The sequence below is a fragment of the Myotis nattereri genome, assembly GCF_964212035.1.
Source record: "Myotis nattereri genome assembly, chromosome: X".
NCBI lineage: Eukaryota > Metazoa > Chordata > Mammalia > Chiroptera > Vespertilionidae > Myotis > Myotis nattereri.
The window spans coordinates 107,047,127-107,191,305 of NC_138078.1; the positions used below are offsets into that span (position 1 = coordinate 107,047,127).

Sequence of the window (144,179 nt, forward strand, 5' to 3'; positions counted from 1 at the left end):
GATGAAACTCCTTAACTAAGTGCCAGGTGGGTAGTTAATCACTTTAACTACAAACAATCATGTTTAAGCTACATAATCTTTACTCCCTGGAATGGAGATAAGAAACGCCCTAACCTTTGTAATAGAAATTGACAGGATTAAAATCAACTGGTATAAATATGGATGTAACAAAACAATAAACAGCAGAACCTCTCTGGAGATCGAGACCAGAACTTGGCTGGAGATCCTGGCTAGGCTGCTGATCAACTGAACGCTGTCTCCGTGTCCTTCCTTCTTCGCCGACTCTGTCTACGCCTTTGGGAACCCCTGGACCTGCTGGGGTTGGACCCCGGCATCCTTCCTTCTGCTCACTCTGGGCTTTTCTTGTTGCTCTCCTTCTAATTCTTTGAGTTGTAGAGTTAGATGATTTACTACCATTTTTTTCTTGTTTTTTGAGATAGGCTTGTAGAGCTATAAACTTCCCTCTCGGGACTGCTTTCATTGTGTGCCATAGGTTTTGGATTGTTTTGTTTTCATTGTCATTAGTTTCCAGGATGTTTTTGATATCTTCTTTGATCTCATTGTTAATCCAATCAATATTTAATAACATGCTATTCAGCTTCCAAGTGTTTGAGTATTTGGGGTTGTTTTTATTGTAGTTTATTTCCAATATTATGCCATTGTGGTCTGAGAAGATGCTTTTTATGATTTCAATCTTCTTGAATTTGGGGATACTTTGCTTGTGACCCAAGATGTGGTCTATTTTTGAATATGTCCCATGAGCAACAGAGTGGAATGTATATTCCGTGGCTTTGGGGTGAAGTGTTCTGAAGATGTCTATTAAGTCCATCTGATCTAGTGAGTCATTTAGGATTGCTGTTTCTTCGCTGATTGTTTGTTTAGAGGACTTATCCAGTGATGTCAGTGGTGTATTAAAGTCCCCTACTATGGAGTGGCAAGAAATATTCAAAGTGATGAATACCAAGAACCTACGACCAAGATTACTTTATCCAGCAAAGCTATCATTCAGAATTGAAGGTCAGATAAAGAGCTTCACAGATAAGGAAAAGCTAAAGGAGTTCATCACTACCAAACCAGGATTATATGAAATGCTGAAAGGTATCCTTTAAGAAGAGGAAGAGGAATAAAAAGGTAAAGATACAAATTATGAACAACAAATATGCATCTATCAACAAGTGAATCTAAGAATCAAGTGAATAAATAATCTGATGAACAGTATGAACTGATGATTATAATAGAATCAGGGACATAGAAAGGGAATGGACTGACTATTCTTGGGGGGGAAAGGGGTGTGGGAGATGCGGGAAGAGACTGGACAAAAATCGTGTACCTATGGATGAGGACAGTGGGTGGGGAGTGAGGGCGGAGGGTGGGGCTGGGAGGAGGGGAGTTATGGGGGGGGGAAAAGAGGAACACATGTAATAATCTGAACAATAAATATTTAATTAAAAAAAAAGAAGCAACATAAATGATACAGAAGGATTATTACCAAATCTATCATAGTAGCAGTCTAAGAAAGTATAAAGGAAAAATTCAGAGCAACTTTTCAAACTTCATAAGTAAAATATGTATACACTATCATAGATGAGGAAATAAAGCAATAGATTTACATAAAAAAAAAAAGATAAAGTCCCCTACTATGATTGTATTGTTGTTGATCTCTCCTTTCATATCTTCCAGGAGTTTTTTTGTTAATTTGGGTGCTCCTGCATTGGGTGCATATATGTTTACCAAGGTTATATCTTCTTATTGTATTGATCCCTTTAGTATTATGAAGTGGCCTTCCTTATCTCTTGTTATGGCCTTCACTTTGAGGTCTATTTTGTCCGATATAAGTATTGCTACCCCAGCTTTCTTTTCCTTTCCATTTGCCTGAAAGATATTTTTCCATCCCTTCACTTTCAGTCAGTGTGAGTCCCTTCTAATGAGGTGGGTTTCTTGTAGACAGCAGATGTATGGGTCATGTTTTTTAATCCATTCAGCCGCTCGATGTCTTTTAGTTGGAGCATTTAGTCGGTTTACATTTAAAGTTATTATTGAAAGGTACTTGTTTGTAGCCATTTCTGTTTTTGTGTGGCCTTTTTCTTTCTAAGCTTTTTATTTCTTCTTTATACACCAGTCCCTTTAGCATTTCTTGCATTGCTGGCTTGGTGGTGATAAACTCCCTTAGCCTTTTTTTTTGTCTGTGAAGCTTCTTATTTCCCCTTTAAGTTTGAATGATAGCCTTGCTGGCTAGAGTATTCTTGGATTCAGTCCTTTGCTTTGCATCACTTTGTAAATTTCCGTCCATTCTTTTCTTGCCTGATGTGTTTCTGTTGAGAAATCATTTGATAATCTAATGGGAGACCCCTTGTATGTAACTTTCCGTCTCTCTCTTGCAGCCTGTAAGATTCTCTCTTTGTCCTGAACATTTTCCATGGTAATTATGATGTGTCTCAGTGTGAGTCTTTTCGGGTTCACCTTGTTTGGGACTCTCTGGGCTTGTGTGACTTTTTTCTTCCCCACCTCAGGGAAGTTTTCTGATATTATTTCTTCGAGTAGGTTTTCTAATCCTTGTTCATCTTTTTGTTGTTCTGGCACCCCTATTATTCGTATGTTGTTTCGTTTCATGTTGTCCCAAAGCTCCCTTAGGCTCTCCTCCCGTCTTTTAATTTTTTTCTCCAATTGCAGTACAGTTTGGGTGTGTTTTGCTTCCTTGTCTTCTAATTCACTAATTCGGTCCTCCGCTTCTCCTAGTCTACTGTTGATATTTTCAATGGTGTTTTTTATTGCAGCTATATCGCTCTTCATTTCTTCTTGGGTCTTAAGTTGTTGATTTTTTCATCTGTTTCTTCTAGCTTCTTGCATATGTTATTGATTTTTTCCTCCGTCCGGTTCATGCACTCTAGGACCCTTAGTCTGAATTCTTTTTCTGTCATGTTGCATGCCTCTGTATCACTTAGCTGCTTTTCTGGCGAGTCCTCTTTTTCTTTAGGGGTTTCTTTGTCTACCCATGTTTGATCTCACTGACATATCTAGACGTTGAGTCGTTCAGTGGCTGGTCCCTGGGTGGCAGTGACTCCTTGAGCTGTGGTTGCTCTTCAGGCAGTTGCGGTAGCAACTGCTCCTCAGTTGGCAGCACCTCCTCTGGTGGGTGCTGTTCACAGCTGTGGTGGCTCTTTTGGCTGGTGGGGGGAGGTTTCACATACAGCTACTGTTCCTCAGACAGAGGGTGTGGTGCTCAGGAGGCTGCCGTTGCTTGGATATGCTGCGTTGATTTAAAGGCACAAAATACAACACAACAAGGCACCACGTACCAGGCACTAAACACAAATATATTCACGATATTAATAACCCCAAATAAAGGTGACCACCCTAATTAAGAGATTTAGGGGATAAGGAAGAAAGAAGAGAAAAAGATAAAAGAGAAAAAAGAAAAGAAAAGAAAAGTAGGGACCAAAAAAAGGAGTACAAAAATGAAATTGGGAGAAAGGAGGGGGGAAAATAAAGAGAGAAAAGAAAAGGAAAAAAAAGAGCGAAAAGAGGGAATGAAGTGGAAGAGGGGAAGAGACTATTTATATGAGGAGAAAACTCCTATAGAACTGCCACTAATCCCAACAAATTCCAGCAACAGCTCCCTGGAGATGAATGCAAGCTAGAAACAAACAATAATATCATGAGAGGCAAGGGAAAACAGAAGCACAAAAATAACTGGGGGGGTGGGGGTGGGGGATGGGTGGAGGAAGGGGAAAACCAGCAGAAAAAAATAAAAAGCAAAAGCAAAACAGCCTCACAACCAGTCCTAAAACACACACACAGACACACAGACACACACAAAAAAACGAGCAACAACAAAAAAACAATATACTCAACAATCAAGCAAACAGCAACAAAACAATAGAAAGATAAAAGAAGAAAAAAATAAAAAAAATAAAAAATAAAAAAAAATTTGGATAGTGAAAAAAGATAAGGGGTATGTGTATAAAGATTTAGAGCAGTGGTTTGGAAATAGGATATATAAGTAGGGTGAAATTTTGACAGGAGGTAAACAGAAAGAATAGGGAAAATCTAAAGCAGGAATAGGGTAAGAGAAACAGGACAACAAAAGGGGAAAAGTGAGAGAGAGGGTTTTAGCATAGAGGTAAAATTGAGGTAGGGAAAATTGTTGCTAAAGGAATGATGAAAATAGAATGGATAACACTAATCCCAAAATAAAATAAAGAGAAAATGAAATGGCACTTTAAAAAATGGTAAAATGGTAGCAGTAATAATACTGGTTAAAAATAAGAATGTAGTAATTACAAGGGTAAAATCAGGTAATGGAAAAAGATGAAAAAAAAATTGGTTTCTTAGTTAAAAGGTGAAAAAAGAAAAAAAAATTGCAGTAGTGAAGGTCCTTCGGTTCTTCTACTCGTCAGTCTGGCTCGCCTTAGTCCTGCCAGGTATTCAGGAGAGTGTTGAATTTCCCTGCGATTCACTGTTCCTCTGTGTTGTAAACCACAGTCCTTATTTTAAAGCAGGCTGTATTTGTTTCCCAGACTGCCTTATTTTGTGTTTAGCAAAGAGTCAGTTTGTGGCTCAGCCTCTGGGTGGGAGTGTTCTGGGGTTGGCCTCTGAGGCTATACAGCTTCTCTATGCACTTAAAACTGGTTTGGGGAGGTCAACTATCCAAAGCTGTTTCTTTAATCGTTACCCTGCTCTGTGTTGTTGCTGGGATTGAAAATCCCTCTATAGGCCAGACCCTGTTAACTCCCAGGGATTGATCAGATTATTTTAATCCTTGATCTTGTTCAGGGTGGAATCTGGGTGTGGCTGTGCTCCTTGCCTGGGGGCTAGGTAGGGGAGTCCCACCCTCTGGAGAGAATGGCTGCCCCGATCCTGGGCCTAGGGGTGTCTCAGCACTCAATTAGCTGCCACCTCTCCCGGTCACCCTTCTCTCCTCAGTCTCTCCCCAGATTCCACTAGTCCGCACCTTCTCCCTCTCTTCATCACAGGTGAGTGTCTGTATCCGAAATGTCTTATGAACAGGATTCAGTGAAAATAAACAAGCAAACGCCGGCCGCGGAAACGGGGAAGGCTGACTTTCTTACAAGCTCTTCTATTACCGGCACTGCATGGTCTGGTCAGCTCTTCAGGCTGCCCCCTTTAGGCTCAGTCCTCCGTGATCACAGAATCCAGACCTCAAATCCCCCGGCGGTGCCAGGAATCCCGCGGATCTCCTTTCCCCAGTCAGGGGCTATGCTTGTCACAAGGGACGTGGCTGTCTGCCACGCGATCTCCCTCTAACCCTCTGGGCTCAGAGGTCTGGGAAACTTTCCTGCCCAGATCCCTGGTTTTTTACCTTTCCAGGGGAGCTCTGCCCTTCCCGGCTGCAAACCGTCTCACCAACATAGTAGTTTTGCCAATTTGGGGTTGGTGTTATTAGTTTCTATTGCTGAAACATTTTGCTCAGGCAATGGGAACAAAACAATTCTAATTGACACTTGTAGGCATTGGCTCTCAGCCTTGGCTGCACATCTCACCACGGAACTACCAAAAATCCCAGTGCCCAGGCCCTACTCACAGGAGTTTTGATTCAATTGGTAGGGGATTAGGTCCAGACACCTGTTGTGCTTTTTAAAAGCTCCTCAGCTGGTTTGCATGAGCAGCCAGGGCTGAGGCCACTGCTCTAAGTAGCATGGATAAACAAAGAAAGGGACTTGGGTTAACCTGAGACAGAGTTAAGTGTATCTCCTAAAAAGGCAACTGTGGTTGTGAAAGTCCTTTGTACCCTGCTTTTGTAAAGTTAGAATCCCTCCTTGGGAGAGGTATGACACACAAATCACAGTTCTTTATTGAGAGCAAACTACTGAGTCACTTGGATGAAAATGTGAGAGTTTAAAACTCCCTAGCATGGCTTCACTAAGAATAGATCATGTCATAGAAATTGAAACAAGTTCTTGAAAGGAATGGCTAAAGATATTGACAAAGGCTGAGCAGAGGATACACTTTTTGTGAGGTCCCTCATGGAGCATGAGGTTGGGACAGGTAAAAACATATTTGCTGATTGTCATGAAATAAAAAAAAAAGGCCTTGGTGAGAAGGTGGTGGGGGTTAATGGTGGATCCAAAAATTTCATGGTAGAGGTTACGTCTCATCTAAATCAGCTTAATCATAAACTACAGGGGAAAGGAAACACAATTTTTTCAATGTTAGAAGTTATTTCATTCGAAAACAAGTTATCTCCTTTTGCTCAAGATTTTGAGAGAGAAACTTTGATTCACTTTCCTAGCCTGTTTAAACATCGCCAAGAAAATAATTCTGATATTGACATTTGCTATTTCAAAACAACACTTTTAAATATGAGGGAAGCTTTTCTCAACAGGTTTCAGGAATTCAGAAACAGCAAAGCGGCATTAGCCTTTGTTAAAAAACCTCTCAATGCTACTGTAACAGAATTAAAATTTTCCCCCTTTAATATTGACATTGGCAACTTTGAAATGCAATTGCTGGATTTAAAAAAACAAGGAACTGTGGAGTCTTTGTGCTGATATAGAAATATTAGAGAAAAACAAATGTGAACTTAGTTCACAGCACAGGTGGTGTGCTTTGAAAGACCTGGAGAAGGAAGATATGTTTATTTTTAACACCTGGAATAGTATTCCTGACTCATATAATCAACTGAAAAAAACTAGCGTTTGCTGTCCTTTCCTTATTCGGGTCTACATATTTATGCGAACAATCATTTTCAAGCATGAACCTTATCAAGAGTAAATTGAGAAGTTGTCCTATTGATGAGAACCTGGAATCGTGCCTAGAATTAAAAACAACAACATACAAACCTGACTTATCCAAACTTTCCAAGGAGATGCAAGGCCATTGTTCACATTAGTGTTTGTCAGTCATTGTCATGATTTAATTTTATGAATATTGTAAGGTAAATTGTAAGGAATTTAATTTTATCAATAAATAATATCGTTATTAAGTATGATATCAAGTTTTATTCAATGTACCTATAGTTTAACTAAGACTTAAAACTTCAAGTAAAGTTTATTAAGTTAATTTTAGGGAACGTTGTGGAGTGAAAGAAGATGTAGTGTCGAGGATTGAGAAAGGTATGTTGAGATGGTTTGGACATATAGAGAGGATGAAGGAAAGGAGATAGACGAAACAAGTATACAAGACGAGTGTGGATGGGAGAGTTGGAAGGGGTCGACCTCAGCGAACGTACCTCAATCAGATTGAGGACGTTTTTAGCAAAAGGCAGCTTAGGAGTACCCTAATTAAGTTAATAACAATGTACCTACCTATATAGTTTAAGTTTAAAAAATTTGGCTCTCGCTAGCACCGGTTTGGCTCAGTGGATAGAGAGTCGGCCTGCAGACTGAAAGGTCTCAGGTTAGATTCTGGTCAAGGGCATGTACCTGGGTTGCAGGCACATCCCCAGTAGGACATGTGCAGGAGGCAGCTGATTGATGTTTCTCTCTCATCAATGTTTCTAACGCTCTATCCCTCTCCCTTCCTCTCTGTAAAAAATCAATAAAATATATTAAAAAATATTTGGCTCTCAAAAGAAATTTCAATCGTTGTACTGTTGATATTTGGCTCTGTTGACTAATGAGTTTGCCGACCACTGCCCTAGGAGATGAGATAAATAACTTTGGGTTGCAAAAAAAAGTAATGCTATCTGATCAATAGAGGATGGTGTAAACCCACCAGTGATGCCAAAAGGGAAATCTGGAACAAGAACCAAGTATTAAAAACAGAAAATACAGTTGCAAATGGTAAGGGTTCCTTCTTTTTTATAGCCATGTAGTATTCTAGTATTCCATTGCATAAATGTACCAAAGCTTTTTTTAAAAAAAGATTTTTATACTATATTAAAAAAAATAAATAAAAAGGGATTAATCAACATGCATCTCTGCAGTCCTTCCAAGAGCCTCTGTACCCAACAGCCATGCAGACTGGCTGTTGCCTTTTTCTTCTCTGCTCAGCTTGCAGCTTGTAGCCCATGCTCTCGTTCTTAAAATCAAACTGGTTCCATCAAATCCAACACCCTGAATTTATCCAAATTGTAGAAATATGCTTTTACCACCCATCCACCAAAATACCTCCCATTCAGATCAATGACAGCTTTAATTGCTGATTTAACCCTCTCAAATTCTAAAAATATTCATACTGCTTCATCATCAGGGACACCAGGAATTTCAAATATCACACATTTTCCAACTTTGCCATATTTTTCACGCTCTTCCTTGGTTTCAACTTCCAACTCTTCATCTACCTCTCTTGCACTAACCATGTTCCTTAGTAGGACCGCTTTAGTAGGACATTTAAGTATTTCAGTTAATGGACTTGAATCCGACTTCTTGACTGCATCTTTCTCTGTGACTTCGCCCACAATGATCTTGCCTCCTTGCTTGCTCATTTTCTCCACTGATAATGCCATGCTCAGCCTTTGCTCATTCTTACCAAGACCATGAACACACACTTGGCTTTCCCAAAAGCCATACTTCTGCATGATTTTATGTGCTACTGTGACACCCATGTTGACAAGAAAGGAGCTGCCAGGGCCTTTTGGAGATCTGGGACTGTCCTGTTCCTCATAAATGGAGGTGTGTGTGAAGGAATGGCAGCTTTAGAAAACTGTGAGCAAGGTCTTGGATCCTCTTCATAAGGAAATTCTCAGGGTAACTCTTTGTCTTTCTCTACAGAAGTGGGTGGTGCGATGGCAGCTCCACCCATACTTCTTCTTCTCCTTTCTCACTCATAATCTTTATCTCCATTAGAATCTGGATCTGGTCACCTTGAAAACCCACTGACTTCATGTCTGTCTTTAGGTCTCTTTTCTCTCTCTTCTATTTCTTTTTGTCTTTCCAGCTCCCGCTGTCTCTGTCATTCTTCTCTTTGGCGCTTCACCACTTTCTCATAATCATTAGAAAACATAAGATCATATTTATCAGCTAAGGTAATCAAAACTTCTCCTGCAGAAAATCCATTGGTTACAGGATCCTTTAGGCCAGTTGCTACGTGAGGTGGGGTGTCCACAGTCTGCCGGCTGTCTGAAGAGCCGCCGCTCACTTTAGGTCGATTATCTAGGCAAGGACTGTACTTTGTTTTGTTCTCTGGCTCTTTGCTTGAGTGAGAGCTGCCTTCTTCACCTGAAGTTGAGACTGCAGAAGTTTGAAGTTTTTGGACCAGCCTTCTGTTTTCGAGTCACTGGTCTCCACTCCCAGGTCATCATACAGTGACATCTTTTCAGTTTAATGCCAGCTTTCCAGGCCCACTGTCCCCATGGGCTGCAGCAGCATGCAGCAAGGCCCAGACACCCCTGTGAGGGAAGGCTGGGCACACTGGGCATAAGCCCCTGATGGCCTGGACCACAGGCAAAGTCCACGGGCGCCTGCGGGTGCCTACCACAGCTTTTTTATACACTCATCTGCTGATGGGCACTTGGGCTGTTTCCAAATCTTAGCTTTTGTAAATTGTGCTGCTATGAACATAGGGGTGAACATATGCTTTCTGATTGGTGTTTCTGGTTTCTTAGGATATATTACTGGAAGTGGGATCACTGGGTTAAATGACTGGAGAGTATTATGCTAAGCTAAATAAGCCAGTCAGAGAAAAACAAGTATTACATGATCTTACTCACATGTGGAATCTAATGAACAAAATAAACTAATGAACAAAATAGATCCAGACACATAGAAGCATGGAACAGACTGATGAATTTCAGAGGGAAAGTGAGGATGGGTCAGTGGGTGGGTGGGGAGTGATTGACCTGGGAACTTATATGCATATATGCATAGCCCATGGACATAGACAATAATGTGGTGAAGACCTGAAAGGGGCGGCTACAGGGTGAAGGGGGTCAATGGGAAAAAAGGGGGGGCAAGAGTAATAATTATAAAAAGAAAACACAGTAGTAAACCTAAAATAACCCCAACACAACAGAAAATACTAAGTAAGGATTTACATTAAGTCAATCAAGCATAAGTATTAAGTGAGATGGTGAGCCTGTAATTTGTCTATTCCATAGATAACTTGTATTCTGAGAGTCCCTTTTTCATTAGTAAAATATGCCATCAACAATATTTAAAAACTTTTATTTATTGATGAGAGAGAGAGAGATTTGTTATTTTACTTATTTATGCATTCCTTAGTTACTTCTTATATGTTCCCTGAACAGAGTTCAAACCTGAAACCTTGGCATATCGAGATGACACTCTAACCAACTGAGTTACCCAGCAAAGGCCTCTGCAATAAACATTTATTTAAGTTGGCATGATGTAAGAAACACTGTGCTTGGCACAGTGGAGATTCAACAGAAAAGGTCTTCACTGGGATCTGTATTGTAATACTTGAGAAAATAGCAAAGGCAAAGTTCCAACTCCTAAGGATATTGTCTTTGGAAGACAAATGGCAAAAAACAAGAAAAAGAAACAGTTACCTACTCTCCCGATAGTAGCAGCAGAAAGGTACTTATTATCAATCATACTCTATGTATCAAACATATTCTTTTTTAAAATATTAATTTTTTAATTTTTGAATTTATTGGGGTGACATTGGTTAATAAAATTATATAGGTTTCAGGTGTACAATTCTACAATACATCATCTGTATGGTATATTGTATGGTGTGTTCATCACCCCAAGTCAAGTCTCTTTCCCTCACCATTAATTCCCCCTTTACTTTCTTCTATTCCTCCCCCCTCCCCTTCCCTTCTGGTAATCATCTTACTGTTGTTTGTGTCAATGAAGTTATTTTTTACTAGAGGCCCAGTGCACATGCACTGGAGGGATCCCTTGGCCTGGCCTGTGCCCTCTCCGAATCTGGGACCCCTTGGGGGATGTCAGAGAGTTGGTTTTGGCTCGATCCCAAGCCAGGCCGAGGGACCCCACTGGTGCATGAATCCATGCGCTGAGCCTCTAGTATGCATATAAGATCTTTGGTTAATCTCTTCCCGCCCTCCCCTTTCCCTTCCTTTCCTCTGAGATTCATCAGTCTGTTTCATGTTTCCATGCCTGTGCATTGATTGCCTGCCCCCTGGTGGTCAATGTGTGTCATTGCTACCAGTCGCAAAGTCAAAAGGTTGAATGGTCGGCCAGTCACTTAGGCTTTTTATATATATAGATTTGTCCCTTCACCTTTTATACCCAGCCCTCCAATCCCCTTCCCCTCTGACAGCTGTTAATATGTTCTCTAAGTCTGTTTCTATTTTGTTTTTGTTCATTAGATTCCAAATATAAGTGAAAGCTTATGGTATTTTTCTTTGTCTGACGGCTTACTTTTCTGGGTGACTTACTTTTCTTAGCTTACCATACTCTCCAGGTACTTCCATGTGGTCACAAAGGGTAAGATTTCCTTCTTTATTATGGCCAAGTATTATTTCATTGTGTAAATGTACCACAAATTTGTTTATTCACTCATCTGCTGATGGACACTTGGGATCCTTCCAGATCTTAGCTATTGTAAATTGTGCTGCAATAAATATAGGAGTACATAGAGTGTTTCAGGTTTCTTCAGATATATTGCCAGAAGTGGAATCACTGCATCATAAGGCAGTTCCATTTTTAATTTTTTGAGGTAACTCCATACTGCTTTCCATAGTGGCTGCACCAATCTGCATTATCATCAACAGTGTGTGAGGTTCTCTTTTCTCTACATCCTCACCAACACTTGCTGTTTGTTGGTTTATTGATGATAGCCATTCTGACAGGTGTAAGGTGAAATCTTGTGATTTTAAATTTTAATTTATTTTTATTATTGTTTAAAGTATTACAAATAGTAGTACATATGTCTCCTTTTTCCCCCCATTTACCTCCCCTGGCCTCCCCAGCTTTCACCCCCCAGAACATGCCCTCATCCCCCTAGTGTCTGTGACCATTGGTTATGCTTATATGCATGCATACAAGTCCTTTGGTTAATTTGCATTTCTCTGATGATTAGTGATGTTAAGCATCTTTTCATATGTCTACTGGCCATCTGTATGTCTTCTTTGGAGAAGTGTTTATTCAAGTCCTTTGCACATTTTTAAATTAATTGTTTGCTTTTGATGTTGAAATTTATAAGTTCTTTATAAATTTTGGATATGAACACCTTATCAAATGTATCACCTCCCATTCAGTAAGTTGTGTTTTCATTTTGTTGATGGTTTCCTTTGCTGTGCAAAACCTTTTTAGTTTGATATAGTCCTCTTTGTTTATTTTTTTTTCTCTTGTTTCCCTTGCCTGAGGAGATATATCAGAAAAAAAATTGCTATGAGAAATGTTTGAAAATTTCCTGCCTGTTTTCTTCTAGAAGTTTTATGGTTTTGAGTCTAACATTTAAGTCTTTAATACATTTTGAGTTTACTCTTGTGTTTGGTGTAAGAAGGTGGTCTAGTTTCATTTTTTTGCAGCTATCTGTTCAGTTTTTCCAACACCATTTATTGAATAGACTATCTTTACTTAATTTTATGTTCTTGCCTTTTTGTCAAATATTAATTGGCCTTAAAGGTATGGGTTTATATCTGGGCTTTCTATTTTGTCCCATTGATCTATATGCCTGTTTTTATGCCAGTACTGTGTTCTTTTGATTACTATGGCCTTGTAGTATAGTTTGATTTCTCCTTTCTTAAGATTGCCTTGGTTATAATGTATTTTTGAATTTTATAGATGTAACTGGTTTAATGATCTTGATCAGTCCGATGTTGGTGGGCTATAATTATGGAGCCTTTGTTCTTTCTCATCATTGCTCCCAACTCTGCTACTTCTTATATCCCCTCCATGTTTAGTAACTAATTTCCTAAAACTATCTTGAACGGATACTACATCTTTCTGGTCATTGGTCACTTTCAGTTATTTAAAAAAATGTCATGTAGTTTAAAAACTCCCATATTCAATCTCATTGAATTCAATGCTTTCCTTAGAGTGATATTAGGAGAGATCTTTCCACCATTTACAGGAAACCCAACCTCTTCCTCTACCCTTTTCAAGCAAAACTCTGTATAGGATTGGGAGATGGGAAATTAAGAGAGATGGTAAGGATTACCTTACATAAGTAGTATCCTGTAAGTTGCTGATGACTTTTAAGTTGTCCTCATTGATGGGATAACATATTTTTTAGGTTCTGTTACAGCCAAAATCAAATCCATAATTTTAGTGGTTTATAAAAATAACTTTTAAAATTAATCTTATAAAGTCTTCTGAGTTCTAGGTGACTCTTCAATTCATATGTCTTCATATGTTGGCCCAGCATTACAGGATGTTTCAATCAATATGGCATTTCCATGAATAAATGCTTCTAAAATCACTGCAGTGGGAAAATATAGGCTGTAGTATGAAACACTGACAAATACTTCAACATACAAGTGATACATGCTACTTCTGCCCACATTTCATTAGTCAGTGCAGTTCATATCACATAGCCACATCACATAACTTCAATGGGTAGCCTACCACAGATATTTTGTTTGTTTGAGGTGGTGGTGGTGGGCAGTGTACAGTGCAATATCAGTGAGTCTCTTATTTGGTTGATAATATATCAAAGTCACACTCCAACCTTTCTCTGGGTGAAAGGTTTCCTCAAATGTTGACTCCTGAGTAGCCTCACTATATTAGCTCCTCCTATACCAGATACTCTTTCATGTGGATTCAAGGGAACTGCTGAGGTCCTTATTAAGAACACATACTACAGTCCCTCCTTGCTTTGCTTTCACTAGCTGTACCGGTAAACTCCCAGCCTTCAGATATTTCTAGTAGAGAAGCTGGCAATAGTAGCTATATTTACATTTACCACAAATGCCAGGAGGTACATGTCAAGTTCTCCCAAATTTCCCTTGCTAACCTCCAGTACTTTTATTACAGTACCACAGACCGGTCTTAACAAGTATCATGACAAGGAGTGAGATACGTGTCTATTATTCCTTCAGGGGAAGGAGAGAGAAGAGCTGCTGTGATTTGCCATTAGGGTGCTTACTAAATGATGACTTACCTTCCCTCTCATTAGTCTTTTGCTTTTATAGACTTAAAGAGTGTCCTGCAGAGATATTTGAGGCTAACAGAGTCAGTTCAGCAGCTTCTTTTTAATAACTGAAAGAAATATCTGGCCCCAATTATTGATTGGGCCTTAGAGGCCCTCTTGAAAATTGGAGAGTTTAACCATTCTTAGTTCTCAGCTTTGCCTGCAGATACTAATTCAAAGGCAAAAAGAATATCAATATTCTCTGATATCTGTGGTCTTTGTTTATATTTTGCTTGCATAACCCTTAAAAGAAAATTTGAAAAGTAGGTACTTTCCCACACATTTTATTTTTTAAAAAATGTCTTTTTATTGATTTCAGAGAGGATGGAGAAGGGAGACAGGGATAGAAGCATCAATGATGAGAGAGAACCATTGATTGGCTGCCTCCTCCACACCCCACACTGGGGATTGAGCCCACAACCCAGGCACGTGCCCTAACTTGGAATAAAACTATGACCTCCTGATTCATAGGGCAATGCTCAACCACTGTGCAACACCAGCTGGGCTTTTCCGCACATTTTAAAGTTGCTATATAAAATTTACCCCAAGTTTACAAAGTTACAAAGGATTCCATTTCTTGCACATCATAAATGTTGATTTTAAAATTTTATCAAAAACATTTCAAACTTACACTAATTAGATAATGCACTTCTTATGCCCAGCACATATTCAACAATGTTTAACATAATTCCACACTTGTTTTATCTGTCCTTTTTTGGTTACTATTGTTGCTGAAGTATTTCAAATAAATCTTACAACCTCTGTTGTCAGACATTGCTATCTCTAGTATGAGTTTCTAACATTATGAAGATTTTATAAGGGGACTGTAATATAATTCTCATAGCTTTCAAAACTAATAATGATTACTTGGTATCTATTTCATTTCTTTACTGCTGTGTGTGGTAGTCAGCCTCCAAGATTATCCCACATGACCTCCACCCTCTGGTATTCAAACTCTTATATAATATCCTGCTACCCTGTACCTAAGTTCATCTGTATGACCAATAGCGTACAGCAGAAGTGACAATATGTCAATTCTGAGGTTAGGTTAAGAAAAAGACTGTGGCCTCCATCTTGTGTACTCTTTCCCTCCTGAGTCACTCTCTCTGGGGAAAACAAACTGCTATGCTGTGAGCTGACCTATAGAGAGGCTCACATAATGAGGAACTAAAACCTCTGGCTAACAGTCAGAAAGGAGCAGGGGCCTTCCAACAATCATGTGAGTGAGTTTGGAAGCAGATTTTCCAACCCCAGCCAAGCTCTGAAATGACTGTAGCCCTGGCTAACAGCTTGACTCCAACCTCATGAGAGATCTTTAGCCAAAAACACTCAGCTAAGCTGCGCCAAGATTCCAGCATCTCAGAAACTGTGTAATGTAATAAATGTTTGCTGTTTCAGTTGCTAAGTTTTCAGGTAATCTATATATATAAAAGCCTAAGCAACCAACTGATCAGCCAACCAGCCAGTAGCTATGATGTACACTTACCACCAGGGGGCAGAAGCTCAATGCAGGAGCAGAAACACAGGCATGGAAACATGGAACAGACTGATGAATCTCAGAGGGAAGGAGGGAGGGCAGGCAGAAAGAGATTAACCAAAGACCTTATATGCATATTAGGGTCCCTTGGCCTGGCCTGTGGGGATCGGGCCAAAACCAGCTCTCCGACATCCCCCCAGAGGTCCCAGATTGCGGGAGGGTATAGGCCAGGCCAAGGGACTCCAACAGTGCATGAATCCATGCACTGGGCCTCTTGCTTTTAAATAACAATAGAAAACCAATACACTATATAACGGTATCCCAAAACTTAGTGGCTTAAAACAAGAAGGCTTTGTTTATTTTTCAGTCTTCACCTGAGGATATGTTTTTATTGATTTTAGAGAGAAAGAGTGAGGAAGGGAGCAGGAGAGATGGGGAAAGATCCATGTGAGATAGAAACATCAATTTGTTGCCTTTTATACATACTCTGACCGGGGATCAAACCCACAACTTGGTTATGTGCACTGATCAGGAACCTAACCCGCAAATTTTCAGTGTAGGGGTTGACACTCTAACCAAGTGAGCCACATGGGTCAGGGCTGTTTGCTATTTTTGATTGTGGAGTGACTAGGCTGTTCTACTGATCTTGCCTAGACTTACTCATGTGGCTGCATTCAGCTGACAAGCTGTCAGGGGGCTTTACTTATTTGGAACATCTAGGATGGCTAGACCTTTCTTGTCACATAGACTTTAATCCTGGTCTTATTCAACAGCATGTCAATTTCAGGGAAGCTTTTTTAAGTGATTGAAGGCAGAATTATTAAGGCCTTCTCTTTAGGATCAGGTTCTGGAATACATACAAAATCACTTTTTTTTCTTTCTTAAGAGAGAGTGGAAGGTAGGGGGAGAGACACCAAGAGAGAAACATCAATGTGAGGGAGACACATCGATTGACTACCTTTCATACTTGCCCAGTCCCAGGGCTGGGTATGGATCCTGCAACCAAGGCAAGTGCCCCTGACCGGAATAGAACCCACACTCTTCAGTCAGGCGCTCTAACCACTGAGAAACAGCCAGGGCACAACCTTGCTTTTTATCATGTTTTATTAGTCAAAATAATTAAAAAACAGATCAAATTCAAGCAGTGGAGAAAAATATGCCACTTCTGGATGATAGGAGATGTAATATATTGTGGCCATGTTTTTTAATATACCCCAAGTCTCTTCTAGGTACTTATCCCTTGTTTAAAATTTACCCTTTCTCCAAAATTCAAATCTCATTATGACATTAGACTCAGGCTCAAAGTCCTAATTTCATTATCTAAATCTGATCTAGATGTAGTTTGAACTCATCAGATGTAGTTCATCTAGTACAGTGGTTCTCAACCTGTGGGTCGCGACCCCTTTGGAGGTCAAATGACCCTTTCACAGGGGTCGCCTAAATAAATCCTGCATATCATATATTTACATTACGATTCATAACAGTAGTAAAATTACAGTTATGAAGTAGCAATGAAAATTTTATGGTTGTGGGTCACCACAACATGAGGAACTATATTAAAGGGTCGCGGAATTAGGAAGGTTGAAAACCACTGATCTAGTACATTTCTGGAAGTGTGGATCTTCTTGCTCTTGAGACCTATCAAATAGATATGTTATCTTCCTTCCCCAGATATACTCAGAGACTAGACAAGACAGGATAACTACAATAGATAATTCAATTTTAAGAAGGGAGGTCCAAAGATAAAATAGAAAAATCTTTATCTACTATTACCAATAAAAAACAGAGAGGACACAAATAAATATAATCTATATATATATAAAAGGCTAAGCGACCGTCCAACTGTCTAACCAGCAGACCAGTCGGTAGGTATGACATGCACTGACCACCAGGGGGCAGACACTCAGTGCAGGAGCTGCCAAGCTATGGTGATTTGGCAGTGGTAGTTCTCGAGTGATGCACCCTGGATCCAGAGAGAAGGGAGTCCAATTCCTTGCAGGGCTGCATGATTCCACATTCAGCCATGGGTTATGTTGTTTCTGGGGCACTGTTGGCCTTGAATCTGGTTCACTGCATACTTGCATTTGTGTTCCACACCCTGTAGGACAGCAACTTTGCAGAGTGCCCTCTCCCACTCCGGGACCCATCAGGAGATGTTGGCCTGCCAGTTTCGGCCCAATCCCCACAGGCCAGGCCGAGGGACCCCACCTGCCAGAGGGACCTCTCTCATTCCACTGATGCCCTTCAAGCCCCAGCATCACCCCAGGTGTGGCCGGCTGGGGAGGGATCATGGGAGGTTGGCTCCAGAGCGTGTCAGGCCCATCTCACCCAGTCCCGCCCTGTTGGCCATCTTCTGATTAATTTCCTTTCAATGTGCATGAATCCATTCACTGGGTCACTAGTAATAAATAAAAGAGGAAGCATTACAACTGATACCACACAAATTCAAAGGGCATAAGAGACTACTATAAACCATTATACTCTAACGACTTGGACAACTTAAGAGAAATGTATAAATTTCTAGAAACATATACCCTGTCAAGACTAAATTATGAGAAAATAGAAAATTAGAACAGACCAATTACTAGTAAAGAGATTGATTCAGTAATAATACACCTCCCAGCAAACAAAAGTACAAGACCAGATGGCTTCACTGGTGAATTTTATCGAATATTTATACCAATTCTTCTTAAATTTTTCCCAAAAATAGAAGAGGAGGGAACAATTCTAAACTCATTTTACTTTTTAAAAATTTCTTTATTGATTAAGGTATTACATATGTGTGCTTATCCCTCCATTGCCCCCCATACCCCCCACTCATGCCCTCACACCCCTAGGAACATCCTAGACATTTCATAAAGATACAAACAGGTATGAACATTTGGTATTAATTTTTTCATGTATCAAGTATTTATTGATCTCTTTGTGTTTAGCCATCATTCTTTAGGCACTGAGGATACAGAGGTGGAATATGAAGACAAAATCCCTCCTTACATTAAGCATATGATGATAGACAAGACAATAAACAACTATATAAACAAATCTATCATTTCAGGTGAAATTAAGTGCTTTGAAAAATATCAGATTAAGAGTGTGATGGGTTAGAGTGGTATTTTAATTATTTAATTTTTTTGTTAATTAAATAACAAAATAACCTGAGGATATTTTTCTGTAGGGAGTGGCTCTAGGGCAGCCGTGGGCAAACTACGGCCTGCGGGCGGAATCCAGCCCGTTTGAAATGAATAAAACTAAAAAAAAAAAAAAAAAAAAAAAGACCGTACCCTTTTATGTAATGATGTTTACTTTGAATTTATATTAGTTCACACAAACACTCCATCCATGCTTTTGTTCCGGCCCTCCGGTCTAGTTTAAGAACCCATTGTGGCCCTTTAGTCAAAAAGTTTGCCCACCCCTGCTCTAGGGTCAAGCCTTGGGCTGACCTGTGACAGGGCCACAAACAATTCCCAGACTGGAGGGCAGAGCTCTCTTAGCATAATTAAACCTGACCTTGTAGCCCTCCCTAATCCCTTCCTAAGTAGCTAATGGGCTGTGGGAGATGCATCAAGTGTTGCCAAAACAAGAAAATTTGTATGCATGTTAATCTACCCTTGTTTTAATCAGACTATAAAATAAAGCATCTGCTTGCAGGATGGGTCTTTCTGTGTCCTTAATCCAGGCATGGGAGATCCGTCGAGCCCCAGCTGAATTCTCTTGTCTGTCTTTTCTTCAATCCTTCACTGCCCCTCCTTAGGTTCACCCTTGGCCATGCTGGCATGGCACATTTTTCCATTGATTTTTAGAGAGAGTGGAAGGGAGAGAGAGGGACACAGAGAGAGGAACATCCTGCCATACCCTGACCGGGTCCAGGGATCGACCCAGTCTGCAACCAAGGCATGTGCCCTTGATTGGAATTGAACCCAGGACCCTTCAATCCACAGGTGGATGCTCTATCCACTTAACCCAGTGGTCGGCAAACTCATTAGTCAACAGAGCCAAATATCAACAGTACAACGATTGAAATTTCTTTTGAGAGCCAAATTTTTTAAACTTAAACTATATAGGTAGGTACATTGTTACTAACTTAATTAGGGTACTCCTAAGGCTTAGGAAGAGCCACACTCAAAGAGCTGCATGTGGCTCGCGAGCCACAGCTTGCCTACCATGGACTTAACCAAACAAGCTAGGGCAGTATTTTATTTTAGTTGGAGTGTTCCGGGAAAGGCTTCATGAGTGTGTAACATTTAAGTGGAGATCTGACCTAAGTAAAGGAGTGAGCCAAGTAATAGCAAACATTAAGGTACAAGTAATAGCAAACATTAAGGTCCTTTTGTGGGTATGAACTTGGCTTGTTCAAAGATTAGAGAGAATGCTGGTGTGGCTAGCAAGAGAAAAAGTGGTGAGAGATAAATTTCTGAGACAGGTGAGACAAGCTTGGATGTTTCAATAAACTCAGCAGGTTTATTGGAAAATCATATGACACTAATTCCACAGGAATTACATGTTTATTTTAAATTCCAGAAGAAAATATGCTATATAATAAAAGGATAATATGGAAATCAACTGAATAGCAGAAAAATTGGTCACTATGATGTGTACTGACCACTAAGGGACAGATGCTCAATGCAGGAGCTGCCCCCTGGTGGTCAGTGTGCTCCCACAGGGGGAGTGCTGTTCAGCGAAAAGCCTCAGTTGGACATCTCTGGAGGGCTCCCGGACTGCGAGATGGCGCAGGCTGGGGTCCCCACCCCCGTGCACAAATTTCATCCACGAGGCCTCTAGTAAGTAAATACTAAAATTATTGTGGAATGAGCCTAGAATTTGTATTATATCAGTTACAATTCATAAAGGGAAGACTGATAGATCTGTCTAACTAAAATCTCACAACTTCTATAAATCAAATACTGCATAAACAAATTGAAAAGCAAATGCACTAAAGAACATATTCACAAATGTGGATGACAAAGAATTCACACATTAATATAGAGTAAGTAAGCTCCTACAATTCTATAAGTGATAGAGAAGCACTCTGATTCAAAACAAAAGGGCAAATGACACAATTGATGACAATACAAGTGGACTTCAAAAAAGTGTAACTTTCTTTTTTGATTAGGGACCAGTGTGTACAGAGACACCACACACACTGCTAAAAAATAGTTCAAATCAACACAATCTTTTGGATAAAAGTTTGGCAGTATTTTCCAAAGGGCTTAAATGATTGCATTTCCAGGAGTTTATCCTAAATAATTATGAAAGTTTATAAGGATTTTAGCTCTAAAGATTTTTAACACAGTTGATATTCACATCTACAGAAAAATTGGAATAATAATGTTTAACATTAAGAGACTGAATAAACTATGACATGCATATGCCTATTCTAACCAGGATAAAAATTATTTTGTGAAAGTATATGGAATAATCTGAAAAGATATTTATAGTATATTTATCGAAGCAAGGTATTTATAAATATAGTTTTAAAAACAGAATATATGTACTCTCCTTTTCTTTTAGCAGTGATGCTTAAACTTTTTGTGTAGTCACAAGGTCTTCAAGAATTTATAAAATCTATAAATCATTTCTCAGGAAAATGTATTTACAAATGTTGTTAACTCTTCTCAACCAACCCTTCCACCCTTATATCTTGCAAGTTCTTAACACTTATTCTTGCTTCTACCACCCTTCTCCACAATACATACACTCTCCAGTCACATACAATTTTTTAAAAAACACACCATGGCACCATAGTTGTGCAGTCTTTATTCTATCTAATATGCTCTCTCCATCAATTTTTCTACTTAGTTTTGAAGACCCAGCACATGCTTCTTTGGTGCACCCTTCCTTAACTTAGGTCTCTATGCTTTGAACTTCTATAGCACCTGCATACGGTATGTACATTTTTTCTACTATAAAATATATTAGATTGCATTGTGATAATTATATATGTCTCTCTCTATTCATCTTCTCTTTCAATTTGGAACTTCTAAAGGCAACTATCATATCTATCTGAATTGTTATTTCAAAAGTTACTAGAGTGCATAAATAAGTAAATGCATTAATTAATTGATTGATCAGTGGCTGTAGTAACCAATGATAGTGCTCCATAAATCTATTTACTACTTGTGTCTGACAGGTATTCTTGGATTTTTCAGAGTTACTAAAACATCTAGTATGAGTTTAATCTTTCCCTCTTCCCAGTCTGACTCCCATCCCCGCCCACTGGACTTGTAAATAATCAGCCACCTCTAATATAAAATATGTCATTATATTGTGACAGAAAAAGGATAGTAAGCATTTCCTGCACTTATACTGAAATTCTTTCTTTTTTCATTATATAGATCTATTATGATAAAATGAAAAGGAATACTGTGAGGGTCACAGATATATTACTAAAAAGCTTTTGAAGACACAGATCCACATGATATAGTTTTGGAGCAATGGAGCAGGCATAAGGAACACAGTCCATTCCACCAAGAGTGACTTTACACTAATTCATCTCTTTACTTGTATTTCCTGAATCTTATGAAGAGGACACATAGTCTCCAGAAATGTATCTTAAAATTCTTTATTTCTTTCTCTCCTATACACTTCTCATACATCTCAGCTATTCTCATACCTATTTCCTATCAATTCCCCCACTCTATGAAAATCTCCATCATCTTTCAGTCCTAAATACCAGTTATAGGTCTCCTTTTATTTTCCCTTACTTTCATTCTCCATTGCGAAAGTGTAAAACCCACTTGGCAAGGCTGGACCCTCATTTGAGGGTGTAAAAAAGGAAGAGACTAAGAGGAATATTCCTCTTTTTCAAAGGTAGTAGGAGAGAAAAAGCTGTGAATAATCAAACAGTAAGATTTTTTTTTAACTTGCCATAGTATGGGTTTGTGTGTGACCTTAAGAAAGTCACATAACCTCTCTGCTTTCATTTCCCCATCTGTACCTACTCACACAAGAAAAAAAAAAGCCTTTAAAAAATGCTGTACACATGCAGGTTGTTTTTATTATTATACAGAATGATCCAGGGTCAAAACCAGAAATATTTCAAGTATAAAATAGTTTTGATCTTTAATGACTAGAAATATTAGTCATGGTGAATATGTTTATATAATGGTTGGTCTGGGACCTTCTTTCCTACAAATAGCAAAAGTCAGAATTAAAATCATGAATCCTTTATTACTTATATAATGTTTAGTTCTTATTTGACATTTAAAAATCTGAAAGCTTTAAACAATCTTCTGTGATTACTTTTAAAACACCATTTAAATGCTCTACTGAGAATAACAAAACCTTTTTTTTATTTGTCTTTCATAGACTCTGTAATGATATATAACTCTTTTTCAACTGGTTTAGATGTTCCTGGGATTTGGTGCCATCATGAGAGTTAGGCATTTTATCATTCAAAATCCTGAAAATAACTTTCAAAGAATTAGTCATCTGAGAATGGCACATTAAATTTCTCATAATATAGCTTTAATTACATTTGGGACTAAATAAATAAAGCTAAACAAGATATGAGCCCCTAAATAAGACCTTGAGCAGCAGAAATACCAGAAAGCTGTGAATCAGCAAAATCCTTACCTTTCTCCTTTATACTCTCCAAGAGTCAGCAGCAACAGCCTCATTAAAAAAGCCAACAGACAAAACCTTTGATAGAGTGGGATCTCCATCTGCTTGGAGAGCAGAGGGATCTCTGGAGTTTTCAATATAGTGATATATAGATATTGTGTTCTACATTTTCCCTACAATATTTTTGAAACACACACACACACACACACACACACACACAACCCCCTATACTTCTAAATTACTTAACAGGGTTGTTTGGTTGAAGATTAACTCCTGAATTGCTTTTGAAAAAGTTGTTGCCATCAGCTTTCAAAAGATCTGTGCCTCTGAAAAGAGTTGCATGGCTGAAGGATGAATCATCCAGCTGGATCTCTTTGTGGTGATTTTCCCAGAAAACCATACTAAGAGAGGAGGAAAAGGGGAGGGAGTAAGTGATGAGTAGATATTGGTCAAGCAGGGGGGAAGGATCTTGGAGATTTTATTAGGCCAAAATTAAAAAATAGAAATATGACTTTAGGCCCTTGAAATGAAAGAAAATTTTGTTATGAGGACGGAGAGTTGTTCTGGCATATGCAGATGGGTATGAAGTATGGAGGGAGTTCTCAGAAGTGGCATAGAGTCTCTTGCTAAGAGCCCAAAGGAGCTGGCAAGAAAGCTCCTCTTCTTAGTCACATCTGTGAATTCTGTATTAATCTGCAAATTTGCTTTAAAATATAATTGCTTTTTTAGGCTAGGTAAAGGTGCAATCTGCTCTTGTATTTCTTATTATATGATTAAAGTATTTCTATAACTTCAGTACGATTTATATCTATAATTAAAATGTTTCATAGTTCTAGTTCTGGCTAAACAGGCATAGGCAATGTCACCATTTTGTAATTTATGAGAATGCTGAAAGATTTAATTCCATTAAGTATGATCATAAAAATCTGCCATCTCAAGATATAATGCAGTAAAGTTTCAATGTAATTTGAAGGGAATTAGGCGTGCATCCTTGTTATAGCTAATAAAATGTGTATATCAACAGTTCTTTGAAAGTTATGAAGAATGAACTTGAATATACCTTACTTTTAGAATTTTGAAACCCAGTGGCATTATTCAACTGACAAATTAATTAAATTACCATTAAGGCATTTGGTTTTGTGAAAGTCAAACTCTTTTGCTTATGTCCCTTAGTGGAAAAAATAATCTGTTTATGAAAATGGGGAGGGAGGCATATAAGTTCAAGATATGCAGGAAAAAAATAAGCATACTTCTATCTTTTAATAAATGTACAGCCCCTGATCCAGAAACTTCAGAAACCAAAGTTCTGAGTGATGTTATAGATAAGATTGTTCAACAGTCTGTAGATTATTGAGAATGGGGAAATATACCAAGATATTAGAACAGAGAATTGTCATGCCAACAGTCAATAAGGAAAAGAAAATGGATTCTTTACAGGCCAGAGGATATGTGTTCAAAGATGTACATGAATTGAGAAGGGGTCATGAAAGGGGCAATTTGTAAGCTCTTATAGAAAAAGCAATAATCGGGGGGTAAGAGATAAACCAAAGGACTTGCATGCATGCATATAAGCATAACCAATGGACATAAGACACTGGGGGATAGGGGAGGCTAGGGGACTGTCTAGGGCGGGGGGGGGGGAATGGACACATATGTAATACCCTTTGTAATACTTTAAGCAATAAAAAAAAAACTATGAACAACAACAACAAAAAAAAGTAGTAGCTCGTGCATATCTCTGAAGGTCACAAAATATAAACCTGATGTAAAATCTCTGTCATCAGTGATGCAGCAGCAAAAGTCCCACTGATAATATCAAACGGACTCATAAAGTTTTCTGTCGGACTATCAGTGTACATGTATACATTAAAAAATAAATGTATTTTTCATCATCAAAAAAAAAGAAAAAAAGAAAAAGCAATAATCTTTCAACTCTGCCATGAGGTTACCACGAAAAATCATGTAATATATTTCCTTGATGAAGGAGATCATGGGAATTATATAAGCAAACTACCAGACCATAGTGTTTCACTTCTCTTTTCATACATCCTTTTGTGGCATTTGACACAATTTATTACTCTTTGATTACTTCTTGAAATACTCTTGCTCCATTATTCTACAAAAATGTTCCTATCCCTGACTGCTCCTTGCAACCTTTATAGTCTCATATACCTAAATTTTACCCTGAAATGATAGCATTCCTAAGCATTTGAGCCTCTGGTTGATTTCACTATGTTGGTTGCTTAAATTCCTACCAATTAGATAATGAGTTCCAAAGCTATATCTGAGACCCAGACATCTCCACTTGGATTTGCACAGGGAGTTCAAGCTCAACACATCCAAAATAAACTAAATTACTAAATTCTTTTACCCTAAATCTGCTGTCATTCCTGAATTTTCTGTCTCTATGAACTGAATTGTGTAGTTACCAAAGTCAGAAGCTGGGCATCATTCTTGACTAGTCTCTTGACAGGCTGAATCCAATTAGACACATTTTTTAGAAGAGATAAGCATAATATCCTACACTGAGATTCCTAAACCCCCATCCAGAAAAGAAACTCAGCTATCCTATCTAATAAAAGAGAAACATGGTAATTGGCATATGACCACTACCCTTCCTATTGGCTAATCAGTGAGATATGCAAATTAACTGCCAGCCAAGATGGTGGCCGGCAGCCAGGCAGCTTGAAACTAACATGAGGCTTGCTTGCTTCAATGATGAAGGACTCCAACGTTCCTTGCTGGCCTCTGAGCTTGCAGTTTAAGAAACATTGTAACAAATATAGAAGCTAAACAAAACCCTAGAAACCTGCTTTCAGCGAGCCGGGATCTCAGACCTGGAGTTATACATTGTTTCGATTATAGAACCGAAATAAAACAGATACCTGCTTTCAGCAGCAGAGGCCTAAGAGCTGGAGCCAGAGCTAAAGCTGGCCCAGAATAAAAAAAGAAAAAGAAAAAAAGGAGCAGTTGGGAGCTTCAGTCGGCCTGAAAACAGCCCTCAGCCCCTCACCCAGACTGGCCAGGCACCCCAGTGGGGACCCCCACCCTGAAGGGTGTGTGATCAGCTGCAAACAGCCATCATCCCCTCATCCAGGCTGGCCAGGTACCCCAGTGGGGACCCCCACCCTGATCCAGGACACCCTTCAGGGAAAACCAGCAGGCCCCCACCGGTGCACCAGGTCTCTATCCTATATAGTAAAAGGGTAATATGCCTCCCAGCACCTGGATCAGCGGAGCCGAGAGGCCTTCCGGCACGGGGATCACTGTGACAGGGGGCAGCGCCCAAACCCCCTGATTGCCCTGTGGCTCTTTGTGTGACAGGGGGCAGGGCCACAACCTCCCTATCCGCCCTGCTCTGTTCCTGACAGGGGAAGGCGCCCCAACCCCCTGATCAGCCCTGCTCTGTGCCTGATAGGGTGGAGCTCCCCAACCCCATGATCACCCTGCGGCTCTGTGTGTGACAGGGTGCGGCGCCTCAACCCCCTGATCGGCCCTGCTCTGTGTGTGACAGGGTAGAGCCATAACCTCCCCATCAGCCCTGTCCTGAGTGTGAGAGTGGTGGCGCCCCAACCCCCTGATCGGCCCTGCTCTGTGGGTGATAGAGGGCGGCGCCCCAACTCCCCTATAGGCCCTACTCTGTGAGTGACGGGAGGAGCTCCTAAACCCCCTGATCGGCCCTGCTCTGTGTGTGACAGGGTACGGAGCCCCACCCCCCCTGATGGGCCCTGCTGTGTGCGTGACAGGGGGCAGTGCCCCAACCCCCCTGATGGGCCCTGCTCTGTGCGTGACAGGGGGTGGCGCCACAACCTCCCCATCGACCCTGCCTTGAGTGTGACAGGGGGCTGTGCCCCAACCCCCCAATCAGCCCTACCCTGAGCGTGACTGAGGGTGGCATCGCAACCTCCCAATCTGCCCTGCTCTGTGCATGACAGAGGAAGGTGCCCCAACTCCCCAATCAGCCCTGCTCTGAGCCCCACCAGTGGCTGCACCTAGGGATTGGGCCTGCCCTCTGCCACCCGGGAGCAGGCCTAAGCCAGCAGGTTGTTATCTCCCAAGGGGTCCCAGACTGTGAGAGGGCACAGGCCGGGCTGAGGGATGCCCCCTCCCCCCAAGTGCACAAATTTTTGTGCACCGGGCCTCTAGTATATATATAAAAGGGCACATTGTAGGGAGTGGACTTAGCAGCAGTACCCAAAATTACTTTAATGCTTTTAGCTTATTTTTAAATTCAGTATGCACCAGTAGTTTGATGTGGCTACTGGAGAAGGTAATACTTCCTTAAGCAGCATCAACAGAAGGAAATCTAGAGTGAGGAGCTGATAGGTTCAATCTGTTCTTGATGCTACACTTGAATAATATTGCCAGGAAATTAGGAATTGCTGTGGAAGAGAGAAGCCATGCTCACCATGCAAAAAATGGCAGGAATATTTTACAGGGCATTAAAGATCAAATGACCTTTAATAGCCCTTTTAAGTCTGATTTCTATGAATGCATTACATTCTAGATTTTATATAATTACATTTAATAAAAATTTATTTGCATTTTATATTTAAAAGTAATTATTGTATTTTGATTTTACTTGTAGGTATTTTTGGGATCCAAGTTTCTACTGATAAGAATTTGTTAGTTCATTTGTTTTCTGATTTTGGATCCATGGAAGGACCTCCATATGCACTGTTGGAAGGGAGAAAATTACATTGGAGACAAATGATCTTAGTTCACTTGATTTTTATTACCTTTCTGAGTCTTAGTTCCCTCATCTGTAAGATAAGTCTCCAGTACCTGCCTCAAGGGCCATTAGGCTTCAATGAGATGACATATCTGAAAGGGCATGGTATAGAGTTGGCATTTAAGAAACACTATCTTTTTTTGCTTAATGGCCATAAAGACATTGTGAGGAATGGGAGAAAATTTCCTCATAGCAACAGGAAGTCTGGGACCTGGGTTCAGATGGATCCGTTTGTCTTTGGTGCTTTGCCTTCTTCGGTGTTCCTTGTCCTTACACATTCCTTCCAGTCAACCTCTACTTTAAAAACAACAATTTAAAAAGTAATAGAAATGCCTCATACATGGCCTTATCATACACAACTGTACTATCTCTATATATAAAAGCCCAGCCACTGTTGCAGCAGAATGACTGAATGACCGGAATGACCAGTCACTATAATGTGCACTGACCATCAGGGGGCAGATGCTCAATGCAGGAGCTTCCCCTGATGGTCAGTGTGTTTCCACAGCAGGAGCACTGCTCAGCCAGAAGCCAGGCTCATGGCTGGCGAGCTCAGCGTTGGTGGCGGGAGCCTTTCCTGTCTCCGCAGCAGCACTAAGGAGCAAAGAGCCAAGCAGTAAGGAGTGAGCAGGTGGGTGATAAGGAGTTAGCAGGAAGGCAGTTAGGAGCGAGCAGGCGGGCGGTTAAGATTGAGGGGCTCCCAGATTGCAAGAGGGCGTAGGCTGGGCTGAGGGACCCCTCACCCTCATGCATGAATTTCATGCATCAGGCCTCTAGTTTCTACTTTAAGCAGGACAACTGTTCGACTGTAAGGGACAGGCTGATTGTGAAATTATAAAAGACAAAAATGAAAAGAGTTGTGATGAGGTGGGGTGTGATGGAGGCATAGGAAAATGAAGCAGAGAAAATAATTTCAATTTGATTCAATGGGTGAAAGAATCTCTTGTAGTTTATTTAAGAGGGGATAAATGTAAATAAAATTACATTGGGAAGGTTAAGCATAGGAATAGAAAACAAGATTGGCTGGAGCAGAGGGAGAGACACTAGACAGAGAAACTCAACAGAAGGCAGAGATTATTCTAGACATTATGCCTAGAATAATATAGGCAGGGGATGACAACAACCTGACTGAAGGATGTGGCTGTGGAAATGAAGATTGAGGGACAAGGCAAATAAAAGATAATCTCCCGTAGAGGGAGAAGACAGAAAGATGAAGTGAATTATAACTTCAGATGCTTGCTTCTAACACATCTGACAGACTCTAACATGAATGAGAAAGCTTCCTGAAGATATTGCCTTGTCTCTTCTGTTTCCTCTTGCCACCTTGAATTCATTTGGTTTTTTCCTTTATGCCTCACTTGAAGGCTTCTGGAGATAGCAAAGGAAGAAGAAGTGGCTAATTTTTCCCCCATTGCTGATTTCAATGGGTTACCTCAAGTGTCACTAGTCAGCCTGCCACCATTATTTCTAGCATATGGAGTGGCAAATAGACCAATCAGCCAATATAGGTCAGATTGTTGGGCTTGGGGGCAAAATTGCATTGTCCCGGTTACCCAAGAGCTAAGGTCTGATTAATGTCTTCTATATTCAGTACAGGCACATGGGGATGAAAAGGATCTGAAGGGCAGGAAGTCCAAAGTGAATTTTGGTGTGGAGATATAGTAAACTTTATTAATTTGTTGCTCCATTAAAAAAAATTGTGAGGCCAAAACCGGTTTGGCTCAGTGGATAGAGCGTCGGCCTGCGGACTGAAGGGTCCCAGGTTCGATTCCGGTCAAGGGTATGTAACTGGGTTGCGGGCACATCCCCTGTGGGAGATGTGCAGGAGGCAGCTGATCGATGTTTCTCTCTCATCGATGTTTCTAACTCTCTATCTCTCTCCCTTTCTCTCTGTAAAAAATCAATAAAATATATTTTAAAAAATTGTGAGGTTTTTTTTTCCCTTCACTTTTCTTTCTTTAATTTTATTGTTTTACATGGAGGAGAGATATAACTACAGACACAAAATCAGCATTATGACACAATATATAGTCTCATTGAAAGCCCAGTTATCACAAAGCAGCATTTAAAATGACTGAAAAATTGGAAGGAAATACTTCCACTAGTATTTATATTTAAGAACATTATTATTCTGTTTCTAAAGGGCTAAACAGGTTATATTTCACACATTGGCAGACACCTTAATTTTGGGCAGCACTTATCACATAGCCTCCATAGTCACTGAGTCAGGACTCATTTTTAATGATGAAGGCCATACATGAAATTAAGCACTGACCAAGGCAATATATGTGAGTGAAGTTTATTTTTCTTTTCTTTTAATTTTTTTGCTATTGTGATTTAATGGTTTTTCTTGGTCATTAAGGGAGGAGTTTTTGTTTCCTGTCTCCTCTAAGATATTCTGCAATGGCCATAAAATAGAGTTCCCAGCTTTGTTGGAACAAAAATACCAATAGGTATGTTCAGGCTTTCACTGAACAACTCATTATAGGATAAAGGTTTATATGTAGAAAATAGTCCACAAACTTAATAGTTCACCTCAACAAGCCAAAGGGTGAAATAGCCAAAAACCACTGTTAAACATGCAAAATAAATAGATATATTGTGAAAGGAATACTGAATGGCGAGGATATGACAAATCTGAGATCAACACCTTCAGTTCTACCTTTGAGATATCCTTTGTATGTTAGCCTTCATTTTAAGTCACATTGGTGCTGTTTTAGTGTAGGCCAGGCAGCAAAGTTTTAATTCATTATCTTAGGCAATGAGCTTCAGACTAAAAGTGACAGGAGCCAAATCAAACTAGCATAAGCAAAAAATAAGGAACATTATTACAAGGAACCAAAGTCAAGGATGAATGCTGGCTCCTATGAAGGATAGAGAACCAAGAAGGAACTTGCTATTAGGAATCAAGATAACTTCCCCTGTACTAGCTCTCAGACTGTTTTCTCTCTTTGAGCCATCTTCTCATGTCTCATGGGCTCTTTTGAAATTCTGTCTTTGTGCCTGTTTCGTGTGTCTTTGCAGATTTACTTTTTCTCCATCTTCCTGCAAAGATAGCCAACCTACAGCTTCTAGGTTACCATATCCTCAGTTTAAGTACTCAGTAGGGATGGATATCTCTGAATACCAATTTAAAATACTCAGGAGAGACAAATTTATTTATATCCCCTGGGTCATGCGTCCACCTTTAATTAATTGCTATGGTCTGAGGTGTGGGTGGACAGAGTCATATCTATAATAATAAAGTGTAATATGCTAATTAGACCAGACAGCCGAACGGCCTTCTGAATGTCATTCCAGACATCCTTCCAGATGAAGCTGTGGTGGCGGGGGCTGAGGTAGAAGTGGTTAGAGGAGATCAGGCAGGCAGGCAGGCGAGTGGTTAGGCGCCAGCAGTCCCAGATTGCGAGAGGGATGTCTGACTGCTGGACAACCCCTGAGGGGTCCCAGATTGCGAGAGGGTGCAGGCCGGGCTGAATTTCATGCACCGGGCCTCTAGTAGTGAAAATAAAAAAAGATTCTCCCTCCCCCAAGTGGAAGGACAGTGAGCAGAGTAGAGAGGTTTTTATCTCCAGAGATGCCTGCTACAAAAAAAAAAAAAAGAAAAGAAAAAGAAATTGAGATAGGAGTTTCATTTGAGGCATTCAGCAGGTTGATGGCATAATAAAAATGGTGTTGAAGGAACAGAATGTTGAACTGGCTAAAGGTGACCCTTTTGGTAGTGTTGCTATTGTTTTGAAAGTGTTTTTAATTAAAAATATTAAAAACACAAAATATGTAAAATTGCAAAAAATTTCACTGTTTTTGGAGATGTAATAAAATAAGAAATAAGTCACTTCTATCCCTCTAATACATTTCCTATGCCAATACACAGACAGACACATACACACGTTTGTGTGCATTACACAGAATATTGGGTAGCAGTTTTATGCATAATCTACCATACTGTTTCTAAGTGAGGGTGCTTTCAATAAGGCATATTTACTTGTTTTGCCCCTTTCTTCCTTAATTCAAGAGCATTGAATGAATGTAAAGTATGCTCTGAAAAAGGCAAGTAATCTCTGACCATTGAAAGAGTGGGAGATGATACCTCTCCTATTACTGTGCCCACCTTTGTCAGGACACCAACTCCTGTGGATCTCACAAAAGTACAATTTGCTAACAAATGAACAGAACCTTATATTAAAATGAAATTAATTTGATTTGATTAGATTTTTTCTTATAAATTTTGACTGGCTGTGACCAGACAATAGGCTAAGGGAACATGAATTTATAGTCTCCCGTATGAGAGGTGGAAGACTGAGGAAGTTAAAAGATGCTTTCTGTGGGACATCTCACATTATGGAAATAGCTGCTTTCAGATAGACCTAGTTTCAAATCTCACCTCTACCAAAAAGTAATACTGTGAACTTTTGGCAAAAATTTGTCTAGAGTTTGGTTTTAGCATCTGTAAAATATACATAGTAATGTTTTATGAGCACTGAGTGAGTTAAAATGAAAAAAAAAAGCCAAAACAATAAGACAGTGTGGTACTTGTCACTTAGTAAGTGCTCAAAAACTTACTGCTATAATTTATACATTGTTGGTATTTGGTATTTAATTTATTAGGTTTTCTTTAATAGTATCATTGTGTTGTAGGCATTGTTTCTTGATGGAAAAGCTTTGATTAGATTGATGGCAAGGGTTAAGAACTCTTTCTTGAAGTCTTAACTTGGAAAGAGTGCCCTTCCAAGTTATCATTAGCCAAAATAAGAAGAGGCATTTCGAACCTCCTGTGGGATAGTAGGATATCAGAGATGGGAGGACTTTTAAAGTTCATCTAGTTCAATTTGCTTACTGTCCAGAGGTAATGGTGACATAAAAGAAGGAAAATTGACCTATCCAACTACACAGAAGTGTTGTATTAACTCCTATTGAAGCACTCCTTTTCCTGAATTTCTAGAACATGACACTCACCTGGTTCTTCTCCTAGCTTCTCAGTTTCCTTTGCAGGTGTATTTTCCTCTGTCTATCTGTTAAATGCTGGTGTTTCTCAGGATTCTGACTCAGGCTCTTTTCTCAATCTACACACCAATTTTTGGTAATTGCAATTAGTCTTTTGGATTAAATTATTTTCCCTCTACTGATGACTTCCAAATCTACATTTTAAGTTGAGAACTTTTTTCTTATGTCCAAATATCTATTTTAGTGTTTCATAGATACCTGCATACCAACCTGTCTAATATTGAACTAATTGTTCTACCAAGAGGCTACTCTTCTTTTTATGTACCTTATTTCAGTATGTGGCACCACATACTGAAGCCAGTTGACCAAATCAGAAACCTGAAAATTATTCTTGACCCTTTCCTTTCCCTTACTTCCCCTGTCCAACATCTAATTTGTCTCCAAGATCTGTGAGGACTAGTGTAGGCCATTATCATCTCTTGCCTCTATCACTGCAATCACCCTAATTGGTCTCCTGGCATACATATTAGACCCTTTCCCCATAAATCTTGGACTCTAGCTAGAGTGATACATTCAAATGCACAAAATGATCACTTATCTGCTTAAAATTATCCAGTAACACCCTGTTTCTCTTGATAAACCCTCAACTCCTTAAATGACTTTACAAAGGCCTGCACCATCTACTGGTACTTATCTTGCCAGTTTTTATTCCTTTCCTTGTCCCATTCTATATTTTCTATGCTTTATTCAAAACCTATTGCTTTTTATTTCCTTAGCAAAAGTGTCTAGCACATATTAGGTGTTTAATAAATGTTTCCTGATTAAATTAAGAAATCAATGTATTCTGATACAGTTCAAAAGAAAAATTCTTTTGCTATATTATCCTGGTATTTATACAGGGCAAACCTAATATTTTATATATTTTTCCTTTTCTACTCTGATCTGTGTTCATTTTGCTGCTTCCTAATTAGTTCTCTACCTTTGGGTCTTTAGTTCTAGGCTCATTAGTCTGCATTTATCAGCTCTATGAAAACAATAGTGAAGAGTTATCCTGGAAACAAGTAATGAAACAAGCTTATCTATTTGATAAAATAATTTTCCTTTATATTATTTTCTATGTCTTGTGATTTAGCATTATGAGAAAGCTGTGTTTTGGAGCATAAATAAGGTCATTCTGACTTGAACAAGTCTATGACTCAAATTACTCCAGCCCATTAGTTAGCCTGGGAGAATATTGGTGAGAGCTGTCTTCTGAATTTGAGTTCAGAGATTTCTGCATCTAGTAACCAACTTCTATTACATTTTCTTTTGAGACTTGCCACTGTGAAATTCTATGAGACTTAATGACTTCTTTCCTTCTACTGTAAGACTTTAATGATCTTTCAAATTATTGACCTATTGTAGATTATGAAACTATTTTAACAGATTGAAAATGTAAAATGGAAATAAAATTTAAAAGGTATTTATTTTTTCTTGCCTTCACAGCCCATGGTCATGACTATCAATCATGAATGTGCATGACAATGCAGGCTGCCCACTACAAAGTGCTTGGTTCTGCTCCCCACCCCCAGCCTTCTTCTTCTTCCTTCCTCCATTTTTATGCAGCACCTTTACATCCTCAGCATCACTTCCTGATGCAGTGCCTTTTCTCCTTGTTGCTGCTCCTCAATATGATGAATTATGTGTGTGTACATGTATGTGTATGTGTGCAAATGTGCTTGTGTGTCTGTTGGGGAGAAAGGGAGAGCAGTGAGAAAATCAATGTCTTCAACCAGTACAAATTTGTAAGCAAAGACAGAATATATATTTCTCATTCTTGCACATAAAGAGGACATAAAATCCAGCATTATCAGAGCCCAAGGAAACTTAGAGAACATTTGGATTCTGACATGGGGTAACTGAGGCTCATAAATGTGAAGGGACTTGCATGAGCCAGTCCCTGTGCAAACATGCCACAGTTTTATGTACAGAGGGCACAGCCAATGTATCCTGCTAATGTGGTGAATGCATCTTTTAGGTCAATGGACTTTTCTGCAAATGAAGGTGAGATGAATACATGATTAGAGAGTAAATAGTTCTAAGAGCTGCATTTCAAAGTTTGGGTGGAGGGTGTGACCTGTAGTAAAATCACTCCCCTGTTTGTGCCCCTATTAAAATGCCTGTAATTGCCTTACACTTGCTTTGATATTGTCATGAGCTCTGCCACAAGTGGTGACCATCACACTTTGAATTTCCCAGAGAGGACCTTGAGCTTTAATAGAAGATGCTACATACATACAAGCAGTGAATGAATACTAGTAAGTGTATAAGTAAGGTGACTCTGCATTATGATTTGCTCAGGACAGTCCTAACATATGCATTTTGTCTGAACATCCCATCTGATTTGTGCACTCTCTCACTGTCAATAATGTCCCAATTTGGACAAATTATATGATCACCCTTTTTATAAACCACATGACATGAGAAACAGAATTCTCAACTTAGTTTTAACTGCTCTAATGCTCCAGAACAGGTTACGCTTGTAATTAGTCTGCAAAGTGCTAAGAAACAATTTATTATTAGTTCTTATAAACATAATGCACTCTATGCTTATATAATCTCCTCAGTGCAGTCTTTCAGAGTGCTTTATGAAGCCTCACATTTTTGTAACATTTGTGATATTACTCCCAAATTACTGATGACATCTGCAGCAGAGAGGTTAAATGATCTGTGCAAGGTCACACATCAATTTAGATGGTGGCAAGCCTGGAAACATTATGGCCATTATAATTACTTAACATAGTAATATCCTTTCTCTTCTTACAACTCTATGAGCTGGGTTGACTATATTTTAAAACAAACATGAGAAGTTTAACAAGCATTCACAAATATCCTCTGTAAAAATAATTGCAGTCTCCAGACCGAGATACAGTCTCTTTGATGATCCTAGCTAACACCATTCTTCTGAGGGCTCCACTATACAACGTGCTGCTCCTGCTCTTGTTCTACATATAACCTTACCCCTGCTTTACTTCAATAAACTAGACCATCAAATGGTAGAACATTCAACTTCTTTCTTGCAAGAATACACTTTTATGCATCCTAGTCCATTTTTACCTCCTGGACAACTTCAATTCATTCTTAAAAACTCAGCCATAGAAACCATTCATTTGTTTACCCCAAACTGATTTGGGTGCTCTTACTTCACCTATTTACAACATGCTTTATTATACCTGTATCATAGTTCTTATCTCTACAAGCTCCTTGAGGGCAGGAGGGTGTCTTAGGTATCTTACGCCTCTCTGTATCTCCAAAGCTTTGCAGTTTCTAACATACTAGAGGTCCAATAAATTATTTTTAAATTAATTAAAAAGACATTTTGAATTGTAAGTAAAGTATGTAACTTTGTGGGCTTCAGCCACTTGAGTTGTATTTTTTTTTTACATTTTTAATTTATACTATTGCAATATACTATTTGTAAAAGCTTAGAATGTGCTTACTGACTTAGAAGTTGTACATTTTGTATGCTTATATGAGCATTGAATGATTTAATTGAAAAGGAAATCTAATAAGTTTATCTGACTTTAAACTTTACTGCACCCTTTGAACCAATTTTAAATTTAAGCTACTTGTCTCAAAACTTAGTAATTATTTTTCAAGAGATCCTAAAATGTTTTTAAAAATCAAGGTAATGAAATGGGAAATTTTGTTTCAATTTAAAATACCCTGATTGTGTTCCCAATTGAAAAGTTATTTTAAAACAATTTAGGCTACACACATTTTCCCTCGAGGTAACTAAAACAAAGCTACTTGTTATATGATATTTAATGAGTAAAATATTGGATGTTAAACATTTCAGGTTTTGTCACCAAGTGATTGGATCAGTTCTTCACATCAGTAGCTTTTTAGATATGAAATAATGAACACCTCATTGACTTTAGGTAGTTTTAACATTTACATGTATTTAGTCTACTTTGTGTCATTTTCAAAATTAGATTTAAACTCATAGCTCTGAAAGGAGGTCAGAATCAAAGTTGAGTGGATACCTATTATCTACATGACCATAGCTTTAAAGACACATATTTTGAATCATTTATTACATCTTTATTCTACCATAGGTTATTGACTGTCTTTCTGTGGCTGTTCATCAGTCTTGATATAATGATGATTACAATGCAGCAGTTTCACCAGTCAGCTATTCTGTGATATAAACTGGAGTCTGATAGCATTGTTAAGACCCACTATAGGATGCATATATGCTTCAGAATGCAATAGAATACTTCACATCATAAAGCATGGACTTAAGATATTAAAGTCAATTTGGAAAATAGGTTAACTGACTCTATTGACTAAAAATTTGGAAAAAATACTCAAAGAGCCCAGGTTAATTTGTTTCTTTTGCAGAAGCCAATAAGTTGCCACAAGAAAAAGTTTCATAACTTGATCACAGTGAATTTCTTCTCATTTAAGAATAGAAATTAAATTTAAAGAAGTATTTCATGGATTATTTTGCTACCTGTTTCTAAAAGTCCTTCGAGGACAGGAGAGAGCAGATATCCTGTCCCATATTACAATTTGGTCTTGGTGAACCACTAATTCACAATATTGCTATTAATTATGAATTATCTCTAGTCAGAAATAAATTTGTCTAATTATAATAAATATCTAATCTTATTAGATAAAGACATTTGGAAATTGTGATGTCATAAAGCTCAGCTTAGGCAAAGATTTAACCTATTTATATTGAACAAAAGGTTTACATAAATTAATATGTTTATGAATCCTAGCAATATAGATTTTGAAAAGATTATTCTTAAGAATGGTAGTGGGGAGCCCAGCCAGCTTTGCGTAGTGGTTGAGCATCAGCCTATGAACCAGGATTCCCAGTCAGGGCATATGCCCGTGTTGCAGGCTCAATCCCCAATGTGGGGCTTGCAAGTAGGCAGCCAATCAAGGATTCTCTCTAATCATTGATTTTTCTATCTCCTTATCCCTTTCCCTTCCTCTCTGAAATAAATTGAAAAGTTAAAAAACAAAACAAAACCAGAATGGTGATGGGGAATGGGAAGATTTTACCAGACTTGCAAGCTAACAAATTAGCCTGCTACAATTTCACTGATGCTGATAGGCGACATAAAACTGTTGGGTCAGAGAGAAAAGGCTGTTACTGATGGCACAGCAAGCACCATGAGCATCATGTTCACCTCAGTTCCCCTTACCCTCTCCTCAAGCACCACAAGAGTAACCTAGGGTGGCCCACATAGTGGGTTTATAACACATTGAAGAACCCAAAGCTTAGAATGCCCTACTCTTTTATAATCAACAAGAGGCCCAGTGCTCTGTGCATTGGTGGGGTCCTTCGGCCTGGCCTGCAGGGGGTCAGGCTGAAACTGGCTCTCCCACATCTCCCGAGGGGTCCTGGATTGCAAGAGGGTGGTTCTTGGGTGATGCACCCTGGAATCAAGCTCCTTTCTCTCAGGTTCCGGTGCGTCACCCAAGAATCACAGCTGCCAAGTCACCACAGCTTGGCAGCTCCTACATTGAGTGTCTGCCCCCTGGTGGTCAGTGCGCATCATAGCTACCGGTCGAATGGTTGCTTAGGCTTCTATATATATAGATTAGAGGCCCGATGCACAAAAATTTGTGCACTCGGGGGGGAGGAGGGGGGCCCCTCAGCCCGGCCTGTGCCCTCTCTCAGTCTGGGACCCCTCAGGAGATAACTCCCTGCTGGCTTAGGCCTGCTCCTAGGTGGCAGAGGGCAGGCCCAATCCCTAGGTGCAGCCCCTGGTTGGGCTCAGAGCAGGGATGATTGGGGAGTTGGGGCACCACCCCCTGTCACACTCAAGGCAGGGTCGATGGGGAGGTTGCGGCACCACCCCTTGTCACGCACAGAGCAGGGCCAATCAGGGGGTTGGGGCTACATACCTTGTCACACACAGAGCAGGGACCATCAGGGGGTTGGGGAGCTCCCCCCTGTCACGCACAAAGCAGGGCCGATCAGGTGGTTGAAGAGATCCCCCTGTCACTCACAGAGTAGGGCCAATAGGGGAGTTGGGGCACCCCCCCCCGTCACACACAGAGCAGGGCGGGTCAGGGGGTTGGGATGCCGCCACTATCGCACTCAGGGCAGGGCCAATGGGGAGGTTATGGCTCTACCCCATCACACACAGAGCAGGGCCCGTGGGGTGGGGGTTGGGGTGCCGTCCTCTATCACCCACAGAGCACGGCCGATCAGGGGGTTGGGGCGCTGCCCCCTGTCACACCCAGAGCCACAGGGCGATCAGGGGGTTGGGGAGCTCCCCCCATCAGGCACAGAGCAGGGCTGATCAGGGGGTTGGGGCGGCTTCCCCTATCAGGAACAGAGCAAGGCAGATAGGGAGGTTGTGACCCCACCCCCTGTCACACACAGAGCTGCAGGGCAATTAGGGGGTTTGGACGCTGCCCCCTGTCACACTGATCCCGGTGCTGGGAGGCCTCTCGGCTCCGCTGATTCTGGTGCTGGGAGGCATATTACCCTTTTACTATATAGGATAGAGGCCTGGTGCATGGGTTGGGGCTGGCTGGTTTGCCCTGAAGGGTGTCCTGGATCAGGGTTGGGGTCCCCACTGGGGTACCTGGCCAGCCTGGGTGAGGGGATGATGGCTGTTTGCAGCTGGTCACACACGCTTCAGGGTGGGGGTCCCCACTGGGGTGCCTGGCCAGTCTGGGTGAGGGGCTGAGGGCTGTTTTCAGGCTGGTGGGTGACGGAAGCTCCCAACCACTCCTTTTTTTCTTTCTTTTTTTATTCTGGGCCAGCTTTAGCTTTGAGGCTTGGCTCCATCTCTTAGGCCTCCGCTGCTGAAAGCAGTTTTCTGGCCTTTGTTTACCTTCTGTATTTGAAACAATGTTGTGATCCTGCTGGCTGAAGCCCAGCGGACTAAAGCAGGTTTCTGGGGTTTTGTTTAGCTTCTATATTTGTAACATAGTTGCTTAGAGTTGCAGCTCAGAGGCCTGCAGTGGCAGGCGGGGAACGTTGGAGTCCTCCGTCACTGAAGCAAGCAAGCCTCATGTTAGTTTCAAGCTGCCCGGCTGCCGGCCGCCATCTTGGCTGGCAGTTAATTTGCATATCTCGCTGATTAGCCAATGGGAAGGGTAGCGGTCATACGCTAATTACCATGTTTCTCTTTTATTAGATAGGATTGTATGCAAACGTGCCCCAAGGTGTTAAAGGATGACATTTTTGTCATTCTGGACAGTAAAGAAACCTGCCCTTTGTTATGGAGGGAGACACTATCTTTATCTTCCCAAGATATTAGCTGTACAAACATCTTTGAAAGGATAGTTTAGAACAGCAGTTCTCAACCTGTGGGTCACGACCCCTTTGGGGGTCGAACGACCCTTTCAGAGGGGTCGCCTAAATACATCCTGCATATCAGATATTTACATTATGATTCATAACAGTAGCAAAATTACAGTTATGAAGTAGCAACGAAAGTAATTTTATGGTTGAGGGTCACCACAACATGAGGAACTGTATTAAAGGGTCGTGGCATTAGGAAGGTTGAGAACCACTGGTTTAGAACAAAGGCAATCAGTTCTTCTGTTCATAAGACATACAGCAATGCAATAGACCCATGGAGAATTATCTTCCTGCAGTCATTTATTAATTATATTTATTTCAAATTGCTATTTTAAAACCCTGAAACTGTAGTACAGATAACTTGGTTCTTATCAGATATTACCACAAAACAATTTTTAAAAGTATGTGAGCCCCTATTGCTGTCAGTTACACTTTACATGATGGGTCCCTAGAACATTTAAATACTTGTATTGCCTTTGGAAGGTCATATAAATCTCCTGAAGGCACAATATGGCTAATGGCTTATATTAGTGGCTCTGCATGGGACATTCACTTTCATTCTGATGATGCAGCTGTATCACAGTTTAACTGAGTGATTTTGAAATCCTTAGCCAAATCGCTTCTTTCAAAGGTCATGTTTACACAACAGATGACATTTTGAGATGTGAATTAGAGCTATGGATGAAGATGTTAGTTTGTTGATATAGAAATCCATTTCCTAATGCAGATTTTGACAGCTTTTCTTTAATAAGCTTGGTTCTGTTGGATCAAAGGCAGATTTTGATGCAAAAGTCTTTTGATGGCTTGTCAGGTTTCTGTTTCCTTTTGGCTATGTGGTCAGTACTCCTTGTTTCTATTTATTTATTCTTCCATTTTTTATAACTTTATTGTTGAGAGTATTTTGTATCTTTATTGTTGATGTCCCCCTTCCTCTTTTCGCCCCATTGCCCTCCTCCACCCCTATCCCATCCCACCCCAGGCCTTCACCACCCTATTGTTTGTGTCCATGGGTAATGCATTAATGCATATAAATTCTTTGGTTAATCACTTTCAGCCTCCACCTCTCCTTCCCTCTCACATTCATCAAACTGTTCCATGTTTCTATGCCTCTGGTTCTATTTTTTTAAAATATATTTTATTGATTTTTTACAGAGAGGAAGGGAGAGAGATAGAGAGTTAGAAACATCGATGAGAGAGAAACATCGATCAGCCGCCTCCTGCACATCTCCTACTGGGGATGTGTCCGCAACCCAGGTACATGCCCTTGACCGGAATCGAACCCAGGACCCTTCAGTCCGCAGGCCGACGCTCTACCCACCGAGCCAAACCGGTTTCGGCCCTCTGGTTCTATTTTATTCATCAATTTATTTTGTTCATTAGATTCCTTATTTGTTTATTTTGATTTTTTGATTCAATTGTTGATAGATGTGTATTTATTGCCATTCTATTGTTCATATTTTTATCTTTTTTTCTTCTTCTTCTTAAAGAAGGCCCTTGAACATTTTATATATATACATACTGAGTGTCCAGATGATTATGACCACCTGACGTTTGTAGGCAAATCAGCTATAATTTCGCTTTGAAGTTGCTAGAAGGCCAGACCATTATAAATAGGGAAGCAGGTTGTTTACGACAGTAGAAGTGATTTTTTTCTGAAGATATGGGTAAACAATGTGATTTAACAGCTTTTGAATGTTGGATATATTTGAACGTGAGTGGCCAGATTATTATGACCACCTGAGGTTTGTAGGCAAATTAGCCATACACTGCATTGCATGGGATATGGAAGCCAAAGGCCTGTTCGAACACCTTTGCTGTCTGCAGTTACCAAGATAAAACGTCTCTAATTTGCACAGGAACACAAGGATTGGACAGTCGAGCATTGCAAAAAAGTCATGTGGTCCAATCAATCACATTTCCAGTTGCATCATGCAGATGGCAGAGTGAGAATTTGGCGGAAACAGCATGAAAGCATGCACCCCACATGCATGAGTACAACCCTTCAAGCTGGTGGGGGCAGTGGTATGGTTTGGGGCATGTTTTACTGGCATGATTTGGGCCCTTTAATTCATGTGGAACACCGTCTGAATAGCACAACATACCTAAGTATCGTTGCTCATCAGTTTCATCCTAACATGTTGATGGCATATCCCAATGGAGATGGCTTCTTCCAACAAGACAATGCGCCATGCCACAGTGCTCATATTGTGCAAGAGTGGTTTCAAGAACATGGAGAGCATTATGCTAAGTGAAATAAGCCAGTCAATGAAGGAAAAATACCACATGATCTCACTCATTCGTGGATAATAGAGACCATTATAATCTTGTGAACAATAATAGATACAGAGGCAGAGCTGCCTCAAACAGATTGTCAAACTGCAGCGGGAAGGCCGGGGAGGATTGGGGGGCAGGAGGTAGGGGGGTAAGAGATCAACTAAAGGACTTGTATGCATGCATATAAGCATAACCAATGGACATAAGACACTGGGGGATAGGGGAGGCTAGGGGACTGTCTAGGGCGGGGGGATAAAATGGACACATATGTAATACCCTTTGTAATACTTTAAGCAATAAATTAAAAAAAAAGAACATGAGGGAGACTTTACCTTGCTTAGGTGGCCCCCACAATCACCAGATCTCAATCCAATTGAGCATTTGTGGGACAAAGTTAAAAAAGCCATCAGGCAGCTGGTTCCACAACCATCAAATCTCACAGAACTGGACAGTGCTATTCGTCAGGCATTGTGTCAGATTCCTTGCATTACTTTTCAACATCTCGCGGAGTCAATGCCAAGAAGAATCGCCATAGTATTGAAGTGAAAAGGTGGCCCAACAAAGTACTGATGGGGTGGTCATAATAATCTGGCCACTCATCATAATATATATCCCACGTTCAAAGGCTGTTAAATCACGTTGTTTACCCATATCTTCAGAAAAAAATCACTTCTACTGTCGTGGTAAACAACCTGCTTCCCCATTTATAATGGTCTGGCCCTCTAGCAACTTCAGCACGAAATTATAGCTAATTTGCCTACAAATGTCAAGTGGTCATAATAATCTGGCCACTCAGTATATATTTATTGATTTCAGAGAGGAAGGGAGAGGGAGAGAGAGATACAAACATCAATGATGAGAATCATTGATCAGCTGCCTCCTGCACACTTCACACTGGGGATGTGCACTGACCGGAATCATACTGTGACCTCCTGATGCATAGGTTGATGCTCAACCACAGAGCCAAGCTGGCTGAGCAAACATTTCTGATACTGGTTTGATGGTGATTAACTCCTTTAGTTTTTTCTTATCTATGAAGCTCTTTAAATGACCTTCACTCCTAAATGATAGCATTGATGGGTGATCTTGGTTGTAGATCCTTGATTTTCATCACTTTGAATATTTCTTGCCACTCCCTTCTGACCTGCAAAGTTTCTGTTGAGAAATCAGCTGACAGTCATATGGGGGCTCCCTTGTGGGTAACTGCTTTTTCTTGCTGCTTTTAAGATTCTTTCTTTGCCTTTTGCTCTTGGCATTTTAATTATGATGTGTCTTGGTGTGGGCCTCCTGGGGTTTCTTGTTTGGGACTCCCTGTGCTTCCTGGACTTGTAAGTCTATTTCTTTCAAAAAGTAGGGGAAGTTTCCTGTCATTATTTCTTTAAATAGGATTTCAATATTTTGCTCTCTCTCTCCACCTTTTGGCATCCCCATAATGTGAATGTTGGTATGCTTGAAGTTGTCCCAGAGGCTCCTTACACTATCTTCATATTTTTGGATTATTTTTCTTTTAACTCTTCTACCAAGATGGCAGCATAGGCAAACACCAGTGCTCACATCCTTCCACAACCACATTAAAATTACAACTAAAATACAGAACAGCCATCATTCAGAACCACCTGAAATCTGGCTGAATGGAAGTCCTACAACTGGAGAATTAAAGAAGAAAGCACACTGAGACTGGTAGGAGGGGTGGAGGCTCAGACTGGGCTGATTTGACACCTATGTGTGGTGTTTCTTTAATCGGGAGGGGTGTCTTGGTTGAGGCGGGCTCCTATGAGGAACAAGAGGTCCCAGCTGCAATCCAGACCCCTTAGCCCAGGGTTCCAGTGATGGGAAAAGAAGTCCCTGTAACTTCAGGCTTTAAAAACCAGTGGGGATTGTGGAAGAGTGACACCAAGACTGCTAGAGACCTAGACAGTTCAGCACACAGACTCATTCTGACGCACTCCTTCTGAGCTCCAGTGCTGGGACAGCAGCTTGAAAGGATCCAGGGACATATAAGGAGGAACTATATTGTCTGGCTTCAGGGAAAGGACTCCGGGGGCAGCTTTATCCTAGACAGAATAGTTGGGACCTCCCCACCACAGAGTTGACTGGCAAGTGCCATATCTGAATCTCCATCAACCTGGCCCACACAGTTCACCCCACCCTGGTGATTCCCTGAAATCCTGCCCCACCCAATTTTCAGCCCCACCCAAGCTGTTTGCAGTGGCTTTCCCATATGAATGGCCTGCTCTGGAATAGGCTTCAGACTTTCCTAAAATCTCTCAAACAAGCAGCAGCTGGCATCCGCATGCCCCAAAGTTCACAATAAGTGGCCCCAGGCCTGGTACTAGCAGCAGCTTGCCAAGGTTCACAGCTTGGCCTCTCCTGGGCACCTCCTAGCTCAGTGATGGCGAACCTTTTGAGCTCGGTGTGTCAAAATTTTGAAAAACTCTAACTTAACTCTGGTGCCATGTCAAATATAGAAATATTCATAACTTTTTTTATATATTTGCAACCATAGTAAAAAAAGATTTATATTTTTGATATTTATTTTATATGTTTAAATGCCATTTAACAAAGAAAAATCAACTAAAAATATGTATAAAATGAACAAAAACAGAAAAACAATGTACATTTAGGAAAAAATAATAATAAAAACAATGATAATAAAATGGTACGAAAACTAGAAATTAGTGACGTTTTTGGTGCTGAAGTATGTCTGCTAATTCTTCAATTGCAGGTTCATACTTGGTGCACGTCAAGGCCAAGCAAGCGCCACTAACTTCATCTGTTAGCTGGTTTCTTTTGTTCGTTTTAATATTATTTAATGCTGAGAACAAAGTCTCACAAAAATATGTTGATGAAAAAATTGTTAGCAAAGCCATCGCTAGATTTTTTATGTCGCCAAAAGTGTCAGGTACTCTGTTCCAACCACTCAAAATTTCTTGTTCGTAGTTGCACTCTTCTTCATTATTCAAACAATTTCGTTCCTGATTTTCAAGTTTTGACCTTAAGTCGACAAACACATGAGTCCAAATGCTACCTTGAAAATCTGCAAGTTGCATTTCTAAATTGTCAATTTGCATCCGTTGGAAATCCTTTAATTCCAAGGTACTGTAAACAACTAAATCTGAATACTTAATTATTTTAATGGTCTGTTCTAGGCTTCTAAATTGGTCAAGTCTTTCGCTGAACTGTTCAAATAACGAGTTTACTATATTCTGGTACATAAGTATGGACTCCATTACACTCGTTGTAGTGGCCTTCTCGAAATACTTTTTTATCCGAGGAAATACTTATAACTTTTAGTTTCAATATCTCGCTTGAAAATTTTAAGTTTACTTTAAAAAGATTTGATGTATCCAACTTTTGCCAACACCTTGTAATTTTAAGTTCAGTTCATTCATATGAACAGAGAGATCTGTAAAAAACATCAAATTGCTGACCCACTTATGATCATTGATCTGAAGAAAGTTTGACAGATCCTTATTCTCAATAAATACCGTAATTTCTTCAAAGCACTCCACAAATCGCTCAAGTACTTTACCTCGACTCAGCCATCTCACATTATTGAACATCAGTAGTCCACTGTAGGTTGAATCAACTTCCTGTAAAAGTGCAGAAAATTCTCGCTTGTGAAGGGGTCGAGAAGTTATAAAATTCACAATTTTTGTTACAAATGACATTAAATCATTCAATTCTGAGAATCCCGATTTGGCACACACACACCTCCTGATAGATAATGCAATGAAAAGGTACAAGTGGATGTCTAATAGCTTCCATAAACAATTTCAGGAATCCCACATTTTTTCCCACCGTATTTGGTGCCCCATCTGTCGTGACTGACACAATTTTAAAGATATTAATGTTTAGATCACTGAATGTTTTTATAACAGCCTTACATATTTCATTTCCTGATGTATTTATTGGCACTGATTCTAGCTTTATCAACTCTTTTCTCATTGTGAGATTATCAGAATATCTAGCAATAATGGTCAACCGAGCATTTGATGTGACATCAGTAGTTTCATCAAGAGAAATCAAAAAATATTTACAACTATTTAAATCTTTTTTAAATTGATGTTGTACGTTTTTGTTAAGATCTATTATTCTATCTTTGATAGTATTTCTACTGAGTGGTAACTCAGAAATTCTTTTAATAATATCATCTTTATTTTTCATATCGTGAAATAGAGCTGGTACACATCTTAGAAATGTTTCCTTAATAAATTCTATGTCACTGAGGGCTTTTCCATGCTGAGCTATTGAGTGAGCAATACAGTAACTTGCTGATGTTAAATTTGTAGAGCATCTTACAAATTTAATGATGGAATTTGATTGACTTTTATAGAGGTGTAGCTGCCTAGAAATGTATTCCTTCCTTTCATCGATACTTTTTTTCAAGAGCTGACAATGATTAGTTTCAAAATGTCTCTTTACATTCCATGTTCTGCTTACTACCGTTTCATTACACAGTATGCACAATGATCTGTTGTTTCTGTCGACAATCCCGTACATCTCGGTCCATATGTCTTGAAATGGTCGGCTACTGCTTCTTCCACTTCCTTTATCATTCAATCTTGCTTTTTTATTTTTTTGATTCTCCATCACAAGGCTGCAAATATAAATAAATACTAATCACGGAGTTTTTTTATAAAAGGTTGATAGGTTTCTTACCTATTAACTTTTTGCAGTGTCGTTGCACTGACTCCTGGTGCAAAACAATTCAAAGATAGTATGTATAACCAACAAATATATGGTGCTGTAATCAATTATCCGACACTCAGAATGTCTCGTCGAGCACTGTTGCACTGTATATCTTTTTCTTCTAACCATCCCACTCCTGTCTCTTAACGAACATGGTGATCAAGTGCGTCCGTTTGCCGAATGCACCCGAACCCATGGGAAGCTTACCCGACGCACATGTTGACAATAACGAGGCCGTTTCCAGAACTGGGCATTTTGTCACTTGAGTAAAAGTAAAATGTCATGAGTAAAGATTAATCTCTTTATAGTGCAATTCTTATCCTTTTTATATTAATGTCAATATTGGAACAATGTATCTTGGATGTTTTCACTATGTATCTTTGCTACACAACACCGATGTACATGTTTACATCCAGTTTTAGAATTGCATTATTGATCATGAGTAACATGAATAATAATATTACTTGAGTGATGCCCAACTCTGGCCGTTGCAAGAGACAAATATTTGAATTATGCAATTTTTTGTCTCTGTCGATGCGTGTCACCAAAATGAGTTCGCGTGTCACCTCTGACACACATGTCATGGGTTCACCATCACTGTCCTAGCCCAACACAAGCAGCAGCCGCCTGCATTTGCTCTATAGCTCATGCCAGGTGGTCACAGGCAGGGCATAGGCAGTGGATGACTTTGCATCTACTGGGAGGCCCCAGAATCAGTGAACCCAGTGGACAACTTCAGAGTATACCAGATTATAACTCTACACATTCACAAGTGACACGCTCAAGGGGCAGACTCATTGAGCACCAAAGCCCCACTGAAGCAAGTCTTGCTCCGTAGGAGTATCTCCTGCACAGCAGCTCCTCCATTCTAGATGCCACTGGTCTTCACAGCCAATTGGCCTGGAGATCAATTTCTCCCAGTGACGCCAACAGTAGTCAAACCTCAACTACAATAGTGTACACAGCCCACATAGGGGTTCACCTAGAGTGCCCAGCTCAGGGGAGGCTGAGCCACTGGGTCCTATAGGACACCTACTACACAAGGCCACTCTACCAATTCCAGGAGACAGAAGCTGTACATAATACATAGAAACAAGCACAGGGAAGTAGCCAAAATGTGGAGACAAAGAAACATGTCACAAATGAAATAACAGAAGAACTCTCCAGAAAAAGAACTAAATGAAATGGAAGCAAGCAAACTACTAAATACAGAGTTCAAAACAATGGTTATAAGGTTGCTCAAGGATCTTAATGAGATCTTCAAGGATCTTAGTGAGAATTTGAAGTAAATTATTGACAACACAAAGATATAAAAAAGGATCAGTCAGAAATGAGGGATAAACTAACTGAAATGAAGAATAATTTACAGGGCATTGATAGTAGAGTAGAGGATGCTGAGAATCAAATCAGTGATTTGGAATATAAGTAAGCAAAAAAATCCTTGTATCTATTTAGAGGACACAGAAGCACATCTTATTACTAATAATTCATTTATTGCCATGTGCCATTTTCTCTCTTGCCTTGTCATTGTTACATGCTCTTCCTTCTTCCTGGAACTTTTGAGACCTTCTTCACCCTTTCTTTGACTACCTTCAATTTGTCCTACTGGTTTAAATTTTAGAGGTAACTTCTTCCATGAAGCCTATTCTATTCTTCCAAATCTGGAATAAGTTTTCTTCCTAGATAATGTCATAGACCACCATGCTTACTATGTAAGAGCACCTATCACATTCTCATGTACTGTACGTTTTTACTTGTCTGAATTTCCTGTTGATCTTTGAGCTCCTTGAAAGCAAGTTGTATATATGTTATTTCTATATACAGAGTAACTAGCACAGTTCCAGAAATAGAGTAGATAATGAATAAATTGCTGTTGAATTGATTTGAAAAGAAATTATGAAGATCAATGTAGATAATGCATATACCTTAAGAGCTTGTTCAGTAATTCTAGTAGGTTCACAAAAAAACTTTCTTTGAATTTAATTAAATTGAACTGATTATGATCAATTTAGATAATTTAAGTAAGATATCTAGAACAGTTCCTTGCACATGCACGCAAGATAATTTTAATATGTTTACGGTGCCCAAACACCTAAATCTTAACAGAATTTTGAAGTAATTTTGCTTCAAAATTATTTGTCTGCAAATAATTCATTTATTTATGATTGACTATGATTTCTGTGCAATCACCATGCATATTTGGAAATTATTCCTAAATGAAAAGGTATAATGCATAAAGTACTTTTCAAATGCAATTAAATTTTATGAATACTAAATTAACTGTTAATGACGTTGACTTAATACTATGTTATGTGGAAATTTAATTAAACATTAAATAATTTTGATTTGCAGGTTTTTTATTAATTGGGTGCAAGATCTTTTATTGTTTAACTTAAAAAGTCTTTATTGTTGAAAGCATTACATATACCTCCCTCCCCCCATTGAGGTCTTCACCATCCTATTGTCTGTATCCATGAAGAGTTTTTATTTTCTATGCTGCAAACAAATTTTTGGGGTCCTTGAAAAGATGATAGGCCTGGGCACCTTGCCTATTAATGACTGGTAAATAAAATTATCCTGTATACAAAGCACTCAGTAAATGTTTATAAATTGGAATAAGGGAAGGTGACAGAACAATGCATTTTTGATTTTGACTCTATTTATGGATAGAGAAAAAGCAATCTCTACTTACCATACTAATGGAAACCTTGTAAATTACTTATTACTATAATATACAATCTTGTACATAGTTTATCTGGAGAATTGCCTTATTTTTTCTTAGATATTTGTTTTATTTTTTTTCTAAAGTTCTGAGTGTTATCTTTACCCAGTAAGCCCAGCTACTCTACCTGATGTTGCTTTAATTGTGTCTAGTATAGAGGTGTTCTAATATTAGCAGCTTCCCCAAAGAATACATAAGCACTTTGTAAATGCATTACATGAAACAATGAGGTAATTTTACCATGAGATTTTGCTACTCTTGCAATACCCTGAAAATATAAAGTTGTGCAATTATTTTTAAACCAAAAAAATACATGATGGTACAAAACGATGCAAGTATAAAAGACTCTATAGGTGAATATTAATTAAATCACTGGCATATTATTTTTGGTTTATTTTATAATTCTCTTTTATACAAAATTGAATCACATTCTCACTGAAATTTATTAACAAAATGGCACACGTAGAACACTGTAAATTAATCTCATATTTTTATGTGTTTGAAAACTGAAGAGGCAAGGGAAAATGTTAGGCTTTTAAAAATCAATTTCCCCCAAAACATTTTTATTAGGTCTACAACAAACAAAATTGTTATAGAACTTCTTTTGTAGATGAATTACTAATATTAGTAGAGTGCAGTCTAATATTGAGCTTGCTGGAATATATTTTGTAACTGAAAACATTAAGCTTTTTGTAAACATAAAGATGATTCTGTGAAGGATAACATTCTATTAGTATCTACTATGATTCTTAACTATACATTTATACACTAAAGGATTATCTTTTCTTAAGAATTTGGGAAAAAGGTCAGCCATATTTCTGAGGTGATTTGAGTGAAGTCTTCTTAGAAGATCTCTAAGTGTACTTGTAAACTGTGAGTCAGTTTAGGAAAGCTAACTCAGGGCAAATACATTTTTGCTCCTAAACTCATTTTCTCCATTTCATTTAGTTATACTACCAGTTGGGGATTTACTCAGGTTTCCCACAGCATCGTTTTTGAAAGAGAAATGCTTGTGAAAGGCTTTCATACATTCTAGTCAATAGCATTAATGCAATTACTTCCACTTAGAACTCAATTGTGTTACATGAAAAAATTGACAAGTTTGAGTGTAAAACAGAAGTTGGTCATTTTAGAGGTAGAGAACAGTATGAGATAGGGCCAATAAGAGTGGAATGCTGCAGTGCATATATGAAGGTGGAGAATGGGGGAATGGTAGTGCGGAGGGGGTCAGCAAGTACCTCCTGCCTGAGGAATGACTCACTAGGTGCCAATGAGAAAGGAGTACAAAAAAGGAAGTGAAAATATGACAATGACAACTTTTGTCTGCTTTTTAACATTTACTTAGTTGTAGCTCTTTCTTTTATTAAATAGCCCATCTGTATCAAGGATTGTATCATTATTGATAGTTAAATTATCTTAAGGATTAAATTGGCTTTTGTGGGTTAGTATAGCAGATGAAGTGGTCAGTAGCCCTGATAACCTCTTACTCCATTTCAGGACTGAAGCATTCAGGCATGTGCCCTGACTGGGAATAGAACCTGTGGAGCTTCTGGCAGTGTTGGCCAGCTGTGACTTCCAACTGAGTGAGTGCCTCTTTGGGATATGTCCTTGAACAAAGATCATTTCCCTCAAATCATGTCCTCTCCACAAGATCAGCTTGCATCTAATGGCTGGTCAGTCTGGGCTATAAAGACTCTACCTCTATCTCAATTTGATATAATTTTGAAAAACTATTCCAACTTCAGAGCCCATGGGATCGACTGAGGCCATTGTTGTGACTGCATCACAATTCAACTTTTCCAGCTGTCCTGTCCTGCTTCCTTCACAAATGTTCATCCTATTCCTAAATAAACTTCCAGGAGCACATTTATGTCTCAAAGCCCATTTCCCAATAAACCCAGCCTTCAACACTTGATTTAAGATCTTAACTACTTGAAACAGTATTTGTATTAGGAAATGAATTTCAAGCTTTAAACATCTCATTGTGTATAGATAATCTTTTGACTTGCAAACTGTTTGCTTATATTTTGGAAAGACAGACTTCTGGAACTTAGAAAAATTTCAAGAGTATATAAAGGTTTTGTATTAACACATTTGATGAACTTGGTAAATTGCTTTGAATATAAAGCTCTGAAGAATTATCCTTATCTGTTTTTAGGCTTAAGTTGCATCTTTCTTTTATAACCATAAAAATTTCTTCTTCTGTTAGCCCTATTCCCTTTGCATTTTTCTAATGCACGTCATACTAACTGCCATAATTGCATTTATGGATCAGTATCACACTGATGCAAGACTTAGAATTCAATAGGCAGTTGTCAGCAATTGAATACTCTTCCCTTCCATTTCTCAATTCTTTCTAAGCCTTCCCCTTCTCTTTATGCCCCACTGTTCCTTGCGAGAATTTTTAAAAATAAAATAAAATTCTTAACTAACATCTTCAACCTTGAATTAAAACCTGAGGTCTAAGTATAAATGTCTATTAGTGTTAGGAAAAGAATAAAGGAAAAAAGGGAATGGAGAGGAAGAAAAGACATAAATTTTCCAGAGATACATACAACAATCTAATAATCACACTTACTAATTTAATAAAATGTGAGACCATATATAACAATAATGTGCATGCTAATTTCTTTATCATTTTCATTCACAGTAGGAATTCTGAAGATTGCAAGGAAGAACAACTGCTAAAAGAGCTAAAATAATTTTATTTTCTCTTTTTTATATGGGAAGAAAAGTTAAATAAAAGGAACCTCATCGTTTCTAATATAGAGTTGTGTGCTCCTCCAACTTTTTTAAAGAAATAAAAGGCATGGAATAAACAAAATGAGCAAACTGACTTAGACTCATATGAAGTTTCATGTTATTGTACATGCATGTCATTACCTTGGAGAGTTGCACTGCTTTGAGGAATTCAGCTTGTTGTAAGAGGCAAGCTAATTTCCTTTTGCACATTTGTTTGTTTTGGACTTAAATGCTGTTGGGTAGCCTGAAATGACTGCATGTCACAAGATGATAATTTGCTGAAATCTGACCTAACCTAGCATGCAGAGAATTAATCAGATTTATTTGTGAGTTTAGAATCATGGTAATCAACAGTCAGGCCAGATGTAGTGTTGGGTGAGATTTGCTAAGTGAGAACGCCCACACTCTCTAGATGTAATGGTAAGTGAGGATGCTTCAGTTTCATGTTGATATTTCAAGACAAGTACTAAAAAAAAAAATCCTACTCAAACCTTCCATCCATAATACAGCACAGAGGAATAATTTCGGTCTGAACTCTGGAAGCAATATAGAGAAGTATCGATATGCTGTGGCATTAACTCAAATGAATGGTAGTTTAAGTAGGGCAGAGCAACATAAAGGCAGGAATATATGCATATTCAAATTACCCATCTGCACCATCTACTTACACTTGAGGCATTTCAGCATGCTTATTACCCAGGAACATTTTAATGAGGTGCTCACTCTCGGTACCTGAGCTAATTTGCTTCTCCCAAAAGATTGTTTTTGATATGATTCTAAAAGAAAAATAAGAGAGTTGAATATTTCATAGGTATATTTCAGGGGGAAAGTCCTCTCTTCGTGAACCATCTTACTAGGTGTAATTCTGTTATTGGCTGACATGTAAGATTAATGCATGTGTCAATAAAAAGAGACACTTTAATTAGAAATAAGTAATATAAATAAGATAGAAAAACACATATTCAAAATACTTTTTATTGTTGGCTCATTGATGTGGAAAAATATGAAATTGTGGATTCTAAAGGATAAAAGTATAGGTAAAAATAAACATATATAAATCATGGATTTGCAATTATTTTAATGTGAAACTATACTTACATATTTTCAGAACATCCACTACACTAAACCTTATATTTCTGATTACATGTTTTTAGATACAGTCAAGATGTTGAAAAATTTTCCCTTTAGCCTACCAAACTGATCTCATCATCATTACTAATGACTTCAGTAAGCTGTGAACTTGAATTTTTGTAACAATTATCAATGCCTATACAGTGGGATAAATTGTAGATGATAAATAAATTAGAACAAAAACTGAAAGATTTGGGGACATAAGTATGGTTAATGCCTTTGCATGTTAAATGAAAATGTACAGACTTCTGAAATATTCGTGATCCCCATGAATGACTTATGACTTGTTTCCTTAAATGAAAGTGATACCCATTAAATGCATGATTTTTTTCTTTCAAATTTCCATAGATAAAAAAGTATTTTCCCATACAATCGCAGATATAATACTAAAGTATGCTGTCTCCTCCTTTGTAAAATGGAAGATTTAAAAAGAATTTCCTTAAACTATTTTTGTGAGTTTTTAAAAATATATTTTTATTTACTTTTTATAGAGAGGAGGGGAGAGGGATAGTTAGAAACATTGATGAGAGAGAAACATCAACATGATCAGCTGCCTCCTGCACACCCCCTATTGTGGATGGAGCCTGCAACCCAGGCATGTGTCCTGAGAGGGAATGGAACGCCAGACCTTTCAGTCCACAGCCCAATGCTCTACCCACTGAGCCAAGCCAGTCAGGGAAACTATTTTTATGTTTTAAAAGTATATGATTCTTTAGTCCAGCTGGGTGGCTCAGTGGTTGGGTGTGGGCCCATGAACCAGGAGTCATGGTTTGATTCTAGATCAGAACTGGGTTTCAGGTTCGATCCTCAGTAGGGGGCATGCAGGAGGCAGCTGATCAATGTTTCTCTTTCATCAATGTTTCTATCTCTCTATCCCTCTCCTTTCCACCCTCTAAAATCAACAAGAAATATATCCTAAAATGTATATGATTCTTTAATCTTAGTATTTTTTTTCTTTAAAAGAGAACAAAACTCTGTAACTAATGGGTGTGCCTAGTGTTCTATTAGGATACCATTGTTATCGTGATCCCAGAACTGCTGTGAGAGACCACATTAAACAAAAGGGGTCCAGTACTATTTCCCAACTTATATCAATATTGATTCAGCAAATAGGCTTTTACAGAAGCAACATTGTTTGTAACTCCTTTCATGTTATTGTGGAACTATATTTTAAAAAGTGCTATCTGTTATACTTTATTTATAAGGAAATTTTCAGATTTACTGGTGGATTCACTTATCATAAGGATGCCCACTTATATCCTGCCCAAATGTATAAAGGGTAGGCAGTTGAGAGCCATCAGAACCCTTAACTCTGTTCTATTGCCTTGTTTTGAGAAGGCATGCACAAAGAGCAGAATGTAGTTTTGCTTCTCATTTCTTCACATTAGAGTTGTAAGATGAAAGATCTAATTCAACCATGTTTGGGAGAAGGAAAAAGAGCAGGTTTCTTGGCTTTATTCATTTTTAGACTCCCAGGACCAAGGGAGCCTCACTACCATGAATATAGATAAGCTATGCTCACTGAAATTCAGCAGGCAGACCACAGCCATCAGAAGCCTGAACTCTGGTTTTTAATAATATATTAACACTTAACTAGTGGCATTATAGAATTGTAACATTAATATATATGACAAACAAACACTAACTTTTTAAAAAACAAGCACCCTGAGATTTTTTTCTAACTACAGAGAGAATTCAAAACATTAAATAGTTTAGAACTACTTTTTAAAAATACATATGTACATATATATTTTATTGTTGGTAGTATTACAGATGTCTTCCATTTCCACTCTTTTACCCCCCTCCTCCCACTCCCTTCCTACCCTCAGCTTTTCACCACCCTATTGCTTATGTCTATGAGCTATGTATATCCTATATAATAAAAGCTTAATATGCTAAGTGTCTGGTCATCCAGTTGGCCATTCAACCAATCAAAGCATAATATGCTAATGATATGCTAAGGCTGCTCAACAACTCGCTATGATGTGCACTGACCACCAGGGGGTGTTATGCCCAGATTTCAAGATTCCCAAGAGCCCACCAGGGAGCCAGCCAGTCCGATGCAAAACCAAAGAGTCCTTTAATACAAGCTAGCTTGTGCTCCCCGTCCACCACACTCACCGACACAATGGCAAGCCCAGTGGCCGAGAGAGCAAGGCCTGATGGGACTGTGGGTTTTATAGGGGGGTGGAGTAAGGGTAGGAGAGGGGACTGTGGGCCCCGCCGATTGGCCAGGCACGAGTCGGTGTCTCATTACACAGGATGTGGTCATAGTGATGGCATGCACTTCCCTTGATTATCATTGGTTAGTCCAGAGAAATCCTGGGTGTGGACAGCAGAGGCCTGGGCCTCTGGGAAGAAGCCCCACTGAGCACATGGCTCTGCCCAAAAATGGAGGACCCAGGGCAAGATGGAGGGTGCAGTCCTCGCCCCTCAATAAGCGTCCTTCCCCGAAGTCTGCAGGCCGCTCCCCAGCACCCAGGAGGCTGGGGTTGCCGTTCCCCTGCTGGAGGGGGCTCGGGCCGCCCCTGCTCCCCCAGAGCCCGTTCCTGCCCCCTCTCCGCGGCCCTCGGCCTTCCCAGGCAGGAAACTAGACCAGGGGCGGCCAACCCAGCGCTGGTGCTGGGAGACGGGCGGGGACGGGCCAGCTAGAGCCGGCAGCGGGGAACGCCGGGACCAACCGCAGGGAGCGCTGGGCACCAGGGCCTCTAGGTTGAGGTCTCGCCCTTCCATTCCCCCCTTGTCTTGGAACTTCCGGCTCAATCATGAGACGCACTGCATTTCTATTCCACCGTTGCTAGAGGCCCATACTGGGCACACAGAACTATCAACTGAACTATCCCTATAAGCTTAACAAATGGTCCATTGGAAGGGAAAGAAACCATTTTAGATTTAACAACTTCTATTGAAATAGGATTTTTCTTCTTAAAATTCCTCCATGGCTATCAAAAAGCCAAATCAAGATTAATTTATCTACTGTCCTGATGTTTGCATAAACACAACAAGAATGGTAACTGACTACCTTTGCTGGAATTTCATGGTTGAACCTTAATGTGCCCCGTAGGGCCAGGAAGCCAAGCCATCCAGCTGCCATCAGGCCTGCCTGCAGTATCTGCTGAGTTAGGTGAATCCCTCACCTGTAGCAACTCCACCTGAGCCCACGCTCCAGGCTTTAAGGCCCATCTCAGCAGCCCTCCTACTCGTTGCAGCCCAGAGTGTGTGGGGGTTCTGCAGGGATGCAGAGGCATCTTTACTGCTCCCCTTCTACTCTTACCAACCACCAGTGATGGTAGGGCATGGGCCTGACGCTCCAGCGCCAACCATCTTCAGGGCTCCCAAGCAGGATACCAGGCTTTCTTTGTGGCATTTTTATTGGCTTCAAGTCTTTAGAGCTCAGACAGGGCTCTTTAAAACATGATACTCCAGTCAAAGTTTTCCGTTAATAAAACCACTATTAGGAACCTATCTTATTGAATCTATGCAAAGAAATGTGTTGCCATGTAGCATTGCCAGATTTCGGAGGAATTACATAAGGAGAAAAACATACTGATCTACTCTAAGATTTTTTTACTTTCCTTGCTAATTCCTTTTCATGGATTTAGAACAAAACAGTAACTGTTGGCATAAAACCTTCTTTCTATGCATAACCATGCCTCAGACCTTCTATTCTAAACAGGCTTTTTCCAGCTTTACTACCCCTGACATGGGCATGGTGACTCAGGCCTATAAGACAGTATTACAGGCTGCCAACTGTTAGCTGTCTCTCAACAGAGACCAAAACCTGATGGGCACCCTTTCCTGCCCAGTTGGGCACCTGCCCTCTTGGCAGCTAGACACCCTTTACTTTTGGGGGTCACCCCACACAGCTCCCTTCCAGGACAGCCAACATACATTCAGACCTGCAAAAGAATCAAAGGTTATCAATACAATGAAACATAATATTGGCATCATTGCCGCTTCAGGCAGCAAAACCTTCTGCTACTAAACATGTGATCCTATAAATTGTCCTTGTCTCTTTGGAGCCATGTCCAGGAAGATGCAGGCATTATCTAAATGTATTACACAGTATTGTGGGGGCTCCTGGTGACAGGAGTGATTGCGAGCCATGTTACTGGCATCAGGCAGGTCGAGCACGCCGTAGCTTGAGCTTGAGCGGGTTGCGTTGATCTCGATCAGCACTCCATTTGGTGCACGGATGGGACCGCTGACCGGATGGGACTGCTGACCGGACGTGAGTGTAATGGACCCAGGTCATGACGCCGTCTACCTAGAGAGCGGTGGGGGTTGTCAGCACCACAGTGTAGGGACCCTTCCAACGTGGCTCTAGGGTCTCCCAGTGGTGCCTTCTGATGTAGACCCAATCTCCTGGTCTGTGCTGATGAGGAGTTGGGGTTGGGCTGGTCTCGTAGATGGTGCGGAGGTGCTGCCAAATGTCCTCGTGCACCCTCTGGAGCCCTCTCAAGGAAAGAGATAGTTAAAGAAAAGGGTTTTATAGGGGGTGGCCTGCCAAACATGATAGGAGAGCCACCCAGTCCCCGCCAGTCTCTGAGTCAGATTCCTCCTTTCGTGGAGAACTTCAAAGTCCTGATGGCTTCTAGGTAACCCTGTTTATTAGTTACAGTGCTCTGCTTTCTTGCCTGTGTGGCAGAGCAGCAACCAGGCCTCTTTCAAGGTAGTGCGCTAGAAGTGGGTATCAGCCCCTCCTTTGCTAGCAGCAACAGATACCAAACCCTTTCAGTACATTTCACCAGCTTCATTCCCACCAACCTTTACAGATTCTAAGGCCCATTGTCTTCCTTTAACCAGCAAGCCAAATGACACTGGCCTGTATTATTTAATTCAGCTCAGGCAGGGGGAAGGGCTCATGAAATCTCTGCCCTGAGAAACTGTGAGCCCCACCCTTAAATGTCCCAATCAGACTAGAAAAGCCACAAATACCTTTTAAATCTCCCCCAGAATTCCAAAATCCCAACCTAGCACAGAATATCGCATAGCAAATCAAAGTTCCCAGCAAACAAACAGACAGAGATGTTTACTAATTAGGCTGGCCAATTCCACCTCTGACAGAGCAAGTGCCCTTGGGGAAAGCCGCTTGGGGCGCTTTGCTTTCGGTCAGAGCACTCAGCCTTAAAGAAATCAAGCGTGTGCCTTTTTTCCCCCCACTGACTTCCACACTTACATGGACAAATAATTATACCCAAGTAGACATACAAACATCAAATAAACATTTAAACTTACACCCTTTCAGTGAACAAGTACCTTTACAGTCTTGGGATCTTGAGCAGATAACAGGAACATCACCCAAGTCCCCTGATGGGGGCCTGACAGGAACAGATGTGGGGGCCTCCCATTCCCACATCCCAGGACAGGATTCTTGACCTATGTCTCATTCAGATAGAAATGGTACTCATATTGAACAAGGAAATCAAGACTAAATAGACATGATAACTAGATACATTCCCCATTAAGAACTTTGAGGTGCATGCCACATTTATACCACAAAATACTAACAAATCAGTTTCAGTTGTGTCGAGATACAGAACAAGTCCCTTAGAGATTCTTTTTTTTTTTTTAAATATATTTTTATTGATTTTTTACAGAGAGGAAGGGAGAGAGATAGAGAGTTAGAAACATCGATGAGATAGAAACATCGATCAGCTGCCTCCTGCACATCTCCCACTGGGGATATGCCCGCAGCCCAGGTACATGCCCTTGACCGGAATCGAACCTGGGACCCTTCAGTCCGCAGGCCGACGCTCTATCCACTGAGCCAAACCGGTTTCGGCTCCTTAGAGATTCTTGATAATCTACATCAGTAAACACATTGGAAAATCAAGGCCAGAAGTACCCTCTGACGTTTCAGGGGTACCAAGGAAGGAGAAGTTAGGCCATGTCCAGCCCTTCTCACAATCCACCATTTGTGACCAGTCCCAGCTCACTGATCTACCATCCATTTAACATTTCTTTTTTTCCTCCTATCACACCGAGGCCATGCTTTCCAGGTAGCTAGAACTCTTAGCCTTAATTTTTAGGTGATTAGCAATACATTCAAAAAATTTTTTTAAGAGACACAAAAATTTCACTAGTTAAGCAGAGACAGCATGCAATTTAAATCACAGCTTTGGGTAAACACATTATCTAGAACCTAGGTTAAACTTGGGCATATATTAGCTGTTTATACCTTTTATAATCATTTTAAAGAATATCAATTAAATTTTAACTGGACCTCGCATCAAAAATCTTCAGTTGAGGTCACAAAATCAATCCTATCTTCTCAATCAGATCAATAAGCAAAGGCATTTAGTTATCACAATTACATAATTTTTCCCAATTCAATTCAAACCTTAAACTTTTAGCTGGCAAGTTAAATATTCAGCATTTCTCAATACTTAACCAACAGATTTAATTCTGTCTCCTAGATTTTTCATGAGGCAAATTACTTTTTACTTTCAAGCTGCTCTGGAAAACCACATTTGAGCCTTGCAAGACAGGTTTTTGGCCTACCTGGTCTTTTCAGATGTAAATTGACCACAGTCTTTAAGATTTTGCTGCAGGCAGGAGGCGACTAACTCCTTCCTCCATTAAGAAAAGCTTTCTTAATTAACAAAGTGCCAATCCTGCTGCTAGAATTTAGCTAGCATCATTTTTTCCCCCTGCACATTTGAAAGGAGATTCCAGCTTAAAACTCTATCGCACATTAGTTTTAAGCCAGCTTTTCTCCCTACACGTGCACAGAAATCCCAGACACATTTACTTGGGGAGGGGGTGACCTGTTTTCACAGACCCTCAGAAGGCCACCCGACCGCCACACAAAGGAGGGGGGAGGGCAGTCCCCCTCCCTCCACACTCACACACTTTCACCAGACATTCATTCAGAGTTTAAACAATCCATTTAATTCCTAACAACTTCCCAACCCCTAAGGGAGCTCTAAAGCCTCCCCCAATCTCCTTGAAATGATCGATCACAATACTCAAAGGAGCAGTCTGAGTCCGTCCCATAACGTCCGTCCAGTACAAACAGAAAACTAAACAGGGCCCGAAAGTACAGCCTTCCAACTCCATGGAAGCAGAACCAAAACAGGCTTCCAATTCCATGGAAGCCAAACCCGAAAGCTAGACAGTGGTCTTACGCCAAACCGGCGGGAGCGACCCGCCTCATCTCAAATCCGTGAGGGGCATACTCATCCCTCGTGAGGGGCATACTCATACCTCGTGGGGAGCGGAACATCTTCCAACTCTCCCCCACCTGTGGTCTTTCACAGCGCATCCGCCTAGACCCCTCAGGCACTTACAGATTCCAGAAACGAGCTCACACAGAACAGAACACACAACAACACAGACACCTACCGTGGTCAGTCAGACTTTTCGGATCGGGGGTCCCTCGATGGTCTTGGGAATCCCGGGTGAGCCCCCAAATGTTATGCCCAGATTTCAAGATTTCCAAGAGCCCACCAGGGAGCCAGCCAGTCCGATGCAAAACCAAAGAGTCCTTTAATACAAGCTAGCTTGTGCTCCCTGTCCACCACACTCACCGACACAATGGCAAGCCCAGTGGCCGAGAGAGCAAGGCCTGATGGGACTGTGGGTTTTATAGGGGGGTGGAGTAAGGGTAGGAGAGGGGACTGTGGGCCCCGCCGATTGGCCAGGCACGAGTCGGTGTCTCATTACACAGGATGTGGTCATAGTGATGGCATGCACTTCCCTTGATTATCATTGGTTAGTCCAGAGAAATCCTGGGTGTGGACAGCAGAGGCCTGGGCCTCTGGGAAGAAGCCCCACTGAGCACATGGCTCTGCCCAAAAATGGAGGACCCAGGGCAAGATGGAGGGCGCAGTCCTTGCCCCTCAATAAGCGTCCTTCCCCGAAGTCCGCAGGCCGCTCCCCAGCACCCAGGAGGCTGGGGTTGCCGTTCCCCTGCTGGAGGGGGCTCGGGCTGCCCCTGCTCCCCCAGAGCCCCGGGCTTGCCCCCTCTCCGCCTCCCTCGGCCTTCCCGGGCAGGAAACTAGACCAGGGGCGGCCAACTCAGCGCCGGTGCCGGGAGACAGGTGGGGACGGGCCAGCTGGAGCCCGCCGCGGGGAACGCCGGGATCAACCGCGGGGAGCACTGGGCACCAGGGCCTCTAGGTTGAGGTCTTGCCCTTTCAGGGGCAGATGCTCCAACCAGTAGGTTAGCTTCCTGCTGGGGTCCAGCTGATCAGGACTGAGCAAGATGGGCTGGACACACCTTGGAGCCCGTCCCCAGCTGGCTAACCTTCTGTGTCCCTCCCTGGCCCCAATTGTGCACCAGTGGGGTCCCTCAGCCTGGTCTGCACACTCTTGCAATCCGGTACCCCTTGGGAGATGTTGAAGAGCCGATTTCTGCCTGATGGAGGAACCACCGGCCACCATGACATGAACTGACCCCGAGGGAGCAGATGCTCAATGTAGGCGCTTCCCCCTGAGGGTCAGTGAGTTCCCACAGGGGGAGCACCACTCAGCCAGAAGCTGGGCTTATGGCTGGTGAGTGCAGTGATGGTGGCAGGAGCCTCTCCCGCCTCTGCAGCAGTGCTAAGGATGTCCAACTGCTGCCTTGGGCCAGATCCCCATGGAAAGTGGGACTAAGCCATCAGTCAGATATCCCCTGAGAGATTCTGGACTGCGAGAGGGTACAGGTTGGGCTGAGGGACCCTTCCGCCCAAGTGCACGAATTTCATGCATTGGGCCTCTAGTAAGCATATATGTTCTTTGGTTTATCTCTTCTCATTTCCCTAATCCCCACATCAAGGTATGTCAGTCTGTCTCATGCCTCCATTTTGTTCACTAGATTCCACAAATAAGTGAGATCATGTGATATTTGTCTTTCTCAGATTGGCTTATTTTACTTAACATGATAGTCCCCAAGTCCATCCATGCTGTCCTAAAGGGTAAGAGATCCCTTTTTTTTTACAGCTGCATTTTATTCCATTGCATAAATGTCCCACAGCTTTTTTATCCATTCATCTACGGATGGGCACTTGGGCTGTTTACAAATCTTAGGTATTATAAATAACTAGACACCCAGTGCACAAAATTCATGCATGGGTAGGGTCCCCTTGTGGCCGCCAGCTGCTGGCCAGGGCCTCCATTCCTGCAGTTGGCCAGACAGCCCTGCCCCCTTGTCAAACTCCTGCTTGAACTCCCAGTCCAATTCCTGGTTGAGAGGACAATTTGCATATTAAGCTTTTATTATACAGGATGCTGCTATTGACATGGGTGTGCATATATTCCTTCTGATTGGTGTTTCTGGGTTTTTAGGATATATTCCCAGAAGTGGGTTACTGAGTCAAATGGAAGTTCCATTGTTAATTTTTTGAGGAAACTCCAGACTGTTTTCCACAGTGGCTGCACCAATCTGCATTCTCACCAGCAGTGAACTAGTATTTCCTTTTCTCTGCCAGCATTTGTTGTTTATTGATTTATTGATGACAGCCATTCTGACAGGTGTGAGATGATTTCTCATTGTGGTTTTACTTTTCATTCCTCTGATGATTAATGACTTTGAGCATTTTTTCATGTCTCTTGGCCATTTTTATGTCCTTTTTGGAGAAATATCTATTAAGGTCTTTTTCTCATTTTTTAATTTTTTTGTTTGTCTTTCTTTTGTTGACTTGTATGAGTTCTTTATATATTTTGGAAATTAACCCCTAACCAGATGTATCATTGGCATATATGTTCTCTTATATAGTAGCATCCCTTTTTCATTTTGATGGTGGTTTCTTTTGCTGTGCAGAAGCTTTTAATTTTGATGTAGTCCCATTTGTTTATTTTCTCCTTAGTTTTCCTTGCCCTAGGAGATGTATCCATACACATATTGCAATGTGAGATGTCTGAGATTTTATTGCCTATGTTCTCCTCTAAGATTTTTATAGTTTCATGCTTTACATTTAAGTCTTTTATCCATCTTGAGTTTATTCTCGTGTATGGTGTGAGTTTGTGGTCTAGTTTCATCATTTTGCATGTGTCTGTCCAGTTTTCCCAGAACCATTTGTTGAAGAGACAGTCTTTACTCCATTGTATATTCTTGCCTCCTTTGTCAAATATTAATTGACCACAATGATGTGGATCAATTTCTGGGGTCTCTGTTCTGATCCATTGGTCTATATGCCTGTTCTTATGCCAGTACTAGGCTGTTTTGGTTATAATGGATTTGTATTATAGTTTGATATTCAACTTTGTTCTTCTTTCTCAAGATTGCTGTGGCTATTTGGGGTCTTTTATGGTTCCATATAAATTTTTGGAGTATTTGTTCTAGTTCTGTGAAGTATGCCATTGTTATTTTAATAGGGATTATGTTGAATCTATAGATTGCTTTGGGCAGTATAGATATTTTAATAATGTTAATGGGTAGCATATATATTTTAATAATGTTAATTCTTCCAATCCATGAACATGGTATACATTTCCATTTGTTTGTGTATTTTACTATTTCTTTTTTTTTTCAGTGTCCTAAAGTTTTACAGGTACAGGTCTTTTACCTCCTTGGTTAAGTTTATTTCTAGGAATTTTATTTTTTTATTGTTGCAATGTTAAATGGGATTGGTTTTTTAGTTTCTCTTTCTGAGTATTCATTATTGGTGTATAAAAAAGCCATTGATTTCTGGATGTTGATTTTGTATCCTGCTACCTTGTTGAATTCATTTAATAAGTCTGGTAGTTTTCTGGTGGAGTCTTTTAGGTTTTATGTACAATATCATCTAATTTGTGAATAATGACAGTTTTACTTCCTCCTTTCCAATTTAAATGCCTCTTATCTCTTCTTCTCTTCTGATTGCTGTGGCTAGGACTTTGTTGAATAAGAATGGTGAAAGTGGACATCCCTGTCATGTTCCTGTTCTTAAAGGAAACAATTTTAGTTTTTGTCCATTGAGTATGATGTTGGCTGTAGACTTGTCATATATGGCCTTCATTATGTTGAGGTATGATCTTTCTATTTCCACTTTACTGAGAGTTTTTATTTAAAAAAATGGTGCTAGATTTTGTCAAATGCTATTTCTGTGTCTATTGATATGGTCATGTGATTTTTATCTTTTATTTTGTTTAAGTGATGTATCACATTTATTGATTTGTGAATATTGTAGGAAAATATCACACAAGTTTGGGAGGCATGGAAAGTTCCAATCAAGATGAACCCCAAAAGCCCACACCTAGACACATCGTAATTAAAATGGCAAACGTTAAAGACAAAAATAGTGCTACTTTTTAAAAAACATCTCTTTCAAAACATTTGTCCATACAGGTAAAAATCTAGTGTGACTCCATATTACCATAAAATATATATGCTTTATAGATAGGAACAATGAAGCTCAGAGATATTAAATGAATTGCCACAAAATCAGTTGCTGGCAAAGCTAGGACTAGTTTGTATTTTTGAAGACATGAATGTCAGATCTTCATGTCTTGAATTTAAATGTATTATAAGAAATGTTTTGAATAGTTTGTTTTGCTTAGCTTAAATCAGGATGAACTTATCTCCATTGCTAATGTTCTAATTTCAAGTTATGTTGAGGGTTTACCAGCTTTGGTCAATAAATAGTGCTTCAAATTGAGGCAGCACTTCTCTCCCAGCTCTTAGAAGGAACCAATCTTGCTGACAATTTAAGATAGATATCAGATTTTTGCTCTCCAGAACCGTGACAAAATACAGTTCTATTTCTTTAAGCCACACAATCTGTGGTACTTCAATATGGTACTTCCACTAGCTAACCAATAAAACATCTTTGTTACTTTCTTCCACTTGTTTTCTAGCTTCATAAGGTAAAAGTTTAGATCATTCATTTTAAAACTTTAAACTTATATGAAGATTTAAAATGCCAAATTTCCTCTCATGATTTGCATTAACTACATGCTACAGATATTGATAGGTTTTCATTGCTTTTTACCCTTGGGTTCTTTAGAATTATGTTAATTTCTTTGTAAATATTTACAGATCTTCCAGTTATCTCTCATTTGTTTCTAAATGAGGTCATAGAACTAATTTGTGTGATTTCAATTATTTTAAATGTATTGATACTTGTTTTATGGCCCAGAATATGGTGTGTCTTAGAACATGTTCCGTGTACACTTGAAAATATGTGTTGTTGTTGGGTGAAGTGATTTATAGGTGTCAGACCTGTTGGTTTATTGTGATGTTCAGGCCTTCTCTATTCTTGATTTTCTATCATCTACTTTGTTTTACAAATTATTGAGGGATAGATGCTGAAATTTCTGCCTCTAATTGCAAATTTGTCTACTTATCCTTCAAGTTCTACCAAATTTTGTTTAGTGTACTTTAGGCACAGTATTAGTTTTACAACTGTTAGAAAGATATTAATAACATCTTAATTTGAAATATTTTCTCCAAAATACAACATCTAGTCATTTTAATGTTTTATTTTAAAGAACAAACCACTACTTATTTATTTGTTTGTTTGCTTATGTATTTTCCAGCTTTATTGAGATATAATTAACTAACATTGTATACAATGTAATGATTTGACATATATATTGCACAATAATCACCTCAAGATTAATACTTCTATCACCTCACATAATGACATTTTTTATTATCTATTGTCTTTTTTATAATAGTCGCTTTAACTATCTTTGTCTAGTTTTGGTACCAGGGTCATACTAGCTTCATAAAATTAAATGGGAAGTGTTCTCAATTTTTATTTTTGCAAAGAGATTATCTAGACTTGGCATTAATTCTGTAAACATTTTGTCAAATTCTCAGTGAAGCCCTTAAGGTCTAAAGATTATTTTGGGTGTGAGTTTGTAATTATAAATTCAATTTTCTTAGTAGTTATGGAGCTGTTTGAATTATATTTTCTATATTGGATGAGTTGTAAAATGAGTTTCAATGACTTTGTACATTTCATTTAAGTTTTTCAATTTGTGTAAATAAAATTGTCCATATGGTTTCCTATGATCCTTTTGATGTCTACATGGTCTGTAGTAATATCCCATCTTATTCCTGATATTAGTAATTTGTGTCTTCTATCTGTTTCTGTCAGTTTTAGTAGAAGTTTGATAATTTTACATTTTAAAAGAATAGCTTTCTGATTCATGTATTTTTTTCTGTTTTCAATTTTATTTAGATTTGCTCTGATCAGTATAGTTCCCTTTAGGTATATTTTGCTCTTCTCCTATGCTCTTGAGGTAGGAGCTTAGATGTTTTTATTTGAAACTTTTCATCTTATCTGTTGTAAGCATTATAGCTATAAATTTTCCTATCAGTACTGTTTTAGCTGAATCCCACAAATTTTGTTATGTTGCAGTTCATCTCATTCAATTCAATGGTTTTCCTTTTTTCTTTATTGATTAAAGTATTACATATGTGTCCTTATCCCTCCATTTGCCCCCACCCCCCCCACTCATGCCCTCACACCCCTGTTGTCTGTGTCCATTGGTTAGGCTTATATGCATGCATGCAAGTCCTTTGGTTGATCTCTCCCCCTTACCCCCACCCTCCCCTACCTTCCCTCTGAGGTTTAATGGTCTGATCAATGCTTCTCTGTCTCTGGATCATTATGCTAAGCCAGTGGTCGGCAAACTCATTAGTCAACAGAGCCAAATATCAACAGTACAACGATTGAAATTTCTTTTGAGAGCCAAATTTTTTAAACTTAAACTATATAGGTAGGTACATTGTTATTAACTTAATTAGGGTACTCCAAAGCTGGACTTTGCTAAAAATGTCCTCAATCTGATTGAGGTACATTCGCTGAGGTCGACCCCTTCCAACTCTCCCATCCACACTCGTCTTGTATACTTGTTTCGTCTATCTTCTTTCATTCATCCTCTCTATATGTCCACCCCCAAGTTCTTCTAACGCCACTTCTTCAAAATAGACTTGCCCAGGACGAAAACCAATTTCTGCGCTTGGGCCAAGAAGTTTCAATTGCACTGTACGTGTGCGCCCACATGTGGTATTTTTTGGAAGAGCCACACTCAAGGGGCCAAAGAGCCACATGTGGCTCACAAGCTGCGGTTTGCCAACCACTCTGCTAAGCGAAATAAGCCAGTCAGAGAAAGATAAATATCACATGATCTCACTCATTTATGGAATATAATGAACAACATAAACTGATGATCAATGGGCTTCTTGATTTAACTTAAGACTTCCTCTTTATGAGTAGATAAAAAGCTGTGGCACATTTACACAAAGGAATACTATGCAGATGTAAAAAACAAGGATGTTACCTTTTGTGACATCATGGATAGACCTGGAGATAATTATTCTAAGAGAAGTAAGTCAGTCAAAGGAAGGCAAATATCACATGATCACACTTATATATGTAATATAATGAACAAAATAAACTGACAAACAAAGTAAGTCCAGAGACATGGATGCATGGAATAGACTGACAGATCTCAGAGGGGAGGGGAGCAGGAAGAGATTAACCAAAGGACTTATATGCATATATTCATAGGCCATGGACACAGACAATAGTGTGATGAAGGTCTGGGTGAGGCACAGACTGTGTGGGGGGGGGGAAGGGGGAAATGGAGGATATCTGTAGTAATGTCAACAATTTTTTACAAACATTCTCTTTAATCTATGGATTATTTATAAGTGTGTTGTTTTGTTTCCAAGTGTTTAGAAATTTTCTAATATTTTTTCTTATTGATTTCTAGTTTGATTCTATTGTGATCAGAGAACATTTTCAATTATGTTATATTTGTTGAGTTTTATTATGGCTCAGGATATTTTGTGTCTAGATAAATGTTCCAGGAGTGTTTGAAAATAAGTATAATCTTGTGTCTAGGGGATGTTCTATAAATGCTCTATTAAATACTATTGGTTTATGGTGGTTTTGAGTTGTTCTTTATTCTTGCTGACTTTCTGTCTAGTTGTTCCACCAATTTTTGAGATTAGAGTTTTGAAATCTCAAACCACAATTGTAGACTTGTTTATTTATCCTTTCAATTCTATTAGTCTTTGCTTCACATATTTTACACCTTGTTTTTGTTTTCTGGAATATATATATATATATATATATATATATATATATATATATATTTCTATATGTTTTCAGTGGATTGACACTTTTATCATTGTATAATGGATCTCCATCCCTGGTGATTTTCTTTGCACTCAAATCCAGTTTATCTTGATATTATTATACACAATCCTGCTTTATTATTGATATTATTATAAACATTTGTAAGTTATATCTTTTTTTCCTTTTAATTTCAACCCACATTTGCCATTACGTATTGAATGAGTTTCTTATATACAGCTTAACATTTGGTTCTTTATTTTTTATCGACTTTTCTAATCTCTGCCTTTTAATATGGTATAATTAGTCTTTATATTTTATGTAATTATTGATATGTTAGAATTTAAATCTGCCATTTTATTTTTTTCTCTTTGTTTTCATTTCCTTAATTTCCTGTGGCTTACATTAACATTTTTCTGGAATTTTATTTTGATATAACTATTGTTTCTATTATATTTTCTTATAACTTTTTAGTAGTTTCCCTAGATATTGCATGTTAAATTATCAGTCTGTGTGTGCCATCATTTTTCTAGTTTGGGTGCTGTGTAGAAACCTTATCTTTCTTTATGTCTCTTTTTTTGCAACAAATGCCTGTTTTGTTTTTTCTAAATACAGATATAGACGTTTGCATGTTTTGCAAATACTGCTTCAAAGAAACATTTCTATATACAGCCTCTTCTATTCTAATAGCACATAAACATATTTAAGTATCCACAGTGCAATGTTGGGTCCATCTTGCATATATCCTATCACTTAAAGACACAACCATAACTGTTTGTCAAGGCAATTTTATAATGTGGCTGTCTGACAAATTATGCAAAACATAGATGCCATGCACACTCCTGGAACATTTCTTCCTATGATAGAAATGCCAACCTTAGCAACCAGAAACATCCCCTTGTAGAGGAATTGTGTCAGCTTTATAACAGCTGTCATAGCTACAGGTATTCCTTCTGATGGATAAGCTACAGCAGGCAAACCTGTCCTAAATTAATTATATAACACATGATGAACAAATCCCTGGACAGCATTCCCTGAAATAGATCTTGGTACCGAGGTCTCATCTTTCTTTATGTCTCTTCACCTACACTATATTATAATTGTGTTAAATAGCTCCCCTACATACATTTAAAACTACATTAGTCAGTGTTATAATTTTTAATTTCAACTACCTACCATAATTTGGAAAACTGAAGATCAGAAAGAAAACCTATTGCATTTATTAATTTTTTGCTTTCTGTATTTATTCTTCTTGGTGCCCCAATGTTTTTTATTTTATTCTCTCCCTTCTGTTTAAACAGCTTCCTTCAGCCATTCTTTTATTTATTTTTATTTTTTTAAATATATATATTTTTAATTTTTTACAGAGAGGAAGGGAGAGAGATAGAGAGAGTCAGAAACATCGATGAGAGAGAAACATCAACCAGCCGCCTCCTGCACATCTCCCACTGGGGATGGGCCCGCAACCCAGGCACATGCCCTTGACCAGAATCGAACCTGGGACTCCTCAGTCCGCAGGCCAACGCTCCATTCAGTGAGCCAAACCGGTTTCGGCAGCCATTCTTTTAGAGTAAACCTGCTGGTGGCAAATTCTCTTATTTTCCATCATCTGAGAATAGCTTGTTTTTTCCTTTATTCCTGAAGGATATTTTCACTAGATATAAAATAAATAAAATTCTAAATCAACAATTCTTTTCTTTCAACACATGGATAATGTTGTGCCACTCTGTATTGCCATTGATAGTTTAATATGAGAAGCTGCCTGTCATTTGAATTCTTTTTTCCCCTATAAAGCAAATGTCATTTCTTTCTCACTGTTTTCAAGAATATTTCTTTGTCTTCAATTTTTCAAAAATTTAACTATTATGTGTCTTGTCAGGGATATCTTTATGCTTATCCTGCTTGTGGTTAACTCAGCTTCTTGAAACTGTAGGTTTGCTAAAGTTGAAAATTTTTAGCCTTCGTTTCTTCAAATATTTTTTCAGCTCACACTCTTTCTCCTCTCTTTCTGTGACTCTTATTACATAAATATTGGATTTTTTTTTGCTGAATTTCCCATGAATAGGAGAAACTTTAATGTCAATGAAATTATTTCTTTGTATAATATTTAGGATTTCTGTGAGGTTGGTGGAGAAAGGAATAATTTTAGAATGGATCATATTGTCTTGATTGAGAACAATGGACTGTATTTCATTAAATGTGAAACAATTACATATCTCCCTCTCCCAAGAAAAAATATTTTAAAAGATATAAAGGAATATATATATATATATATATATATATATATATATATATATATATAAAACATACAGACACCATGCTGTAAATTTATGTAAGGTAAATCCTAAACAAATGCCTATTCACTAAATCATGTTACTGTGGATGAAGTATTAATGATGTCTAGTGAAACAAAGGGTAAGCAAACAAACATGCATTTGTGTTTTGAAGATGTGAATATTGAAGGAGTCTAAGAATTTTTTTATGTATATATTTTATTGATTAAGATATTACATATGTGTCCTTATCCCCACGTTACCCCCTACACCCCCCGCCCAGCCCCCCCCGCTCAAGCCCTCACCTCAACCCCCCCCCCCCCGTTGTCCATGTCCATTGGTTAGGCCTATATGCTTGCATATAAGTCCTTTGGTTGATCTTTCCCCCTTACCCCCACCCTCCCCTACCTTCCCTCCACGGCCCGACAGTCCAATCAATGCCTCTCCGTCTCTGGATCAGTCCTTGTTCATCAGTTTATGTTGTTCATTATATTTCCCAAATGAGTGAGATCATGTGGTATTTATCTGCTCTCCAGTTCCATCCATGCTGTGGCAAATGGTAAGAGTTCCTTTTTGTTCTTCCTCTTCTTAAAGAATACCTTTCAGCATTTCATATAATGCTGGTTTGGTGGTGATGAACTCCTTTAGCTTTTTCTTATCCGTGAAGCTCTTTATCTGACTTTCTATTCTGAATGATAGATTTGCTGGACAAAGTAATCTTGGTTGTAGGTTCTTGCTATGCATCACTTTGAATATTTCTTGCCACTCTCTTCTGGCCTGTATGGTTTCTGTTGAGAAATCAGCTGACAGTTGTATGGGTACTCCCTTGTAGGTAACTGACTGTCTTTCTCTTGCTGCTTTTAAGATTCTCTCTTTGTCTTTTGCTCTTGGCATTTTAATTATGATGTGTCTTGGTGTGGTCCTCTTTGGATTTCTTTTGTTTGGGGTTCTCTGAACTTCCTGGACTTGTAAGTCTATTTCTTTCACCAGGTAGGGGAAGTTTTCTGTCATTATTTCTTCAAATAGGTTTTTAATATCTTGCCCTCTCTCTTCTTCTGGTACCCCTATAATTCTGATGTTGGTACGCTTGAAGTTGTCCCAGAGGCTCCTTACACTATCTTCATATTTTTGGAATCTTTTTTCTTTTTTCTTTTTCGGTTGGGTATTTTTTGTTTCTTTGTATTTCAAATCTTTGACTTGATTCTTGGAATCCTCTTGTCTGCTGTTGGATCTCTGTATATTATTCTTTATTTCAGTCAGTGTATGCTTAATTTCTAGTTGGTCTTTTTTCATATCCTCCAGGGTCTCACTAAATTTATCGGCCGTTTCCATAAAATTCTTGAAAAACCTTATAAACGTGGCCTTGAACTCTATATCCAGTCGTTTGCTTTCCTCCATTTCTGTCATTTGTGACCTGTTTCTTTGTCTCCGCATTTTTTTATGCTTCTGTGTTGGTAGAGTGGTTTTATGTGCTAGGTGTCCTATAGGGCCCAGTGGCTCAGCCTCCCCAGTTACCTGAGGTGGACACTCTTGGTGCACCCCCTTGTGGGCTTTGTGCACAGTCTTGTTGTAGTTATGCCTTGATTGTTGTAGGATCACTGGGAGGAATTGACCTCCAGGCCAACTGGCAGTGAGAATCAGCTGTGTTTGCAGTGGGAGAACTTCTGTGCTGAAGACACCCTTCTGGGGCAAGACTTGCTTCAGTGGGGCTTTGGTGCTCACTGAGTCTGCCCCCTGAGTGTGTCCCTTATGGATCTGAGGAGTTGTAATCCAGATGGTCCCCCTCTGACAACTGGGTACACTGGCTCTTGGATCTAAGGAGGTGCTAATTTAGCCTCTGCCTGAGGTTACCCGGCAGGAGCTATGAAGAGAACTGCAGATTCCCCTTCCTTTTTTGGAGTTTGGAGGTGCCCTGATGAGGCCCAGCTGTGAAGCAATGCAAGCTGCTGTGGGGCCTTGGGCCTTCTCTTGGAAGTTCTGGGTCTGTCTGTCCCAGCTGCACTTTGTTAGGTAATTTTCAGGTTGCAAAGGGCCGGGGCATTCATATGCAAAAGCCTCTGCCACAGCCTGGGTGGGGCAGGGTCTCAGGGAATCAAAGGGCAGAGCAAGCATCTATGAGGGATCCTCAGCCCTGCCCTAAGGGGCCGCGTGTCTCAGTTTCCCGACAATTGCTGCAAGCACCTCTGAGGGAAAGCCGCCCTCAAGTTTAGAGTTCTGCCTGCTGCCAGACAGTCCAGTTTCTCCCTGTATGAGTCCTCGGTCCCCAGAGACTTCCCAGAACCAGAGTTCAGAGCAGTCGGGAGCTTGTGACTCCCTCCTGATTCAAAAAGACAGCTGCGTCCTCGGGTGCCAGCCCCTTTCCGTGCGCGCGCTCACCCGCGCGCAAGCCTCCTTACCTCTGCACTTTACTTCTGCAGCTCCTCTGACTTTCAGTGTGCTTTTCTTTCCTTCTAGTTGTATAATTTCCACTCAGCCAGCCTTCCTGTAGTTCTGGATGATGTCCGTTTTGTCTTTTCGTTGTATTTTTGAAGTTGTTGTGGGAGGCAGCAATTTCCCGGTGTTTACCTATGCCGCTATCTTAGTTTCTCCGAGTCTAAGAATTTTTTATGTTTTAAATAAGTTGGTGAATATAAACTCTATATAGCCAAGCTTTAACTATTAATTTACCCAAATTCATAAAACAAAATATATTAAAAATTATATATGTCCATAATTTATTATTGCTGAAACATCCTACCATAGTGCCAGTGTTACCTAACAGATAATCAGCTCATTTTTTTCTTGTAGTATTTATGATGTTAGACCAGGATGTGGACAAAGACTAAAATTAATGAGTCAATTGGGAATCATTAGTTTTAAGTGTTTTCAAAACTTACTAACTTCTTTCTTGATATTTGAAATTGCTTTTAGAAGACACATTTTTTAAAAAAATGATGTGATAAAGTCCTATTCCTTTCATTATGTCATTCTTACATCCTGTGGTGAATGGATACCAAAGTTTACCATGAGAGAATTTTCATACCATTATTGTCAGCTTCAGAGAAGTAAAGATTTATTTTGTGTCCGAAATCTAGTTACCTTAGTGAAGCTTTTTGAAGCTGAGTGTGATTAGAGAGTAGAAACTAAGATAACATGTTAAGATTGGTATAAGAATATCCAAAGTTAAAAGCATATTTTGGTGATACATTTGGGTACCGAGGATATATCAAGCAAGGCATAGTAAAATATCCTTTCTTTACTGTAAAATTTAATTTATATTTGCAAAAGGAATAATCTCTAATTACAATTTAGGGTGCATAATTTTCAATGAGTATTTAATCATAAATAGTTTCAACATACAACCCCAGTATATTACAAAATGTTTAAATATTAATTTGAATGAAAACCCCAAACTATTTGAGCATGTTTATTTTATTGAGCTAGTTAGTGGCTTTAGGCACATTTATAATATCGCTGAGAGTGCATAGAAATGTACACATGACAAACAAGTGTTTATACATCTCTTTCCTTTGCTAAGCTCATATGCCAATATTTATTGTTTTTTTTCCTCATAATTATATCTTATAACAAGCTGCAGTAGCACAAATATGTAGAAATAAGAATCATTGGAAATAATAACTTTAAAAAATATCTCCCAAAGCCTCTGTATCCTGGCTTCTTTCCCCATTACTTTATAGATTACCCAATATTTATTGTTTTTTTCTCATAATTATATCTTATAACAAGCTGCAGTAGCATGTTTATTTTATTGAGCTAGTTAGTGGCTTTAGGCACATTTATAATATCGCGGAGAGTGCATAGAAATGTACACATGACAAACAAGTGTTGATACATCACTTTCCTTTGCTAAGCTCATATACCAATATTTATTGCTATTCGATATATAACCCTATACAGTATACTTTATGAATCAATAAAAAATTTTTAATTTTTAATTATAAACCTGTGTTTTCTTTCAAAATTACTTCTTGCGTGAATTTTGGGACATGCTTTACAAAGAACCAATGGCTGGAGAAGGCACATTTTGAAACTGTATAGTTCAATAGGCTGTAATAGAGAGTGGCAAGTGAGAAGTACCAAAATATAACACTTGAAAGATAGATTCAGATGATGAAGAGATTTATAAACCATTGTAAATCGTTACTTAATACTTATGTGGAGAGTCATTGAAGGATTTTACACCAGGTAGTAATACTATGTAATCTGAATGAAAAATTGAATAGAGTAAGAACAAACCCTCAAATTCAACATGTTATAAAACCAAGTTCATTGTTTCTCTCTACTCAGTCTTTCCCTCACACTTATGATCTTGCCAAACCATACATCCATTCCTTATTTAGACATCCTTTCTAAACTTTGTAAGTACATTATCTTTTAAAGAGTGTGTATCAAGCAAGAAATCTCTTGGTGAAGGTAAGGGAAGGAATATGTAAAAGATGGCCAAGTCCTTTGGGTTCTCTCTCAAAATTCTATATTTATTTAATCCTGTCTCTCTCATAATCTATAACACCATTATCTCTCACCAGGACTATTGCAACTGCATCTGAACAGGTCTGTCTGCCCCTAGCCTTGCATTATCCAGTGAATTCTACAAATTGCAGCTCAAATAATCTTTCTAAAATGCAAATCTGACGTCACTCTCTTGCCTAAAGAACATGATTGGTTTTCCTTTGCCAACAAGTCTAATTGATAAATAGTGGTGATAAGGAAGAGAATGATTGTTTCTATAAAAATAAATGTTAGATGTCTTAAAAAATAAATAGCTAAACTATTGAATTATTGATAGTCAGGACAAATATAAAATACTGGCAAAAAATCTAGCAGTAATCATTGTTTCACAATGGGTTTAAATTTTCTATTTTAAAAAATTGCCAAATGGGTATAAATGATAAGAAATCTATAATAATAAAAGCGTAATATGCTAATTAGACAGGACAGCCAAACAACCTTCTGGACGTCATTCCAGACATCCTTCTGGATGAAGCCGTGGCAGCGGGGGCCGAGGCAGAGGTGGTTAGCGGTGATCAGACAAGCAGGCGAGTGGTTATGGGTGATGAGGCAGGCAGGCAAGCAGTTAGGGGGATCAGGCAGACAAGCAGAGTGGTGGTTAGAGGCAGGTAGAGGTGGTTAGGTGCGATCAGGCAGGCAGGCAGAGTGGTTAGGGGCGATCAGGCAGAGGGGTTAGGGGCAATCCAGCAGGCAGGCAGAGTGGTTATGGGTGATCAGGCAGGCAGGTGAGTCAGTTAGGGGCGATGAGGAAGGCAGGCAGGCCAGCGGTCCCAGATTGCTAGAGGGATGTCCTGTGGGATTGGGCCTAAACCGGCAGTCAGACATTCCCCAAGGGGTCTCAGATTGCGAGAGGGTGTAGGCTGGGCTTGCCCTCCCCCCCATGCATCAATTTGGTGCACTGGGCCTCTAGTATAACAATCTAGTCATTGGATCCACAAGAAAGGTCCTGGCCCTGTATCAAAATGCAGGTAAATAAATGTGAATTTAAGTGGTTTACATTTAAATGTTTAAAGTACACATTATTTTTCATTGTTTTTGATTAAATGAAAGTCTTTTATTTGTTCAGTGTCATTTTGCAAGAATGCAACTTTCACATATTAAATCTACCCTCATCCATTTTTTTTATTATTCCATTATAACAAAAGTAGTAATACTTCTTGGTGTCTGTGCAATCCTAAACACAAAATGAAAAGTATGAAACCTGCAAGTGAATGGCAGTTACTTCTTGTTTATCAGATGGCCTTCCAAAAATTATTCAGTGTCACTTTTTATTATTACAAAAATAAAAATATTTACAATTTCTCTTAGAAAATATGCAAAGCCCAATTAATGCATCAGTATGATAAAGTTTTTTAGAAAATAAAAGTAGTTTCCAGTAAGCCAATGAGAAGGTTATTCTACCATGTTTAAGTGACTTTCACAAAGTTTTAGAGTGAATTAGGAACAGATAAAGCAATAGATAGAAAAGGGAAGACTTATCTTTAAAGAAAAAGGTCAAAATCTTACTGGTTTCTCCAGGTTTATCTTGAAAATATGATGTTATTCTGTACCTCCTATACCTGCTTACATAACTGTTAAAAGAAATTTACCACACAACTGGTAGAAGTATAAATGACAGCACCTTTGTGAGATGCAATTTGGCAATTGATAACAAAGCTTTATCATTTTTAATATATTTTGACCCAATAAGTGTACTTCTTAAGATCTATCTTAGAGATATTTACTGTGCTCAGATATGGGCACAAATATTTGGTCAGCATTCTGTGATTTATACACACATAAAATTAAACATACAAAAAGAATGAAAATAAAGGCTTAAATAGAAAATAAAAAGCTTCTGCACTGAAAAAGAAACCATCATCAAAATAACAAGAGAGCCCACTACATGGGAGAACATATTTTCCAATGATACATCTGATAAGGGGTTAATCTACAAATATAGGAAATTCATACAATGAAACAAAAGGAAGACTAACAATCCAATTTAAAAATGGGCAAAAGACCTAAATAGACACTTCTCCAAAGTGGACATACAAAAAGCCAAGAGACATATGAAAAAATGCTTAAAGTCACCAATCATTTGAGAGATGCAAATCAAAATGACAATGAAATATCACCTCATATCTGTCAGAATGGCTATCACCAACAAATCAACCAAAGACAAGTGTTGGTGTGGTTGTGGAGAAAAGAAACCCTAGTACACTGCTGGTAGGAATGCAGATTGGTGCAGCCACTGTGGAAAACAATATGGAGTTTCCTCAAAAAATTAAAAATGGAACTGCCATTTGACCCAGTCATCCCACTTCTAGGAATATTTTCCAAGAAATCTTAAACACTCATCAAAAAGAATTTATGCACCCTGATGTTCATAACAGTGCAATTTACAATAGCTAAGACTTGGAAACAGCCTAAGTGCCCATCAGCAGATGAGTGGATAAAAAAAACACTATGATACATTTATACAATGGAATACTACACAACAGTAAAAAAGAAAGAACTCTTACCATTTGCAATAGCATGGATGGGCCTGGAGAATATTATGCTGAGCGAAATAAGTCAGTCAGAGAAAGATGAATATCACATGATATCACTCATATGTGGAATCTAATAAACCAAATAAACTGATGATCAAAAATAGACCCAGAGACACAGAAGAATGAACAGACTATTGAACCTCAGAGGGAAGGTAGGGGAAGGTGGGTAGGAAGATATCAATCAATGAACTTGTATGCATATATGCATAACCCATGGACACAGACAATGGCGTCATTTCATTGTTCTGGAGTTTTATTATGTTGAAAATGTAATTATGCAGTAAAGAATGGGACTTGGGAATGAGATTTTGTGTGTGATAACATTCTTTGAGTAAATAAATTGTCTTGAATGCCAGATATCAAGACTTATTTTAGGTAGTATTATCCAAGGTAAAAAGAACTCTGGGTAATATCTAACCCATGGTTTCTTGTTTGAACCTAAGACCTTCAAACCACAGAACTTGGTTTCTCTGGACTGACCTTATACATTCAGATTGGGCTCTTTGGCTCTAGCTACAGATAAAACTTTGTCCATGTACTTATGGATAACTAGATATTGTCATAGACTGACTGTGCCCTTGAATCCAACAGCTCCAAATGCAATATACATTTAATATTCTTAAGAAAATGATGTTTTGTTTCCTAAAGATATATTTTAAAGATGTTTTAAAAATTGATTTTTATAGAGAAAAAGGGAGAGGGAGAGAGAGAAACATCGATGTAAGTGTGGGACATGGATTGGCTGCCTCCTGCCTCCCCCCTACTGGGAATCAAGCCTATAACCAAACCCTGGCATGTGCATTGACTGCTAATCAAACCAGCAACCTTTAGGTGCATGGAACAATACCCAAGCAACTGAGCAACATTGGTCAGGGCCCTAAAAATATTTTGTTAAAGTTTTATATAGAGAGGATCCTGATTATGAGTTAATTCTGTGTTTATAATTAGATATTACCGTAGAACAAGATCCCTTCAAGAGTGAAGGAGCCAAGATATTTTCATGCTGAATAAAGTGTCCACTTCCTTCTGATTTTTCTGCCTTTCTTTCACCTTGTATGTAAACAATGTACAAATGGACTTCAAATATAGCTTCAGTATTTTGGAAAGATCTTATATTTGCTGATACTAATGAAGCACCTCCCAAAATTAGAACCCAAAACCCCACCTTTCCTTTAACTTTGCCCACTTTCAGGATCAAGAGTGCATAGGGGATTTCATTTCATTGGTGGTCATTTATGGAAGAGATGTATCTATGTGAATTTATAGAAACAATTTTAATAAGCAGGAGAATTGCCCTTGAAATCTCTACATATTATTTTCCTTGCTTTCTTTTCCTTGAGTTTCTTTTTTGTGCATGCAGAGCTCCATTATGTAAATTCAGACAGATGCATGGAGCTGAATGGTTCTTTGGAGACTTGAAAGTATAGCCCTTTGCTTATTCTGGAATACTCATTATAATTCAGACATAACAGCTTAAGAAAATATCAGAAATGTTCTGTCTCCACGCAGTGGCATCATGAATATTGATGTTCAGTTTTTGTCAATCTGATGGCTCTTTCTTATTTAATTCAAATGATAGGATAAGAAGGTAGTCCTGCTATAATATATGTAGAGTCATAAACTGAAAACTTGTCTATAATACTCTCTTAGTCTTTACCTTGCCCAGGAATGTAAATACAAGGCAATAGTTTCTGTTATTATACTAGATATTCCTATTTTCAAGAAGAGAAAATTGAATCTTAGAGTGTTTAAGTAATTTGCCCCAAACCTTACTTACTACTTAGTAAGTAGCAGAACCAGTATTTCAATCCAGATCTTCTCTATATGAAAGTAAAGTGGCCTCTCTATATCTAATGTTATGTTACCATGTTCTCAATAATGGTGTATGATTAAGTAATTAAACAAAGAAACAATTGATCCCACCATGCTGATGGTCTGGGACACACACAAAAAAAAATTAGAAGAGACCTTTCCCAGAATTAGAAGATTCTTGTTTGCTAGACACCTACTTCACAAAACTGGGCTATGCAGACAGCTATATCAGCAAGAAATGTATTCAGGCTACATGTCCTCCCCATGATGGCAATTAGTTCTATCAAAGAATAGAGATACCATGCATTGAGGACAGCAAAGTCACAGCAGATATGACCATGTGAAAAGCGATTGCCTACCATTTAGTTTGACAATCGCAGAATGATTCCTACATTAAATTGGAAAAGATAGCTTTTACTAATGAGTGACATTTGATCAAAATCAGTCAACTTTGTAGAAATTTATTAATTATAAAATAAAGGTAAAAAGAAAATATTTGCTTTATAAAATGTTAATTTATCCAAACCACTAGAGTCTTTATGTGAAAATCTTTTTTTATGTGCCATGTTGTATGGCAGCAAACATTCTAAATCAGCCGTGGGCAAACTACGGCCCGTGGGCCGGATCCGGCCCATTTGAAATGAATAAAACTATTGAAAAAAAAGACCGTACCCTTTTATGTAATGATGTTTACTTTGAATTTATATTAGTTCACACAAACACTCCATCCATGCTTTTCTTCCGGCCCTCCGGTCCAGTTTAAGAACCCATTGTGGCCCTCGAGTCAAAAAGTTTGCCCACCCCTGTTCTAAATGGTAGTATAATTGATACAATTGCACCACTTACCAGCCTGAAGGACTGGTTAGGAAAGGTTGTTGGGACTTTGTTCTTGATAGTTTAATACCCTCCTAGCCACTATACCTAGTACATAAGAATGCCATTTGAATCTTCTAGTGCAGTGGTCGGCAAACTCATTAGTCAACAGAGCCAAATATCAACAGTACAATGACTGAAATTTCTTTTGAGAGCCAATTTTTTAAACTTAAACTATATAGGTAGGTACATTGTTATCAACTTAATTAGGGTACTCCTAACACTTAGGAAGAGCCACACTCAAGGGGCCAAAGAGCCGCATGTGGATCGCGAGCCACAGTTTGCCGACCATGGTCCTAGTGGAAACTCTTTTAAAGAAAAATACTATAGCCCTAGCCAGTTTGGTTCAGTGGATAGAGCATCAGCCTGCAGACTGAAGGGTCCCAGGCTCAATTCTGATCAAGGGCACATACCCAGGTTGCGGACTCGATTCCCAGTAGGGGGCGTGCAGTAAGCAGTCGATCAATGATTCTCTCTCATCATTGATGTTTCTATCACTCCCTCTCCCATCCTCTCTGATATCAATAAAATATATTTTTTAAATAAAATGACTATATCTATCTACCCTTAACTTGTCCAAGAAAGCAATAGCACCTATTCATCTACAAATGTGGAATCTACTTTATATAAGATCTATTAATGTAAGATCCAAAAATTTATAACAGATTGACACTCCAGAAAGTTCAAGGGGATTAAGAACTTATCTTGAAGCTTCTTAGTGCAAAAAATTCTTATATAGTTAAGCAGGCCCATGCAACATAAAAACTCTAAGGTACCCAGATTTTATATATACCCTATCTAACAAAAGAGAAACATGGTAATTAGCGTATGACCGCTACCCTTCCCATTGGCTAATCAGGGCAATATGCAAATTAACTGCCAGCCAAGATGGCGGCCAGCAGCCAGGCAGCTTAAAGTGAACATGAGGCTTGCTTGCTTCAGTGACGGAGGACTCCAATGTTCCCCCGTGCCGCTGCAGGCCTCTGAGCTGCAACTCTAAGCAACTATGTTACAAATATAGAAGCTAAACAAAACCCCAGAAACCTGCTTTAGTCCATCAGGCTTCAGCCACCAGGATCGCAACATTGTTTCAAATACAGAAGGTAAACAAAGGCAAGAAACCTGCTTTTAGCAGCGGAGGCCTAAGAGATGGAGCCAAGCCTCAAAGCTACAGCTGGCCCAGAATAAAAAAAAAGAAAAAAAGGAGCGGTTGGGAGCTTCAGTCATTCACCAGCCTGAAAACAGCCCTCAGTCCCTCACCCAGACTGGCCAGGCACCCCAGTGGGGACCCCCATCCTGAAGGGTGTGTGACCAGCTGCAAACAGCAATCATCCCCTCATCCAGGCTGGCCAGGCACCCCAGTGGGGACCCCCACCCTGATCCAGGACACCCTTCAGGGCAAACCAGCCAGCCCCAACAGGTGCACCAGGCCTCTATCCTATATAGTAAAAGGGTAATATGCCTCCCAGCACCGGGATCAGCGGAGCCGAGAGGCCTCCCAGCACCGGGATTAGTGTGACAGGGGGCAGAGCCCAAATCCCCTGATCACCCTGCAGCTTTGTGTGTGACAGGAGGCGGGGCCACAACCTCCCTATCCACCCTGCTCTGTGAGTGACAGGGGGGAGCTCCCCAACCCCCTGATGGACCCTGCTCTGTGCGTGACAGGGGTGTGCCGCAACCTCCCCATAGACCCTGCCTTGAGTGTGACGGGGGCGGTGCCCCAACCCCCCAATCGGCCCTACCCTGAGCATGACTGAGTGTGGCATTGCAACCTCCTGATCCGCCCTGCTGTGTGCATGACAGGGGGCGGCGCCCCAACTCCCCAATCATCCCTGCTCTGAGCCCAACCAGGGGCTGCACCTAGGGATTGGGCCTGCCCTCTGCCACCCAGGAGCAGGCCTAAGCCAGCAGGTCGTTATCTCCCGAGGGGTCCCAGACTGTGAGAGGGCACAGGCCAGGCTGAGGGACCCCTCCCCCCCCCCCGAGTGCACAAATTTTTGTGCACCGGGCCTCTAGTATACTAATAAAAGAGAAACATGCAAGTTGGTGTCACGCTGCTATGTCCACCAGCCAATCAGGATGAGTATGCAAATTAATCCAACAAAGATGGAGGTTAATTTGCATATGCAGGTGGGGAGCAAAGACTGAAGATGACTGAAGACTGAAGAGGCTTGGTTTCTACACTGCAACCAGAGTGGAGAAGCCTAGCCTCACTGCTGAGGCCACAGCAGAGAAGTCAAGCCTGGGTCCCGGGTGCCAGAGGAAAACCGGTGCCAGCAGCCAGGGGAAGGAAGACCTATTGCATGAATCTCTTCATGCAATGGGTCTCTAATATATATATCTATATATAATGATAACAGCTTTTTCCAAGAAGATTCAAAGACCTAAAAGATAGTGAATGATTTGGAGCTCAACAAATTTGTAACTCAAAGGTTAGAATCATTAAATTGGATCACTAATGGATCTCATGTTTGTCCAAAAAAGTGAGTTGAGCTAAAATATTTCAAAGGTCACTTCTAGCCTAATATTATTGTAACTCTAGATCTTTACGCTTAAGGATCCCCTTAAAGTTTAAGTCAGAGTTGATATCACCAAAGTGGGTCAAATAATTTATCTACATATTTACCTTTTTTAAGTGCTCTTGATTCCTTCCTGCAATTCATTCCATTTATCTAGGATTATTTCCCAGGCTGAAGAACTTCATTTAGTAATTCTAGAAATATAGGTGTGTTGTCAGTGAATTCTTTCATCTTTTGCTTATTTGATAATGTCTTTATCTTACTTTACTTTTGAAGGATACTTTTTCTAGATTTAGAATTTTATGTTTGAAGTATTTCTGCATTTTTAAAGATGTCATTACATTGACTTTTGGCTTTCATAGTTTCTGTTGAAATGTTAGCTCTCCATCTTTTTGTTCATTTAAAGGTAAAATGTCTTTTTCCTCACAATGCTTTGAAAATGTTATAATCATCACTGTTTTTCAGCAGTTTGACAATAATAAAGCTAAGTTTTTTATTTGCATTTATCTAGTTTGAAGTTTGCTGTGTTATGAATCTATGGGATGAAGCTTATCATATTTGGAAAAATTTGGGCCATTATCTCTACAAATATTGTTTCATTCTTATTCCTACTCTCTTCTCTATTTATAAGACAATTACACAAATTTGGACATATGATTTTGTTTTACTTGTCCAATGTTCTTATTTTTCTCATTCTTTGATTTTTTGCATGATTCTTTTCAGGTATTTTGTATAGACTTGTCTTCAAGTTTACTGCTCTATGTAGTATGCTGTTAAATTATCTAATAAATTTTCTTAATTATTTATTGTTGAAAGTATTACATATGTCCCCCTTTGCCCCCATTCTCCTCTTCCAGACTGCCCCCGCCCCTGTCCCCAGCCTTTACTCCCCTCCCTTGTCTGTGTCCACTGGTTATGCTTATATGCATAAAAGATCTTTGGTTGATCTTTTATCTCCACCCTCCTCTTTGCTGCCTTCCCTCTGAGGTTTGACAGTCTGTTCAATGATTCTGTATTTCCTGATCTTAGACTTTTTAAATTCTAGTGTGTCCATTTGATTTTTATAGTTTCCAATTCTATGTGTAATTATCCACTTTTCTTCCCCTTTTCCACATTTTTCTCTGTGTGCTTTAGTAATTCAGTGACAGTTATTTGAAGTACTTGGCCACTAAAACCAACATATGAATCATCTTTGGGTCTGTAATTATCTTATTTCCTCTGTTTGCAGAAATAACAAGATATTTTGAAGGTTACTAAAGAAGACGTTAAAAATGCTGATCTATATATTGGATATGATAAACATTTAAATTTTTCTGAATTTGATCTATAGATTCAGGCCAATTCTATTCAAAATTCCACTAATGTTTTTGTAAAACTTGATGAGATTATTCTAATATGTGCCTTTGTGTATATGCAACCGTAAGAACAAAAGTTTAAGAATAGCTAAGACATATTTGAAAAAGTGGAATATGATGAAGAACATGTCCTGCAATATGACAATACATATTGAAAATAGGTGCAGTGGCACAGTGCAAAGAAATAAAACACTGAAACAGATTAGAGAGACCAGAAACAAACAAATAAAAGGATTTATTATTACTATATTGTAGATATTGGCAGATATATGGTAGAGATATTGGCATTGTAGACTTTTCTGTGAAGAAACAATTCAATAAATGATGCCTCAATAACTGGTTTCCTACATGGCAACATGAAATTGGATCCTTACTTATAACAGTCACAAAAATCAGTTCCAGACTGACTAATGACACAAATGTGAATGCTAACATTTAAAAGTGTTTAGAAGAAAATATAGGGGAATATCTTTCTCAAATAAATATAGGTAAAAATTTTTAAACAAGAAATAACCTTCTATTCATTAAAAATTGATAAGTTTGATCACATTAAAAGTGAGAACTTAGTATATTTTACATAAAAATAATCATTTTATTTACTAAATGACATAAGGAGAATGGAAAAAGACAAGCCACTACCTGAGAGAAGGTATATGCCACATATCTAATTGAAAATGATTATTGTAATGAATATATTTAAAATATGTAAAAATCAATATGAAAAATGAAAAATCACCATGGAAAGATATTCTCATGTAGTTTTATCGATAAACAGAATGACAGATAAACATGTAAAAATATGCTCAACCTTGTTAGTAAACAATGAAAAACAAATTATAACCATAGTGAGATGCCATTTTATGCCTATTTACAAGTCAAAACTAAAGAAAGTATGGCAGTACCAACTATAGGTGGTATTTAAAACAATTTAGAACTATTTTGTAAAGCTGGTGATATATATACTTTAAAGTCTGGCTGTCCACTCCCATGTATATACTTTAGAGGTATTCTTGTACATGTGTACCTAAAAATATGCACAATAACACTCCATCACTCTTATTTATAAAAATAAAAAAACCCAAAAAGCTGGACTAACCGAGATGTCTATTGACAATAGACCAGACAAACCTATTATAACAAACTAATAATTGAATGCTGTACAGCAGAAAAAAGTCAATGAACTACAATACACAAAAACAAAAATTCATCTTAGAAATATAATAATGAAAAAAGTAAACCATAACGTATAATGATTTGTAAAGCTCAAATATATGCAAAACTAAATATTTTCAAAGTATAAATAAAAAGAGGGCAAAAGAACATTAAATTAAAATTTGGGATCATGGTTACATCTTATAGACAAAGCAGGGGATAAAGATAAAGGAGTCATAGGTAAATGCAAAATGTTGATAATATTTTAGTTCTTAAGAAGGTACATAGGCCTGGTTGAAGTTGCTCAGTGGTTGAGCATTGACCTATGAACCAGGAAGTCATGGTTTGATTCCTGGTCAGTGCACATGCCGGGTTGCTGGCTTGATCCCCAGTAGGGGGCATGCAGGAGGCAGCCCATCAATGATTTTCTCTCTAATCATTGATGTTTCTATCTCTCTCTCCCTCTCTAAAATCAATAAAAGCGTATTTTTTAAAAAGAAGGTACATGGGTTTTTATTTTATTGTGCTTTGCAACTTATATATATTCTATGTGTACAGCATATAAATATGTAGGTATATATCTTATCTGAAGTATTACATAAAAATAATAATTTAAAAAGTTAAACCCTTAAAGATAAAACCTGAAAATATTCATGCATTAGAATGTGGGCTTATTTAAAGATAAAGTCTTAGTTGAGCATAGGGCATAATACGAATATGGATAGATAGATGATTAATGATATATAGAGAGATAGATAAATGATGATGATGAAAGATAGATGATAGATAGATGATAGATAGATAGATAGATAGATAGATAGATAGATAGATAGATAGATATGAGGGGATGATGAAGAAGAAGGAAGATACCAGTAGATGAGTAAAAGGCATTGAATAAAGAATTTTGAAAGCAGAAAATCCAATTTGCCTCCAATTTCTATATCTAGTCAGAGCATTAGCTAAATTCCAAATTATTAATGACAAATGAGGTACCAATGAAGTAATGAATTGTTCAGGAATATAATCAGAAAGAGCCAAACCTAAGGAGATAAAATAAGATGATAATGTATAGATATCTTGAATTTTCAATCTGTTGAACACTTCTGAAAATGTGCTTCAATTTCAAATGACTTTAATTTGTGAAATGTCAAACCAGATTAGCCTGAAATGAAAAAAGTTAAACACCAGGGTGTCTTCTAAACTAGACAGAAATCTGTTTTTACAAACTCATCTCTTAATCAGAGTTCTTAAAAATGAATCTTGTTGAATTTTCAAAGCTTCTCAAGATTTTAAAATTCTATGTCTTCCAATCTATTTGAGGTTATTTTGGGACAGACATAATAATAGTCCACCCTCATAAAGATTGCTTTGTGCTGTCACATAGCTCTACTATAAGGTGAGAGAATAAGAATCTTCATTATTTAAATCAGTGGTTCTCAGCCTTCTGGCCTTTTAAATACAGTTCCTCATGTTGTGACCAAACCATAAAATTATTTTCGTTGCTACTTTATAACTGTAATGTTGCTACTGTTATGAATCGTAATATAAATATCTGATATGCAGGATGGTGTTAGGCGACCCCCGTGAAAGGGTCATTCGACCGCCAAAGGGGTCGTGACCCACAGGTTGAGAACTGCTGATTTAAATGGATATCCAGTGAGAAGCAAACTTAATCTCTTTCACCCTACCCCCCCCCCCCCCCACTCCAGTTGTAACAGATATATTTTTTTTCTTTTTTGGTTAATCCTCACCCAATAATATTTTTCCCACTGATTTTTTAGAGAAAGTTGGAGGGAGGGAGGGAGGGAGGGAGGGAGGAAGGGAGGGAGAGGGAAAGAGGGAGAGAGAGATGTGAGAGAGACACATGGATTGGCTGCCTCCTGCACCCAACCTAACTGGGACTGGGGATCAAACCTGCAACCCAGGTACATGCCCTTGACTGGGAATAGAAGCCACAACCTTTTGGTGTGTGGGCAACCATGCTTTAACCGCAGCAAAACCAGCCAGGGCTACTATAAGGATTTTCAAAATTGACTATCATTTTTGAAGGGGGAGAGGGGAAGTGTTGATTCTACCTATACAATAAATGCTGGTTTAGCCTCCTATTATTCAAAATTCCCCATTGATAATGTCATGCATTAATCCAAGACAATATAGTGGGTCTATTTATATCTTTATATTACCCAAAGCCTGAAAAGAATATGAAGGGAAAACTGCTTAGTTGAATATTCAACATATGAAGAACATCTATTGGTTAATTTTTGTTCTTTGAATAATCCACAATCCCTAGTTCTTCTAAAAATATTTGTCATGATCAGGACTCATTTAATTGAAGGAGAGAAGAATTTGTCACTCCCAAAATATGCTTCTCTGGCATAAAGATTATTTTAAGCTGATTATTTTTTTAAAAAGCAGGCATAGGAGAAGCTATAAAAACTGAGTAGGCCGGAACCGGTTTGGCTCAGTGGATAGAGCGTCGGCCTGCGGACTGAAGGGTCCCAGGTTCGATTCCGGTCAAGGGCATGTACCTGGGTTGCAGGCATATCCCCAGTGGGAGATGTGCGGGAGGCAGCTGATCGATGTTTCTCTCTCATCGATGTTTCTAACTCTCTATCTCTCTCCCTTTCTCTCTGTAAAAAATCAATAAAATATATTTAAAAAAAACTGAGTAGAAGGTACCCTTTTGTAAGAGAAATTAACATTTACAATGGGAAATCTCCACTTGTAAGAGTGTCTTCTTCACTTACCCTTGTTTACTGTGCTTTATCTGTAACCTCCCATAACTTCCCAGCTTCCAAGATCCATCTTCTTTTGTCTTTAGCTAGAGATGTTTTTTAAGGTGATGCCTAGGCCATTTCAGGGAGTTGCTCTTTTCTGGGGTCTCTCCTATGTATAAAGGAGATATACATGTGATTAACTTCTGTTGATTTTTCTCCTGGTAATCTGTTTTTTATCACAGAGTGGATCTCAGCCAAGAATGTAGAAGATTAGAGGAAAAATTATTTTTCCTCCTTTACACAACATGGGTAGATTTATGGGATCTGATTCTTATCAAGTTGCTAATGTAAGAAGGCAGTGTTGGCATTGCTAAAAAGGGGACATGAACCCAATAGGGTTTGGATAGGGCCAGCTGGTAGTGCGTGTTTTTTTGACTTCATGTAGGAAAAATTTTACAACAGAAGTTCAGGTGAATTTTAGAAGACCTTTATTAAAAGCTGGACTCAGTGAAACAAGAAAGGGCTAGTGAAATGAGCCAAGGCTGGTCTTCTTTTGTTGTGAGCAGAGGACACAGCACCAAATTTTAGACCCATGGGTTCAGACTGGATCTGGGATCAGCAACCTCAGTACTTAAATTCTGTCTACGAAAGAATTCAGAGCCAACACACTAACTATAAGAGAACATTTAAATGGAAAATCACAGAGGTAGAATTCCTAGAAGAAATGGGCTTAGGAAACAAGTCATAGAGGTAAAGGAAGGGCCCTCAAAGCTTGGGAGTGAGGAAGCTAATGGTAATGCATCTGGGGGAATGGGAGTGGGGAAGGGAAAAGCCCAGGCATGGTCCAAGGAGGGAGAACACGCTGGGTCCTCCATCCTAAGGGTTTTAAGGGTGGAGATTTTAGGGGAGGTCCCAGGGGAAGATCTCAATAAAATATTCAGTAGCTTTCCAGGTGTGTCCTTTCAGGGTCCAGGTCTCCACTGATTGATTGGTTGGCACTAAGGCAGGGGGTTATTATCCAATGCAGCTGGTCCTGAGATCAGCTGGGAGCCACTTGTCAGGTTTTGTGGCTTTTCTGGGCCTGGAGCTGAAATACAACTGAGACATAGATGTTATCTCTAGGGAGGAGAAGTCAGGGGGGTCTAAACCTCATGACCATCAATATGCCAGGGGAGGAAAGGTCACCCTTGGGGTGAGATCCAACCTAGTAGGCACTAGATCCCACCTTTGCTAGGCACCTGGGGCTTTTTATCTGGGTGACCATCTGTTCCTGGCCTATTGTCCTTAATCTGCTCATGTCTACCTACCTGCCTACCACACTTTGGCTCACTAAGAAGCCAGAGAAAAGGGGCCCTTGGGGACAGGTTCAGGGAGGTTGACAGGGATGAACTGCCACTGCCATTGCTGCCCTGGTTGCAAGCCTCATGGGATCTCTTAGAGTTTATGAAATGCGTGCCTGTGGGGAAAAAAGAAGCATGGGAAAGCCAAAGCCATGCTCCTGTGAGGTAGAGTCCACTCTACACCTTTGTTTTGAGGGGTTTTAAAGGCTGGACATTTAAGGGAAGTCTTAAGGGAAGATCTTAATAGAATAATCATCAGCTTTATGCTGATGTACCAAAATGAGGTGTATTCTCTTTTTTAACATATTTTTATTGATTTCAGAGAGGAAGGAAAAAGAAGAGAGAGAGAGATAAAAACATCAACGATAAGAGAGACTTAATGATGGGCTGCCTCCTGCACAGCCCTACTGGGGATTGAGCCCTCAGCATGGGCATGTGCCCTGACCGGGAATCGAACCATGACCTCCTGGTTCATAGGTTGACACTCAATCACTGAGCCACACCAGCTGGGCAAGGTGTATTCTTTGAACTTCATATGTCCTTGGGTATAGTTGGCAAATGGCACTAACTGTATTTATGCTATCTGTCTCCTGAGTAGAGTGATTTAAATGCTTTACCCTCTGATTGGGGTGGAGAGGTACAAACTTTATTTTTAAGTGTCCTTAGTTTAGGGAAGATAGGATTTACTAGATGACTACAAACTCCTTGGCATCTAGATTTTCTAGATGGCTGCAAACTGCTGTTTAACTATCTGTCTCAGTTTCCCTATTCTGCTTGTCCTGGCTTACTAGCCTGTCTCATTGGCACCATACAGAAAAAAAAAAAAAACACTTATGCTTTCCTCTATCTTTGCAAGGTCTGTTCCCTTCTCTGGATTTAGGTTTCTGTTATAGAGGGTCTATCTCACCCCCATGGAGCTTTAAGGCAATCTATATAATTCCATATTTGTAGGAAAAAAGCTTTAAAATGCAAACAGATTATAAATAATTTATAGTTTGAGAAATGGCAAGAGAAAAAGATGCTGTTCTGAAAACATAAAAATGAGTTAAATTTATCACATGCAGTATCAACATACAATATTTACAAGGGCCCAATCCTTCCCTTTCACCATTGGAAAATTAATAAACCCAGTTCAACTCATTCTTCTCATTTTCATTTATTTGGGTGCTATCAATTTTATATTTATTACAAAATAACAACCGTTAAATCTCTGTGTGCACTTGCTCTACAGAAACTAAGTTACCCACATGTATTGCAAAAATTACATGAGGAAAGATTAATTGGATCATTTGGCTCATTTCTCCATTTGCACTCGGGAAGCTATTAATGCTATATAGAAAGGAAACCAACTGCAGTTACACATCCCTAGTATTCTCTGCTGTAGTTAGGGAAAAGCAGAAGTATGTTCTCTGTCTCTATCCAATTGTTACAGGATAGGAGAGGGGCTTGTCTCCCCTGGTTGCTGTTGGGGTTAGAGTTCTTGAGATATCTGGGAGGAAGCAATATAGTAGAAAGCTTTGTTTCTGTGAAATTACATCCCTGGTTTTCCAAAGTCCCATTTCCCTTAGTCCAGTCATAGAAGAAGTGTAGCTGGGCACTCAGTAGAGCTAAAATAAGAACCAGCGTCCAGAGTTTCCTTTCCATGTTGGAGCTGGGTCCAGTCCAGCATCAGGGTAGCTTAGATTGTGTTTCCCTGCTGCAGTCCATTAGTCCATCGCATGTGGGGTCTGCATGGCCATTGTTCATATGGGCAAACACAATGGGAGCCAAGAATCAATTGTCCCACAAACAAGAGTCCCAAGAGAGCAAACTTTTTTGTTCAGGAGATAATGTATTCCCCAATGTCATGGGCTGGCAGTGGCCACGCCCATTCTGGCCAACCATCTCTGTCCCCAGGTTTGATTGACAGGCAATACCTCCCCTAATCCCCCCAACTTCACTGGGCATGCATCTATCTTCCCTATGTGGTTCCCTGGAGAGTATGAAATTGCAGCTTCCTAGTGAAGCTGTCCAGATGACATGCCTATAATGTCTGGCCTTCCCCTTTTGCTCCTTTCTTATCCTATCTAATAATAGAGAAACATGGCAATTAACCATAACTTCACTACCCTTCCCATTGGCTAATCAGCGAGATATGCAAATTAACTGCCAGCCAAGATGGCAGCCAGCAGCCAGACAGCTGAAGCGAACATGAGGCTTGCTTGCTCCAGTGACGGAGGAAGCCAAGGTTCCCCGCCTGCCGCAGCCCAGCTCTGAGCTCCGGATGCAACAATGTTGCAATTATAGAACCTAAAAAAACCCCAGGTACCTGCTTTCAGCCAGCGTGGCCTCAGAGCTTAGAGCAGCCAATGATGGCAACAGAGTTTCAATTATAGAATCTAAACAAACCCAGGTACCTGCTTTCAGCAGGCAACAGCCTCAGAGCTGGAGCTGGCTCTCAGCTACAGTGACAGCCATAGAAGGTAAATAAATCCCAGAATAAATAAAAAAGAAAAAGAAAAAAGGAGAGCCTGGGAGCTTCAGTCCCCCACCAGCCTGAAAACAGCCCTCAGCCCCTCACCCAGACTTGCCAGGCACCCCAGTGGGGACCACCAGCCTGAAGGGGGTGTGACCAGCTGCAAACAGCCATCACCCCTCATCCAGGCTGGCCAGGTACCCAAGCGGGACCCCCACCCTGATCTGGGACACCCTTCAGGGCAAACCAGTCAGCCCCCACCCATGCACCAGGCCTCTAGCCTATATAGTAAACAGGTAATATGCAAACTGACCCTAACAGCAGAAGGACTGGGAATGACTGATCACTATGACACACACTGACCACCAGGGGGCAGATGCTCAATGCAGAAGCTGCCCTCTGGTGGTCAGGGTGCTCTCACATGGGAGGAGCTCTGCTCAGCCACAAGCCAGGCTGATGGCTGCCAGTACAGCGGTGGTGGTGAGAGCCTCTCCTGCCTCCTCAGCAGCGCTAAGGATGTCTGACTCCAGTTTAGACCTGCTCCCCGCTGGCAAGTGGACATCCTGCAAGGGCTGCCAGGCTGCCAGAGGGATGTCTGATTGCCATCTTAGGCCCAATTCCCCAGGGAGCGGGCCTAAGCCAGCAGGTGGTCATCCCCTGAGGAGTCCCAGACTGCGAGATGGCACAGGCTGGGCTGAGGGACCCCCCTCCCCCATGAGTGCACAAATTTTTGTGCACCGGCCCTCTAGTCCTATCTAATAAAAGGCTAATATGCAAATCAACCGAACAGCGGAACGACCAGTAGCTATGATGCACTCTGACCACCAGAGGGCATACACTCAATGCAGGAGCTACCCTCTGGTGGTAAATATGCTCCCACAGGGGAAGCACCACTCAGCCAGAAGCCTGGCTCACAGCTGGCTAGTGCAGTGGCAGTGGCAAGAGCCTCTCCCCCCTCTGCGGCAGCGCTAAGGATGTCCCACTGATAGAACTTAGGCCCTGTGGGGAGCAGGCCTAAGCCATCAATTGGACATCCCCCGAGGGCTTCCTGACTGGGAGAGGGTACAGGCCGGGCTGAGGGCCCCCCCACTCTGAGTGCACACATTTTGTGCACCAGGGTTCTAGTTTTATCTAAATGTAACCAGACAATATATGGCCTTTTCTGTTTGGCTTCATTCAGCATAATATTTTCAAACTTTATCCATGCTATCACAAAAATAAGTACATCATTTCTTTTTATGGTCAAATAATATTTCATTTTATGGATGTACCATACATTGTTTATACATTTATCAATTAATGACACATTTTTGCTACTGTGTGCACATCTACACTAATAAAAGGAAAATATGCTAATTGACTATACCTTCACTATGCCCAAGCCAAGCCCACCAGCCAATCAGAGTGACTATATGCAAATTAACCCAACCAAGATGATGGGCGGCAGCCACGGAGCTGGAGCAGGCAGGAGGCTTGGTTGCCCCGGTGATGGAGGAAGCTAAGCTTCCCCCGGCCCTGGCTGGCAGTGGCCTCTGCAAAAGGCAACAAAATTTCAATTATAGAAGGTAAGTGAACCCCAGAAACCTGCTTCCCACCAGCCTCCACTGGGAGCTTCGGTGGCTGGTGGCTGTGGCCATCCTGCAAACAGCCATCAGCCCCTCACCCAGGATGGCCACACCCTCATGGAGTCAGGGTCCCCGCTGGGGGACTTGTCCAGCCTGCAAACAGCCATCATCCCTCACCCAGACTGTCCAGGGACCCCAGCAGGACCCTCCACCCTGAAGGGGCTGTGGCCAGCCTGCAAACATTCATCAGCCCCTCACCCAGGCTGGCCAGGCACCCCAGTGAGGACCCCCACCCTGAAGAGGGTGTGGCCAGCCTGAAAACGGCCCTCAGACCCTCACCCAGACTGTCCAGGGACCCCAGCAGGACCTGCCACCCTGAAGGGGCTGTGGCCAGCCTGCAAACATTCATCAGCCCCTCTCAGGCTGGCCAGGCACCCCAGTGGGGACCCCCACCCTGAAGAGGGTGTGGCCAGCCTGAAAACAGCCCTCAGCCCCTCACCCAGGATGGCCAGGCACCCCAGTAGGGACCCCCAACCTGAAGAGGGTTTAGCCAGCCTTCAAATAGCCATCAGCCCCTCACCCAGGCTGGCCAGGCACCCCAGTGGGGACCCCCACTCTGAAGGGGGTGTGGCCAGCCAGAAAACAGCCCTCAGCGCCTAACCCAGGCTGCCCAGGAACCCCAGTGGGGGCCCCCACCCTGAAGAGGCTGTGGCCAGCCTGCAAACAGCCATCAGCCCCTCACCCAGGCTTGCCAGGCACCCCAGCAGGGACCCCCACACTGAAGGGGGTGTGGCCAGCCTGAAAACGACCCTCAGCCCCTAACCCAGGCTGGCCATACACCCCAGCAGGGACCCCCACCTTGAAGGGACTGTGGGCAGCCTGTAAACAACCATCAGCCACTCACCTAGGCTGGCCAGGAACCCCAGCAGGACCCTCCACCCTGAAGGGGCTGTGGCCAGCCTGCAAACAGCCCTCAGCCCCTCACCCAGGATGGCCAGGCATCCCAGTGGGACCCCCACCCTGACCTGGGATACCCTTCAGGGCAAACCAGCCAGCCCCCACCCATTCACCAGGCCTCTATCCTATAGAATAAAAAGGTAATATGCAAATTGACCGTACCAGCAGAACGACTGGAAATGACTGGTCACTATGACACACACTGACCACCAGGGCCAGATGCTCAATGCAGGAGCTGTCCCCTGGTGGTCAATGTGCTCCCACAGCGGGAGCTCTGCTCAGCGACAAGCCAAGCTGATGGCTGCCAGTACAGCAGTGGTGGTGGGAGCCTCTCCTGCCTCCTCAGCAGTGCTAAGGATGTCCAACTGCAGCTAGGCCTGCTCCCTGCTGGCAAGTGGACATTCCCCAAGGGGTCCTGGGCTGCCAGAGGGATGTCTGACTGGCAGCTTATCCCCAATCCTCTGGGGAGCGGGCCTAAGCCAGCAGGTGGTCATTCCCCGAGGGGTCCGAGACTGCGAGAGGGCATAAGCCGGGCTGAGGGACCCTCCCGAGTCCACAGATTTTTGTGCACTGGGCCTCTAGGATTTTTATAATTATCTTGGTTATATACCTAGGAATGTAATTACTTTGTCAGATGGTAATAATCAAAATTTGAAAAACTGCCTAACTTTTTTCCAAAGTATTTGTATATTTTTACATCACTACCAGCAATGTATGAGTATTCCATTTGTTCTACCTCCTACCCAACTTTTGTTATTATCTTCTACTAAAACAGATACACCTGGTATGTATGAAATGTATCCCATACATGTACATGTTTTTTTACGTGTACATGTTTTCTCTTATGATTTTCTATTATTTTTATCTTTATTGTTAAAAAGTATTACATATGTTCCCCCATTGACATTTTCTAGCCCTCTCCCACTCCCTACCCCAGGCCTTTACCACACTATTGTCTGTGTCCATGGGCTATTCTCTCTTCCCCCCCACCCACTCACCTACCCCCACCTTCCCTGTGAGATTAGACAGACTGTTCCTTAATTGTATGTCCCTGGATCTATTTTGTTCATCAGTTTATTTTGTTCATTAGATTTTACATTTGAGTGAGATAATGTGATACTTATCTTTCTATGACTGGTTTATTTCACTTATCATAATACTCTCCATCCATGCTGTTGCAATTGGCAAGAGTTCTTTACTTTTCACAGCTCTGTAATTAAACTCCATAATGTTTTCCACACTGGCTGCACCAGTCTGCATTCCCACCAGCAGTGCACTAAGGTTCCCTTTTCTGCACTTTCTTGCCAAGACTTGTCTTGGTTGATTTGTTAAAGATAGCCATTCTGACAGGTGTGAAGTGATACTTCATTGTCATTTTAATTTAAATCTCTCTGATAATCAGTGATTCTGAGCATTTTTTCATATGTCTCTTGGCCATCTGTATGTCCACTTTGGAGAAGTGTCTATTTAGGTCCTTTGCTCATTTTTTAATTGGATTATTTGTCTTCCTTTTGTTAGGTTGTTAGGTCATGTATTCCCTATATATTTTGGAAATTAACATCTTATTGGATGTATCATTGACAAATATGTTCTCACATGCACTGGGCCCTCTTTTCATTCTGTTGATGGTTTATTTTGTTGAGCAGAAGCTTTTTATTTTGATGAAGTACCTTTTGTTTATTATCTTCTCAGTTACCTTTACCCTAGGACAGTGGTCGGCAAACTGTGACTCGCGAGTCACATGAGGCTCTTTGGCCCCTTGATTGTGGCTCTTCCACAAAATACTGACTTCTGCGCATGGGCCACGAAGTTTCAATCACACTGTACATGTGTACCCGCATGTGGTATTTTGTGGAAGAGCCACACTCAAGGGGCCAAAGAGCTGCATGTGGCGCGCGAGTCATAGTTTGCCGACCACTGCCCTAGGAGGTGTATTTTTAAAGATATTGCTTTGAGAGATGTCTGAGATTTTGCTGCCTATGGTTTCTTCTAAGTTTTTTATGGTTTCACAAATTACATTTAAGTCTTTTATCCATTTTGAGTTTATTCTTGTGTATGGTATAAGTTGTTGGTCTCGTTTCATTTTTATTTTTTTTTTGCATGCACCTGTCCAATTTATTGAAGACACTGTCTTTACTTAATTGTATGCTCTGCCTCCTTTGTCAAATATTAATTGAACATAATGGTTTGGGTTGATTTCCAGGTTCTCTGTTCTGTTCCATTGATCTATAGGCCTGTTCTCATGCCAGTACCACGCTGTTCTGAGTACTGTGACTTTGTAGTATAGCTTGATATTTGGTATTGTTATTCTTCCATTTTACAGAATCACATGTGGGGGAAGGAACATATCCTATTTATTTAGAATCTCCTTCAGTTCCTCATTGGCTGAGTACTATTTGGTCACCTATTTTCTAATCAGTTGCCTAGTTCTTACTATCTTCCATTGGGTTATTATGAAAATAATATTCCAAAAACTTATATGGAACCAAAAGAGACCCCATAATAATCTTGAGAAAGAAGGACAAAGTTGGAAGGTTCCAAGTTTTCTTCATGGTACACTTATTGGTTTCAAGTCTCCAGAGTCCAGACATGACTCCTTTAAACATGACACTCCAGTCAAAGTTTTCGCTCAATAAAATCACCATTGCAAACCAGTCTTATTGAATTTATGCAAAGAAATGCATTGGCATGATTCGCTCATTAACAATTGCCAAATTTCAGAGTGATCATATAGGGAGAAAAATACACTAACTTGTTTTAAGATCATCTGATTTTCCTTGCCAGTCCTTTCCGTGGATTCCTCAGAAGATGTAACATTTTTCCAATGCATTATAACAAAACAGCAACTGTCTCCAAATGACAAGAAGAAATTAAAAATGATATGGTTATGGGTTTCATTATAATGCAAATGACATGGAATATTGTCCTTTCTGCAAAACACAACATTCCACAATATTATAACTAATAACCATTAGTTACAACTGAAAGCATATCAGAATCCAGTATAATAATATGCATATATAAATGGAATATTGTTATCATTTCTTTATTTGACAAAGGTTCCTATGTACTTTCAGTATAAAATTTTCCTTCATAAAGGGAAAACAAATCCTCGACGCATTCCAGGTCCTATTAGAATGACCTAAAGCGAACTTTAGGTCAAAAATAATTCTTAAAATTCAAACCCTAGGAAGGCTGTGAAATCCGTCCTACCAAAAGATTATATATCATTTAAAGTGACAAGAGGGTATTAAACACAAACATAAGGTAGTAAAACTTTAGTTCCCACAACTAAAATCAATTTTTAAGTAATTAAGTAACTGATTAAAATATCACAATATATAATTATTCCAATAATTTATAGAACTTTTGCTTCCTAGGCAAAGACAGAAAAAACCGTTTCCCTTTTAACAGAAAACTTTTCCCCTGGAAAAGCTCTAAACAAATTCTGTATTAGCCTACTTTAAATTCACCTACCTATAATTTCCCTTTAAGATTTCTCTTCACAATCCTTCTATAATTTTCACAAATCTTTTATTTATTTAGCTTTAAAACAACTTAATTTCATAGTTATTGCAATAATGCATCTCCATACTTCATGCCTTCTATTATAAAAATCATATAATTTCTTTCTAATTAGGTAGAATTTTTAACTCTTAGAAACATTACATTTTAGGTGGCAAATTAAGTACTTTGCATTTCTCATATTAGTAATATATTTACATTTTTAAGGATATTTTTCAAATAAAATACAAGATATATTCAATTAATAGATTCAAATCTATTCTCTAGATTCTCCATACGAGGCAATCTCAGATTAAGTAATGTTTCAGTATCCTGTTATTTCAAAATACCTAAATATTATAATGTTTTACTATTTAACCCAGCAAAGCCTATTTTAAGTTACCAAAAACTTTGGAAAACTCTGAAAAAGCTTTATCATATAACCTTTACTTTTTTTATATTTATAACAACTTAGAGATTTTAAAGCCAATTATTATCCAAGGCATTTTCTTGGCCATTTTGTAACAGGGATAACTCACCAACATTCAGTGGCTTGAATGTGAAAGTACTAGTTTATTTTAGTTCCCTTTATAAAAACAGGAGTACCCCCTTTCTCTGTTAGAGGGTACTTCTACAGATCTGTTCCTCCCAGTGTTATGGGGAAACATAGAACTTTGGGGACTAGTTATGGTTATGGGAAATATTAGTTATGCTGTTAACCATGATTGCCCTTTCTAATAAAAGAAAAGACATACCAACCTGGCTAGGAGTCATACACCCCTTGGCACCTGGGAGTCAACCTTGAAATGTAGTCCATTCTCATTCAAGAACTGCCCATTATCATGAAAACATTAATCTTGTTGCCCAAAAAATGGAGAATGTATATTCTGTAGCTTTGGCATGAAATATTCTGAAAACCTCAACTAATTCCATCTGATCTAGTGTGTCATTTAGGATTGTTGATTTTGATATGAAAGATCTATCCAGTAATGTCAGTGGATTGTTAAAGTCCCCTACTATGATTGTATTGCTTTTAATCTCTCTATTAAAGTGCTCTAGATATATATTTCTTTGCTCCTGTATTGGGTGCATATATGTTTACCACAGTTATATCCTTTTGTTGTATTGATCCCTTTAATATTATGAATTGGCCTTCATTATCTCTTGTTATGGCCTTAACTTGGAATTCTATTTTGTCAGATATGAGTATTGCTACCCTACCTTTTTTTTATTATTTCCATTTGCCTGGAAACAAATTTTCCATCCCTTCACTTTCATTCTGTGTGAGTTCTTTATTCTGAGGTGGACTTCCTGTAGACAGCATATATATGGGGTCCTGTTATCCATTTAGCTACCCTATGTCTTTTGATTGGAACATTTAAGCCATTTATGTTTAATGTTATTATTTATAGGTACTTATTTATTGCCATTCTTATTTTTTATGCCTGTTTCTGCTCTTTCTATATATTTTTTCTTACAATAGACCTTTAGTATTTCTTGCAGTGCTGGTTTGGTGGTACTAAACTCCTTTAGCCTTTTTTTTTTTTTTTTTACAAAGCTCTTTATTTCACCTTTGTGTATCTCATATTTTTAAATATATGATTTCAGAGGGGAATAGAGAGGAAGAGAGAGATATAAACATCATTCATGAGAGAGAATCATTGATTGGCTGCCTCCTGCATGACCCACACTGGGGATCGAGCCCACAACCCGGGCATGTGCCCTTGACTGGAATCAAACCTGGGAACCTTCGATCTGCAGGCTGACGCTCTATCCACTGAGCCAAACCAGGTAGGACATATATCTCATATTTTTTATTTTCACTTCCCTGGTAACTGATATTAAGCATCTTTTCATGTGCTTATTGTATACTTGTATATCTGCTCTGGAGAAATGTCTATTTAGATCCTATGCCCATTTTAAAATTATATTTGTCTTTTTATTATTATGTTGTAAGAGTTCTTTATATATTCTGATACTAAATTCTTATCAGATATTTTATCCCCTTCTTTGAGTCATATTTTCCCTTTTTAATTAGTTTCTTTTGAGGTGCACATATTTTAATTTTTATGAATTCAAACTTATCTATTTTTTTTTCCTTTGGTTGTTTGTGCTTCTAGAGTCATATCTAAAACAAGTATTGCCAAATCCAAGGTCATGAAGACTTACACCTAAGTTTTCTTTTAAGAGTTTGACAGTTTTAACTCTTATATTTAGATCTTTAATAAAATTTGAGTAAAATGTTATATATTGTGTGGTAAGCTTTCAAATTAATCATTTTTTCCATGTTGATATCCTCTTTTCCCAGCATAATTTGTTGAAAATACTATTTCTCTCCACTGACTTGACTTGACTTAACATACTTGTGTAAAATCAATTGACCATAAACATGTGTGTTTGTTTCTATATTTTTAATTATATATATATCTATATCTAGTAGATATAGATATATAAAATCTTTATGTCAGTACTAAACAATCTTGATTATAGGAGCTTAAATTTTGATGTTGAAATGTATGAATCCTCCTGATACCATTGTAATTAGCTAGTTTTTAATAACTAGAGGCCTGCACCCTCTCGCAATCCGGGACCCCTCGGGGGATGTCTGACTGCCAGTTTCTGCCCGATCCCTGCAGGCCAGGCCGAGGGACGCCACTGGTTCACAAATCTATACACCAGGCCTCTAGTATACATATAAGATTTTTGGTTAATCCCTCCCTCCCCCTCCCCGCTTCCCTCTGAGATTCATCAGAGGATTGTTAAAGTCCCCTACTATGATTGAAATAGAATTCCAAGTGCAGGCCATGTTTCCATGCCTGTTCATTGAGTGTCTGCCTCCTGGCGGTCAATGTATGTCATAAATACCGGCCAATCAGCTGGTCAGCCAGTCGAATGGTCACTTAGGCATGTATATCTATATCTATCTATCATCTATCTATCTATCTATATCTATCTATCTATCTATCTATATATATATATATATATATATATATATATATATATATAGAGAGAGAGAGAGAGAGAGAGAGAGAGAGAGAGAAAAGGAGCAAAGGAGGAAGGCTAGACATTATAGGCAGGGAGGGCAGACATTATAGGCATGTCATTTGGGCAGCTTCAACAGGATGCTGCAGCTTTGCAGCCCCCAGGGAACCACCAGCCTATTTATTCCAAAAGTGATTCAACAAAGAGAAAATAGATCCATGCCCAGTAAAGTTGGAATGACATAGGGAAGGTACTTGTCTGTCAGTTATACCTGGTAACAGAAATCATTGGCCAGAATGGGCATAGCCACTGCAGGTGTGCAAAAATTTGGGAATACATAATCTGCTAAACAAAGGAGTTCGCTCTCTCTTGTTGTGCTTGACTCTTGGCTTGTGGGATTCTTTTTCTCTTGGCTACTTTGCATTCAGCTGTATGTTCCATGGCCATGCAGATTCCACATGCAATGGACCAGGGGTCCTCAAACTTTTTAAACAGAGGCCAGTTCACTGTCCCTCAGACCATTGGAGGGCCGGACTATATTTTTAAAAAAAACTATGAACAAATTCCTATGCACACAGCGGCGGCAAAAACACCCGGCGGGCCGGATAAATGTTTTCGGCGGGCCACATGTGGCCCGCGGGCCGTAGTTTGAGGACCCCTGCATGGACTAATGGATTGCAGCAGGAAACAGGCTAAGTTAGCCTGATGCTGGACTGGACTCAGCTCCAACATGGAAATAAATCTCTGAACACTGGCACTGATTTTAACTCTGCTAAAGGCCCAGCTACACTTCTTCTATGACTGGACTAAGGGGAATGGAACTTTGGAAACCCAAGGATTTAATTCTATATTAAAAAAAAAATCACTTGTTCTCCTGTGAGAGTTTCAGAAATTTCCTTTTCTTGGAATTTGGTAAGAATTCTTTCCTCACTAGCAACTGGAGGAGATGAGGACCAATCCCCTATATTAACACTCCTACTTGGTTCTTTTTAAAAATTGTTTTGAATAGTTTTGGTCCCTTATCTTTTCATATGAACTTTAGAATTATAACAAAAGGCATCTGAGATTTCAATAGGATTTGCTGTGAATTGGTAGATAAATTTTGAGAGTATTGTCATTTTATCATTAATAGTCTTCTAGTCCATGAACACAGCTGTCTTTACATTTACATAGTTCTTTAATTTATTCCAAAGATGTTTTGTAGTTTTTATTGTATTTCACTTCCTTGGTTAAATTTACTCCTAAGTGTTTCATACTTCGGATAAATTTACATTGATTTTTCAGGTTGTTCATTATATAGGAATTACATTGGAATACAATATAGATATATACAATACAATTTGCTTGCATGTACCCTAATACCTTGCTGAACTTTTTAATTAGTTTTGATAGGTTTTTATTTCCTAATTTCTTGTGGTGTTTTGTGTATAAGGTCATGCCTGTTGGAACTAGAGATAGTTTTACTTCTTTCTTCCAATTTTAAGGCCTTTTATTTCTTCCCCTTCATCCCCGGTGCTCTGTTTAGAACCTCTAGTACAGTGTTGCATAGAAGTGGGAAGAGTAGGAATCCTTGTCTTGTTTCTGATCAGTCTTTTATCATTAATTGTGATGTTATTTATAAGTTTTTCATAATTGCCCTTTATCAGGTTGAAGACGTTCCCTTTTGTTCTTAGTTTATTGAGTGATTTTATAATGAAAGGGTGTTGGGTTTTGTTAAATGCTATTTCTGCATCTATTGAGAAGATTGTATCTAATGATATTATGATGTATTGCATTGGTTGATTTATGTATGTTGAATCAACCTTGCATTATTGGGATAAATCTTACTTGGTTGTGGTGTTGTGTACTCCTTTTTTGTGTTTTCTGGAATTTGGTTTTCTAGAAGTTTGTTTAGAATTTTTGTGTCTGTAATCACAAGGGATATCGGCCTAAAGCTTTTTTTAAAATTATTTTTCTTTTGTGATATTATTGCTGGGATTTGATACATTCATTCCCTTTTAACGCCTCACTGTTAGGTATCAAAGTTCATTCACCCTTTCAGTGAAGCAGCTCTAGAAAAGATGACTAACTCCAATGTCCACATCCTTTTTCACTGTCTCTAAAACATTCGTCATTTTAAATTTCCACCTCTTTAAAATCGTCTCTTTTATCAGCATCTATCCTTTGGAGAGCTTAATGTGGTGATACTCCTTATTTATTTCTTGTCAAAAGGATGGGAAAGAGAAAGTTGGTATTTAGGATCAGAAATCAGAGAATTGTAAATTAGAATAATCAGAGAATCTCTGAAACTATTTTGTCCCCAATAGTTAATAAACACACACACAAACAAAAAAAATCCTGCTTCCATTAAACAATAAATTTTGCTTTTTCTACAGCCTCTGGAATCAGACTTCCTGAATTAACATCCTCCTTCCGCATATCTATTCCCTTTAGCAAGTTATTTAACCTCTGAGCCTTCATTTCTTGTTTGTAAAGAGAATTACAATAATAGTGCATACATTATGGGCTGTTCTAACTTTTATATAAGATAACGCATACAAAGTCCCTGATGTACACCAAGTACTTCATAATAATGACTATCATTATCATAATCATACAATCTAAGAGATTCATCCATGCATGGACTATGCAAACAATGTGATTCAGATTCTTGTTCTGACTTCATGACTCAGGTGTCTGAAAGATGAAGGCTCAGTGCAGTCTGCCAGTCTTCTTTGAATCTGGGCATGAAGAAAAAGACTGCATGCTAGAATGTGCTCAGGGGAACATGCATTTGCTTTCATTCGACCAATATTTTTTGAGCAATAATGTACCAGACACTGTACTTAGGGAAGAAAATGCAGTAATGGGTAAGGTGTAGAGCCCATGCTGCCATACAACTTTCCTTTATGAAGGGTGGGGCCTGAATATCATAATCTAGTGTGCGGTCAACTGACTCTTACTGTAAAGAAAGAGTCAGTTTTGCAGGCCAGTCTCTACAGCAACAATTAAATATGAGGTTGTGGTGCAAAAGCAGCCATAGAGAATACATAAATGAATGGGATGGCTGTGTGCCAATGAAATTTTATCTACATAAGCAGGTGGTGGGACAGATTTCACCTGTACTATAGTTTATCAACCCTAGTTTAAATACATGATTATAAATAAAGGAAATGGAATGGGGGGAAATAGAGCTCTTCCCCTTTCCCCGCATATGAAGGCAAAACTACATTTACCTCAGCCTTCATTATTTACTTCAAAACTAGAATAGGCTTGTAAAGTTCAGTCTCCATCAGGGCTCTGAATTCTGCGCAGTGGTTGTGAAAAGAAAACTGCATGTTCTTACAATAATTAGAGAGTTATTTGTGACTAAGATACTTAAAGTTTGTCACAGAAGTCTCTTACTCCCTTTTGTGTTATTACCAAATGCATTGATCTCAAACCTTTGATAATGTGAGTCACAATTTTGGTGACTTTTCAAGTTTGTCTCTATGTAGCAAAACATTATAATATCTATCACCACCCCAAAACTGGTCTCTGACAGTTTGTTCCTGTGTAGGCCAAAGTATACAAAGCACATTTTATTCTCAGGGTTAGTTCCAAGAGTAGATAAAGTTTGTACTTGCTTATATTTTTTTCCATTGTTTATAAAATACATAATTTGAGCCCAGCCGGTGTGGCTCAATGGCTGAATGTCAACCTATGAACCAGGAGGTCAAGGTTCAATTACAGGTCAGGGCACATGCTCAGTAGGGGGCATGCAGGAGGCAGCTGATCAATGATTCTCTCTTTGATGTTTCTTCTTTTTTTTTAAAAAAAAAATGTATATTCATATTGTTTACAGTATTACAGATATCTCCCATTCCCACTCCTTTAACCCCTTCCCCTCCAGCCCATACACACACACCCTAAGTCTTCACCACCCTATTGCCTGTGTCCATGGGCTGTGCATACAAGTATATAAGGTCTTTGGTTTATCTCTTTTTGTCCCCCCCCAACCCCCACATCGATGTACATCAGTCTGTTCCATGCCTCCTTGCTTTGGGTCTTATTTTGTTGGTCAGTTCATTTTGTTCATTAGATTCCACAAATAAGTGAGATCATGTGATATTTGTCTTTCTCAGATTGGCTTATTTCACTGAGCATAATAGTCTCCAGGTCCATCCATGCTGTCCCAAATGGTAAGAGATCCCTCTTTTTTATTGCTGCATAGTATTCCATTGTGCAAATGTCCCACAGCTTTTTTTATCCATTAATTTACTGATGGGCACTTGGGCTGTTTCCAAATCTTAGCTATTGTAAATAATGCTGCTATGAACATAGGGGTGCATGTATTATTTCTAACTGGTGTTTCAGGATTCTTAGGATATATTTCCAGAAGTGGGATTGCTGGGTCAAAAGGCAGTTCAATTGTTAGTTTTTTGAGGAAACTCCATACTGTTTTCCACAGTGGCTGCACCAGTCTGCATTCCCACCAGCAGTGAACTAGTGTTCTCTTTTTTTCCGCATTTTCGCCAGTACTTGTTGTCTGTTGATTTATTGATGATAGTCATTCTGACAGGTGTGACCATTATCATGGATGTTTCTATTTCTCTCTTCCTTTCTAAAGTCAGTACAAGTATATGTTTTTAAAAAACATAATTTGAGCAAAGCCAGTAACAAATGAACTACTTGGCATTTCTGAAACGCTGAAGTTATTCTTTGCCCAGAACTGTTGAGCAAGATATGGAACCTCTGAAAAGGGTCATTTTCAGCAGGGGACTAAAATAGTGACTGTATTGGATCATTTCTTCTTTAAGAAATCCCTTTTAGATGTTCTTCTTTTTAAGCAACATGCTCTGTACGCTAGCAGCTCCTTTTGATTCACAGGTCCTATTAGCATGCTGAAGTTTTGAAGCATTTTAATTCATTTTTTTTTATAAAGCCTGCAAGTTAGTCTTTAAGACACAATCATTTTTGTTTATCTGTTTCTCTGATTTTTTGTTAAAAGATTTGGTTATGCAGTTATATAATGAGATCTTTTTCTATCATTTCCTTTTTTATTGTCATCTTTGAGATAAGCATAAAGTCTCTGAATTTTCTTGCATAATATATTCTGTGATATAGGGTGGTTTTCTGTAGTGGTTTGACCTTTTCAGTGTTAAGCCTGTTAGTAAGATGGGAGTGCCTACCTTACAGGGCCCTGAGAAATTAGTTTGTGGAAAGGGTGCCACCTTCAGGTAACTGTAGGGAACAAGATAACACACACACACACACACACACACACACACACACACACACACAAAACACCTTCGCTTACTAACAGCACACTAGGGGAGGTTTAGTATATCTGGAGCAACCTTCAACTAGTATATGCATTGTTTTTGCTTTAAATAAATTTTGATTAATGAGAAAAAGTTCATATTGCATAAAACAAATGACAAAGAAAATATTAGAGAGGTGCTTGGAAAAAATAATGGTGGGGACACTGACTCTCCTTTCTAAGCACGCATTTATAATACAGTACTGGCTGATTGTTTATTACCCAGAGAGTGACTAGACTGAGAAGGCAAATGAATGGGTCTGGGAGGGACCAGAAATTTAAGGTGTTGAGAGTGTGGGCCATGGGGCCAACTAGACAGCCCTCAAAAATGCCTACTTATGTAAGGAAAAGCAGAAATGATTCACTTCCACTATAGGCCTCCCTGTATACATTCAAAATGGTTGCATTCAAAATAGAATTTCCTCTTAAACAACCTGTTCTTAATTTCTCCTGCTAAGTCAGAATGAATGGAGAAGTAGGAAAATAATCTTCTTTTAGGTCAAAGCAGTCCAGATATGAAATGATTTACTTATAAGGGTGGTTAAGTTTTCTGTTACAATTGGGTCCAGCTGTAGGTCAATTAGAAGCCACCTGGGGATAGTAAGAGCCTATGGCCCAATAAACTCACTTCTAGACTTTGTAGCAACCAAGTGAGGAAGAATGAAACAAATAGGCTACAATAGGAAAGTAGTAAAAATAAAATATTTTCCTAATAGAGATAGGCACCTAGTAAATTTAAGACTAAATTAAGTTAGTCTATCTCAAGTAATTCCTCTATTTTCTTTAAGATAGTGGATCATTAAAAACAAAGAAAAAAGTATTCTGCTACATATAGATTCAGTCTCCTGGGTTAGAAATGAATCTGATTTAGGAAACCAAAGAGTTGTTTAATTAATTTGTAATTGAAATTCACAATAACATGTAATGAACTTTCTAGTTCAAAATTCTAATAAGAAAACTGATCCTACTTGTTTATTTAGATAACATAAATGAAGAGTTCTTAACATCAATAGACCAATATAATTAGGAATGTACGATGAAAAATAGAATTTTTTTCTAATGATCTTGCATAGTATCTCTGATAAGGTTTGCTGAGTACACAAAGAACTGCAGAATACAATAAACACAGGAAGGCGTAATGCATTAAGCATTTTATTTTTCAAATGTTTTCCAGATATCTTTTCACCCATGGCCACTAACAAAAAATACAAATTTCAAAAATTACATTCTATTATCATGAATAGACATTTTTCCAGATAAGATATATAAATAGACAAAAAACACATGAAAAGATGCTTAACATCATTAGTCATCAGAGAAATGCAAGTCAAAACTACAGTGAGATGCCACTTCATGCACATTAGGATAGCTAGAATTTAAAAAAAGAAAGAAAAGTAAATGTGGGTGAAGGATGTGAATAGATTTGAACCCCTTTACATTGCTGGTAGGGATGCAAATTGGTGAAGCCACTGTGAAAAACAGTTTGGCAGTTCCTCAAAAGTTAAATACAAAGTTTCCCTGTGATCCAGCAATTCCACTCCTAAGTATATACCCAAGAGAAATGAAAACATATGTCTAAAAAATACATAAATGTTCATAGCAACATTATTCATAATAGCCAAAATGGAAGCAAACCAAATGTGCACCAACTGACAAATATTTTATATCCATACAATGGAATGTTGTTCTGTAATAAAAAGAAATAAAGTACTGATTCATGCTACTATAGGGATAAACATTGAAAACACTGTGCTAAATGAAAGCCAGACACAAAAGACCATATACTGTGTGATTCAATTTATATGAAATGTTGAGAATAGGCAAATCCAGAAAGTGGATGAATGATGGCTAGGGATCTGATTGGAGATGGGAAGTAAATGGGGAGTGATTGTTAAATGGAGGTTTTTCTATCTAATTTCTTTTAGACAGGTAAAGAAGAGATAAAGGGCTCTTCTACTTGAGTCTTTTCTTTCTTAAAAAATAACTGGCTTAAACAAACCTACTTTGAAAAATTTCTAGAGGAAGAACTCAAGAATAGAAATCAAGGAAGGTACCTAAGGTATACAGAAAATTAAATATTTTGTTTCCTTAAAAAGACAAAGACTAAAGAACAGAAAAACAAATATTGCACCCATAACAACTCAGAACTAAAATTCTGCTGTTTAACATATTAATGGAGAGTCTGTTGAATATTATTTTAAAAGGAAAAGAGTTGTATAATGGTTGCAAAGGAAAAGAAAAACTCATTATTTGTAGGTGATATAATTACCTGAATAGCAAAATCACTAGAATCAATAAATGATGAGAATAGGGTGTAGCAAAGCAAGTGTATAAAAACAAAAAAACATTTCACTGTGCCCTAGCAAGTTTGGCTCAGTGGATAGAGTGTCGACCTGTGAACCAAAGCGTCCTGGGTTTGACTCAGGCCAAGGGCAAGCATCTTGGTTGCAGGCCTGGGCCCTGATCAGGGCTCCTGCAGGAGGCAACCAATCCATGTGTTTCTCTCACATCAATGTTTCTCTCTGTCTTTCCCTCTCTATTCCACTCCCCCTAAAAATCAATGGAATAATATCTTCAGGTCAGGATTAACAAACAAAAAACAAACAAATAAAAAGCATTTTGCTGTAATAACAGTAACCTACTAGAAAATAAAATGAAAAATAAGATACATTCTCTGTAGGAACAAAAACTGTGTAGTATAACGTTTCTAGAAATTAACAAAGAATCTACAAGCTTTCTATTGAGAAAAATTTTAAACTTTTAACTTAAAAAAGTAGAAATTAATAGACTTTCCATACACTTAGATAGAAGAGGATGGTATGTTATTACAAAGGTGACAAGTTTTCCTAAATTAATCTATAATGTCAATACAACCCAATAAAATTCTAGCTAGATATTTTGAGGAATGTTATGAGTTCCAATCAATATCCCCAAAAGGCAAATTTTAGAGTGGTAAATCTGTTTCCCCTTTAATGTATGCTTATTTCTAATTTCTTTAATTTAATAGAAGCGAATGTCTGAGTCAAAGTTTTCATATTTGACAAATATTTTAAAGGTTTTCATACATATTATCCAATTGCTTTAGCTAAAGTTTCTGGTAAGTTATAATTTCACCAGCAAAGTGTAAAAATTTCAATTCCTTGCCAGTACTGAATAGTGAATCATAAGGAAATTTGAATAAATATACTAAAGAAGCAATATTATCACAGGGTTTTAAAATTTTTATTTGATTGCTAATATATGGAACTTATTTTCACAGATTTATCATAGGTGCAGGGACAGCACCAGGTGTTAGACTGGTAGGGGTCAGACCAGACTTGGCTTCAGCAACTTTGGTACTTGAGTTCTGGCTTGGAAAGAATTCAGAGCCAAGACTCAAACTATAAGAGAACATTTATTTGCCCTGCTGGTGTGGCTCAGTGGTTGAGTGCCAACCCATGAACCAGGAGGTCATGGTTTGATTCCCAGTCAGGGCACATGCTGGGATTGGGGGCTTGATCCCCAGTAGGGGGCATGCAGCATACAGCAAATCAATGATTCTCTCTCATCATTGATATTTCTACCTCTCTCCCTCTCCCTTCCTCTCTGAAATCAATAATATATATAAAGAGAACATTTATTTGGAATATCACAGAGGTAGAAGTAATTCCTAGAAGAAATGGGCTTAGGAAACAAGTAATAAAAATAAAGCAAGGGCCCTTAGAGCTTGGGAGTGAGGAAGGTAATGGTAATGTGCCTGGGGGGATAAGGGTGGGAAAGGGAAAGGCCCACCCATGCTCCAGGGAGGGAGAGTGGCAGGATCCTCTATCCAAGTACAGGTCACCAGGGCAGAAAGCCATGAGTGCCTTGCAAAGGGTAATTGTAGGGTGGGACTTCGCCCCCAGGGTGACCTTTCCTGCACTAGCATATTGATGGTCATTCAGTTTGGACATCCCTGAACTTTCCTCCCTAGAGATAACATTAAGGCCTCAATTGTATTTCAGCTCCAGGCCTAGAAAAACAGCAAAACCAGACCAGTGATCCCAAGGCTGACTTCAGACCATCTGCATTGGATAATAACCCCCTGCCCGGGCACCGGTCAATCAATCAGTGGGGACCTAGACCCTGAAAGGACACACCTGGAAAACTGCTGAATATTCTATTGAGATCTTGCCCTTGGAGACCTCCCCTAAAATCTCTACCCTTAAAACCCTTAGAATGGAGGACCCAGCGTGTTCTCCTTCCCTGGAGCATGCCTAAGCCTTTCCCTTCCTCCTCCCCATCACCTGCCATTACCTTCCTCACTCCCAAGCTCTGAGGGCCCTTCCTTTACCTCTATAACTTGTTTTCTAAGCCCATTTCTTCTAGTAATTACTTCTTCTACCTCTGTGATTTTCCAAATAAATGTTCTTTTATAGTTTGAGTCTTGGCTTTGAATTCTTTCCTAGCCAGAGCACAAGTATGGAGGTGGCTGAACCCAAGTGTGGTCCAATCCCATGGGTCTGACACCTGGTGCCTTTCCCACCACCTCAACAAGTTTGCCTTTTGTATTTCATCTTTTGTAAATTCCATGTTCTTGTATTTCAAACATTGTTTCTAATAGAGTATAGGCAGCTGTCTCATTTATTTCTTAGAACTCGACATAGTAAGATTATTTATCCTTACTCTGTCATATGTTACAATGTTATCCCGGTTTCACTAGCCTTTGAGTTTTGGTTATAATTATTTTTGATACAGAATTTTTTTAAAAATTGAAGTCAGTTCTCTTTGTCTTATCCTATAAGGTTTTTGCAACCTTTGCTATTACGATTTGGGATGAGATGTCAACCAATTTGCTCCATCACTATTTTCTAGTTTGAAATGCCACCTTTACAGCATATAAAATTCATAGACAAAGATTATATAGATAAATAGCATGTATTTATTTTTATCAGTTGCATATTTATTTATTTCACAAAAATATTTTTAATCTTGCAGTGCAAGGTGTCTTCATTATTATTTTCAAAATTATCTTAGCTATACCACTAAATTAGCATTTAGATTTGATTTCATAACCTATTTATCAAATTTTCCTCCCATCAAATAATGGCTCATCATTTTATTTATTAAAAATTTTGACTTTTATTTACAAAAATAAAGTTTATAGTTTACAGAAATCCAACACATTTTCCAAAGTTATTCTGAGGGATTTTTATAATTTTTTTTTTTACAGCATAGAATGTTTTTAAAGATAGTATATCCTTTTTGGTTGATATTTAATATTAGAACACAATATGTATTTTCTGGTACAAGATTATATATTTTAGAATATTATGGTTAAATGAATTAATTAAATTCACAAAATTGTTATACATTTAAGAAAAAAATCCATCCTCTCATGTGGATTTGTGTACATTTTCTCCTTGCACATTCACCTGTGCTTCCTTTATGTAATCTGAAGTATATTTTCTATCTAGAATGGCTCTTTTATGAACATAAAATATTGGTTTTGGCCAAGTTTACTATTTTACCTTTTTTTATTATTAACATTACAACACCTGTTTTCTTGGTATTATTGCTTGATTAGTTTGTACTTCTCTCTTCTATTTATTTTTAAATTTTTCAACATGCTTTAAATATTTCTGCTTTGTTAAATAAGAGAAAGATGGATTCTCTCTGTCAGTAGAGAAAAAGATATTAATAGAAATAACTTTTTATTTTTAGACGGAGTAACTGGGTGGATTGTAACACCATTTCCTGAGCTAGGGGATACTTAGGAAAAGCACAGTTTGGAGTATTGGGAATGAGACAGTGTTGGACATATTAAATTGGAGACAAAAGATTTGGGGTAAACAACTGTATATACAAGTCTGGAGTTCAAGGTTAGAGGTTAGAGCTGGAGATATAATTTTGGGAGTAGCTAGTTTAGAGATGGTACTTAAATCCATGGAACTTAATATGGTCACCTAAGGTAAGGGGACAGAATAAAAAGAATAGAGGTCTATAGATTAAGCTTTAGGACACTAATTTTTTAATTATGTAAATAAGAGGATCCAGCAAAGGAAAAGGCAGCAGTAAAGAGGAAAACCAGGAGAGTGTGTTTTCATAGAAGCCAGGAGGGGAAACTTTCTTGAGAAGGAAGGAGTAGATACCTTTGACAAAAGCTGCTGAGACAGCACTGTCTAAATCAGCGGTTCTCAACCTGTGGGTCACGACCTCTGAAAATACATCCTACATACTGCATATCAGATATTTACATTACCATTCATAACAGTAACAAAATTACAGTTATGAAGTAGCAACGAAAACAATTTTATGGTTGGGGGTCACCACAACATGAGGAGCTGTATTAAAAGGTCGCAGCATTAGGAAGGTTAAGACTCAGTTTCTGCAGTGATGAAAATGTTCTAGATCTATGCTGTTTGACATAGTCACCACTAGCCACCAGTGACTTTTGAGAACTTGGAAGGCATCCACCATGACAAAGGAACTGAATTTCTTTTTAATTTAATTTTATTAGCCAGTAGCTGCCATATTAGACCATGAACTTTGATTCTTTGAGAAAGATGAAGACAGAAATTGCTTATTTTGGACATCACTTTCACTGGAATGTAGAAAGCTGGATCAGAGTAGGTTGAAATGTGAATTTGAGGGAAGAAGCAAAGTCAATTATTCCATGTTAAGAAATAAACCAAGATGCAAACGTAGGTGTGGAGAAAGATCTCTATTTTATAATCCTATATAATAAAAGCCTAATATGCTGTGTCTGACCATACGTTGGACCATTCGACAAGTCGCTATGACATGCACTGACCACCAGGGGGCAGATGCTCCAATTTGTAGGTTACCTTGCTACTGGGGTTTGGGCGATCTGGACTGGGTGAGACAGGCAGGACACACCCTGGACGAATCTGTGCACCAGGCTGGTTTTAGTCCAGTCCCCTCAAGCCAGGCTGAGGGACCCCACCAGTGCATGAATCCATGTACCAGGCCTCTAGTAGAATATAAAAAGCATAGAAAAACTTAAAAAAATATACATATAATAAAGGTAACAATGGATTATCTCTTAGTAGTGAGATAATGCCTTACTGTTTTCTTCTTAACATAATTTTTATATTTTCAAAATTTTTACAATAGTTATATATTTCTTATATAAGTCTGAAAATACAATAAATGGTATGTGAATTGCAAATCTCAAGTATTGAACAATTTGAAATAATTATTTCATGTTTGATGACATTGAAGTATTTGAATAAGATTATCTCAATAATGTTAAAGGTATTAGGTCAAAACATTATACTTTTAAAAACTAGAACTAGAATTTGATAAATTCAAAGAAATGATAAGATCTTTGACTTGTCATTAAATGATTAACTGCATATAATATAAATATTTCTGAAGTTGAAAGGTTTTTAATGGGTATTTTAGTACACAGACTCAGTGTAATAAAATTGTATAGTACCTTCAACAATTTTAACTCTATATCTAACTTTTGTGTGTTTTTTTTCAAATATGATGGTGTAGGAACTGATCCCATGTCATATTTAAATATAATTAAAACTTTACATTTCTGAGAATTCTTAAATAGTCTTGAATATTAAATAAGATTTATATTCAAAGATCTCTTTAAACAAGATGGCAGCTGATTAGTAACTATCACCAGAGAACAAAAATCTCCAAATATCATAACATTGGTAATGTATGCATATACATCATTGTTGATTAAAATTTAATCTTTTCCTAGTAGATCTTTAACTTCATATTTATTTTAGTTTCTCTGAGCATTGATATACTTTTGCATTAATTTTGCAGTCTTTTATTTTACTAATCTACAAAATGAGTTTGTTCCAAAACTGTGGTTTAAAGGAAGACGGTGTTTAGCTCATGAATACTCAAGATTATTTTGGTTCAAATATATTGAATTTATTCTCTGCTTATAACAATTTTAAGCAGAAATGAAAAAATTGTATCAATTTGAGTACAATAAAGGAAAATTTTAGACCACTTCAAGGTGCTTTGCACAGCATCAAAAATGTAAGTTAACTTTGTCTCTCCCCATCCCCTAAATTCAATCTCCAGAATTCTCACACCTACACTGGCAGAAAACATAGAATCAAGGCCCAGCTTGATGCCAAAATACATAGGAAAGAGGACTGCTGTCCATGTTTTCTCTAGATAATTCTCTTAACAGATTGTTAAACCAGGTTCCATTCTGCCTCTTCCTAGTCACATTATTAAGAGCAAGCTGTTTAACTATTTAACTTCTCTAGCCTCAAGCATCTATAATTATAAAAGCATAATATGCAAATCAACTGAATGACTGAAGAGCAGAACGATCGTCTGGACAACCTTCTGGAGGACCATGCTATGACACATACTGGCGCCAGGCCAGCCAAGGCTGGTGTGATGCGATTGGTTGGGGGTTGCCCCCCCCCCCCGCCATCCCCCACGTTAGCCCCACAGAGGGAGGCCCAGGCCACCCTCTCCCCCGCAATGGATCACAGAGCCCCAGCTGAGTGGGCAGGACCTCCCTGTGGGTGGTGATCAATCATGGAGCCCCAGCCGGGTGGGCAGGGCCTCCCTCTGGACCATGATTGTGATCTACCATAGAGCCCCTGCTGGGTGGGTAGGGCCTCCCTGTGGGCAGCCATTGATCGCAGAACCCTGGCCTCCCTGTGCATGGTGATCAATCCTGGGACCCCACAATCATTAGCCTCAAAGAGGGAGGCCCAGGCTACCTGACTGGCGGTGTTGCGGTGGGTAGGCAGGGCCTCCCGCTGCTGGGCAATAGATCGGGTGCCCCGTGATAGATTGCCCACAGACAGAGGCCCAGGCCAGCCAAGCAATTGCACTCCATGCCTGTCACCCACAGAGGGAGGCAACTGGTGGTGGGGGAGGGAGGGGCAGCACCGCACAGAGGGCAAGCAGTGGCAGCAGCGGGGGTGAGGCCAGCTGCCAGCAGCTGGGGGAAGGAAAGCCCCAATAGGCCCTGATCGCTGGCCAGGCCTAGGGATCCTACTTGAGGGGTCCTGGATTGCCAGAGGGCGCAGGCCAGGCTGAGGGACACCTCCTACTACCCCCATACACAAATTTCATGCACTGGGCCTCTAGTCTATATATAATGATGTTTGTGAATGCCCTCACATACACACCCAAGTGAAATGCTGAAGTACTTATGTGGAGAATTCTGAACTAATGTCTTATCATAAAAAAGTAAATCTAACTTAAAGGGAAATTTCTCAACTTGGACTGTATAAAAAACTACATCAGCCCTAGCCAGCTTGGCTCAGTGGATAGAGCGTCAGCTTGTGGCCCGAAGGGTCCCAAGTTCGATTCCAGCCAAGGGCACATGCCTGGGTTGCAGGCTCGATCCCCAGTGGGGGGTGCTCAGGAGGCAGCCGATCAATGATCCTCTCTCATCATTGATGTTTCTATCTCTCTCTCCTTCTCCTTCCTCTCTGAAATCAATAAAGAAATATATACTTTTTTAAAAACTACATCAACTTTTCATTTTAATTTGTATGATACATGATTTAATTTTCAGACACATGATGAAAGTAGATTTGAAATACTGATACTACATAATAATATAAATAATATAAATTTTAAAGTGATTAGTCTGAGGGGCAAATGAGAAAAAAAATTTCTTTTTCTCCTGCTTTATTGAGTTATAATTGCCAAAACATTGCATATATTTGAGGTATACAATGTAATGCTTTGATATATGCATACAATGTAAAATGATTACCACAATCATGGTAATTAACACATCTAACACCTCAGTCACCGTGTGTGTGTGTGTGTGTGTGTGTGTGCATGTGTGTGTGTGTCTGTGTAGTGAGAACACTGAAGGTCTACTCTCTTAGGAAATTTTAAGTATACAATAGAAAATTATTAACTATAATCATCATGCTGTAGATTAAGTCCACAGAACTGATTCACCTTATAATTGAAAAATTAGAACCCTTTGACCACCATCTCCCCATCCCCACCCCAACCCCTGGTAACCACTGATTTCATGTGTTTGGCTTTTTCAGATTCCACCTATAAGTGAGACCATACCGTAATAGTCTTTCTCTGTCTCACTTAGGTTTATTCTGTATCTTGGCAATTTTGAATAATGCTGCAGTAAACATGGGAAGGCAGCTATCACTCTGAGATACTGGTTTCAGTTTCTTTGGATAAATATATAGAAGTGAGGTTGCTGGATGATATGGCTGGATGATATGGTAATTCTATTTTTTAATTATCTAAAGAAACTCCATACTGTTTTATCTAATGGCTATACCAATTTATATTCCCACCAACAATGCACAAAGATTCCCTCTTATCCACATCATTGTCAACATTTGTTATCACTTGACTTTTTTTATTGTTTAAAGTATTACAAATAGTAGTACATATGTCATCTTTTTCCCCCCCATTGACCTTCCCCCAGCACCCCCTACCCCCGACCCCCGGCACATGCCCTCATCCCTCCCCCCACCAGTGTCTTGTGTCCATTGGTTATGCTTATATGCAAGCATACAACTCCTTCAGTTGATCTCTTATCCCCCTCTCAACACTTCCCAGCTTTCCTGCTGTATTTTGACAGTCTGTTCGATGCTTCTCTGCCTCTGTATCTGTCTTTTTGCTCATTAGGTTATAATGCTCTTTATTATCCATAAATGAGTGAGATCGTATTATTATCCATAAAACTTTCACTGCCTGGCTTATTTCACTTAGCATAATGCTCTCCAGTTCCATCCATGCTGCTGCAAATGGTAAAAATTCCTTCTTTTTTATAGCAGTGTAGTATTCCATTGTGGAGATGTACCATAGTTTTCTAATCCACTCATCTGCTGATTGGCCTTTAGGCTGTTTCCAAATCTTAGCTATTGTAAATTGTGCTGCTATGAACACAGGGGTGCATATGTCCTTTCTGACTGGTATTTCTGTTTACTTGGGATATATTCCTAGAAGTGGTATTACTGGGTCGAATGGCAGTTCCATTTTTAAATTTTTGAGGAAATGCCATACTGTTTTCCACAATGGCTACACCAATCTGCATTCCTACCAGCAGTGAAGAAGGGTTCCTTTTTCTCCGCATCCTCTCCAGCACTTGTCATTTGTTGATTTGACGATAGCCATTCTGACAGGTGTGAGGTGGTACCTCATTGTTGTTTTGATTTGCATCTCTCAGATGATTAGTGACTTTGAGCACATTTTCATGTGTCTCTTGGCTTTTTGAATGTCCTCTTTCGAAAGGTGTTTAGGTTCTTTGCCCATTTTTTGATTGGGTTGTTTATCTTCCTTTTGTTAAGTTCAATGAGTTCCCTGTAAATGTTGGAGATTAAACCCTTATCAGAGATAACATTGGCAAATATGTTCTCCCATGCAGTGGGCTTTCTTGTTTTGCTGATGGTTTCTCTTGCTATGCAGAAACTTTTTATTTTGATGTAGTCCCATTTGTTTATTTTCTCCTTAGTCTCTCTTGCCATAGGATCTGTCTCTGTACATATATTGCTACGACATATGTCTGCAATTTTGCTGCCTATGGAGTCTTGTAGGATTTTTATGGTTTCACGTCTTACGTTCAAGTCCTTTAGCCATTTTGAGTTTGTTTTTGTGTATGGTGTAAGGTAGTGATCCAGTTTCATTTTTTTGCATGTATCTGACCAAATTTCCAAGCACCATTTATTAAAGAGGCTGTTTTGACTCCATTTTATGCTCTTGCCTCCTTTGTCAAATATTAATTGAGTATAATGGCTTGGGTCAATTTCTGGGTCCTTTATTCTGTCCCATTGGTCTATTTGTCTGTTCTTGTGCCAGTACCAGGCAGTTTTGAGAACTGTGGCTTGATAATATAGTTTGATGTCTGGTATTGTGATCCCTCCTTCTTTCTCAGGATAGCTGTGGCTATTTGGGGTAATTTTTTATTCCAGATGAATTTTTGGAGAGTTTGTTCTAGATCTTTGAAATATGCTATTGGTATTTTAATAGTTATTGCATTGAATCTATAGATTGCTTTAGGTAGTATGGACATTTTAATGATGTTGATTCTACCAATCCATGAACATGGTATGTTTTTCCGTTTGTTTATGTCTTCCTCTATCTCTTTTTTCAATGTCATGTAGTTTTCCAAGTACAGGTCTTTTACGTCCTTTGTTAAGTTTATTCCTAGGTATCTTAATTTTGTTGGTGCAATGGTAAATGGGATTGTTTTTTTTTTTTTCAATTTCTCTTTCTGTGAGTTCATTATTGGTGTATAAAAAGGCCATAGATGTCCGGGTGTTAATTTTGTATCCTGCTACATTGCCAAATTCATTTATTAGGTCTAGTAGTTTTTTGATGGAGTCTTTGGGGTTTTCTATGTATAGTATCTCACTTGACTTTTTTAAGTATGTTTTTATTGATTTTTAGAGAGAGGGGGAGGGAGAGGGACAAAGAGATACAAACATTGATGAGAGAGAAACATCATCAATTGGCTACACCCTGGATGTCCCCTACTGAGGACAGAGCCCACAATCAGGGCTTGTGCCCTGACCAGGAATCTAGCCATGACATCGTGGTTCCTGGGTCGAAGCTCAAACACTGAAACACACCAGCCAGGCTTATTTATCTTTTTGATGATAGCTGTCCTAACAGGTGTGAGGTGATACCTCACTGTGGATTTCATTGCATTTTAACTAATAATTCGTGATGTTGAGCACCTTTCCATGTGCCTGCTTGTCATTTGTAGATTTTCTTTAAAAAAATTATTCTGACTTTTGTGCATTTCAAAATAAGTTATTTGGGGTTTTTTGTTATTGAGTTGTATGAGTTCCTTATATATTTTGGATATTGACCTTTTATCAGGTGTATGATTTGTAAATATTTTTCCCATTTGGTAGGTCAGCTTTCATTTTGTTGATGGTTTCCTTTGCTGTGAAGAAGGGTAAAAATATTAAAAGTTTCCCCTAAATGAATGCTGAAGTGTCCAATGATTGTTATGTTACCAGACTCAACCACTTTAACATAGATGGGACCTTGGAACATAAATTAAATTAGAATTATTTTAAAGCTAGAACCTACGTGGTCTATGAAGTACTGGCAGTATTTGGAATCTCATCTTCTGCTAAAAGCTTTGAAAAAAAAATCTAGTGCCCTGAAATGACCAGATCATATCTAATGTATTCCCAAAGAGAGAACATGGCTGACGAGTCAGACTGTCACTTGTTCCTGTTCTTGAGCTCAGTAGTCAATGCTGTTCATAGCACTTTATCCAATTATGGTGGGAGAAAAATCACTGATTGGGAATACAGCATGATTGGAAAGAAAGCAAAAATCTTCAACCCCTTAATATGTTCTGGTCACCTCATTCAAGGTTGTCAAAACTGGAAATAGTAGAACAAATATAATAATAAAGTAACTGAAATCTGAAGTAAGTGAGGAGATAGGGAATACCTAGCTTCTTGAAGGGAGCTACATTTCCAGGCCTGCATTGGTTCCCAGACTGAGAGAATGGCTTATGGACTCTGAACGACAATAGATGCTGAAGGTCATGGTGAAGTTTAGAGGGAGGTGAAACAGTGAATAAATTTTCTCATAACCTCTTGCCAAGGAAAAAATATTCAAAGCTGTATATACTTAGGGCAAGGTTGCCCAGTTGAGTAAGAATGGACTGTGGAATGACATGAACATGGATTCAGATCTCAGCTACACCACTGTGGCTTAGAGAAAATCACTTGATTCTCTGAGTGTCAGTTTTCTCAATTGCAAAATAAAAATAAAATATCAATCTTGTGGTTTTATTGTAAAGGTATAAGTTAATATATGAAGAGGCCCAGCAGAAAGCTTGGTATATCATAGACATTCAATAAATGACAGCTCCTCTATTATTACAATAAACTGTGCCTTAGACTTGATTATTTTTGTACATATTCCTGAGTTTATGGGAACCCTAAAAAATAACATTATAAAGATACATCATGAAATCACTAATGTTGATACGCCCTATGATTGAGTTAACTAATTGCTTTCTGAAGTTGTTTGGTAATATGGAGTCACACTAAATTTTTGCCTGCAGGGACAGATATTTTAAAAGAGGTATTTTTTAAGTAGTGCTAAACTATTTAATGCTTTGATTTGATTTTCTCTGTAGTTATAAAAACTCTCAGGCTGCTTGTTTGAAAAAGTTAATGTTTGCTTTTTTTTTATTATTATTAGTTAAGGTATTACAAATGTGTCCTCATCCCCCCCATTAACCCCCAACCTCCCCCCCCCACACACAAACTCATGCTCCCATCCCCCCGTTGTCCATGTCCATTGGTTTGGCTTATATACGGTTTACTGCATAGTGTTTGCTTTGTTTCATTTGTTTTATTTTCTAAATAACATCAAATCTTCTTTTGCTATCCTTTTGTGTTGTTGGTGCTGGTGTTGGGCAAGAAGCATTACACATGTGTGTCGTCTATCCCATGGGATGGTGTCCAAAAATGATTATATATGTGTGTGTTTTGGAAAACAAATTGGGAGGGAATGTAAGATAAAGATGTAAAATATTGCCTGCAATAAACACTTTTTGAAACTATAAGGCACAAAGGTCTTGATGACATAGACAAGAAGAAGAGTATTCACAACATAAAAATAGATGTGACTGAAAACATACTGTGATATTTTTTTCTCTCTAAAGTTTAGCTCTGTAATTTAGGGAAATTTATAATTCTGGAAATGCCCTTGCTTCCGAAATGTATTTACCTTTTATCATACAAAACTGGTGCTCAAAATAAATGTGGACTTAATACATGAATTAATGCATGAATGAATGAGTAAATGAATGGAGAATATATTTTATAATCTGGTGCAAAAATATGCAGTGTGTATAATTGTGTGTAGATCACCCCTCTCCTTCACTTGTAGATAAGTATCTTCTCTCTGTATCTTCACATGCCTTTACTCTGTATGTGTCTATGTACAAATTTACTTTTTTTTTTATAAAGACACCATTCATATAGGATTAGTTCTCACTTTATTTTTACTTAATAACCTTCATACAGTCCTCCTCTCCAAATACAGTCATATTCTGAGCTACTGGGGGTTATGATTTCAATATTTGATATTTTGGGGGTGGAATATACAATTTAGTCCATAACAGAAGGACAATAAGGAAATAAAAATGAATAAGGGAACTCCATATCTCCGTCCCTCTAAAATAAACAATTAAAATGCTAATAAAAATGGTCAGAATCAAATTTTTCACAATCTGAAATCTAGTCCAAAACAAACAAGGGCAACCTTAGTAAAGAAAGAAGCTGTTGCACTCTGATAAGAGTATGCTGTGGCATTTTAAGAAGATTACCTTCCATCTCCCATTCCCCAAATGGACTATGGACATAAAGGTGGGAACATGTACGGCAGGTTGTTAGCACAGAGAGGCAATGTGGATTATAGTCTCAAAGAATTGTGGTTGTGTTGCTATGTCTCGTGGCTCTCTGAAGAACCAGAACAAAGACTTGCCTCTTTCTTTTTCTTTCTTTTTTTTAGGAATAAAAGAAAGAATTCCCAGGACTATAGTGGCTTCTAAGGTGGTATTTTTAGGTAGATAGTGTTTAATAAAAGCATTTAAAGCAAAAGTATTGGCCACAGCAGCTTGGGGCAAGGGAATAATTGCCAGGATAAGCAATAGAGAGACTAAAATTCCCAAGGTTGAGAAAAGAGATGCAAGGAAGGAAAAAAAAGTTGTTGAAAGCTTCCCACATATATCAGGAAATAGAAAAGGCCAATAGTACCCTAGCTGGTTTGGTTCAGTGGATAGAGCGTCGGCCTGGGGACTTAAGGGTCCCAGGTTCGATTCCAGTCAAGGGCATGTACTTTGGTTGCAGGCTCATCCCCAGTGGGGGGTGTGCAGGAGGCAGCTGATCGATGTTTCTCTCTCATCCATGTTTTTTACTCTCTATCCCTCTCCCTTCCTCTCTGTTAAAAAATCAATAAAATATATTTTAAAAAAGAAAAGAAAAATAAAAGGCCAATAGCATGTTCAGGGCTGAATGCAAGCACAGAAAAGGCCTGAAAAAACCCTGAGCTCTCATCTCTGTATGACCTCTAGGATGGGTCAAACAGAAAGTGAAGGTCAAGGCAGAGTGGTAACTGGCTTGGCTAAACGCTGAAGGAGTATACCTAAATAGAGCTAACCTCCAATACCTAGTAAAATACTTTTTGTTGTTGGTTTTTTTCTCTCTTTCCCTTTATTTTTCATCTCATTTTTTCCTTTTTTATTTGTTGTAATAGTTTAAGGAAACTGTGAAGACACTAGATGATCAATAAGGTAACAGAAGACTCCAATGGCACACAGAACAAACAACACAGATTTTACAAATATGGTTTAGAAGAGTCACTATACAAATAAAAAAAAAAAACCTTCAAGAAACTCATGGAATTAAAAGTGACCCCCCCCAAAAAAATCAAAACAATCATAAAAAATAAAAAGTTGTAAGACTCATACTTCCAGATTTCAAAACTCACTAAGCTACTGTATAGTACCATTATAAGGATAAATGTATATAGACCAATCCAGAAATAAACTCATACATAGGTAATGATAAGAAGGTATATAATTGAGTGCCATTTTATACACATTAAAAAATACCTTTGTAAATGTTTTCTTACTGTAAAATTTACACAGGAAAAAATGTGCTTAAAGCAAATACACATAGGCCACAAACAGTTATATAATAAGCTTACATTATGCCGAAACCGGTTTGGCTCAGTGGATAGAGCGTCAGCCTGTGGACTGAAGGGTCCCGGGTTTGATTCCGGTCAAGGGCATGTACCTGGGTTGTGGGCACATCCCCAGTGGGAGGTGTGCAGGAGGCAGCTGATCGATGTTTCTCTCTCATCGATGTTTCTAGCTCTCTGTCTCTCTCCCTTCCTCTCTGTAAAAAATCAATAAAAAATATATTAAAAAAATAAGCTTACATTTAAATTATCCACATCAAGGAATAGAACTTTGTGAATATCTCAGAGGCAATCTTTATATTACACTGTATCCTTTCCTTATTACAGTTTCTTCCCAACCCTCTAGAAGGAATTGCTATCCTGACATTTATGATAATAATTTCCTAGCTTGACATTCTACATATAACCATCAATGCATGCATTCCTAAACAATATACAATAGACCCTTTAGCCATGATTTCACTTTCTGCAGTTTTAGTTACCCATGATCAAACACAGTCAGAAAATATTACATAGAAAATTCCAGAAGTAAACAATTCATAAATTTTAAATCATACACCATTGGAGTACCATGATAAAATTTGTTGCGGGTTTGAGTGTCGTGATGAAACCTCATGTGTCCTGTTCCTTTCCACATAGGTGTGAACCATCCCTTTGTCTAGCATTTCTAAGCTGCGCATGCTCCCTGCTCATTAGTCACTTAGTAGCCATCAGGTTTATCAGATCAACTGTCAGGGTACAGTGCTTGTGTTCAAGTAACCCTTATGTCACTTAACAATGGCCCCAAACTGCAAGAATAGTGATGCTGGAAACTCAGATATGCCGAAGAAAAGTGGTAGCTTGCTTTCTTTAAGTGAAAAGGTGAAAGTTCTCAACTTAAAAAGGAAAGGAAAAAAGCATATGCTGAGGTTGCTAAGATGTATGGTAAGAACGAATCTTCATGAAATTGTGAAAAAGGAAAAGGAAATTTGTCCTACTTTTCTGAGAGAGAGAAGCCACATTGACACAAATTTTATTACATGATATTGTTCTAATTTATTATTATTGTAGCCAATCTCTTACTGTGACTAATTTACAAATTAAACTTTATTGTAGATATGTATGAATAGGAAAAAACATAATATACACAGGGTTCTGTACTATCAGTGATTTCAGTCATCCATTGGGAGTCTTGGAATGTATGCCCTGAAAATAAGAAGGACTACTGTAATTTAATTTTGCCGGTGTTCAACTTATAAAATGGAATTATGTCATATGAATTCTATGTTCTTTGTTCCTTTTGTTAAAGTTTATGTTTGTAAGATTCATCTTTTGGCATGAGCTTAAATCAAGCTTCTTCTTAATCCTTTGCTAATAATGCCCAAATTTTTACATTTATAACTATTTTATCTCTTATTCTTTCAGTCTATTCTCTTAATTCTTTTTGAGCAGCCTTTTAATCCTGTCCTACAATGCAATGTTTTTCCATCATTATCAAGAAATAGGAATGTTCAGGAATCTTTACTAAACAGCTAGCTGGTAATGAAAATGTATATCTAGCCTAGGCATTTATCCAAGGAAAAGATATCACAGGTAACTAAGACAATGGCTTTTTTCTGTCTTCCATAATTGCAATACCTTTATTAGATTATAAATTTTCTATCAGTTAATTGAACATTTATTGCTGCCATTTCATGATAAAATCATGTGGCCATTAGTGTGAATATTTCAAATATTTTAATTCAGAAAACTAGTGAACTAGAAATCAAAATAATTGAAGCTAAAGATGTATTAATTTAAATAGACATTTTTTATTTATTCAAATAAAGAAATGTACTGAAGCTATAAAGAGTTCATTGACTTAACACAAGTCTCCTAAAATAAAATTGAGGAATATGAAGCAAAATAGGGAACATTGACTTTTGAAAATAAGACAACCCTTCTTTCCTTTTTTTAAAAATTCTTTATTGTTTAAAATATTACATAAAGTATTACATATGTCTCCTTTTCCCCATTGACCTCTCCCCAACCACCTCACCCCCAAGCACATGCCCTCAGCCCCCTAGTGTCTGTGTCCATTGGTTATGCTTATATGCATGCATACAAGTCCTTTGATCAACCCTTCTTTTCTATCCCCTTCCCTACCCCAGAAAAGTTAAGGATATTTCATGTGTTGAAAGCATATATGCATACATATGCACTCTCTACTAGTAATTCCATTCCACTAATGGATACAAAACACTAATACTGACAATGATTCATAAAGATAACTTACATTTGTGAATTTGGATGCTTTAGAAAAAAATGGTGAAATCACAAATGTCAATATGTGTATTTTCAAATGGTTGTTAAAATGAAGGTGCCGTTGGGGCTAGTTGATCAATCCATTTACTCAAGCAATTGACTTGACTTTTAAAAAAATATTTTTATTGATTTGAGAGAGAGAGAGAGAGAAAGAGAGAGAGAGAGAGAGAGAGAGAGAGAGAGAGAGAGAGAGAGAGAGAGAGAGACATTGATGTCAGAGAAATATCAATCAGTTCCTCTTTTATGCACCTACAACCTGGGCATGTGCCCTGACTGGGAATCAAACTGGTAATCTTTTGGTGCACGATTGAATGCTGTCAGAAAGTGAGGGAAATCCTATGATTGTGTATTGTAATAAACCTTCTTTAAAGGGAGGGCAGACTAGAGAAAGGATAACACTATGTTTAATAAAGATGTAACATGTACAAGAAAGGGCATATATAATATTTTGTAGGTTACATAGTGACCTTGTTTTGCTTTATGGTGAGAGAAACTTATGAAGTGGCCTCATTTTGTTGCCAGCATAATTAGCTAGTTATTAATATTAATAAAGGAAAGAGGCAAAGGGAAGTCAGACATTTTAAGCATGGCCACCTTGAACGCTTCACCAGGAAGCTATAGCTTCACACAGCATTGTTCCTCCAAGGGGTCTAACACTCCTCCCTTTCCCCATCTGGTACTGTATTGTTGTAGGGAGAAGAAGGAGATAGACACATGATCAGTAGAAGTCAGGGTGGTGCAGGGGAGGCGCTTGCCTATCAGTCTAGCCTGGGGAATGATGGATTGACTAGGGGGTCCCCGTCAGAAGTGTGCAAAATCTTAGAAAGTTAATTGGTTTGTTTTTTAAAAATATGTTTTTATTGATTTCAGAGAGAAGAAGGAAGAGAGAGGGGGATAGAATTATCCAATGATGAGAGAGAATCATTGATCAGCTGCCTCCTGCATGCCTGCTACTGGGGATCCAGCTTGCAACTAAGGCATATGTCCTGACATGGAATTGAACTGTGACCTCCTGTTTCATGGGTCAACACTCAACCACTGAGCAACACTGGCCGGGCTAATTGGTTAGTCTGAAGAAGCTCCTGGTTAAAATCCCCAGATAAAGAGCTCCCTCTCTCTTGCTCTTGTGTGTTTTTGCTCTCTCTTTCTCCATGACCTGCCCTTGCCTGTGCACTCGTCTGTTTTCTCTCCATAGCCATGTGACCTTAAGCAGCTGCATGTCCCATGGCCCTGCAGACCCCACACACAAAGGGCTGCAGCTGGGAGCACAAGCTAAGCTAGCCAGGTGCCAGACTGGACTCCACTTTAACATGTAACAGGAATTCTGGGCAGTGGCCTTAATTCTGGCCCTGATGAAGATATTATAGGACTTTTTCCATGTTGAGATGGACAAAGATGGGACCTTGGAGGGAACCCCCCTTAATTTTAAATCATCAATAAAGATTTCCACAAAACCCCATCTTCCTGTGGGGGCCTCCTCAGGATATTCATGTCCTCACAGCACCCCAAGAACTGCACTTCTACCAATAATAATGTTGTCTCACTTTATCATGTTATCTGAGTTACCTGATCTTCTATGAGATCATTATGTCCAACAGAAGAATATGTACTAGTTGTGAGTGCCAGGCCAGCTTTTAAAAAACCTTGAGGCCTAGCTGCACATGTCAGTCCAGTTTTCATATGTCGAGGGCTGTTTTCTTCTTTCTGCCACTTTTATTTTAATATAAAAAACAGAGTGAAGGTATTGCCCTTAAAATAATTTTTAAGGATATATGATGTGGTTAAAAACTCATGCAGAGAGGAAGAAATAGCTGGGCAGCATAGAAAAAAAATTTAAATGTAAATTCTGGTTGTTATGGTTTTTGATGGGTGTATGAGTCCTGGGAATCCCCCTTCCCAAGCATACATATATAGTCTCTTCAGTACTATTAGTTACGATTCTCCAGGGAAACAGAATCAATAGTATATGTGTATACATAGAAAGAAATTTACTATAAGGAATTGGCTCATGGTATTATGGCAGCCAGTGAATACAAAATCTGCAGTGTGGGCCACCAGGCTGGAGGACCAAAAAAGTCAATAGTGCAAATGAAGTCAGAAGGCAGTCTGATGGAGAAATCCCAAAGTGGAAAGATGAATCTTGGCAGTAGCAGGTTCTTCTATGGTTGTACTTAGATCCCAGAGAAGGAGAAAGACTGATAAAGGGTAGGCTAGGAAAAAGAAAAAGAGAGGAAAGTTTGAAATTAAAAATAATCATTAGAAAACTGATGGCTGTTCGTAGGCTGGCCACAGCCCCTTCAGTGTGGGGGTCCCCACTGGAGTGCCTGACCATCCTGGGTGAAGGGCTTAGGGCTGTTTGCAGGCTGGCCACAGCCCCTTCAGGGTGGATGGTCCTGCTGGGGTGCCTGGCCAGTCTGGTTGAGAGGCTGAGGGCCGTTTTCAGGCTGGCTAAGCCCCCCAGTGGGGACCCTCACCCCATGAGGGTGTGGCCATCCTGGGTGAGGGTCTGATGGCTGTTTGCAGGCCAGCCAAGCCCCCCAGCCACCCAATCTCCCAGTGGAGGCTGGCTGGAAGCAGGTATCTGGGGTTTATTTATCTTCTATAATTGAAACTTTGTTGCCATGAGCGGAGGCTACAGCTGGCTCAGGACAGGTGGGAAGCTTGGCTTCCTCCATCACCGGGGCATCCAGCTCCCGCTTGCTCCAGCTCCATGGCTGCCGGCCGCCATCTTGGTTAGGTTAATTCTCATATAGTCACTCTGATTGGCTGGTGGGCGTGGCTTGGGGCATAGTGAAGATATGGTCAATTAGCATCTTTGTTTTTCATTTGTGTCGATTTTATTGACTTTTGAGTTTTAAAAGGCAACAATGGAACTGTTAAAGCATATGTAAATAGGAAGCTCATTTGCACAGTTAAGCATTGCAGAGTCAGGATACACAAACACAAGCACAAATCCTTTTGTCAATATCAATGTGCATAAAATCAGAGACACAGATAAACTATTATTTAGAAGCACATCTGCTAATTCTGGGGAAATTGAGTACTTGCCCTTTGGTTCAAGTAGAGAAATTAGTAAAAATGAGCAGATTTTATATTGAAACTAGAGGCCTGGTGCATGAAATTCATTCATGTGTAGGGTCCCTAAGCCTGGCCATTGATCAGGGCTGATTGTGTCCTTCCAGCTGCTGGCTGGGGCCTTCCTTCTGGCTGCTGGCCAGGGCCTCCCTTCCCAGGCTGCTAGCTGCTGGCTGGGGCTTTCCTTCGTTCCACGCCACCCCCTGGTGGTCAGCACATGACATAGCGAGCGATCAGTCTCCTGGTCAAACTCCCATGGGGACAATTTTCATATTAGGCTTTTATGTATATAGACTAGGGGCCCGGTGCACGAAATTCGTGCACTGGGTGTGTGTGTGTGGGGGGAGTGTCCCTCAGCCCAGCCTGCCCCCTCTCACATACTGGGAGCCCTCAGGCGTTGACCCCCATCACCCTCCGATCACCTGATCGGCCCCTTGCCCAGGCCTGACGCCTCTGCCAGAGGTGTCAGGCTTGGACAGGGGACCCCCATCTCCCCCCGATCACTGGCTCTGGCCCCCGCCCAGGCCTGAGGCCTCTGGCCCAGGAATCAGGCCTGGGCAGGGGACCCCCATCTCCCTCTGATTGCTTGCTCCACCCCCCCCCAAGCCTGACGCCTCTGACCCAGGCTTCAGGCCTGGGCAAGGGGACCATCATATCCCCCCAATCCCCGGCTCTGCCCCCACCCAGGCCTGATGCCTCTGGCCCAGGCATCAGGCCTGGGCAGAGGACCCCCAGCTCCCCGCGGTTGCAGGCTCCGCCCCTGCCCAGGCCTAACGCCTCTGGCCTAGGCTTCCAGCCCAGGCAGCGGGGACCCACGGCTGCAGTGTCCCCGCGATCGTGGGCTCCGCTTTAGGCCCAGGCAAGGGGCCCCTAGCTCCTGGGGCTGCCAGCTTCGACCGTGCCCAGCTCCCATCGCTGGCTCCACCCCTACTTCCTGCTATCACTGGCCAGGGCTGCAAAGGCGCCTGATTCTCCGATCATGGCTGGGGGGCAGGGCAAAGGGTTTCAGATCACTGTCAGTGGCAGGGGGCTTCTTCCTGCTTTCCCTTTCGCCTCCCTGCATTGTGCCTACATATGCAAATTAGCCACCATCTTGTCAGCAGTTAACTGCCAATCTTAGTTGGCAGTTAACTTCCAATCTTAGTTGGCAGTTAATTTGCATATAGCCCTGATTAGCCAATGAAAAGGGTATCGCCGTACTCCAATTACCATTTTTCTCTTTTATTAGTGTAGATATGTAAGTTTAGCCATAGATGAATTTTATATTCTATGATTAGCACAGGGGGCAAAGAACAGAGGAAAACCTTGTTATTTGCATAATAGAATGCATCACAATTCTAAATTTGCATGAGCAGGGCTAGCCTCAAAGGCAGATACAGTCAATAATTAATTACCCACATATTATGATTCAATCAATTCTCCCACAGTAGTCTCCATCTAGTGGTGTAGAAAATAAAAACCACAGCCTGTCACCTGGTTAAAATCTTTTTTTAAATGAGAGGTGTTCCATATTATTCCTAACTGTGGATGCGTTCATAAGATTTGTTTTCTCTCTGACTTGAAAAATGGGTCAGGCAACATGAGAGTACTGGGATAGAGATTATGAAACGTAGGATATCCGTAAGCGGATAGCCACAATGGGTGAAAAAAAAGAAGACTGGGCCATGAATAATAGATTCATCCTAATTTCATGATTTTGTTTTTAGTTCTCTTAAAAAATGATCCCAAAATAAGATCCTATATAACAAAAGGCTAATATGCAAATTGACCCAATGGTGGAACAACAGGTTGCTATGACACGCATTGACCACCAGGGGGCAGATGCTCAATGCAGGAGCTGCCCCCTGGTGATCAGTGTGCTCCCACAAGGGGAGCGCCGGTCAGCCAGAAGCTGGGCTCACAGTTGGTGGGTGCAGCAGTGTTGACGGGAGCCTCTCCCACCTCCACAGCAGTGCTAAGGATGTCCAACTGTCGGCTTAGGCCTGCTCCTTGTGGGCTCCCATGGGGTCCCAGACTGCAAGAGGGTGCAGGCCGGGCTGAGAGACCCCTCCCCCCCGAGTTCACTAATTCTGTGCACCAGGCCTCTAGTGATAATATAAATCATCCCAAAATAGATCATACGGCTGGTTGCATTATGATACACTAAAAAAAAAAGCCATAAAAGTCTAGATAGTTGCAAGGTAGCTGCAATTACAGTGTCAATCATCAGGAAACTTCTTAGTTGGGTAATATTTTCTACCCATGTTCCTCATTCTACCTTCTGTCCCAACACACGTTTTATAAACATTTAATGAGTCTTGTTTCTGACACCCTGAATTTACTACTCTGCTAGACTAAGCTGGTGGCTTAAAATATATTGTTTCTTTTTCTCTTTCTTCCTCATTCAAATCCTACACATGCTGAAGTTTAAGTCAGTTTGAACTTTGATACAGGCAAAGCTTATTCCAGAGAAATAGAAACTATCTTGCATTGTACACTACTAACTTCATGTGTTTTGGTTCTTTTAATCCTCCCATGTGTCAGGTACTTGTGGGTAAAATCACATATTCTCCATAGCTCTGGTGATCTGGATTTTCAAAAAGAATATACATTTCAAATATCCTATCCCATTTTCTCCACAAATAAATTCACATTTATCAGATTTTGTGTCCTATTAAAAAATTTGGAAAATATGGCCATCATACTCAATGTTCAAGAATATTGATTTTCTGCCTCTCAATGAACTCAATTATCTACTTAAGTTTCAAATTTGTTCTCCCTTGTATGCTCATTCCCTAGTGTTTATGATTTTCTCTCATCTGACTCCCTTTCAAAATGTTCTCTAATTATTTACTCACTTCTGGACATTCTCAAGCTTATCATAAAACATCTGACCCTTCTCTTTGTTCTGAAAAGAATATTCTCACTCAAGGATGTCGTAACTGCCTACCCCATCCCTCTTGTTAGATCCTGCATACTGTCCATTCCTCACAAACAATAGAGCAATATAAAGGTAGCTGTGACAAGGCTGGAGTTGCAAATGTATTAATTTGATTTTTCTCCATTGCCACTTTTAAACCATCACTCTTCCATCATTTTGACATAAAAACATCTTTTGAAGTCTGTTGAGCTGAAACAACTACTACATGTAAATACTACATGCTAAATTTAAAAATTGATTGACTTCAAAGGACAAAATTTGCAACCATAATTTCAACTATAATGATTACCAGGTAATGTAACTTGAGTTTCATATTTAAAGCAAAACTCCAAGGGGTGAAAATAACTTAGTAACTTATTAAAATATTGGTATAAATCAAGTGTAATACCTGCATAGTACAAAATGGATATAAAATTTAGTTATTCAATTAAATATCAGAAGTATGCATATTTTTAACTTAATGGTACTATTCTAAATTAGGATTTATAAAATTAAATAAAATTAGGATTTATAAAATGATTGAAGTATAATAATAACACAATTCACTTTCCATTGCAGTTTGCAAAATTCAAAAGAAGATTTTAATTAAATCTAAATATAATTTATTCTCATAAAATTACATTATGACCATTTCAGTGATGTTTAACAGATGAGACAAAATTATATTAATACATTTAAGAAACTAATTTCATTTGAATAATTATGTTTTAATGAATGAATAAGCACTATCTATGTGACTGAATTTTTTGATCAAAGTTTGTATCATTCTGAATGTACTAGAAATATTTCTCATTATTTCTCTTCAGTCTTCCTTACAGATACCTTCTATTGGAAATACTCAGTTCATATGAAAAACTGTCCCCTACATCATCCTGAATTCCATAGAAATGTTCTTTCATCTCTGTCCTAGTTTGGGTTCCCCCAAAGCAGTCCCATGGATTAGTGTGCAAATGGTTTATTAGTGGAGTGATCCCAGGAAGTACCAGTCAAGAAGAAGAGAAGTAATTAAGTTTGTTTAGCATTTTCCCATTGAAACAATGGGAATAAGACTTCCAAGCTCTTTGCATATGAAAGCTGGTGGATTTTTAAAAATTGTTACATTTTGAGAATTACTCTCATATTTCAGTTACAAATTATTTGTCCAATTCTCATTCATTGCTGGCAGGATTACAAAATGTTATAGCCACTTTCAAAGATAGTTTGGTGGTTTTCTAAAAAAAACACACACACACAAAGAAACATAGTCTTACCATACATGTGATCCAGTAATAACACTCTTTGATATTTATCCAAAGAAGTTGAGAACTCATTGGAAGAATTAATATCATTAAAAAGTCCATACTCCCTGAGTAATCTATAGATTCAACACAATTCCTATAATATACCAATGGCATATTTCACAGCTCTAGAAAAAACACTCCAAAAATTTATATGGAACCAAAAAAAAAAAGACACCAAATATCTGTAGCAATCTTGAGAAAGAAGAACAAAGTTGGAGGCATCACAATACTAAATATCAAGTAATACTACAAAGCCACTGTAATTAAAACAGCCTGGTCCTGGTACAAGAACAGGCATATATATCAATGGAACAGAACAGAGAACCCAGAAATCAACCCAAACATTTATGCTCAATTAATATTTGACTTTGGAGGCAAGAGCATACAACTGAAGCCAATCTTTCAATAAATAGTGTTGGGAAAATTGGACAAGGACATTCAGAAAAATGAAACTAGACCACCAACTTAGTCTGTACACAAGACTAAATTCAAAATGGATAAAATAATTAAATGTAAGTTGTAAAACCATAAAAAATCCTAAAAAATACCATAGGCAGCAAAATCTCAGACATCTCTTATAGCTATACTAGAGGCCTGGTGCATGAAAATTGATGCAAAGAAGGGGGGGTCCCCCTCAGCCAGGCCTGCCCCCTCTCATAGTCCAGGAGCCCTCAGGGGCAGGAGATGACCAGGTGATCAGGAGAAGGTGACCCCTCATCACACCTCTGCTGCTGCTACTGCCAGCAGCACAAGTCTTGGCCGGCCCTGGTTACCTGAGCCTCGGGCTGGGCCTGGGCAACTGGAAAGCCACCATCCGAGGCTTGCCTGTGCCTTGGGCTGGCCCTGGATGGCTGGGGGGCTGAGGGGACTGGGGGCCTCCAGAAGCAGGTGTGTGGAGCAGCCTGGCCCACTTGGAGGCAGCCCAGCCTTGCCGCACTCCTGCCGCCCTGGCAGGGCTGAGGGGACTGGGAGCAGCCATCTTGTAGCTGTGGGTGCCGCTATCTTTGAGGGCGTGACAGTCAATTAGCATATCCCCTCCTTATTGGCTGTGGGTGCTGCCATCTTTGCGATGGTGTGAGGGTCAATTAGCATATTCTCTCTTTATTAGATAGTATGTTTGCTGATAATCTAAGACAGGGGTCCTCAAACTACGGCCTGTGGGCCACATGCAAGTACAAATATTGTATTTGTTCCCATTTTGTTTTTTTACTTCAAAATAAGATATGTGCAGTGTGCATAGGAATTTGTTCATAGTTTTTTTTTAAACTATAGTCCGGCCCTCCAACGGTCTGAGGGACAGTGAACTGGCGCCCTGTTTAAAAAGTTTGAGGACCCCTGATCCTGATCTAGGACAAGGGAAACAAAGGAAAAAATAAACAAATGGGACTACATCAAAATAAAAACTTCTGCATGGCAAAAGAAACGATCAACAAAATGAAAAAGGAGCCCACTGTATGGGAGACATATTTTCTAATGATACATCTGATAAGGAGTTAATTTCCAAAATATATAAGGAACTCTTGCAACTTAACAAAAGACAAACAATCCAATTAAAGGAAAGGGCAAAGGACCTAAATAGACACTTCTCCAAAGAGGACATACAATACAGACGGCCAAGAGACATATGAAAAAATGTTCAATGTCATTAATCATCAGAGGGATGGAAATTAAAATGACAATAAGGCATCACTTCACACCTGTCAGAGTAGCTATCAACCAATGACAAATGTTGGTGAGGATGTAGAGAAAAGGGAACCCTAGTACACTGCTGGTAGGAATGTAGACTGGTGCCACCATTACAGAAAAAAGTATGGAATTTCCTCAAAGAATAAAAAATGGAACTGCCATTTGACCCAGTGATCCAACTTCTAGGAATATATCCTAAGAATCTTGCAACACTATTCAGAAAGAATACATGAACGCCTATGTTCATAGCAGTGCTATTTACAATAGCTAAGATCTGGTAACAGCCCAACTGTTCATCAGTAGAAGAATGGATAAAGAAGGAGTAGTACATTTACATAATGGAATACTATGCAGCTGAAAAAAGAAGGATGTCTTACCCTTTGAGATAACATGGAGGGACCTGGAGATTATTATGCTAAGTAAAATGAAGCAGTCAGAGAAAGACCAGTATCACATGATTTCACTTATATATGGAATCTAGTTGTTTCCATAGTGTAATGGTTATCATGCTTGCTTCCCACTTGTGTATATTATCTAATGAACAAAATAAACTGACAAAAAATAGATCCAGAGACATTGAAGCAGGTAATAGACTGACAAATTTCAGAGGGCAGTGGGTGGAGTGGGGGAAGAGATTAACCAAAAAACTTATATGCATATATGCATAACCCATGGACACAGACATAGTGGGATGAAGGCCTGGGGGAGGGGTGGGAGCAGGGTGGAGGGGATCAATGGGGGAAAAAAGGGGAAATCTGTAATACTTTAAACAATAAAGATAAATTAAAAACAAACTTGTAAATGGATGTTTATAGCAGCTTTAGTCAAAATTTCTAAAACTTGGAAGCAACCAAGATTTCTTCAGTAGGTTAATGTGTAAACAAAATGTGCTATCTATACTAATAAAAGGGTAATATGATAATTATACCGGACATCTTCCAGGACGTCCTTCTGGACAAAGCCACGGTGGCAGAGGCTGAGGCAGAGGTGGTTAGGAGCGATCAGGCCGGCAGGGAGGAGCAGTTAGGGAGCAATCAGGCTGGCAGGGGAGAGCAGTTAGGGGGTGATCAGGCTGGCAAGGGAGGGCAGTTAGGGAGCACTCAGGCTGGCAGACAGAGGTGATTAGGGGTGATCAGGCAGGCAGGCAATTAGGAGCCAGTGGTCCCGGATTGCGAGAGGGATGTCCGACTGCCAGGATCGGGCCTAAACCAGCATAGGGGTCCTTGACTGCAAGAGGGTGCAGGCCAGGCTAAGGGACCCCCTCTAGTGCATGAATCTTATGCGCTGGGCCTCTAGTATGCAAATAATGGACTAAGATTTAGTGCTACAAAGAAATGAAGTATCAAGACATAAGAAGAAGACATGGAGGAACCTTAAGTGCATATTACTGATGGAACAACGTCAATCTGAAAAGACTGCTTACTGTATTATTTCAACTATATAACATTCTGAGAGAGAAAACACTGTGGAGACAGTAAAAAGATCAGTGATTGCCAGAGTTTATGGAGGAGGGAGGGACTAATAAGCAGAACACAGATGATTTTTAGGCCAGTGAAACTGTTTTGATACTATAATGGTAGATGCATGTCATTATATAATTTGTCCTAATTCATGGAATATGCAACACCAAGAATGAACCTTAATATAAACTGTGGAATGTAGGTGATAATGATGTGTCCATGTAGGATCATCAGTTGTAGCAAATGCAGCACTCTTGCAGGGGATGTTAATAATGGGAGAGGCTATATATATATGTGGGAGCAAAGGGTATGTGAGAAATCTCTGTACATTCTGTTCAATACTTCTGTAAAACTGCTCTAAAAATAGTCACTAAAAAAATTGTTTGTTGAAACATTTTTATGATATGTGCTTTAAAATTGTTGTCAGAAATTTTCTATATATAATTAATCCCAGTGTTGTTGTCTGTTTATTGTCTTTTCTCATTCATACTGTTATTTTCCTAGATATTGGTATTACATGTAATTTTTTTATTGTATTCTGGATATTTTGCATATTTTCTTATGAGTCTCTGAATTCTTTTTTCTTTCTTTCGTGTTTTTGTTTGTTTGTTTGTTTGTTTTGTTTTGTTTTTGGGGTTTTTTTTTCAGCAGGCAGTTACTATTTTGAGATGTGACATGAGAGCCTGGTGAATGTGGAGGTCCGTTTTCCCACTTGGCTCTGCCAGTACCACCCTGGTAAAAGTAGATTACTGACTCACACTTATAGATTGTAAATGAGTAACATAGAAGTTTAACTCCCTACTCAATCCTGTTGACACTTTCCTAGTTAAGTAGGACATCAACTTGCATTGCCTTGTTGCCTAAGAGTGAGGGTGGTAAGCTCAGCTTCCCATTGGGCCTTGCCAAAAATAAGTTTTGTGTGTGTTGAAAATTGGGGCCGAGTTTCAACCCTGCCTTGTACCATTTCATTCTGCCTTGTTGATGTCTGGTATGTATGGTAGTGCAGCCCCTTACTGATCTTAGCTGATACAGGAGTGGGGTGGGAAGGAATCAGAATCCCTATTGGTCTCTACCACACAGTCTTGTTCATTTTTATTGATTCCACTTAAGGGTAGAGGGTCAGCTTACTTCTGGGCCCTACTGATATGAGAGAGGAGAGGAGGTGAAGTATAGTGATGACTACCCTACTTCACATCATCTCATTGTCTCTTTGTTGCCCATGGGGGATGGAGGCTTTGCTGAAACCTATTGACACTACATAGTTTTCTGTGGGAATTAGAGCACTACCATCTTCTGCCAGGTGGAAGATGGATGTTTAAATCCATGCTTGACTTTGCAGCTCCAATGGATAGGAATTGAGAATGCTGCTACCTATTTTTTGGGAGGGGCTGGGGATAAGGTGGAACATAAACTGCTACCCACTCAGTCCTGCCGAAACTACAGGGGAGTAATCTATGCTTTTTCTGTTGGTGCTTGGCTAGAATACTGTGAGAATACCAAAGACTTTTCTGTTATTAGGTCATGCTTTTTCTTGTCCCTTTGCTCGGAGGATTTTATAACACCTTGTCTTCATATATAGGAGACAAAAAGGAAACCCAGGGAACTCACAACCATGCCATTCCTTAAGTACCAATGTTCTTAGACAGCCCATTTATTTTTTTCAATGTTCAGAATCTCCCAAGGCTTGTTTATTGTGCTGTATCCAGGGTTTCTTTAAGAATAAGACAGAAGGCTTGGGAGGAATGGGGATATTCCGTTTTAGCAGAAAACAAGTTCCATATCATTTTAATTAACAAACTTATCTACTTGGTGACTACTGAATGCTAAGCATCATGCTAGGTGAGATGAATAAATTCAAGAATGCTAAGTCATGTCCAATCCCTCTAGAAGTTAATAATATATTTAACTAACTAGAACATAATGGCATAAGATGAATACAAGGTTTATATAATAAGTATTAACATGAGGTGTAAAATATTAAAACTATCAAAGTAGCAAGAGTTCAGTGTGGGCTGACAGAAGGAGAAGTGCAACTTAAGCTAAGGATCATTATATTAAAAGCAATTCCAGAAGAAAAAGTTGCTGATGTTTTTAAAAGGAATTATAGTTTACCACTATCCCTTTGTTGTGTTATTTGATTACTTATTTGCTTGGTTGAGTGGCAAGAGTATCAGAAGTGGGAGCCAAAAAAGAAATATATGAAAGAAAATTTTATGTTGCATCTTCAATTTATACTTTTATTTGGAGGCTATTGATATGATAGAAAACATTCTATCCCTAGGTAGTGATTCCTTGGCAATTCCTTGCATAGCCTCCATACGTAGTTTCTCTCTCCCTGCCTGCCTTTCTCCTTCTCTTCTTCTTATCCTTCATTATTTCTATATCCATTCAACAAACATTTGCTGAGCTTCTTTTTCTTGTGCTAGACAATATTGTAGGTACAGTGTATAAGAACCTTCTTTCTTGGAATTTGTTTATTAGCAAACTACACAATTAGCTACAATAACAAACTATATATTTAAAATACCATATATGAAGTATAGGAAACACATGCAGTAGGAATTTGGGGGACAATTACAATTTTTCTATTATACTTTCTAAAATATCATACATTTTACCCAGAATATATTTCATTCTCCTTTTCTTTTTGCCATCTCTCCTAACTCTTGACCAAACTTACATTTGTATTTCAAATAAATATTAGACATCAAGCAAACCCACAAATTCAACTCTACATTTCAGTAGCCAAGCTAAACATTTTTTGGAACACTACAGAAGGAGGGCCATGGAACACTAAAGGCAAGGTGACCAAAGCTTTTTACCAAGAAAAGATGTGAGAAATGAAGTGATACATTTTAGCACCATCCCAAACTAATTTAGAATCTGATTTCATAGTCCAATCACTCAAGTGTTAAAAAAAATCCTTCTATAAAAATTTGGTATGAAATGTTCCACACCACCAAGGAGTGAAATTTTTCCTGTATTTGAGAAAATGTGAAAAGAAAAACAACAGATGTTGAATTATAAGATTAAGAATTTCAGATGTTTTATTCTCTTTGGAATTCATGTAACTTTAGGACAAATACATTTGTTTAAATTACTGCCCTAGCCGGTTTGGCTTAGTGGATAGAGTGTTGGCCTGCAGACTGACGGGTCTTGAGTTCAATTCCAGCCAAGGGTACATGCCTGAGTTGCAGGGCTCTACTCCCAGTAGGGGGCATGCAGGATGCAGCCAATCAATGATTCTCTCTCATCATTGATGTTTCTATCTCTCTCTCCCTCTCACTTCCTCTCTGAAATCAATAAAAATGTATTTAAAAAATAAATTATATTTTACAGATGAGTTGTCATAGAAGAGATTCCTTCTGAGAGTGGAGTAAGTGAAAAAAAGGAAGGAAAATCTGAGTTCTCTTCTGCTATGATTCTCCATGTCTTTGGGCAAGACCCTCCTTCTGAATAGATTGTTTTCTTTAGCCTACACTTCTGCCAAACATAGAGGCCCCTATCTCTATTCTGAAAGCACTAATATCCAGCAGAATCAAATCCTATTTGCTCTTGGCAGTCAAATTTTTTTCTAGGCAGGTTTTTGCATTGACATTCTCTGTATGAGCTAATCCTTCTGTGAGAGTCAAGTTCATTTTAGGAAGTAAACTCCCTGTGTGCCTTCTGTACCAAATAAACTTAATCATAACCCCTCCTTTTTTTAAAGTAAAGAATTTTGTGAATGATCTTGCTTTCAAGATGAAATTTGCTGGAGGTAATTGTAAAACTTACATAAATTTCAACCAAAGTTGCTCACAATTGTTCCCTCCTATTGTGATTTGTTTATGTGTGTGTGTCTTCTTTGGCCTATCTCACCCTCTTGCTTTCCTCTGTCTATCTGCTTCTCTCTATCTCCCTGTCTCTTTTTCTATCTTACCTCATCGCTCCTTTAATTTTACTTTCAGATTCTCATTCTTATGCACCAACATATTTCTCTCTGTGGTAACTAGTCTTATGTGTATTACATACTTTCACTTAATAACTAAGATTTTTAGATTCAACATCCAAAAGACTGTTTTGGTCTTTTTATGTAATTTAAAAGGAATAGGAGCTCCTTTCATAAATATCTGACCTTAGCAACAAAACTGCAATTTTAGCCAATCTGTCTTTCTTTTAAAACTCATTAATTCTCCTGGATTTGCTTATTTTATCTACATAGTTTATACTTATATTATATTTCTAACCTGTATGTATTCCTAAATTCCATATTTTTACTTTTTAAAATCCATTACATGTTTATTACAAAATATGAAAACTTTTCATTAAAATATGATAAACTGAATATGCAAATGGACAATAGCCAGCCGGTTTGTAAAAACAGAACTCTGACCCACAGTCAGCAGCAACCAGCCCAATAAACCAGCTCATTGCTTAAAGTAATCAGCTCAGGAAGATAGCCTGCAAAAAGTCACATCGTTAGGAAGTCAGGCCACTATCTCTAACAACCGGTTCAGGAAGTCAAATCATTCCTGTAACAATTGGCCCAAAGCAGCCATGATTTGATTAATAACCGAGAGCTTCTCTATTTTTTTTTTTTTGTCTCTACTTCCAGTTTAGGACCAACCAGAGAAAGCTAAATATGCACACTAACCAATTGCATATGATGCCCAGCTTCTAGCTAGCCTGCTTCCAGCTTCCCTGTGCCGGCAGCCTCCAATCAGGGCATAACTAAAGCCTTTCCTTTTTTCTACTATAACGCTTTCCCCACTGCTCTGACTGACTTGGTGTCTACCAAAACACAAATGATGGTGGCTGACTCTATTGCTATAGAAAGCTTTGAATAAACATCATTTATTTGTTCTCATTTAGTTGGTCTTCATTTTATTTCTACAAATTTTTGCAGGTCCTTAAGGTCAGCCAGAGGTGAGGTCTTAGAGTCTTCTCAGGTCTTTCATAGGCATGTGCACAACTCCGCACCTGTATGCAGTCTTGTAGCTTCCCAAGAATATATTTAAGCTTTTCAAAGATACATAGGAACATCTCATTCCTCAGATCTTCCTTTCATGTTTTTGGTCGAGCTTTTATTTGCTCCTGCTACAATGTTACGTAATTACCTGATTGTATTCTCCAAAAGTGAACTCCAAGTCAACTGAAACAATAAAGCTCTATGATTAAGGCTTTTCCAGGGAGAAGTGGGACGGGTCTAATAGTAACAATTCTGTGTGGATGGAGCTTGTCAAGGTTCTTCAAAACAAGTCAACCCTCTTAATGGCTGCAAGGCTGCTGGTTTTCACAGCAACTGTGGAGCAGTGGATGTGAGGCTACCTTTCTTCAAAGTTATATTGAACTAAGGAGAGAGGCTTAGAGTAGTCCCAGTTCTTCCAGAGGTTCAGCAGTTTTCTTGAATAAATTCTTCTCAGGTTTTTAAAAGCCTTTTGTTAATTTCCAGATTTCTGAAAAAGTTGATTTAAATGAGTTTTTTTGATCAGTGTTTTCGTTGCTTTTATAGAGGTTCTTACTCCACCATTCCAGACATTGCCATATTATTTTTTCTATACACTGACTGAAATGATTAGCTTTTATTTCTGTTGCTAGAAATTTTGCATCTATATTTGAGAGTGAGATTGACCTCTGATTTTATTTTTCCTAAGCTGTCCATATCTGATTTTGAAATTAAGTTTACCTGAGGCTCATATGGAAACTATTTTTTTTTCTAGGCATGGTCATCTTTAGGTTCTAGCAAGCTGCTAGAAAAGGATCAGATTATCTTAATCCAGGAATGGATTGAGATCATTGGACGGTGAGTTCACCCTTACTCTTTTACACAGTCCTATGGGCTCTCAGATTACCTGTTTCCCAGAGCCCACAAACTTTCATGCTCCTAAATTATAATTTTTTCTCTTTCTTTAGTACTGTGAAGGCTGTCAATAGTTCTGCTTAAATTCTCAGCTTATTAGCAGCTGCTTTCTACTTGGTTTTTCTCTTTCTTATCCACTTATAAACTGTTTAATGCTTGGAGAAGAAAAACAGCTCAAAAAGTTTGGTCCACTTCATTGTGTTTTTTCTTCTCTCCTTGATTTTGGTCTTTTAAGTCCTGGCTTATTTTGATAATCAGAAACTCCTATTTTTGTCTCCCTGGTTCTATTCAACTGCTTGAAGCTCTACTCTGCTGCTCTGCCTCTTAACAACTTTCTGCTTTTTGTCAGTCTCTCTGGCCCTGTTGTTTAACAAATGCATGGGGAAAAGCAGCACAGGATGTTGGGTTAATGTCAATTGCTTTATTTTCCTCTCTGGGATCTTGGCTCCCAAAAGTTCTGACTTCAGTGGTAGTTCTACAATGCCTTCAAACACTTTTCCTAATTTATCTTGCATTTCTAGTTTTCCATGGCAGGATTGGTCTGCTACAATGCTAGTCCATCATGGCCAGAAGTCTCCGTTCATAGTTTATAAAATCTCCATTATGATTAATTATATGACTAATGATATATTTGGAAAATTTATTTAAAATTCACTAAGAGAGTAGACCTTTTGTTCTCTCTCTCTCTCTCTCTACACACACACACACACACACACACACACACAGTAAACATGTGAGGAAATGGATGAGATAATTAGCTTCATTGTGGTAAACATTTCATAATGTATAGGTATATCAAGTCATATTGTACATCTTAAATATATATGATTTCTATTTATCAAGAAGCTGAGGAGCCCTGGCTGGTGTTGCTCAGTTGGTTGAGCATCACCCTATACACTGAAAGGTTACCAGTTCAATTCCTGGTTAGGGCACATATCCAGGTTTGGGTTTGATCCCCAATTGGGGCGCATACAGAAAGAAACCCATTAATGTTTCTCTCTCCCTCTTTCTCTTCTTCTCTCTCTATAAACAATAAAAATGTATTTTACAAAAAGAAACGGGGGGGGGGGAATAAAATATAAAAAAGTTCCATACCTATGTTATTTTTAAATGTTGTTTTTCTATTTATTTATAAATTAGTGGGATGGTCTATTTGATATTCATAGTTTAAAATTTGTTAAGAGTTGCTTAATGGCCTAATCTTTGATTAAATTTCAAAAATGCTCTGTATGTGATTAAAAGGAAACTGTACTGTCTTTGATCTCCAATTGTTGAGTACAAGAGTTTATGTACACCCATTAGATTTAGCTTGTTACTTATGTTTTTGTCTTCTACTTACTTACTTTTGCCTAACTGATTTATGAGTTACTGAGAGAGGGATGTTAAAATAACCCAGTATGTTTATGTAATTTTCAGGTTCTCCTGTTAGTTCTATCAAATTTTTCTTTATATATTTGGACTATTTTCTATTGGATACGTATACATTTATAATATTTGTGTCCTGGTGAATGAAATATTTTATCATTATGTAGCAGTCTACTTTCCTCAATAATGCTTTATCCTCCAAAGTTTATTAGTTTCATTTTCTTAAGTTTAAAATAAAGCTATTACTATAGCTATAGCATCTTCTTTTAGTTAGTGTTTGCCTGGAGTATTTTCTATCCTTTCATTTTCATTATTTCTTTGTGGTCATATTTTGGGCATGTATTTTATAAATAGCATATAGCTGAATTAAAAAAAATACTGTCAGATAAACTGTGCCTTTCAACAAGAAAGTTCAATCCATATACATTATTTGTGATTGATAGATCTGGCTTTATTCCTATTATCTTACTTTTATTTGTCTACCTTTTTAGCATTCTTTACTCCTTCTGCATTTTTTAAATTTTTATTCCTGTACAAGCTTTCTTGTGTCTCTTCTTAGAGGAGCTCTAAACCCATTATGAGAGCCCCACCCTCATGACCTCATCTAAACCTAATTATCTGCCAAATGCTGCCATCTCTGAGAGTCTTGGGTTCTGAATTTGAATGTGGAATTCAAGAGACCATACTTGCTAACACAGCAGGTCCAGAACAAAATGATTCCTCTTCAGGGTCACTGAGAGACCACAATAACTTTCAAAGAGAAGTTCTATCATGGGCAGGGGTTGGTCAGCAGTACTATGCAGGTCAGAATCGGGGCAGAACATTCTTAGGTGACTGTTGCAAAGTTGGCCACTTAATTGATACAAAATTTTTGCAACAGTAGTTAGCATATTCTTTGTCCTTGATTCATAGTCACACTACACATGTGCCTAAAGCAGTGTGCCAGAGAGCATGTGAGCAGATTGCTCTTTTGATCAACCTACAGAAAAACAAAATGCCTCTGACAAAGACATATTGGTCCCTGAATTGAATGTCAGAATTTTGTACTATGATTTTGATTAAATATGAACTCAATCTCTATTTCTGTCAGGACTTGTCTCTGAAATTATGATGGAAGTCTAAAGGACACCATTCAATGGACAAAATGTTTGTTTTTTCCATATCTTGTTCAAAGGGTATATTCAAATGTGTAAAAAGCTTGTAAATTGTATTCTGGTTTGGAGGGAACATGAGTAAT

General features: G+C 39.1%; 1 pseudogene across 1 annotated transcript; it reads right to left on the bottom strand.

Moving 5' to 3' along the window:
* Positions 1 to 7,987: 7,987 nt before the first annotated feature.
* LOC308511374 (splicing factor 45-like) lies at positions 7,988 to 9,212 on the bottom strand (annotated as a pseudogene). Its single transcript has one exon. The product of its transcript is annotated as a splicing factor 45-like (transcript).
* Positions 9,213 to 144,179: the final 134,967 nt, after the last annotated feature.